The sequence below is a fragment of the Dipodomys merriami genome, unplaced genomic scaffold (assembly GCF_024711535.1).
Source record: "Dipodomys merriami isolate MVZ:Mamm:240054 unplaced genomic scaffold, mDipMer1.0.p SCAF_9, whole genome shotgun sequence".
NCBI classification, from domain to species: Eukaryota; Metazoa; Chordata; class Mammalia; order Rodentia; family Heteromyidae; genus Dipodomys; species Dipodomys merriami.
Window position 1 is genome coordinate 50,999,967 of NW_027206512.1, and position 144,179 is coordinate 51,144,145.

At 37.3% G+C, this 144,179-nt stretch overlaps 1 protein-coding gene across 3 annotated transcripts; it reads right to left on the reverse strand.

Annotated features, from left to right (window-relative positions):
• Positions 1-2,029: 2,029 nt before the first annotated feature.
• Positions 2,030-112,742, reverse strand: Stim2 (stromal interaction molecule 2). 3 transcript variants are annotated; one of them, XM_070012925.1, is made up of 13 exons: positions 112,192-112,742; positions 73,615-73,745; positions 55,706-55,820; positions 35,356-35,467; positions 31,856-31,971; positions 29,901-30,078; positions 29,304-29,481; positions 25,364-25,531; positions 25,054-25,077; positions 24,556-24,656; positions 24,113-24,351; positions 8,007-8,280; positions 2,030-3,686 (listed from the first exon to the last, which is right to left on the reverse strand). In XM_070012925.1, exons 1-13 carry the CDS (start codon positions 112,601-112,603, stop codon positions 3,209-3,211), a joined length of 2,526 nt encoding a protein of 841 aa, XP_069869026.1. In that variant the 5' UTR covers positions 112,604-112,742; the 3' UTR covers positions 2,030-3,208. The 3 variants fall into 3 exon arrangements, with proteins under 3 accessions (XP_069869026.1, XP_069869028.1, XP_069869027.1); XM_070012927.1 differs by lacking the exon at positions 112,192-112,742 and adding an exon at positions 111,296-111,318; XM_070012926.1 differs by lacking the exon at positions 25,054-25,077.
• Positions 112,743-144,179: the final 31,437 nt, after the last annotated feature.

Consider the following 144,179-nt stretch of genomic DNA (forward strand, 5'->3'; position numbering starts at 1 on the left):
TGATTAAAATTTAAACCTAGATTTTCTTTCACTTACTTTTTAAATTAAGAATGAAAAAAACTGATATGATCAAATAAATCCTGATTAGTTGAAAAACAAAACACAACTCAAGTTTTATCCAAATGGTAACTCAGAAACAATGGCATGAAGTAAAGTTAGTCATACACTAAAGTACTGTGGGAACGCTATCAGTACAGCCATATGTACAAAATCTTTTAAATGAGATCTATCCCAAGTAGGTATGTGGGCTATATGTATGTGCACACATACATACATAATGTACATATATAAAAACGTGAACTAAAAATGTCTACATTTTCAATACACTTCTTAAAAAATACACTAGATGGCTTAAAAGTTAAAAACATGGTTCTCCCAATTACTAGCTATGTGACCTGCAGCAAATTATTAATTTTCTGGGCTAGCGGTTCGTCAGCCAAATGGAAATTTTTAAATAATTTTTCAAGAAGCACCTACCTTACAGGGTTTGATATAAAATTGAGACTATATGAGTTTAAAACAACAGTGTCTGGCAATAAAGTGTTCAATAAATGTTCCATGCTATCACTCCACATTTCACAAATTTGGTTAACAACCTAATGTTTAATGGTACAAGAATGTTTAAGGAGATTATGGTAAATCCATACAATAGTATTATACAGCCATTAACATGTTGCTCATAAAGGATTTTAATGATTTGGAGAAATTCTTAAGTGAAAAAGCATAATATGAAAATGAATATATGATTTCAATTATGTAAAATATACATCCATGTGTAGAAAAATATCTGGCAGAAAACATACCAAAATATTCAAAGTAGTTCTTTTGGGTAGTAGAATTTGATTCGCTTCCTCTTGTTTTCTTTTATTCTTTTCCTATAACTAATGTTCTTTTCCCCCCTTTTAACAGTAAGTTATTACTTTTAAAAGCAAGAAGACACAATAACTTTTAAATGTTAACATAAAACAAGTGGGTAATTAAAAAATTATAAAAATGCTATAATTATATGAATGATATAAAACAGAAATCATTGTTACTTTCCAAAATTCATTTCTTTCCTGTTGAATGTACAGAGTACTGTATTCATGTGAAATTAAAATTGTAAACAACATAAAGCAGTAAATATTCCTTGGATAAATCTAGAAATGAACGTGGAAAATGCTGCACCCACAGGACACTTCCTGATGGAAACTGTTCTCTCCCCAGGCTCAGGAGCACCTGGCTGACCCGCAGGCCTTGCTGATGAGACTAGCGGTTACCTAGCTAGACGTACACGCACCCTCCCCCAGCCTCCATGCTTCAGCAGCGCTCATCTTTTCTATCCATCAATAAAGTTTTCTTCCCTTTGGAAATTTTCAATGAGCAGAATCCCTGCTGCTGGTTATATGAAAATGAAATGGAAGGCATTCCCTTAACCTTTTCAGCTTTTTTATGCATGACTATTTCCCCTTTTTAGATAGCTTTAGAGTTTGATCCAAAATCTTACCTTTCAGATTATCTTTATTATGTATTTATTATCCAAAATGCTATCTTCATTTAAGTCAATGTTTGTCCTTACAATACTTAGTCTGTTAAATATAAAAGTATCAGCCTATATAAATATCATTTAAAAATCTTAGTAGTTTTTGGCAACAGGAGCAAAGGAAAATAAACAATCATAATTTACAGGAGATTTTGTACAACTCTCCATACTCTTAGTAATTAGTGGTTCCTTTGACACAAATATCAAAGAAACTTCTCATTTATCAATCAGCATTTTCATCTAAAGACCACTGGGTGAGACATGATGCATTTTAGCCATTATGCAGAGAACACATCCTAGCTAAAGTGTATCTGCTGATTCTCCAAACATCCATCCACAGTGCATTTATCAGAGCATTCATGACTGAAGGTTTAAAGGCAGAACACACAGGAACTCCCCAGATGGTAATGCACTTTGGGCCTCTATGTGGCATTTGTCACAGGAAAGCTTTACAACAGCCTATTGATTTAATGAATACCAAACTTTACAAATTAATACAACACAATCTAAATGCACCATAAATTTATATTTGTTAATCTTGATATTAGAACATTTAAACATTTCAAACTACATAAAATATGACAGACAATATAAAATAGAAAGAAAATTTGTTGACAACTTACTTCCAAAAACATCACTATTTCTCATATTGCAATTAAGCAACAAGACAGCTTACACAGCTCTCCAGAAAACATAGTGTTTTTAGTGGAGTGTTATCAACGAAAATCAGCAGTCCCACACAATATTGTCTCCAATTTATTATCTTTTCCACAGTACAAATTTTCCACACACTGTAAGTCCTTTGCAGTTATTCCAAGTCTGTAAACAAGGGTCTGAATCCCCACACTCCCCACCTCAATTTTGCTTGTGAATGTTTTAAGTCCTCCAATCAAGCTTTAACTCTTCCATTCGCATAAAGAATCAAGAGGTTTCTCGCCTTAAATTATTTATATTTTTCATACAGCCTGAAATGCAGTAAATCACAGTGAAAGCCCTGGGGAAAACAAAACATGATCTTTACAGCAGGACTTGAACCTTTATATTAAATGCATTTTGAAGAAGCGTCCCATAATAAAAGCATGGGTTTTCATTTCCAGAAATCAAGTCAATTAGAAACCCTAGTTTCTACTTAAAAACCCATTTTGATCTAAAAGTGAAAACAGTCCCCTATCCATAGTCATTTTATAAACTCTATACAGTTTCACTTGCAGAGATTGTTTTTTCCAGTCTGGAAAACAGTAGTGCAATTAGTTTCACTTCTTTTAAGTTATTTAGTCCATAATAGCTCTGTGGAAAGATAAGAAGATGCTCTGGTAAACAAGAAATTTTTGCAAGCCCATGCTGGCTTACTAGTCCATTAAAGCTTATAAGTCCATAGTGGCTTTCAACAAAATATTGTATATACATCACCATCAAAAATGCAGAAATAAATAGGCAAAAATGACTGTAAACTGTCTCATCTGTTAATGATTTTTCAGTAATAACTGACTTGATGAATTGGCTATGTAGTCATTTAAATAAGCAGACAGTAGACAGTTGCCTTGAAGGACATTCCACTATGGCATCCAGTTTTGAAAGCCCCAATGGAGTTACGGTCCTAAAATTAAAACAAAGACAGGAAGTAAAGGGGGGGAGAAAAAAAGTTTACAGGTGCCGCTGAAATGGAATCCCAACAAGTCAGCCAGGTCACTTAGACTTTTTCTTAAAAAGGCTTTTGATTTTTGATGGCTTTTTGCTTTTCTCTCCATTATGACAAAGGTCATGGGGGATGCTGCTTATCCTGGTAACACTTGGGGCTTCCTGAACTGGTTTGCTGTCGTTGCCAGCGGAGGAACATGATGTGTGGCGAGGTTTAGGCACCGGGATGCCACTAGAAAGCTGGTTCATACTACAGGATTTCTCCAAGATGCCATTGTACACTTTGCTTGCAGGACTGAAGATCATACTCTTCGTTTCTGTCAGACCCACACAATCAGGAGAGCCCCGGGAGAGATCTGCTGTTACGGGCGAATCTCCTCTGGAAGAATCCTCTAGGGAGAGCTCATCTCTGGATATCTTTCGAGGAGACACTGTTGGGTATATCTCGAGGCTTGGAGGAGGAGACTGTTTCCTTCCAATGGAAGAGTTTAAGGAGTCACATTCTGAAGCTGTGTCTGGCACTTCCCTGAGTGAGACAGTCAATGGTAAAACTTTTAAATCAGTTTATTCCTAAGGGTGCTGAAAGACATTCAAACTAAAACTACTGTCATTAATTAATTGCTAAAACGTAAGAAATGCTACAATTCTGTACATAATTCAACTAGAAAATTATGATTTTAATAAAGCTTATTAAAATTGTTTAATTTTTATGTATACTATAAACTTACAAAAAGAATATAAGAAATAAATATCCTTTCTTCAATTGAGAGGGAAATAAAAATGTCTGAATATTATAGTTTTTTAAACATTTCAAGTTTTGTTTTCTTTTACCATTTTTTTTCTGAATCTATATATCTGAAACAATGGAATTTTGGTCATTGCTTTTCCCTTCATTTAAGTGTCATTAACTTTATGAAATACAGTTCCCTAAGGAAATAAAGAACCTTCTACACTAAAACGTAAAGTCTACTAGAGTTTTAAAAGGGGACAAACAGAACTGAAGTGTGACAGAGTAGACAGAAGGTGAAAGGTAACTCTACAATGCTAGTTTCAAAAAGTGGGTCATCAATAAATTCTCGCAGAAATATTCCTTTGTGACTGTTTCTCCCACTTTCTCTACAGTAGAAAGAGAAAGAAGGGCAGAAAGCTAAAGTTCATAACCCAACACCCATCATATATAGTAAATGCTATCCAGCCATTCCTTCAACACGTAGTTCAAGCGCATGTTCCCTACGACTCCTTGTGCGATTATTGCTCTTCCAGAACCTCTCTGACCTCACCTAAATGATCCCACTGCTCCTAACTGGTCTCTCTGCTTCCATCCTGTGCTTCTCTCAGTTATTTCTCTACACAGCCAGTGGTGGGACTTCAAACAAGCTCAAGCACCACACCTCAGTCACTTCAAGACCTTCCGATCCAAAGTCCCTGCCTGCAAGACCCTGGTATGGCTGGCTCTATCCCCATGTCCCTCTTGTTCCTCACTGCCACAGCAGCTGTCTTGTTCCTCAAGCACGCACAGACACTCCCACAGGGCTTGGCACCTGCTGTTTCCTCTGTCTGCTAAAGCCTTCCATTTCACCTCTCTGTGGCTTACTGCGTATGTCCTTCAAGCTACTGCCCTCTCCACGGAGAGGCCCCTCCTCATCACCTGTGAAAAGGAGCATTCATTTTCCTTTACCCATCTTCAACATCCCAGCATGCACAAGCAGCAAAAATGGCATTTTATATTAACTTGTTTATGCTGTTGCCAGAAGAAAAAGAAACTTTAGAGGAAACGTCTGTATTCTCTGCACTAGAACCATGTAAAGCTCAGGGTGAGAAATTAATACGTAACAAATGAGAAAGAAAAAAATGGAATAGTGAGGAGTAGAACCATGCCTAATTCACTTTTCATGTCCTGAGTCCAACATGGGTACTGTTTACTCTGTGAAAAAGAAAGACTAAAAAGCAGAAAGTACAGACAAAGTAAAAGTAATCTGGCAAAGAAATAATGTGAGCGAATGGACAGAGAAGGCTTCTCACTTTGGTGGTCTTTAATTACTACTGCTTTTCATACTGTTTTTGCATTTACTTTTGACAAATACATCATGATAAAACCATATTTTAGGTATTTGTTAAGATTGTTCTTAGACATTTCTATATACCTTATATACAGGTAAGTGAAGAGTATCTTTCCTACAAGGTACAAACCCCCCTAGGCTAAATATTTAAATAAGGTATTAGAGAATATATATATAAATATATTTATATGGTATATATAGATGTGTATCTACCACTCGAACTATAACTCCAGTTTGTGCCTTTGGTGGCTAGTTGAAGATGAGTCTAGTGAATCTGTCTGGGCTAGTTTCCAACCTCTGATCTCAGCATCTTCAGTAGCTAGGATTTATAGACATGAGCCATGGATGCCCAGCTAAAACATTTTCTTTAAGATTTAATTAATGATTTCACATAATATACCTGTATGTAATACAGAGCTTCCAAATGCTTTCATAATGTGATAGTGCTACTAAAGGCAGGAGGCAATTTAGATATGATAAAATGACCAAACTCGGAAATCAATCACAGTAGCCATGTTTCTGTGAAGTGACTTTTTGCTGAGTGGATGATTGGTAACTGAATGGAATATATTGGTGTTCCTTGGAGTTTTTTTAGCTTCTCAAATCAAAAGCTGATTTACCAGCTGTATGGGGTAGTGGCTTCTGCTTATAATCCTAGCTAACTGGGAGGTAGACAAAGGGAAGATCACAGTTCAAGGCCAGCACAGGACATACCATTAGTGAGAAAACTTTTATTAGACAGTGCAAATATCTATCTAGTCCTTGGCCTTTTTTAACCCACAGTTGGTTGGGTGCAATGACACTCACCTGTCATCTCAATCTATGTGGGATCTCGTCCAAAACCAAAAGCTGCTTTGCTAGCTGGGTTCCAGTGGCTCACTCCCATCATCTTTAGCTATTTGGAAGGCTAAGATTTGGAGGACTATGGTTCCAAACTAGATCAGACCAAAAAATCACTAAGATTCCATCTCCACAGAGAAGCTGAATTCAGCTGCAAACACTTCCATCAATGATGAGAAGCCTAAAAACAGGTTTAGGCATGTGCCCAGACATGAAGGGAGTCCCAAATTCAGAAGTTACCAGTGAAAAACATGGATGGAGGCATAACTCAAGTGGTACAGTGTCAGCCTGTCAAGTGTAATGACCTGAGTTCAAATACTAGTACAGCGGAAGGGAAGGAAGGAGGGAGGAAGGCAGACAGGAAGGCAAGGAGGCAGGCAGGGAGGGAAATAACACTGGGGTCTTAAGCTGGACTAGAATACATGCTGCTATATCCATTTTGTGAAACTAATCAGGTCACAAATTTAACACATTTATTTTGGGGGGGGGTCTAGTTGTGGGCCTGAACTCTGGGCCTGGGCACTTTCCCTCAGCTCTTCACCTCAAGGCTAGCGTTCTACCACTTGAGCAACAGCGCCACTTCCGGCTTTTTTTTTTCTGCATATGTGGTGCTGAGGAATTGAACCCAGGGCCTCATGCATGCAAGGCAAGCATTCTACCACTGAGCCACCTTCCCAGCCCACATTTATTTAATCTTATCATTTCTCCTTTAAGTTCTCCAGCATTTCTTAAACTTTGGGATATATTATGTATGTGCTAGCAAATACCAGCATGCAACAGAATAAATCACTAAATAGCAATAAATTAAATTCTCACTAATAATTGATGGAGGATTTTTTGTTATTGTTTTTGGTTTGTTTGGCAACTTGATTTTGTTGTTTGTTCTGGTAGTACTACCTCTCGCTAACTTTTTACCCAGGCTTGCCTCGAACCATAATACTTTTTATCACTGCCTCATGAGTAGCTGGGACATGCATGATGACCATGACTGGCATATGTGATGCTTCTTTAGGTACAACTTATGCTCAAGCATTTATATTCTAATATAAAATTATTTAACAAGTTTACATTTGGAGCCTGAGCAAATGTGTCCAATGGCTTCTAGGTAAGCTCATACCTCAAGTATCTACCTACATCTTTGTAGAATGGCTTGCAAATTCCTAGCCTCTACAGTATATGTACCTTTACTAGATATTTAATCACAGTCAAATATAAGTGCTATTAGGAAAGGATGTCATAGATAAAAATAAGTCTAAGTAACTAAATATGAGTCCAGAGATCTGAGACAGAGGAAGTTAAGAGATTCAGAGCAAAGGCTGGATTTATAGAAGGGAAATTCTGCTGCTGGCTCCATGTGAAGACAGAGGTCAAACTGCAAGGAATGGCAGGCAGCCTTTAGGAACTGAATTCTGCTACTCAACACATGGGTGTTGAGAAGGACCCGATGAGAACACAGTCCAGCCAATACCTTCATTTTAGGAGGCTATAGACCCTGAGTAATGTAGTCACACTAAGCAGGGCACTGGTGGCTCACGCCTGTAATCCTAGCTTCTCAGGAGGCTGAGATCTGAGGATCACGGTTCAAAGCCAGCTTGGGCAGGAAAGTCTATGAAACTCTTATCTCCAATTAACCATCAGAAAACTGGAAGTGGCAGCTGTGGCTCAAATGGTAGAGCACTAGTCTTGAGCTGAAGAGCTGAGGGACAGTGCCCAAGCCCAGAGTTCAAGCCCCACAATCAACAAAAATAAAAATAAAAAAGTAGTCCCCCTAGGCTTGGACTCTGATATAGACTTGAGTGTTCATATGAAGCCACTGAGTCTGTGGCACCTTGTTACACAGCTACAGAAAGCCAATACAATGCACCTCAGTTCCCATCTCCATGCTCATCCGCATATCCCTCATGTCAACACAACCCGATATTATGCAGGTTATTCGCTGCCCATACCATTGCTTTTCAGCAGTGAAGTAAATGGCCTCCTCCTCCTCTTCATTCCGATAGAGTGCGGGACAACTTGACACTGAGAGGATGTCTGGATCAGGGGAAGGCAACGAATGCTGGGGATGCTGAGGCAGGTGAGGATGACGAGGGTGGGCTGGATGAGGAGCATGTGGAGGAAGCTGGGCTCGCTGGGACTGTGGCGAAGAGGGCACAATGCTACGACGAGAGCGACACAAACTGCTACTTCGGGCTAGAGATCCAGCAGGTTTAGCCACAGTCCCTGAAAGACACAAGCAATGCAAACGCTTGTAATGCCTAGTGTTCCCTTCATGGTCACTGCAAATATATGATTTGATCTTTTTCTATTCAAGTAGCTATATAATTACTATCATTCTCTTCCCCTAATGCTAGGAACAATGCTGGACAAGAAATGTACTCATGACCTTCCTCATTGTAACTGTAACCCCTCTACAGCATCTTTGCAATAAAATAAAATTTTAAAAAAGAAATGGAGATGTAGCAGAAATAGCAACAAATCTAAAAATTAAACAGAAGAGAACTTAAACATATGGTCCTACAAAAAAAACTAACATCACTAACCACAATACAATTTACCCACTATAACCAACCCTTAAATCTAAATATTAGTTGAGCGTATTTATTTTATACTTAACAGAAAACTTATTTTATAGATGTTAGTATTAAAACAGAAAATTAGCAAAATAAAGTTATTTCCAAACCTATTTTCTTTTGCCTCTAACTTTTTGTGAAAACTGCTTCTACAGTGCTATTGCTCAGACTTAAATGCCAAAACACTAAATATTTATGCAACACTATTAAAATAAGGTTCTAAACATTTATCTCAAGTACAGAAATTTTAATAGAACTTAACAGACTTTTACTTTGGCTAGACAAATAGGTTATAAAGGATTGGATTTATGAGCCAGGCTTCAGTGGCTCATACTTATAATCCTAGCTGCTCAGGAGGCTGAAATCTAGAGAACTGCAGTTTGAAGCCAGTCAGTCCACACAGAAAAGTTTGTGAGACTCCATCTCCCAAATAGCAGGCAAAAAGCAGGGCTGGAGGCATGGTCCAGTGGTACAGTACCAGCTGAGCAAGCAAGCCAGGCAAGTGCAAAGTCCTGAGTTTATAGCTCAGTACTAGGGGAAACAAAGGTGGGGGGGGGGGATTGTAGGTGTTAACAGTACCTTTACCTAGGCTGGAACAAAATCTAGCAAGCAAACGGCCCCCATAAACAGGCGGGAGTTGCAATCCTAATATCAGATAAAATAGACTTCAAATTAAAATTCGTGAGAAGAGATAAAGAAGGTCGCTACATACTAATTAAAGGATCTCTCCTTCAGGAGGATATTACAATTCTAAATATCTATTCGCCAAACAATGGAGCACCCAAATTTATCAAAGAAACACTACTTTCCCTCAAATCCCATATAGATCCAAAGACATAAATTGTTGGGGATTTTAACACACCACTCTCCCCACTAGATAGATCAACTCGGCAAAAACTCAACAGAGAAACCGCAGATCTAAACAGCTGCATAGATCAACTAGACTTAACAGACATCTACCGAACATTTCACCCAGCAGTATCAGAATACACGTTTTTCTCAGCAGCACATGGAACATTTTCTAAAATAGACCACATTTTAGGCCACAAAGCAAACTTGTCTAAATTCAGAAACATTGAAGTTATACCCTGCATTCTCTCTGACCACAAGGGAATAAAATTAGAACTCAACACCAAAAGCCACCAAAGAAAGTCCGGTATCACATGGAGGCTGAACAACACACTGCTGAATCAAGAGTGGGTCATGGAAGAGATTAGAAAGGAAATTCAAATGTTCATGCTTTTCAACAAAAATGAACACACAAATTACCAGCTCCTCTGGGACACAGCAAAGGCAGTACTCAGAGGCAAGTTTATAGCTCTGAGCTCCTACATCAACAAATTGGAGAGATCTGAAACTAGCAATTTCATGACACATCTAAACCTCCTTGAAAAAGAGCAGCAAGATAAACCCCAATCCAGTAGACGGAAAGAAAGAATCAAAATTAAATCAGAATTAAATGAATTAGAATCCAAAAAAACTATAGAAAGAATCAACAAAACAAAGAGTTGGTTCTTCGAAAAACTTAACAAAATTGACAGACCCTTAGCAAATCTTATCAGAAAAAGAAGAGAACACACCCAAATTAATAAACTCAGAGATGAGAATGGAAACATCACCACAGAAACAACCAAGATTCAGGACATTATAAGGGAATACTTCTCAAAACTTTATGCTAATAAGTTTGAGAACTTGACAGAAATGGACCTTTTCCTAGCAAATATTGACATGCCAAAACTAAACCAAGATGAGTTAAACCAGCTTAACAGGCCCATATCAAGCATTGAAATAGAAACAGCAATTAGAGACCTCCCAGCTAAGAAAAGTCCAGGACCAGATGGTTTTACAGCAGAATTTTACAAGGCCTTCAAAGCAGAGCTCACACCAATACTCCTCCAACTCTTCAATGAAATTGAAAGAGAAAGCTCACTACCGAACACATTCTATGAAGCCATCATAACCCTCATCCCAAAACCAGGTAGGGACTCATCAAAGAAAGAGAACTATAGACCCATTTCTTTGATGAACATTGATGCAAAACTTCTCAACAAAATTTTGGCCACTCGACTTCAACAATTCATCCAAAAAATCATACACCATGATCAAACAGGATTCATTTCAGGGATGCAAAGCTGGTTCAATATACGCAAATCAATTAATATTATTCATCACATCAACAGGAGCAAGAATAAGAACCACATGGTTATCTCAATAGATGCAGAAAAAGCATTCGACAAGATCCAACACCCCTTTATGATGAAGGTTTTTGGAAAAATTAGGAATCCATGGAACATTCCTCAATACAATAAAGGCTGTATATGACAAACCTACAGCCAGCATTATACTCAATGGTGAAAAACTAAAGCCATTTCCTCTTAACTCAGGAACAAGACAAGGATGCCCACTCTCTCCACTTCTCTTCAATCTAGTATTAGAATGCCTAGCTATACCAATAAGACAAGATGCAGCCATAAAGGGGATCCAAATAGGGAAAGAAGAAATAAAACTCTCCCTCTTTGCAGATGACATGATCTTGTATTTAAAGAATCCCATAGACTCCACTCCCAAATTACTCAAGCTGATTCAAAACTTTGGCAAAGTAGCAGGTTATAAAATTAACCTCCAAAAATCAATGGCTTTTCTGTATGCCAACAATGAGAAAAATGTGGCTGAAATTAGGAAAGCAACTCCATTTGTAATAGCCCCACAAAAAATAAAATACCTAGGAATTAACTTAACTAAAGAAGTGAAGGACCTCTATGATGAAAACTTTAAAATCTTAAAAAAGGAAATCAACACAGAACTTAAAAAATGGCAAAACCTCCCATGCTCCTGGATTGGAAAGATTAACATCGTGAAAATGGCAATACTTCCCAAGGCTATCTACAAATTCAACGCAATACCTATCAAAATTCCAACTTCATTCTTCAAGGAAATAGAAGAGGCAATCCAAAAATTCATATGGAACAATAAAAGACCCCGAATAGCAAAAATGCTCCTCAATGGAAAGGACACTGCTGGAGGAATATCAATACCAAACTTCAAACTCTACTATAAAGCCATAGTAACCAAAACAGCTTGGTATTGGCATAAGAACAGACCTCAGGACCAATGGAATAGAATTGAAAACCCAGAAGTGAACCTACAGACCTATAGCCATCTAATCTTCGATAAGGGAGCTAAAACAATAGAATGGAAGAAAGACAACCTCTTCAGTAAATGGTGCTGGCAAAATTGGTTAACTACATGTAGAAAACTTAAGCTAGATCCTTATATATCACCCTGCACCAGAATCAACTCCAAATGGATCAAAGACCTTGAACTCAAAGCAGACACTCTGAAAACATTACAGGATGGAATAGGAGAAACTCTAGGTCTCCTTGGCTCAGGCCGAAATTTTCTGAATAGAGACCCGGAAACACAACAAATCAAAGAAAGGTTGGACAAATGGGATTGCATAAAGTTGCAGAGCTTCTGCAGGGCAAATGACATAGCTAGCAAGATCAACAGAAAGCCCACGGATTGGGAGAAGATCTTTACTAGCCATACAACGGACAAGGGTCTCATATCTAAAATATACTTGGAACTCAAAAAATTAAACCCCCCAACAACAAATCCTCAAAGAAACAACTGCCCAATAAATAAGTGGGCGAAAGACTTAAAGAGAAACTTCTCTGAAGAAGAAAGAAGGATGGCCAATAGACACATGAAGAAATGTTCAACATCCCTAGCCATAAAAGAAATGCAAATCAAAACAACATTGAGATATCACCTCACTCCAGTTAGAATGGCAAAAATCAAGAACTCTAACAACAACAGATGCTGGAGGGGATGTGGACAGAAAGGAACCTTACTTCATTGTTGGTGGGAATGTAAACTTGTTCAACCACTTTGGAAAGCAGTATGGAGGTTCCTCAAAAGACTTCACATAGAACTTCCCTATGACCCAGCAATCCCACTTTTGGGCATTTACCCAAATGTTTACAAACAAGACCACACTAAAGCTACCAGCACAACGATGTTTATTGCAGCATTATTTACCATAGCTAAGATATGGAACCAACCCAGATGCTCCTCAGTAGATGAATGGATCAAGAAAATGTGGTATATATACACAATGGAATTCTATGCCTCCATCAGAAAGAATGACACTGCCCTATTTGTTAGGAAATGGAAAAACTTGGAAAAATTATATTAAGTGAAGTAAGCCAGGCCCAAAGAAACATAGGTCTCATGGTTTCCCTTATTTGTAATATCTAGTATATGTATGAGTCAAGCGGAAAAGGTCAGATAATGTGATGTCAGGAAAATGAACCCTTAGATGTGTATTTTAATGTTTTTTTCTTTCATGTATGTGTTTCTAACGCATTTATAAGATTATCTCTTTGTTGCTTTGTATGTCCCTCCCCCACAGTATAACCACTGCTTTTACTGTATTTGATGTCAGTATAACTTGTGGAGGAGATGGGGAAAAACCAGTTGTTTAAGGATACAGGTGGACCTGTTGAAACAATGAGAAGTACAAGTTGTCATGTCCAAAACGAGCTTTACAACGTCGGTGCGGGGGGGGGGGGGGAAGGGAGGGGGGGAAGGAGAAGGATTGGGATTGGGGGGGAGGGGGGAGGCTGGGAAGGGATGTGAAGGGTAAACAAAGGAGGAGGCTGCAATGCTTGGTAAGAAATGTACGCATTATCCTGCCCATGTAATTGTAACTCCTCTGTACAGTATGTTCACAAATAAAATAAAACTAAATTAAAAAAAATAGTACCTTTACCTTTAAATATAAAAAAGATGTATAATATAATGTAAAATTTAAAAATGAGAAATGTCACAAATATTTAATGTTCTGTTTTTAAAGTGCTCAATACTATGAAGCTTTAGTGGTAGTTTGTATGTTTTAACTTTCAAATGCACAGAATAAATTGAAATGAAAATAATCAAAAATAAAGTCGTCCAGACATTGGCCAATCTCTTGAAATATCACAACATATTTGAACATTTCTATTCCCCCCAAAATAAAGTTGTCCAGACACTGGCCAATCTCTTGATATCTATGAAATATCACAACATGTTTGAACATTTCTATTCCTTGAACATGGATTCTCAAGGGACTAATATTAGGCTCAGTTCCTCCTGTGTGTGCTATGGGTCTTGTGTGCTTCAGGCTTGACCTGGGCTGTCATTCATCCTCAGTGTCATCACCACACATGCATTCCATTTCTTTCCTGTATTAAAGCATAGCTTGCCTAAGAACAGCCTTCTCAAGCTAGGACTGTTCATTTCATATACTATATAGGCTACAGCATCAAGAATAAGCTGGCTGCCTCCTTGTTCTCCAGTGCTGTCTGCATACCCTTACTCCACCCCTTTTATAAAAACAGGTTCCTTCTGAAGCTGATGCTATTTATTAAGCAATAAAAACCTACTGCCTTTACTTCACTGGTCATTTCCCAGTCCTACTGCACCCCATCATCAACATGAGCAACTGCAATTCTAAGACTGACCTGACACAACCAATCAGGACTTTCATTTCCCTTCACCCAACCTTCAACAACTCGTATGTCTTGTCTTGCCATCATTCAGAAATGTTCCATCTCTGAAATTTTACTATTTAAAACCCTTAAAGCCAAACTCCTCAAGATGGATTATCCTCCTCTATTTATCTATCAAGACATGAGACATTTAGATTCTGACTATACAGCTGTCATCTGTCCTGCATCTATCCCAAAACTTGAGTGTTACTTAATTAGGGCTTCTCTTACTTTTATTTTCATCATCTCAATTGCTACTAGCCATCACTGTTTAAACACAAATGCCGAGAACACAAACCTAAAGGACAGGCCAACAAGTACAACAACAAGAAAACCTCCTCTACCTTAAGAATGTTTTTAAAAGTTGTACATAGTCAAAATTTCAGTGAAAATATTTTACACTGGGTCATAACTGGCCTTCAGTGAGTATTTTAATTCTACCTGACCTCTGACCAGAATCTAACACTACTTGGTTCTTTCCTTGACTTCTTTCAGCACATTTTTACCTCCATCTTTATCTGTTCCTGGGTGATCTTCAAGTTCTATTCTAAGTCTTATTCTATTGTTGTTTCACTTACTCATCCTGAACAATTTCATCTATTCTTATGACTTCACAAGTCATTTGTAGGACACATCTGTAACATCTAAGTGCCTTATAACCAACTTCCTACTGGACACCTGGATGTTCCACAGGTATCTGACTGAATGTAACATTTTTCCCTTGAACTATACTTCCACTCCTGTGTCCCTTATCTCAATAAACACCAACACCACACATCCAGTAATAGCAATTACAAACACAGACATTCTTGACTCTCCTTCCTCCATCATAATCAACATAAAGTTGACCATAAAGTATTTCCAATTCTATGTCTATAGTATCTGTCAAATCTACATGCCAACTGCCAAAAGATTATAGTACACTCAGAATTTATCTTCCACTCTCATGTGTTATCCATTCTATACCCCTCATATTACCTCCAAAATACAAAAGGAAGATGAAATTTTACTACTTGAAACCCTGAAAGCCAGACTCTTAGTCGATTAGACTGCCCTGTTTATCTAGCTTCCACTCTGGATTGAGCGACCTTCTCTTCTGAGATGAGAATACTATATACCTTCTATTACAGGAACAGTATGCCTCTCTTAGCTCCTCAGAAGTATCACATTCTTTCACCTCCATGCCTCTTTTTCCCATTTCTCTCTTGACCTCTCACTTCAGGTCTCTGTTTAAATGACACTTCTTCCAGCCCCTTCAAGTTCGAGATCAGTGTTTGTCCTGTGAGCTCACTTGGTAATACCACAGCATATTTCTAAGTTACCTAATTGATATCAGTTCATGTGTTCACCTGGCTATGAAGGCAATAATCATGCACCAAATTCAATACTTTATCACAACACCTATCCTGGTACTGGAAAAAGCATAGATGCAGAAGAATGCCTCAAACAGAAATAACCACAAACAATTTTTGATGGACTAAAAGAAAGTGAGATAAAATTAAGGAGAATATTTCTGAATAATAAATAAAGTATTTTCCAAACACAAGTAATATAGAATACTTTTAATATAGTAGATGAATATTAGAATTTACCTTATTTATGATTTATAGATTACAGAATGGGAAAAGACCTTTGAAATCTGTACTACAGTGTACTTATTTTGCCAAAGAATAAACCATGCCCTGTGACTAATAAAAGAATGATGTCACATAGACAAATTCTACAATTCTCAGCCGTAACTGCTATCATTCCCAGCAACCACTGGTTACATGGAAAATGCAGCAGAGTCGTCAAGAGTGATGCAAAGATCTGAGAGCAATAGTCTCATTGCTTAGGAACATGAGTACTACCTACAGAAATTAAAATACCATTACCAAAGGTGATAGTAAGGAGATTGCTTATATAAAGAAAATTCTAAGTGATTTAGTGAAGAATATAGCTGAGAATTACTGATTAGTTATATCAATAAGTTACTTGTTACAATTTCGGTCTTTTCCAAACTTTTCGTTTTATATTTGTATTTTTATTTTAATTATTGTTGTCTTATAGGTGATATACAGCGGGGTTACCGTTACATATGTCAGGTAATGAGTACTTCCTTCTTTTTGCACAGTATCATCTGTTCCCTCACTCTCTCCCATTCCCTCCCTGCATGGTTCAGAGTCCAGTGCAGCCAGTGAGCTCCACTGCTGCACTTTTTCACCCATTTCCCACTGCTCCTGTGCCTTCCCCCACCCTCCCTCAGACGTGCAGGTGAATACACTGTATATGAGGTAAAGAATACAGAGTCACCTGAAAATGAAAAGAAAAAGGCCCTTTGTTTCCTTATCTTTGGAGTTTATTTCAGTATGCATGTTATTTTATATATACATGAAGAGACACCTGGTATTACAACTTGGTGATAGTTTTTTTCCTAAGACTATCCTCTTTTGGTCTCACTGTTTATAGATGTCTAGAATACGGTACGATTTGATATTTGTATACTCTTAAGACTAATGCTATTGACGTTCTGCTCTGAAAGTATAATTAGCCTCCTATGCTTTAAATAGATTAATTCTAAACAGTGAGACCCAACAAAGCAAAAGCAACTGTTCAGTTATCACCATATAAATATTACTCACAAAAGTCTGTGGTAGGATTCCACTTCCTTCTCCAAGATTCATGGCTTGCTCAAAATCACACCACGTTTTATATTGTTTTACATTTGGTTCAATCAGTCTTGGTCCTGATATTCCTTCTACTATCAACATATTGTGTCCACTTTCCTACTCACTCTAATCTTCATTCTGCTTTTCTTTTTTTTTAAATACTTTTGAATACCTCTGAATAATTGGTTTGCTAAATATATAATAATTGTTTTAAACACACAGCTGAGCTAAGCAAATAAGGGTATCAAAATTTCAGATGCCACAGCAAAGAGACTAAGAGCAAGTGCTAGGAGGTCTGTGCACGCTGCTACAACTGCTATGTGAGGTGATCATCTCAGTTATCAAAGGAAATGACTTTACTTAAGGAATATAAAATGAGCGTTGGTCCATGTGAAGCAAAGAATTAATAAGGAGTACGAAAGGGCGCTGAATCCTTGGTGGATAAATGAACTTTTTCCTGCTGCCAAAATCTTATACAGGAATTCCAAAGACTCTATGAAAAACATCAGACTCTGGGCCTAAATCTCCAAGGAACTTGGAGTTTAAGTTCATACCATCAAAAAGGTTCTGTAAAATCATATCCTAACATTTAAGTAAACCTAAATATTGCCCCTGAGGTAGTAATATCCTTAAAACTGCTGCCATAGCAAGAAAAGTTTTAGTGGCACTCTGATTCCCTCACAAAAGTGTTTGGTTGCTTTCCAGAATATTATAAATACACTCAAATACTTAAATATCAGAAGAATATATAATGCTCTCAATAAATGGGCAAATGAGCTAAACAAATACTTTTTAAATAAAGAACTAAAAATGGTCAATAAACAAATGAAAAAATTGTTCAACATCTTTAGTCATCAAAGAGAGGCAAACCAAAACTAAACAGAGATGCTTTTTAGCCCTGTAAAAAAATGTTTAAGTTAGATAGTGAAGAATGATGCAACGAGTGCTATCAATCAAGACATAAACTAATTTGTTAAGTTGTTGCCTCTTAGTACAGCTACTTAAAGATCTTTTTTTTTTATGATAACAATAAATGCTGGTGAGGATGCACAGAAAAAGGAATGTTTATTCATTGACTTCTGGTAGGAACGCAAATTAGTCCCACCACAACAGAAATCAATATAGAGGTTCCTCAAAAAATATGAAAATATAACTCCCACATGACTGAGTCCTATCACATCTGAATACACTCCCTAAGAATCAAATTAGCTAACTACAGAGAAAACTGTGTACTCGTGTTTGCTGCAGTACTGTTCATAAAAGCAGAATTATAGAATCAGACTAGATGCCCATTAGCAGAATGAAATAATTTTGGTATGTGTGTGTGTGTGTGTGTGTGTGTGTGTGTGTGTGTGTGTGTGTGCGTGCGTGTGTACGCACACAATAAAAACATGAAGAAGGGTGAATCTACATCATTTATAGAAAAATAGATGTAACTGGAGATCATCACGTTAAATAAGTCTATAAAGAAAAGTATCATGTTCCTCTCTTTACTTGACCAAAGTTATGAAAATGAAATAAGGAATAATGGGAAGGTCGGAGGGAAAGGGAAAAGGAGGAGGTTTAATAAGAAGTAATAGGTTCTGGGCACCATAAATAATTAATTAGAAAGAACATAAAGATTTATTTTAAAGATAAAATCACCATTTTGAGACTTGTAAAATACTATGAGCATCTTTTGCCAAATTTTAAAACTGAGATAAAACAAGCAATACTTTAGAACCATATAACTTAACAAATTTACACTGTTAATAATTAAGGAAGTTGAATTCATAGTTTTTTATGCTATGTCTCCTCTCTACCCTATCAAAACATACTGACATTAAGTTCAACTTATAGGCAATTTCTTTTTTTGGGGTGTGGGGGGAGAGGGGGTCTGGTCGTGGGGCCTGAACTCTAGGCCTGGGCGCTATCCCTCAGCTCTTCAGCTCAAGGCTAGCGCTCTACCACTTGAGCCACAGCGCCACTTCTGGCTTTTTTCATTTTGCTTATGTGGTGCTGGGGAATTGAACCCAGAGCCTCATGCATGCAAGGCAAGCACTCTACCACTGAGCCACCTTCCCAGCCCCCGGCAATTTCTTTAAAGTAGCCAAAGGACACATAAACCTAGTACCAGCTGGACATGGGTAATCCCAGCTTGTTCCCCCGAGTGCTGAGATGTGGAGGTTCACTTTTCAAGACCAACTCAAATAAAAAGGTCATGAGATTTCCCATCTCAACCATAGCTAGATGTAGTAAGCGCACCCGTCATACCAGCTATAGCAACACGCATGAAACAGGAAGATCACAGACGAGGTGTACATCTGGGCAAAAAGTGAGACTCTATCTCAAAATAACCAGTGAAAGAAAGGGCTCCAGGTACTCAGCAGAAGCCTGATGCCCTGAGTCCAAACCATTACAGAAACAAAACCAAAAATCCTGCCATAAAAGTTAAAAATAAAGGACCCTGTATCTAAAATCAAACCAAAAGTGTTGGAAAGGAAAATTAATGGCTATTACAATATATGATTAAAGATACAAGAAATGTAAATAAAATCATATTGCAAATAAAGTCTTAGCTTATTCTAAAAATAGCAAACATGTCTATGGATAGAAGGTTCTACGATAAAGCATGTAAGCCTAACATGACCCTAAGTTTGATCTCCAACACTGCAAACAAAATAAACAAAAAAAAATTTAAAAACGTACACTTTCACTGAGATTAAATGGAAATTACTTGAATGGATTAAGATTTGACAGAAAAAAGAAAACTTTAAAAACAGCTATCACCTCAAAATATATAGAAATAGAATTTCATAAAATGTAATACGTAGTGATCAAAAAGAAAAAAGACAAGAAATGAATTTATCTTGAATAATCTACCAAAACAGTAAAACCAATAATTGATGGTGAAATACTGTAAGCATTCTCTTTAAAGTAAAAAAAAAAAAACCTATTTCCAATGGAAATTTTTGTGAAATTTTATTAGTTGATTTTAAAATTCATAAGAATAACTGGTCAAGATTCTGAAGTAATTCAGAATTTAGTCTTATTAAATATCAAACTTCTTGTAAAGTTATGATGACCAAAGGAGAGTAGGACAGAAACAAAAAAAATAGCTGGATGTATTTATCTATCCATTGAGAGAAGGGTTACTACAAGTCAGCAGGGATGAAGTGGGAAGGATGTTGAGACTGTTTACCCATACATCAAGAGATATATTTAGATTTCAACCTCACACTCTAAGCAAAAATAACTTCCAGGTGGATTAAAAGACTAAAGGATTAAATGAAAACCTTAAAAGCTTTAAGAGAATAAACAAAAATCTATCATGTTCTAAAAAAGCAAAACTCAGATTCTTAAACTTATTAAAATGCCAAAGCCTAGGAGAAAATACCCACAACCTCCAAATAACCAGAAAATACAAGGAGCACTTCCAAATCATGAGGAATCTTGGAGGGATTCCAACACAATCCATGTAACTCAAAGAGAAATCTAACAACAAATGTCAGGAGATAAAATAGTACTCAACCTTAACAGACATCAAGGAAATAATTTTAGGAATAATGAGGCATTCTTTCAGTCATTCAGTTGAAAAACAAATAAAACATTCCAAGTCTGAGTGTGGATACAGGCACATAAGCACTGTCAAGAGTGCACATGTAAACTGACAGAACCATTTTGAGAGTAATTTGGCAATGGCAAAGAGTGCCTCCCAATGACCAGCAATTCATTCCTAAGAGTCTATGAAGAGAAACTTGAGAGTCGTATGCAAAGAGATCCAAATAAAGACACTTCTTACTCTATGTGTACACGCAAAAAAGAAAGAATTTCTAAGTGGGAAACTGTGATCATTAAGTTTTTAAAATACAGTGCCTAAATTAACTACAATCAACTCATACTATAATGTTGAAATAACTAGTTCTATACAGAAACAAAATTTTGAAACACAGTTCTGAGCAAAAAAGTTACAAATTGATACCTATAATTTGATAATATCTAAGCTCTTAAACATAGTAAATTGCTATGGGTATACATGTATTTAATAAAAGGAAACCATGCTTTTGTGCAAAACTTTACTAATGGCAAGGGGGGATGATGTGGTTTCAATGTATCTGTAATGGCTCATTTCAGAGAAAAAGGAAGTTGAAAAGGAATATTAAAACCTGTTTATCTTTGTAGTGGACAGGCATATTTGTTTCAGTAGTTTAATTACATTTGCATGGTTTTATAAGAAATCTGAAGTAAACTCGCTATATTCCTACCCTAAAAGCCATTAGCAGATACTTAAAAAAGAGGAAACTATGATCCCTGTTCTACTTCCACATTTAGCTAATGTTAATGTTTTCTGATTTTCTTTAAATATAATGAAACATAGGTAATTTTTTTCTGAGTATTGTGTTAGAATCTTTTACTTTGCTTTTCATATATTACTGGCATATTTGCTTGTCATTATTACAAACACCAAAGATACACATATAGGTGACTTTTTAAAAAATTAACCACTAAGGTTGTCATTTCAATGAAGCACCTTCATCCTACCTGTGAATGCACCTGTTACTAACAGCTTCCCATTAGGTCCAGAAAGTATTATTTTATATTTAGCAGAATGGAGTACTACTGTGGTACCACCAGGTGGCAGAGCTCTCCAACTGTAATCTGTAGCATGAGTTATGTGGCAGATAATAAATTTGATCGCAACATTTAAAAAATATCGTATTAAATTGCAAATCAACTCTTTTCACACTTAAAATACAGATTACTCAATATACTACAATCGTTAAAACTTATACCAGGTATTCACATTAAGTATTAAGTATTTTAATGAGCGCATGGATATTTATGCTTGCATAAAACATGTCGTTTTTTAAAAAATACAAATAAAGGCAAAGAGAAAAAAATAGTTGATTTACAGAATGGAACTTCAAGTATATTTCTGATTCTGAATAAATTAGGTATTTAAAAGAAAAATTAAAATCTTCCAAATCTATAGTTTACATAGGAGTGCATGTATTATCTCTCAGGGTAGTACTTGAAAAGCTGAACAGCATGTATTTCAAATGAACAAACACAAATGACAGCACTCACACTGCAGAGCCAGCCAGGATCTACATGTAACTTAGCAACTATCACTACCTTGCAGCATGGGTGAGGGAGATGAGTGAGGACACACACTTCTAGTGGTCACTGCACTTACAATCTGCCTACTCGGCTCACCTGCTTGGAGAGTTTACTGCCTCCTCGCTTTCCTGGTCCTGTAGGTGGGTCTTTAAGCCAGAGACTTAAAACCAGAAATGATACAGTGTAGTTACTGACTAATAATTAATTGGCAAATTGAGGGCTTTATTTCACAAAATGTGTTATAAAGTTAGAAATGTTTCTAAATCCTCACATCAGGAACTCCTTAACAGTTGGAAAGAAAAATTCAAAACAAAAACTATTCATATATCACATTTTGATTGGTCTCAAAAATTAAAATTTCTGTGTACATTTTCAACCAACCAAATACTGGAGGACAGTATTTATTTTAGCTCCATTCTTTCGAACCTTGCTCTATCTACATTATAAAAAGTCACAAGTATTGGGAAAACGGGCAAGTAGGCAATAACAAAGCCGAAGAATTTTTCAAATGATTTCTACTATACTTTCACAACTACAGTTAGGGGTAGCTCGGTGGAAGAGCACCTGGGTAGGAAGTAGAAGACCCTGAGTTCAAATACTAGTACCACCAAAAAGTAAAATACTTAAAAAAAAAATTTTTTTTGCATAAAGTCCAAGCTAATATCTTTACATTTCACCTTCCCACTGAAATGTATTTTCACAATATAAAAAATTTTCAAACCACAGTGCACAGTTAAGCAATACTACACAGGAAAAAGAAGTATCTTTAAAAAGGAGTTCAGCCAGGCGCCGGTGGCTCACGCCTGTAAATCCTAACTACTAAGGAGGCTGAGATCTGAGGATCACGGTTCAAAGCCAGCCCGGGCAAGAAAGTCCGTGAGACTCTTATCTCCAATAAACAACTAGAAAACCGGAAGTGGCCCTGTGGCTCAAGCATTAGAGCGCTAGCCTTGAGCTAAAGAGCACAGGGACAGCACCCAGGCCCAGAATTCAAGCCCCACAACCAGAAAAAAAAAAAAAAAAGAGTTCAATTTTCTACTAATAGAATTATAGCAAAGTGTACTAGTGCATGCCTGTAATCCCAGTACTAGAAAGGTGAAAGCAGAAGCACTGAGTTCAAAGCCAGTCCAGGTTGCAGATGAAGACCTCCGCCACCCCTGAAATACGTGTGCGCATGTTTATTTACATATGTACATACAAACTTATTTATTTATGTGCGTATATATACATATGTATGCGTATGACACAGTATACAAATATGTATACGTGTATTTGTATTAAATATACACTGTTCATTTAAATATATAATTTAAATACAAAATACAAATGTTACATATTTTAAGTGCCTATAATAGAGCAGGGTAATATTCTTTCAATGAAAGAACATTATTTTTAAAGCAAAACAAAATACAAAAACAATGACTACAAGTAGTACAGTTTTTAAAATACATCACAAACTGACTCAAAATCAATAGCTGGTTAACATAAGAGCTAGGATTCAAACTCAGGTTTCCAAGACCTTCCCTAATTTAATTAGTTTTCTTCCAGTACCAAAGTTTGAACTCAGGGTTTCATGATTTCTCAGTTTGTTTTGCTCAGCTGCTCCTCTACCACTTGAGCCACACCACATCTATACCTGGCTTCTTATGGGTTATTTTTGTAAATGGCGTTTTCACAGCCTTTTCTGCCCAGGCTGGCTTTGAAATGCAATGCATTGGATCTAAGCCTCCTGAGTAGCAAGGATTACAGGGTGAGTCACAACCACAGGCACCTTCTCTTAACTTTTATTTTTACTGTAAATTATGTTTTTAATATGACTCTTCATTTCAATTATAAAGAATTTTTTAAAAGCTAAGCCCTATATTTTAAACTTGTTGAGTACAATGAGTTATATGTAACAGTTGCTCAAATAAATACTTGTGAACAAATAAGCAAGTGAAACAAGCACTCATTTCTGAATAATCTATAAAATATGTAAATACACAAATATAAAAGTATTGTTAATATACACTTGCATAAAAAATATACACATACCACATGCACAATTCTTAAACAGTAAACAATTAAATTATTAACAACAAATTGGAGAAAAAGATGAATGAAGGTATCTGTGTCATACATTTCAAAGTATGTAATTCCTCAAAAGACATGATAGGGAGTTTCTTTAAAAACCATACTACTTTTTGCTGAAGTGATTACTTACCAGGAAATTGAGACACTATTGGGGGTGTGTCTTCATCTAAGTCATCTACCCCCCCAGCAATTGGGTAGGGTGGAATGGAGACTCTGGGCATCACTACCCAGCTGTGATCTGAATAAAGGGAAGACGTCAGGCTGGGGAGTCCCGAGTTATGGGCTATCTGAAAGCCACAGATCTTCTCAATCTGTTGCCAGCGAAAAAGACGTTCTCGTAAACAAGTTGTCAACTCTGAGAGAGCTTTCCTAAAAAATCAGTATAGGAATTACTTGTTGGATCAAAGAGGCTTTGAAAAACAGCAATCAATTGCATCAATAGCTAATGACCAAATTTTAAAATTAGCTTAAATTATGTAATTTTGTAGGATTAATATGTGATTTAAATATACATTTTCTGAAAAGTATGTATTTTAAAACAATAGTAAATATCCAGAAGGATAACATTCTTACTTTGCTTCCAGAATTTTGTGGTCTACTTCATCTAGGGAGGAGCTATGTGCCACATGCAGAGTCCCAAAGACTGTGCTTCTCTTCTTTTTAATTTTTTCTGCCTAGAAAACCAAAGAAGCAAAAATAATAAAGCTATGTTTAACAAAACAAAACATATATTTGTTAATGAAGTTGATTTTGGTTCTGAGTATATTAATAATCATAAACCAAGATTATTAGCCAAGATATAGCCTTGTTTTCCAAAAAGAAAATATAAGAAAAAGCATGCTTTCCTAAGCTAACCAATGTAATCAAAACTTGGTTCTGCAGAAGTTTTTTCATTTCTATGGTTCAGAGAAGACCTGAATCTTCTATTAACACTAATAGAAAACTATTGACTACATCATACTACTTGAGATGTTAGTGAGTGAACTGAGCATTTTTTGTCGAGAATTCAGATTAAGACTTATTCTTATTTCACACAGTAAGTGCAAACATTAATTTCTAGTAACTACTAACCTGAATCAGATAGGAAGCAGCAACCTAGAGGAGAAAAGCTCTGTATAAAACATTTATGAAAATGATGATAATGATAACTTTGAAAGTACACTAAGGTTACCTTGAAAGCTATATATACACTTGTCTACATAGAGTGATTTTACTTTAATGCCTGTAATTCCAAGAGTCAATTTACACAATAAACTCTAACTCAAGAAAACAATCAACTTTTATTCAGTTCTTTTTTTATCTAAGTTGATTAGTATCACTAGGATATAGCCTAAGAAACAAATTTAGTAAACTTTGAAACAAACAAACAAAAAAAGAGTACCTCATCCTTAGCAATAGCTAACTGCATTTCAGCATTCTGTCTTTTGATGTTGTAGTACTGAACTTCTACTTCATGTGTTAATTGAAGCCATTTTTGAAGAGCATCTGGGACAGACCAGCTGCTTCGCAGTTCAAATTCTTTTTCAGCCTTTTTTAGAGCCATGCGAACCTAGAAGAGAAAGCACGAAAGAGAAATAACAGATTACAGTATTTTATAGTAAACAGTACTAAAACAAAAACAATTTTATTTACATTCTTTACAAATAACTTTTTAAATCCTTGTCTAAATATACGCTATCTCTCACAAACTAAAGCTGAAGTCTTAAGTGCATCTTAAATTCACTAAACAAAACTGTGAAGCCAGAGAAGGCATATACCTGTGTACATATATACACATATGTATATGTATGCATGTGTAAATGTATGTACATGTATACACATATGTATATGTATGTATGTATATGTTATGCGTATGTATATATGTGTGTACATATATATCTTTAGCGACATTTAGTTTTTATATTTCATAGTTTCAAGTTCACCAGAACAAAAATTCATGACATATATGCAAATTAAAACTGATCATATTTTCCCATAAGAAATATTTTTGTGTATAAACTAGGGTATGAAGATATATCCAAAATCAGATGGATACATGTTATATTATGTCTTCTAATGTTCCCAAAAAATCCTATTTACTTAGCTATACACTCATTTTTAAAGTAATTATTATTTATACTTTTTTCTTTAGTTTTTCTAAAATATTTTATTTTTTGTATCAGTCTTGGGGCTTGAACTCAGAACCTAGGTGCTGTCCCTTAGCTTTTTCACTCAAGGCTGGCACTCTACCACTTGAGCCACAGCTTTATTTCCAGCTCTTTTGTTAGTTAACTGTACATAAGAGTCTTACAGACTTTCCTGCTCCAGCTGGTTCTGAACCACAATCCTCTGATCCCAGTCTCCTGTGTAGCTATGATTACAGGCATGAGCCATCAACACTCAACTGTAAAGGAGTTATTTCTCTTTAATACTTGCCTATTTTAGTCTACTTTATCTCTTCTACTTAATTTACCATTTCGAATATACTGGCAAGTAGAGAGCAAGCATCTGTAGATCACATGCAAATTTCAAAGGAATGGATTCTGATTGAGAATCTTGCTTGGTTTTCTTCCTTGAGAAACTATACTATACATACCCTTCAGCATAAAGATGTATCTCGCCCACCCAGCATTTAGGGGAGGGAAGGAGGAAGGGAAGCGGGGAGGTTCCATTTTGGAATAATTAAGTTAAAAACCATCAAGAATGCAATCTAAAGATGTATGATGACACATGGTAGAATTTGGACAACATAGAATTTTTATGCTTAATTCAAGAACTTCAAAGCTATGAGTAAACTACAGAGCTTCCTCTTTCTAGTGCACAGTAACTGCAGTTAACTGCTTTTGAAGCTAAGGCTAACTAAGGTAACACTATTCCTAAACTAAAGTGCAAAGGAATGTTTGACCTGAACAAACCCAGCTTATTTAAATAAACTGTATCATGTGCCAGAATAAACTAAGAAGAGGACTATACACAAACTTCTGATAAAGAAACAGAACAGCTGTCAGATACTGTGGAGAAAGAATTATGCAGAAAAACATTTCTTTTTTTAGATTTTCTTGTATACTATCTTTTTAAACTCCAAAGGTTTTTAAAATAATCACAATACTAAACAAACCATTCAAAATGAGAAAATAGAAACAATCTCCTGTATATAAATATACATTATATATAATAAATAATATTTTAAGAGAAACATTAAAATAAGACTTCCTTGAAAGAAGCAAATTCTAGGCAATGCCTGCCTGGCTTAAGTCATTGTGCATCTGCCTGGCACAAGTCCCTCTGCAATGTGCGTGGGGGGCCAAACGGTTTAACAAGGCAGTTGGGTAAGCTGTGTGGCCATCCTTACTAATCTCTCAGGAAGAGAGAATTTTGCCACCTTTATTCTGTGAAATGCAGTTCCACATAACACTACAAAGTGTACACTAGCAAGTTCTTTTTCTCACAAAATTCTAAAACTAAACCTTTTACACAATTTTCATTTCTAAGGTAGTATACAGAGAATCTCTATAATATGATTATAAAGAATAACTTCAGTGAAAACCTTATGGGAAAAATGAATTCAGTAAATAGTTTCTATGTTAAATGTGTTCTTAGTGACTTTAGATTGTTCTTAATAACATTTCCATAAATTTATTCCCCCTAAAAACTCAACACATGCACATTTAACATAAATCTATTATTTGACCCAAGTTCCAATCCTTACTTTGAAATTACATTGTTATTTGTGAGAGTGGACAAAGTGAAATGGAGTAGTTAATAACTTTGTCAAATGATGATTTACTACTTAAAAATATAATTATAAGCTGGGCGCCAGTGGCTCACACCTGCAATCCTAGCTACTCAGGAGGCTGAGATCTGAGGATCACGGTTCAAAGCCAGCCCAAGCAGGAAAGTCCCTGAGACTCTTATCTCCAGTAAACTACTAGAAAACTGGAAGTGGCACTGTGGCTCAAGTGGTAGAGCACTCGCCTTGAGCTGAAGAGCTGAGGGATACTGCCCAAGTCCAGAGTTCAAGCCCCAGGACTGGGGGGGGGGGGATATATATATATATATATATATATTATATATATACATATATATATAATAATTTAGTATGTTAAAAATAAACAGCAATAAGGAACATTGTGTACCAGAAAGAAAAATCTGAAAACCTGGCTTCTCCAACTTTATTATTTATTATCTCTGAAACCTTCATTAAGTGTCTTTCCTCCTGAGCTTTATCATCTTATGTAGAATGGAGACTATCAGTTCTTGTCCTGGCTAAAGTCTTTGAGACTTTTTAAAGAACAAATTAAGTGGTATAAAAACTACTTAAATCAGCTGGGCACTGGTGGCTCACACCTGTAATCCTAGCTATTCAGGAAGCTGAGATCTGAGGATTGCAATTCAAAGCCAGCCCAGGCAGAAAAGTCCATGAGACTTTTATCTCCAATTAAGCACTAGAAAACTGGAAGTGGCACTGTGGCTCAAGTGGTAGAGCCCTAGCCTTGTGTTCAAGAGCTGAAGGACAGCGCCCTGGCCCAGAGTTCAAGACCAATGACCGACAAAAACAAAACAAAACAAAAAACCTACTTAATTCACAAAAAATAAAAAGTGGCACTATTAGTCATCAATTATCTTGGTTTTAGGGAAAATAATATTACACAAAAAAATATATGTACCAGATTATCCTCCAGAACTTCAAGAAAATCAGTCTATGTCTATTTACATCAAGGTTATTATAATTTTTATAGCAGGAGTAGAAAATGAATATATATATATATATATATATATATATATATATATATATATAGGCTTATAATTAAACTCTCTCAGAACCTTACCTGTCTTAAAAGACTGTTCAATGCCTGAATTTTTACTATACTCTATTTCTAGTAACAGAAAACAGATCATAGATAGGACATTTTTCAGACAGCTTTGAAGCTTAGCAGATTATGCTCTAAAACCATTTAAAAGAATCAAATAAATGGCTACCTAAGAAGAGATCTTTCACCTTTAGAAAAGTTCAACATTAGATGTACTTTACTAGGTGACAGAAATTCAACATGTTACAGATGTCAAGTAAACATTTCAAATATACCAAAGAAAATTAATAACATGAAATTGGATTTCTCGAAATAATGAACATGATGATTACTTTATCATCTAGTTGCCACTCTGTTATTTTAATATATGGACTTTGATCAATGTTAACAATATGAACTAATGATTCGGTTATTCAGTTATACTGAGGAACAGTATACAATGGAACTGTAGATTGTTAAGACAAAAAATGACCTAGCTCCTCAGAGTAGCAATTAAAATCCTAACAAATGCTTTTTACAAAGTGTAAGTACCTGCTCCAATTCCTGCTCTGCATACTGCCGTCTGCTCAGTTCACACTCAGCTCCCTCCCTGAGCTCTCTCAGCCGACAAGCCTCTTCCTTGGCATAATTGATTTCATCCATCATTTTGCGCTCTAGATTTTGCTTTTCTACAGCAACATTTCTGTTTTCTTCCTGTGCTTTTTCAAGCCTTAGGAAACAACAAAAATTTAAATTTCTTATAAAAATTTCCAGAACTCCACTTTTGATGAAAGAAAAAGTATTGTCATTCAATTTAATACATATTTTAATTACATTTCACGGTATTTTCTATTCATCTTAAACTTGGATTAAAAAAAATCAGGCAACCTACTATACAGTTATTTGGTTACTTTGGGCTACAAACAGGGACAAGAGGAAAATACTCTCTGCAAAGAGACTTTTTAGAAATTCATCATTATTTAAATCAAACTAAAAATATAATCCTACTTATATTTTGATTTGCTTATTTCTAATAATACAAAATGAGAATATATTATTTGTATATTAACCTATATGTCTTTATATACATGCTTACATTATGTTTTTTACAAACTGCTTTCCCTATATAAACAAGAGTTTATAATTTACCTCTCTTGTAAGTCCATAAGACTTTGTTCTGCAGTTTGCAGACTCTCTAAGTCTTTCATCATTTTTGCAACATGTTCTTTTGATGTTTTATTCTGTGTATAAGCAAACCAGCATCCTCCAACACCAATTAGAATAGAAACTGTAAGAATAAAATCCTTCATCCAGTTATGAGGTGGGCCTATAAAGAAAATTACATATAATTACTATATTAGTTAGTATAACACAGTTTAAATATATAGGCATTTAAAAAACTAGCAGATATCTAAAAGCATTTAAAAAAATTTTTCCCACATACAAATTCTACTCTTGTAAGATTTCTATTTGCAGATACTCCTATGCTTATTAGCTTACCTGTTATACTGAATCTTCAGAAGGGCAAAGATAATGTACAAAGACACACCATGGCTCTACTTCAACTATGAGCCCTATTCTCTGACTCTGGTTGAAATAGATGTACCACTTTGGAATAACAACAAATGGACATGTCACAAACTCCATAGTAAGTACCACAAAGTAGAAAAGATAGAAGAAAAGGCTCCTTTTAAAGGTATCTCTGCTAACTTGACAACATGTTTTTATGAATCTAGCATAGGTATCTGATCATGGTTCTCATTCATTCAAATATTCCTAAACACATAAAAAGTAATGCCTCATTAACTTCTCAACTGGCTTATTAAAATATTTGTCTACAACATCCTTTGAGACCAGTTTGATTCTTTTCAAATGACTTAAAAACATCATATTCTTTGAATTAGAAAGCTGCTTGTTCTCAGATTAATAAAGGGGATATAAATATTCATGACCAAAGTACATATCGATACAACTTCTATTTCACTAAGCATTCCCTTGAAAAAAAATGAGAATGTCATCAAAGACAATCCCTCGGTAGACTCAGTGAGGAACTCAGGACAAAGAAAAAGGAAGTAAAATGATCCTATCTGTAGACCACTTGGCATATTTAGCAGTGTTCCATTTCCTAGAGTTTGTAATTTCTACCAATTATCACAAAGGAGAGTTCCAGATGTTTCACCAGCTGCTCTCAGCCCAAGGCAAAAAACAACCATTAGTAAAAAGTCGTGGAATCTATCTTTATAGAAGCTCATCCACCAGAAGGTTTCACAAAAACCCCAAAATCTCCTAACTCCAGAATTCAAGTAGAATAAATATTTTCTTCCTACTCTGTCAAATGTGAAAGACACTTGTACTATTTTTTATTCCTTTTTAGCTTCTAAAACAAAAACCGTAATTCCTATAAAGTGTATATTCTTCAAACATTTTCCTCCAAAAATTTCTGAAATGTGAAATTAAACCTCCTTCTAGAGAAAAATATTCCTGCCAAAGTAAAGAAATACAAGATTTATTTTCTTTACAAATAGGACATCACACTTTCTTAAATGTTCCTCTTCAAAGTAACCAAACAGCTATATTCACCTTGTGCTCCTACCAGAATACTCTTCATGACACTTCCTCTAGGTCTTTGTTTTTGATATCTAAAAAAAAAAATCCCTTTCTTGATGACTTCCTGTCATCAGGACAGTTAAATTGCTACATTTCTTACCTCTTCAGTAAAAATCCAAGCATAATAACAATAATAGTAAAAGTATTGCAAAGATCAAGGTTTTAAATTTAGAAATTCTAAATTATCATACCTTAACAACTTTTTAGATTAGCAACTAGTTCTAGAAACCACATTGAATGTTTCAGGGGAAGAAAATTTCATCTTATAAATCTATATTTCAAGACAGTATCACCATTCCAAAAGAAGTAGTCATTACCTTAGATATGTAACTGTAACCCCTCTGTACAACACTTTTACAATATAATTTAAAATTTAAAAAGATAGTATTACATTTCTTCCACAGTTAACAGACGATTACTAACAGTCAACTATCTCTCTTACTTTCTCCTTACACAGAGACAGTTTCTGCATCATACTCTTAGTAAGAGATACTAACGTGTCAGAGGTCCAAACAAAACCACATCCAGAGCCTTGAGCTGAAGTTTCTGTCTATGACTCCGGTCGTTGATTTTCAACTGAGAAATCATAAATGAAAGCTCATGCACTGCTATCCTGTTCATTTAAAACACACATATACATGTTAAGTTAAAGTATTTCTAGTACATAAATTTAAATATTTAAACACCACATTAAATACTTTACATATTAGTGATCACTTTTAAAAACTTCCTATTCAAAGATTCCTATATATTACTATTTTAGTTGTTATATTGATGGGTTACTTTTTTTTGTTTTTGGTTTTTTTTTTTTTTTTTTTGATTGGTTGTGGGCCTGAATTCTGGGCCTAGGCGCTGTCCCTCAGCTTTTCAGCTCAAGGCGAGCACTCTACTTGAGCCACAGTGTCACCTCCAGGTTTTTCTGCTTATGTGGTGCTGAGGAATCGAACCCAGGGCTTCATGCATGCAAGGCAAGCACTCTACCACTGAGCTACCTTCCCAGCCCCTTGATGGGTTACTTTTAAAGGTTACTTTCTACTATAACTTACTATGATTTAGAAATTTATAAAGTTGTATTTTATAATCATTAATTGATATTTTACTGTCATTTCATTCAAAAAAACAAAACCAGGTGTAACTTATATTAACTTTAAATTTTTCTCAATTTAGGTCATGCCACATTTGTTTAAAAGTATCTAAAACATATCATTACATTCTAATATTTAGCCTGTTTGAAAAGGGAAAAGATATAAGTGGAAAGTATAAACCCTTTTGGGGTTGGAGTGGGTAAATAGAAAGATTTATGTAGTAAGTAATAAGAAACATTCTATTAGCAAAAAACAAAGTACATAGGGAGACAAAGGTGGCTAAGGTAGTAAGATCACTTTGGGACTACAAATCAAAGCAACCTAGTGTTCAACTAAAAGTTCTTAACCAAGTATGATGCTAGTAACGAGTTTATAATAAAAACCTATAAATACTAACAGAATTAACAATGACAAGGGCTTAATTAATAATCAAGAAAACCTTATAATGTATGTAACATCTCTAGTTTATCAATGAAGGTATTTGTCTGAAGTCAAAGTAACTTGCCTCCAGAACTTGTCAGAGATAAAAATTCAAATCCACATACACATTATCCCAAATACTACAGTTAACCATTATATTTTTTTAACAAGATATGGGGTCAGGGGCTGGTGGCTTAAGCATGTAATCCTACTCAGAAGGTTCAGATCTGAAGATTGTGGCTTGAAGCTGGCCCAGGCAGGAAAATCCATGAGACTCCAATTAACTACCAAAAATAAGCTGGAAACGGAACTATGGCTCAAGCAGTAGAGTGCTAGCCTTGAGCAAAACAGCTCAGGGACAATACCTAGGTCCTGAGTTTAAGCCCCAGGCAGCACAAGAAAAGAAGAAAAGGAAAGAGAGAAAAAGAAAAGAAAGTGAAAGAAAAGAGAGTGAAAGAAAAAAGAAAAAGAAAAAGAAACAAAGAAAGAGGGAGGGAGGAAAGGAGGAAGAGGGGGAGGTAAAGATATGTGTACTTCTCAGTGTGAAAGATTACAGGAACTCTAATGGGTCTTCTAAAAAACTTGAGAATGCAATAACTCTACTTTCCATTTTTTTTAATGCCCTTTAGATCGTCACTGCCATACAAAAGTACATTTACTATCTTTCCTTCCATTCCATTCAAAAAAGCTCTAGTGGGAAGACCTGAAAATGTCTACATTCACTACCTTTTTCCATAGATGCATTCATTATTTTAAAAATTTGATATTGATAAGTATGTGATTGTTGTCTCTATAATTTTAAAACAGAATTTCAGGTATCTCTAATAACCCTTACGTAGCCAAAAAAAAATGTAGTTATAACTTTAAACAAAACATGAATCCACCTAGTTTCCCAAAAGACAATATTAAAAAGCATGAATTCTTCATATCCAGAGTAAAATATATATATATATATATATATATATATAAATTTAAAAAGCCTAATCTCATTTTAATGCTCTAACCTGACTTAACCTAGAAACTTGTTTCATTTAAAATAATAATCTATGTTTTATTTAAATTGTTTCTACCACTTATTTGCACCATCCACATAAAAGATACTTAGTATTTGATGAATTAACTTTAATCCTCATAATTTCACATAATTCTACTCATGTATAAACAAATTAAAAATACAGATTTTTTACTGAGAATATATCTTAACAAATATAACAACTTCCAACCTAGTGTGAAAAATACAAATCTCAAAGTAATAAATGCTGTTTATTTCAACCAGACATGTAAGCTAATTACAAAGTATATAATGCAATTATTTCATCACATATAGTAAATATACTGAAATAAGAGATAAGAATCTCTTCTGATGAAGGAATCAATTTGGTAAAAAATGGAACATAGGTTCTGGTAGAGACATTGGAAATTTTCCATTTAAATCTTTGAAGATTATTATATTAATTAATTAAGTTTTTGAATATATAATTTAAGAAACTAGCAACTGGCTCCAAATACTTAAGGAATCATTAAACAACTTGGGCTTTGATTGTAGATATGTTTGTGTTTAAATGCTACTTTAGGCAAAATATTTAACTTGTATCTTACCTTTCTTTTTGGCCTATAATGGTTGATGACAATATATACCTCATTTTAATCATGTAGATTAGATGAGATAAGGTCCTTCTATGTAATATATATTTTAAAATAACTGTTAACTATTTTTTTAGAAAATTTAATTTTTAACTGAAATATAAATTTGTAGCCACTATCAGTAGTTATCATTAAAGGAACACCTATTATGAAAGATCTGTATATTAATCCATTCAAATAAGAATCTTTATTAAAATGATCAATATCAAATAAATTTTCCTTATTCTAAGTAGTCATAGGTTGACCCTTTGATGCTTATCTATAAATAATATACATAAATAATATGTCTATAAATAATATACTTGACCCTCTCTAAAATTATTCTCCCTGAGAACAAGAGATTTTTTTTCTGTTGTTTTATTTTGTTTGTTTGGGGGGGAGGGGAGGCTGAAGCTTAAACTCTAGGTCTGAGCACTATCCCTGAGCAAAGAGCTCAAGGCTAGTGCTCTATCACTTTGAGCACAGAGCCACTTCTGGTTTTCTGGTGGATAACTGGAGATAAGAGGCTCAAGGACTTTCATGCACAGCTGGCTATTGAATTGTGATTCTTAGGTCACAGCCTTCAGAGTAGCCAGGATTAAAAGTGTGAGCTACCAGCTGCCAGTGAGAAGAAAGTTTTAAAGCAGTTGGTTACTTAGACAAGAAAAACATGAGAGGCTTAGCATATAGTTCAGTGGTAGAGCACTTGACTAACATATGCAAGGCCCTGGGTTAAATGCTCGGCACTACAAATAAAGTAAAATAAAATTCTATAAAACTTGGTCATACACATCTTAAAAAGATTTAAGAATGGATATATTTATAATATTTTCTTTGTACCGTTAGCCACAGAAGTAACAAAGACTCACCTGGGAAGTGTTGTTCCTTTGACATTATTGTCTCTAAAATTCTTTTCATATTGTGGAAGTTCAACAAATTCTATCAACCACTGAAGGGTATCTTCAAGGGTCCAATTATGAACTACAAGATATTAAGAGAAATATGTATATTGTAAATACAATGTTTTCAAAATCTGTGCATTTGCTATAAAGATGTTGAATTCAGTTTTTATTTAATTTAATCAACAGAAAGTATTAAAAAGAATATTTAGCACTCTATGCAGAGAAGCAAAAAAAAAAAAAATTAAAGAAAAACCTTTTATCCGTAAAGGCTTACAAGCTAAAACAAATATATATATATATATGACAAATATTAGCATGACTAGTTCTAAAATAAGCACCTATATACAAAGTTTGTACAGAATAAAATAACCCATCACTTCCTTGGTTGTAGAAAATTTAACAGTTATAAATCGTGAATTCCTTCACCTAACCATCCACCCATATAATACTGTGATAAACCTTCTGAATGTCAGGTTGTAGTGTAACCACTGAGGCCACTGGCACCAAACAAGATGGATATTTGTCCAAGTAGAACTTAAGTTTCTCTGGCAAAGGTGCAGTTGGGACAACTTAGAAAAGAAGCAAGTGGATGGGGGAAAATTTTAGATAATGATTAGCTATAAAGAAAGAAAGAAAAGATGTCAAGGTAAGCATCACTGAAGAGTTAACATCTGAACTGAGACCTAAAAATTGCTTGGCACCACAATCCAAAGGTCTAAGAAAAACATCCTAATTGGAGAAGAAAGCTAGCATGAAAGATTTCAGATATGAATAGACTAAATGTGTTTAACAGGCAAGTTGGAAAAATCAAAGAGGGGCTAAGTTATTAAAGTCTTTTTAATTTCAATAAAAAGGAAAATTGAATAGTCTGTAAAATACATCTCTTATATACAAAGAAGTACTTATATGGAAACCATGACAAAATAAAGCCAATGAGACCAAGAGAGTCAGTAGTAGAACTGGATTAGAAGGCAGGCAAACTGGCCACAAAACGAAACACTATACTTCTCTGAAAGCAATAATACTAAATAATAGTAACGAGATAAACAAGTAGTTAAAACACTGGGAGCAATTCAGATGCCTTTGCTTGCCTATAGAGTAGAAAGGACAATCATGAGTTAATCTAATGGGAATTCGCCAAGTGTGTTCAAAAAGTGAAGAGTTGTATTTTTAACTCTCCATTTAATTTGAGGATTTGGGAAATCAAAATTGCCTACAGACCAAACAAGAAGATAAATGATAATAACATAATGAAGAAAATAAGTAAGAAAGAAAAGAAGAACTGGAAATCTATCTGTATAAACTAATCTAAGAAAATAACTTGTTTTTTAACTACAGAGAGTGAATTCACATTTGCAAACAAAGCTAGGTTTCCCCTCTGCCTTTTTCATTATGTGTTCTTTAGAGAGAAAAAGTAATAACAAATAGTTAATTTTTAAAACTCATTAAAACTGTATGATAATTTAAAATTAAGTGATGATATTATATTGGGCCAAAACTTTGACTATTTGTCTTACTGTTCCCTCCCTTCAGGTGTCCCTGTCATAGAGCTTGGATATGAGCCTAATGCTGCAGTATTTAACCATTTAACCAAATAAATGAGGCTAGCAGCCAAGAGCTCAGGCCTGGGTGCTTTCCACTGAATCTAATACATTCAAAGTAGCCTTTGTATGCTTACGTTTCTTCCTATCCAAGATGCACTGCTTTGAGAATTGCCTTATCTTGACTGCCAAGAAACCCATAGCACAGCTGCACCACACACACCCACACGAAACGCTCAGCCAAAAAAACAGGATATGGTTCTCTCCGTGTCTGATTGTTCAACAGTAACAGGCCATGATCTAAACACTACAGCACATCAAAATATGTTTCATTTGCAATGAGAGTATAGAAAGGAAGAAAAATCAAGTGTGTAGGAATGCATATTTAAAATGTACAAGTCCTAGTATTATTCTACCTAAAAAACAAAATATTGTGGTGTTCTAAAGATGTTTCATTTAAAATTAATATTTAAAGCAAGATTCTAACACAGAACTTGGAGGAAGCTTGAGTCTTCTTTTTCTATCTGATGTCTCTGGTGGGGTCTGTTGAACACCTTCTCTTCTGATGACCAGGACTTGCATATTGTGTTAGCTTCATCTGGTCCACATATTTTAGTTGTCTTTCAACTCTTAGAACAGATAATACTCTCACTCCTTCCTTCCCTTCATTGTAAAGAACATTTTTTTAAAAATACCATGTCCTGCCGGGCGCTGGTGGCTCACGCCTGTAATCCTAGCTACTCAGGAGGCTGAGATCTGAGGATCATGGTTCAAAGTCAGCCCGGGCAGGAGAGACCGTGAGACTCCTATCTCCAATAAACCACCAGAAAACCGGAAGTGGCGCTGTAGCTCAAGCGGTAGAACGCTCGCCTTGAGCTGAAGAGCTGAGGGACAGCGCCCAGGCCCAGAGTTCAAGCCCCATGACCAACCAAAAAAAAAAAAAAAAAAAGAAATACCATGTCCTTCTGTGCCTGCTTTCTGGTAGGTATGCTGCAAACTAACCACACATGTAAAAAGACTCATACATAATGCTTCCTCAGAGGAAATCATTTTCTTCTATCCCTCCCTCATCTCTGCCTACTTTATGTTATTGAACTCCACACCTCAGCTAAAATTGCAATCAGAAGGAAGCTTTCTTAACATAGTTAATATGACCATAAATCAGTCTGTACTTTTACACACAGAATTAAACTATAATTATTACTAGGATTATTCTTTCAATATCTATTTATTCCAGAAAAAGAGGTAGAAGTTTCTTGCTCACCATTCTAGCCATAGTAGACAGAACTCAGAAGATACATCAACAAATTGTTAGGTACTATTGCATAAAAGAGGCAGGACCTGTTTAAATGACAAGTACTATGAAAATCCATTTTTGCATTTTAGTGAAGAGATTAAAAGAAAACATAAGAAAGCATTCTGTACATAAGAAATTCTTGATGGCAAAGCAGTTATTCATTTAGAAATTACCTGGTTTTCCACTGCCATATCTGATTAGTTTTTTACATGTGTTGACAATTTGTAGCATACCCAGCAGAGGGCAGGCACAGAGGGAAAAGCTTTTTTTAAACATGTACTTTACAATTTAAAGAGCTATTGTTTTTATTTGAAATTGTGGCCAGTGTTTGAAGTTCATGTCTCAGAATGATTTGGGCAATTTATTCCAAAGCTAGCTTAAAAAAAAAAGTGGAAAGAGACCTGTTTCAGTCCCAGCTGAGCCACTTTCACCATAATAACATCAGAACCAGGTTATTTAATTCTGGCTCCTTTTCCTACCCAATAATAGTAATAATAATAATAATGAAAATGAACTAGACCACCTTTAAAATTAATTCAAATTCTGTTTTTTAATAATTCCATTATAACAAGAGAGTTGGTATTTGAAGCACTGTAAATTAACTGGTTGACTTACACCAGTGGAATATACTTAGGGAAATACTTACAGGTACTCTAAGAACTCTGAGGATAGCAATAATAACTTCCCAATATTTACTAACTACAAGATTTCTTAATAGTCAATAGTCAGCTCAACAACTTTCAACATGGCACTTTTACTTTTATGTTGATCTAAAAGTTGATGAAGGTAAAATTCTTAACTAGGCAAACAGATCTGTCGATGGCCAAATTGGTTTCAGATCAAACCTGTTTCTTCCATCATTGACCACTACACAGTGACACTGCTTTAGGTCCTCACAAACAGACCAGGCAGTTTTAATCATTTTTGGTCCACTTGTATCCGCAGCCATAAAAATGACTGCATTTCTCTCTGCCCCATGCCAGTTTCAAACTGAGAGTGGTTTTCCATTCTTCCTTCCTTGCCAGGCTCTTTTCCTCCTTGCTCTTTACAACTTGCATAAGGAACTCCTTCCTGTAGGAAGTTTTCCACCAACACGTTTCCACATTAAAGTTTCCTGTATTATTCTTGTGCTTTCTGATTGGCTTAACATATACCTGCCATAACATCTACAACATATAATGTAATTGTCCTTAACAATTTGCCTTCTGATTGATAAGTTCCTAGAGTTCTCACTCAGAAGTGAGAAGCAGTACTTTTTCACTTAACATTTACCATTTACACTAAAAAGCCACACACCTTTAGTACAGAGCTATGATGGTTAATAACAATTATCAATTTAATTAAACTGAGAATTCTCCTTTTTATCCTCCCTCGCCCTTTCAATTTCTGTAAAAAGAAATGAAGTTCCTTATTCTGTACCAAACAATGGCACTTTCTTCCACAATTCTACTGTCAGCCCCTGCCACTTTGTTGGACTGAAGAAAACTGGCCTAAGAAGTAAAAGCTTTTTGACAACAAAGGAGTGTCACTAATGAAAATGAAGAGACAGAAATAGATAGATATAGCCATTAGTTGAGAGGCAAGGAAACTGGTGATCCTGTGACTACCCGGATAAAGCAGCCTTTTAAAAAAAGATATGAGTCATGTAGGGACACATCAGTTGTACAACTAGGTTATAACTAGATGAAATGCTCTGGAAGAAAGTGATCCCTTCCCAGAATTTCTATAGCACTGTTTCTACCAAATGACATGTCATATGAGCTTCCTTATTTTCTATCTGCTTACATACGTTCTTACTATAGTGAGCTTCCATAAGACAAGTATTACTTCACCCGGTCTAGAGCTACCATTTAAGTATTAGCTGAACGTATATTTTTTTCCTTCCTTAAAACAGAAACAGTTTTGTTTCTACTTGAGTGTCTATTAACTATCCCACAGTTGCATGAAAATACTATTTTCAGAGCTTCCTATTTTGAAGCAGCACTGATCAATCCTTGGATCCACAACAGCATCACAGAAACCTATACCACAATGAGGATGCCAATTTATAGTTGCATAATTGACAGGTATAGTAAGAGGAGAATCGGGGGTGTTCCTAGTCTATTCTCTCGCTTAGCAAACCTGATACACAAATCAATGTAAAAAAATAAACTTTAAAAGAGTAAGTATATGTATTTACTTGCTTCTTTCATCTATAGAAAGCAATTTTCAAAACCAATGCACTCAGTGCACTCAGGCTTAATAATACAAAGCAGCTTAGAGAATGTTCTCCATACAAATTTTAATCTGTTATAGTTAGCAAATATTTGCTACCCTATAATCTTTAAACATATTTGTGAAATTTCCTAAAAGGAAAAAACATATCCAATTATAATTCATGTCTATACATGTAGAAAAATATTTTATGAACATTTTATGAACACTTGACAATTCCAGTTAACCGTGATTAAAAACTTTCCAGAAATTATTTCAGGAAATTCTCTCAAAAACATTAAAGGCAGGTATCAGAACTAATACTGTAATCCTTGGTTTATGGGTCCGGAAGCTGGGATTAGAGTTTAAGTAATGCCCAGTGCATATTTACAAGTAGAAATGGGATTTATAACTACTTCGGACTTCAAAGACCCAATTCTTCCCCAGGAAGAGGGGGAGGAATATGACAAAAATCTCTACATGCTGACAAAAATCTCAAACAAATTCACCATCAGTTGTGGCAGAGTTTGAGTATGAGACACAAACATCATATTATTCCACATTTAATTTTTAAATAGCTTTCCTGCCAGTTAATTATTATAACCTAAATTTATTATATATAATACAAATACAATATTTGTATTTTCTTAATGTTAAGGATGCAATTAGCATGAGTTTTTTGTTAGTGAAATCAACCTCTAATGTCAGAAGAGAGAATGTAGAGTCAATATAGTATAACTAAATTCACTATTTTTTATTAAAACATGAAAGCATTTTCATAAATACCATAAGACTGGATAAGACACTAGGAAGAAGAAATGAAGAATAAACATCACTATATCTAAGGAAAGAAATTATTTTGAAGCTTCAACAATATAATCTAAAAACTTAGCAGTTTGAGAAACATTAGAAATATTGGTATCTTTATATAAATTACTATACTTCAAAATTACACACAAACACACACACACACACACACACACACACACACAAACACACTAGCATGCACCACAGTTTCAGAGTTTCAAGTTACAAAAGCCTTTACAATAACAAACATAACTTCTTGGAGGAAAATTCAATTAATTTAGGGTACAATATTGGCAGGGTTTCAATAACAAAATTTTAATGAAACGTAATACAGACATGAAAGAAGACAATAAGTTTTTCTGTGTAAAAGGTGAAGAAGCTTCGGGCCTTCTCCGCTGGTTTCATAGTCTCTGTGGTGCCACCTCTAATGACCAGCTGCTCAGCATAGTCAAGAAAGGGTTATCTTTAGAACAGTGCCAGAATGTGAACTCCTCCTTTGCATATCGGTCAGCAGGGCATGTCTCTGCAACATGGACTACATTCCTGCAACAAGCTATATTTGGATACATAAAGCCACATCATGAACTTTGGAAGTTCAGATGCTAGGAATCTATATTAGCACTTCTGCTCATGAATTCTTTGTCTTGTGTCATTCAAGACAAATGTTGGCAAATCTCTGAATATTCTGAACTTAAAAATTACCAGGGTGCCTTGGTTACAACAGTAGTTCAAGGATCACTACTATAAACTGCAATTTTACTCTGATTTAAATTAAGTGTATTATCAGTACCTAGTCCCATGCAGAAAGAGAGGTAACAAAAACAGATCTTAAAAACAAAAACCAGAGAATTATGATTGTTCTGAGGATTAAATGATAAACTGTGAAAATGACTCTTTATAATGTGCTCTACAAATATAAATTACTAACATAATAAGTATAGTAACAGAATCAATATATAACTACAAAAGTTCAAGGAACTGGTTTTCTTCATGTTTCAAACCAAAACAGAAGACTTAGTAGTTTTAAGGGAACTAAATGTTTCCTAAACATCTCATTATGGGAGTCATGAAGAAAATTTTCACATTAGGAACAGAGTGGCTAAATCTCTAGTTATTCATTCTTCCAAGTGCTTGTTATCACAGCTATAATGGAAATCCTAAAATAAATGGATTATAGGCCTGGTAGGAAACAAGAACCTATCTCAAAAATGATGAGCAAAAAACAAAACTGGAGGCATGGCTCAGCAGTAAAGTGTCTGACTCCTAAGCAAGGGGCGGGTGAGTTGGGAAGGAGAGAAGGAGGAAGAGGAAGAGAGCTATGAGAAAATCCATTCATCATCTAAAAGTCTGAACTCCAAATGTCAATTACCTTTCAGTTTATCCTGAAAGAATAGCTATATTTTATATAAAACCCATGCTGCTTGACCCTCACCCTCCCACCCATCCCTGGGTCAAAATTAACCTGTGCTCATACTCCAGATTCTCCTGCTCAATCTGCAGTAGCTGACTGGCTATTACATAGCTCTTGTCTGACTTCAGATACAAACTTCCTAATCACCTGGAGGAAGGAGACAGGGAAGAAGGGACTACAGGGCCCATCCTGAGCTCAGTGATAGGTCTAGCTTTGACCCCATGACCTAAGCCAGTTATTTGTTCACCATTTTCTAACTACAGCAGTCAAGTTAGATTTCTCATTCCTTTTTGGCCATGATCCCGGAAAAGGTAAGCATTCAATGGTCAACAACCACATAGAGAAAGATAGGCTCAGAGTAGAGTAGGTCTTTCAGTGTTTGTTTGTACTTTATAATAAAATAGGGATAACTTTTAGTTTTTAATTTATTTTTACTGTAAAGATGATGTACAAAAGGCTACAATTACATGTCAGGTAATAGTACATTATCTTTTGAATAGTGTCATCTTTTCCCTCATTTTCTCTAGGTTTTTTCGCTTTCCTCGTTTTCTCAGTTTTTTCCCTCCCACTCCCACTCCCCTACAAGTTGTATAGTTCATTTACAACATAGTGTGTCTAATGAATATCACTGATGCATTTGTTCCCACTTTGTCCCATAACTTCTGGGCAGGGATAGCTTTTAAATTAAGATAGTATGGTCTCCTTTATAAATTATTTCTTAATTCACTTATTCCATTAATATATAAACACTATAAAATCTCCCATCTTTTAAAATGTAAAATAACTTTCTTTACATCATTTTCACTTTGAGGCACCAAAGCCCCATTTCTTTTTCCTCCTTTTCGAAGTCGACAATATTTACTATCTTTAATTACTTCTTCACTTACCTACTCACTCCAATCAGAATTTCACTTCACTACTTCAATAAAAATGCTTTTATCAAGACCACCAACAGCTTCACTAAAATTCAGGGGCTCACGCCTATAATCCTAGCTACTTGGGAGATAAGAGATTCAGCAGGTAACTAACTATTCAAGGCCAATGTGAACAAAGTCTACAAGGCCCCAACTTAATCAACAGCTATGCAGGGTAGTAGCCACATCTGTCATCCGATCTACTCAAGAGGCTAAAAACAAGATCATTGTTCCAGACCAGCCTGGGCAAACACACACACACGCACGCACGCACGCACGCACGCACACACACAAAAGATCCTAGCTCAAACCAGAATATAAAAGGGGCTCATACACTCACACATATATAGCAAACTGTAAGCCTGATTTCAAACCCTGGTAATGCATACTCACACACACATACACAAAAAACAAACACAGCAATAGAAAGAGACCACCAACAGGCTTAGCTTCTACTTTGTTGACCCACTCATAAGATTTTGCTGTCATCTCACTTGATCTTCTTTCTACAACATCTGACACTACTGTGCAGTTTTTCTTAAAACATTTTCTTCATGAAGCTTTGTCTTCAAGATTCTCCTTAGTACTGCATTGGTCAGATCCTCATAGTCCTCTTCCTGCATCCTTGTTTACTTCTTGGCCTGATACCCCTCACTCTCCAACTTAGTATCATCAAAATTCCAGTCAAAGCTAGGAGCCAGTGACTCACACCTGTGATCCCAGCTCCCCAGGAGACTGAGATCTGAGGATCCCGATTCAAAAACCACTCCAGGCAGGGAAGTCTAAGACTCTGATCTCCAATTAATCTCTAAAGAGCCAGAAATGGTACTGTGGCTCAAATGATAAAGAGATAGACTGACTAGAGAAAAAAGAATCTCAGGGACAGCGCCCAGGCCCTGAGTTTAAGTCCCAGGACTAGCACCAAAATAAAATAAATAAATAAATAAATAATTTTAAAAACCCCTCAGGATTTTCATCTTTTTAAAAAATGTCATCATTAAAACCCTTCTGGATGCTGCTCATTTTTTGTCCTAATCAATTTGTATACCCTCCAATTCTAAATGTACAGATAACACAAAATGAAGGAATCAATCTTTAACCTCCCTCCCTAGCAATATTCTGATTCAGCACCACAGCAAATTCCTCCAGCCATTTCTTCAAAATGTAACACAAATCAGACCTTCTTGCTACTTCTTCCTATGGCATCACCATCACCTCTGCCCACTTTACTAGAAGACCCTCAACAGGTCTACTTCTGTTCTTGGTGCCTAAACTATATCACCACAGAGTAACCATGGCAATCTTTTTAAAAGATGAATGATGGCAACTTGGTGCCAGTAGCTCGTATTTGTAATTCTAGCTACTCAGGAGGCTGAGATTCAGAGGATCACAGTTGCCAGTGTGGGAAGAAAAGTTCCTTGTTGAAATCAAGGGGAAAAAATGGCATAAAATAGGGCTGAAGACAAGACTCAAGTGGTAGACTATCAGACAAGCAACCAAGTTTCATGTATGAAGTCTTGAGTTCAAACCCTACTACCACACAGATGAATGGTGTCACTATTTCCCCTAAATTCCTAAATGGAGTTTTATCTACAATTTAAAATATAAGCAAAGAAAAACCTTTTTTGAACTGGCCATTTGAAATAATAGAATGTCATTATCAAAGAAAAAGGCAAGTAAATGCTTTATTCAAAGACAATGGGAATAAAACATTCATTCAATAGTTTATCCAGAGTCCATCCTACCACCCCCTTTCTCAAAGCAAAGTCCCAAGGACTCATAAAGCAAAACTTAGCATACATTCATATACCACTCATTCCCAACTGCTACAAAAGGGATGGAAAAAAAGAAAAGAATAATGTTATGCTCAGAAAAGCCTACTGTATTCTACACAGTCCTTCACAAACAGTGAAATGTGGACAGTCCTCATTTTACCTTCTACAGAAGGTTCTGTTACAACACTCCAACGGAGGTATGCGTCCCTTGTCTGTGAACACAGCTGAGAAGAAATGTAGAATAATTCAGGTATACAGAAAACCTAGGGCAAATTCACAATCAATCTAAAGTAGTACTTCCTTAATAAGATACCTTCATATTATGAATTATATACTGAATAACTTGTCATATGAGAAAATGAGGTTGAAAGCATATTTGCTTTATATGTTCCTACAAAATAGAAATGGTCAACAGATATTTGATCTCTGTATCTTCTTCTGAGAGGTAGACTCTGTATTACAGAATAAAACCAACATGACTATTAAATACAGTTGTTTGAAAGTTAAGTATCTTCTACAAATTAATAGGTCTTCTGAAACTTGGCAAGTAAATATATCCAATAACCCAAGTCTACAAAATATAATTGTCCTACAGTAAAAGAAAAAGAATGTCAAGAGAAATAGAAAATAAGAAAACAAAATCAAAATAGGCCTAGTAAGATACCAAGTGAAAGGAACAAAGACACTAAAATGCTAGCATAGGATCATAACCAAGAAATAGAGGCAGAGCTGGGTGTAGTGGTAATTCCAACACTCAGAAGGCTGGGGCAGAAGTACTGTCAATTCAAGAACAGTCTGAGCTACATAACAAGATCCTGTCTCCTGCCTCAAAAAATAGAAAAGAACGAAAGAACAAAAGAACGAAAAAACCAAAGAAGGATCAGAAACTTATTGTAAGCGCTTTTACTCATTCTGATGTTATAGAGCTCTTTGTTAATCAAGTAATAAGAATACACATCTTTATATGAGTTACAAAGTCAATTCTGAGTGATACGTAACGGTATTGGACTAATTTGAAAACTTACGACAAAATAGTTTGCTATTTGTCTAGCAAAAACTCCCATTTGCCTTTGTTAAATGTTAGTTGATAGAGTGAATGAGCAACATACTATGTGACCTGTTCTTTACACAGAGAGTCTGACTACAGAAGTCCTTTTGTTAGTAGTAAAAACACTGACATTTGTCATTCTGAAACTTGACTCTACCTCAAGGATAGGTCTTCCCTTGGTTTTTACTGCTTTCTGTGAAACCAATAAAATAACACTGCCAACAAGAGTTCTACCTGAAAGAATTATATGAAAGATGAAAAGTATTAAAATCTAATTTACTAAAAACAGCACACTTGTATTAAAGAGCTTGAGGGGTTTTTTAATGTGCCATTTTAATTTAAAAATACCTTCAGAGCTATTAATCTAGCAGCATGTTCCCAGTGAAAGGGTGACAAGAAATGAAAGGTTAATGTCCCACAATGCAATTCTACTCACCTTACTTAACCTCTATAGACAGATAGATGTGTTTCTCCTATTATCCCATGATACCTTTTGTATAATCTCATTTACAGATCCTAGCAGATCCCTTAATTACTTATGAATCACCCTTTCTCCACCAACAGGCTATATACAGGTGAAAGACAAAAGACAAATTCTTTATCTGTTTGTCTTCAGAGCCTAGGACAATGCCTTGCTTATAATAAACACTTTATAATAAACAATGTTTACTGTTTGAACCAGTTAAATAAATATCCTCAACTCTAATGGCTCTAAGATCAAATTGGGGAAAAAAATTTAAATTTATTCTCTACAAAGAAACAAAACTAATTTATCATCCTTTGAAATATTTCTCCAAATGTATGAAGTTTCATTCTTCCATGCATCATGGTAAGCTTAATGCTAATCTTCCTACTATACCATATAAATCTTCTATATTTAACAAGGTTTTCTGAAACAAAAACTTGTTCTAACTCCTAACATTTGGTGCCATAATAATAAAAATGCTGAATATACTAAAATTTCCTACAAAAACAATAAGGATTGCTAATTTATACTTTCTACAATAATAACCTCCTTTTCTACCCAAACCAGACACAAGCTAAGCTTCCTGAAAGTTTCTCTAAAAAACTACTACAGACTGATAAAGCCCTGATACACAAGTAGCATATTATGTGAGACTCCAATCTATGTCCAGTGATCCTGTCATTGTCACATTTGTCTTGCCAAAACAGTAATAACATATTCACTGAGCATTTGCTGTAGGCAAAGCATTTTACATATGCTATACATACACTTAATTCCTTTCATTTTCAATATCGTTAAGGAGTAAATAACTTCATCCCCACATAACAGATGACAGAATTAAAACCAGAAAGGTTAAATATTACATGGTAGTAGCAAAAGATAAATGTTCAACATATAGAAACAACCCAGATGCTCCACTACAGAAGAATGGGTCAAAAAGTTGTGGTACCTATATACAATGGAATATTATGCAGCCATTAGAAAGGACAAAATAATGGCATTCGCATGGGAAATGGATGGAACTAGAAAAAATCATTTTGAGTGATTTAAGCCAAGAGCAAAGAGACAAACAACACATGGTCTCCCTGATATGTGGATGTTAAATACAAAATGTAAGGAGTACAACAAAGTAAACAGGATTCAAGAAACAAAGGACCTCCATTCATCTTGTCATATCATTACTAAATGACCCCATGCTGCTGACCACATATATGGTATATATATATGCACACATCTGAGAGAAACTAGGAGGAGGACACAGAATCAGAAGGAAACAGGAAAACATACAACAGAGGGGTCCATCAGCTGCACTGGACATTGATGGAAACGAACTAAGCAACTCAAGAGACAGCTAACACTAAGCAAAAGGAAAGAAATGTACATACCACCTGATGTGGAATAAATAGCTGTACTGTCAAAGCTCATAGAACTCACTAACTTTATAGACCACGATAATGACAATTTGCCTCATGAAGGTTAGAGTATGTTTGTGACTTTAACTGAGTTAAAAGATAAATGTTCAAACAGTAATTTATCTCATATTCCTTAAAAAGATATATTTCTTGTCTATAAATTGTATTTTCAAAGATTTAGCACTTAAGTATTCAATCTTATTCATTTATTGATATTAACATGCTAACATATATACCCCTTTCTTACTTCTAAGAAAATTCCCTATCTTTCATCATCTCACTGAGGCAGTAGTCTCCGAAATGAAGCCTTCTTATAATAAATCTATCCATTCTCTTAAACTCTTACAAGACTCCCACGTAGGTAAGTAGGTAATCAAACTTTCTTGAATTACTCTTTTACTTTTTAACTATGTACATGAAAAAACAAAAAGTCAATTTTATTTTTTAAGTTAATTTATTTTTTATTATTTATGTTAACTTATTTTCCTTCTTCTGGCCAGGCTGTATATACTTGAAAGTGACTATTATTAAGTACCTACATAGCTCTTCACTTAATTTCAGTTCCTTTAAATTTTTTATTCTTTAGAGGGAAAAAACAAAACTTTCATAAATTTTCAAACATCTATTGAATCAATTGTAAGGTCCAAAATTACATAGCAGCTTTAGGTAAATAAGACCCATATTGAACAGGACAGAAACATTACTTCATGAACAGCACAGGTTCTGTAACTATCTCAGTGAGCTTTCATTTTAAAAACAGTACATTATTTAATTGGCTTTTTAATCTATTATAGTCATTACATCTTGTATATAACCGAGAATTTTCTTTTTTTTTTTTTTTGGGGGGGGGGGTCCGGTCGTGGGGCCTGAACTCTGGGCCTGGGCGCTGTCCCTCAGCTCTTCAGCTCAAGGCTAGCGCTCTACCACTATGAGCCACAGCGACTCTTCCGGCTTTTTTCTTTTTGCTTATGTGGTGCTGAGGAATCGAACCCAGGGCCTCGAGCATGCAAGGCAAGCGCTCTACCACTGAGCCACCTTCCCAGCCCAAACGGAGAATTTTCTATTAACATTCTTCTACATTACTGATCTTACTATTCCACTAAATCCAGTAATTCTCAATTTATAGTTAATCTAAATCTATCCTAACCTAACACTAGTTTGTTAAATGGCTTTCATTTTCATTTGACTGGTACGATGTGCAGCATGACCAAACATTCTCTACACACACACACACACACACACACACACACACACACGCACACACACGCACGCACGCACGCACGCACACACGCAAATACATTCAAATCATTATTGAAATTTTTCTATTTATGGTCAGAATCATTTTTTTTTTTTGCCAGTCATGGGGCCTGATCTTGGCCTGGGCGCTGTCCCTCAGCTCTTAAGCTCAAGGCTAGTACACTACCACCTGAGCCACAGCGCCACTTCCAGCTTTTCCTGCTCATGTGGTGCTAGGAATCGAACCCAGGGCCTCATGCATGCAAGGCAAACACACTACCACTGAGCCACCTTCCCAGCCCAGTCAAAATCAATTTCTATATAACTTGATTTTACTTGTTATTACTTGACAACATTCCAAAAAGATCTTGGTACACTATCACCATCTTTTGCATGGTGTGCTAGCACACATATAACCTAATATATTCATTTCATAATCAAAACACAATAAGACGAGACACAATCAAAAATAGTTCAAACATTTGACTTTAGTTTATAAAATATTATTACAAAGAGGAATTAACATTTACTAAATGCTATCAGATATCTCAGCAATTACACCAGATCTACTAGAAGATACACATTTCACACATCTCATTTACATAATACAAGATACAAGAAGTACATTTTGAGTGAATGTCAGTATATAGCATTTACAAAGAAAAGAACAAGCATTTTAAATTACACAGTTACAAAGTTCACGTTTTTTACAGCATATTACCTCCACTTCCACCATCAGCAAATAGACAGTGCTACAATTTAGGGTCCATCTCCATGCTTCCTTTGAGAACTCCTGATCAAGCTTCACAGACTACTTTCTGTGCAAAGTACTACCAAACATTTAATCACTCCCTCTAGTGAAGGACCTCAACCCCCTAAATTTACTTGTATTACTGTATATATCACCTGATATGGCAATTATTTACTTAATCTTTTCTACTCAGCAATTTTTTCAGTGCAGCCCAGATCCATGTTTAACTCAGTTTAATTCCCAGAGTCCAGTGGAATGACACAGCACTTAACATTCTGATGCATTTCTTCTACAACATAAATTATCTTAAGTCCAACTGGTAACTGTCATATCAATAATAAGTCACATTATTTCAAATGCAACTTTTCCAAACATGTTATTATTGCTATCTCCAATCAACAGCAAAAAGATGTGAAATATACTCTAACAATCAACACATTCTTCCTTTTAGCTCAATTTGGTCACAGCCTCCTGTTTGGAATTACTTATTGACCAGTCCTCATTTTTATGCACTTCCTTCAGTTTTCAGCCCCTTCAACCCTACTTACTATAGTAACTTTTCCATTTCCATTAAGTCATCTTTACTTACTACTTCTAATGTAAAAACTACTATTTCCAATTAAATTTGTCTATCAACTATAGTATTTATTGATTAAAAGAATTTTACTTGTACTACTATTTTATTAATACTGTTAGCACTCTGTTTACAAAGCACTATAGATTTTGTGTAGTCTGTTTCACTGACATTTTCCCTATAAGTCCATGTTTTCTTTTCAGAAAAACATGTATTACACTAAAACTAATACACTAAAACTAATACACTAAAACTATCTGTGAACCAAATTATGGACCAGTCAGTGTTCAAAACTTCTATTCATTCAACAAATATTTACCAACATCAAGATGAATAAAGCACTGCTCTAGCCATAAGAGATATAGCAATGAGCAAAGAATGAGTTTGTATCTATGTGTATGTGTGTGTACACGCACATGTGTGCACACGTGCATGTATGTGGTATACACACAGATATTTTTGGATATACATAACTGAACAATATCTATTATATTATTGTTTGAGGTTTATTCTAATCCCTTCTTTTGCAGTTTTCAAAGTTTTTCAGAAGACTCACTTGTTTTCCAAGAGAAGCCATAAACAGAAAATAGAACAAAAAAGATAGTAGCATGCCCTGTCTTCCCACTGCTCCAACAACAAACCCTGCCCCAGGGACTTTTATCATGGTTTGAGAAAATAAGTAGTCCTTACAAAGTTTCTGAGGGAGGCTTATATTGTTTGAAACTTCGTGCATTTCCCTTTCCTTTGATGCAGCTGTGCTAGCCTTGAACCCTCAGTCAGTTCTGTGGGAGACTGGAGCTTGTAGAAAGAGAAGCCAGCAGTAGACAGACAGCATGAGTCTACAGTGTGGACTTAAAAGGAAGTCTCACTACCATGATGGTATAAGATCTTAGCAGGTAAAGATTAAAGTGAAAGTTTAAGGGAAAAGATCTTTAAGAAGCCATTCGTCTTGGAAAAGCCCTAAGTGATTAAAAACACCAACAAAAAATATTCATATAGATCACAAAAGATCTTAGGAAGGAGTCCCCTCATTTGGGGACAATGAGCTTCTGCTCTCTGAGAAGAGAACAGACACAAAAATGTTGAAGAAGTCAATTCGAAATATTCACAGGGTGAAAAATGATATGGGAAAAAAACCAATGAGAGTGGCCACTCCAAGTGTAAAAACAGGGTTTGGTCCAAAGCAGGCCGCACAGAAAAAGCAGCCCCTGTTATTTTAATGCACTATGTGATTCTTTTGTTTCTTTTGTATGTTCTTCCCCCATGGTATGACCCTGTTTTTACTATATTTGATTCCGTGACCTGCATCTTATATGTACATTTTTTCTAATTTGGGGACGGGAAGCGAAATAACAAAATGCTGAAATAAGGATACAGGTTGACCCGCTGTAACAATGAGGTGTACAAGACACTATGTTGAAAATGAACTTTAGAACTTGTGGTTGGGGAGGTGGGGAGGGAAGGAATGGTATGGGAAAAACAAACGAGGTAACAATGTTCGATAGGAAATGTAACTGTAACCCCTCTGTACAGTATCTTTACAATAAAAAATATATAAAAAAGGAAAAAAGCAGTCCTTCATAAAGACTTTATAAAGGAGAGGAGAGAGCTAGCCGAAGGGACAGCTGCCTTGCTACATTTGTGGAACAGCAAGGGATCTAGCTTAAATGGAGCAGTGAGGGAGGGAGATGACAATTCAGGAGATGAGAGAAAATGATATAGATGAGAGAAGAGGGACAGACATGCAGAGACTTAAAGGCCTTTGTAAAGACCTTAGGTTTTTCTCTGAGCCATGTCGGATATTTAGCAGGATGGATTTATACTTTAAACAGATTGCTTTTCTGGGTGAAGAAGGGACTGAAACAGAAGTGTAATGTGGAAGAGTGAAATAGTCTGGGCTCAATTATATTTCTTCAGCATATTTCAAGAAACTACAGATTTCTGCAGACACAGCAATGGATGTGGAAGATTGTCCTTTTATGAAAATAAGTCTAAATCCATCTAGACTAGTAAATAAATAGCAGGTACAGACAGAGCCATTTCTATATGACAATCTCCTTCCTGCTTTAGGATTTTTCTAAATGAAAGGATTTTTTCTTAGGAAAGAGGGGATTAAGGATCTGACCCTAGGCCTGGACAAAGGATTAGTACCTGAGAGACTCCATTTGCCTAACAAGATAACCCTAGCTCTGACTACTTCCTCTACTGGACTTGCCATATCTAGGGCCACTTTTCTTTTCCCTAGAAGCCAAAGATCTGAGAATCAATTTGTTTAGCTCTTTACAACAAAATTCAAACTTCTTACCGCATTCTGTAAGTCTCATATTTTTGTGACATTTTTGCTACAAATATGAATAAATCATTGTTTTCCCCCTCTTATTCTGTATACGATATTATCAGCTCATTTAATAGAATAAAATGACTGAAACTTCAGAGGGAAAAGAATACACTTAAATTTTCCCTGCCATGGGGCTGGGAAGGTGGCTCAGTGGTAGAGCGCTTGCCTTGCATGCCTGAGGCCCTGGGTTCGATTCCTCAGAACCACATAAACAAAAAGGAAAAAAAGCCAGAAGCGGCGCTGTGGCTCAAGTGGTAGAGCGCTAGCCTTGAGCTGAAGAGCTGAGGGACAGTGCCCAGGCCCAAAGTTCAGGCCCGACGACCGGAACCAAAAAAAAAAAAAAAAATTCCCTGCCATATATAGGAAAAACCAATAAAGACAGATAGTCTAACTATCCAACCCAGAGATGATGCTGACTGAACCAGACAATAGCATGGGAGTTAAGCTGCCAAATTCTTATTCCTTCATTAAGACATAATTAAGTGGATTTCATTCACTATAAACATACTCAAATCAAAAGTAGTAGCAGTAATAGACTCTACAGTAAATGTTTAATTCTTTTAATAATGCCTATGAGTTGCTGAGGTATTTCACAGAACAAAAATCTATCACTGAGTTTGCCACTACCCTATCATGTTTCCCCCAAGGGACTTATACCAATTTATTTCTATTCCTATTCATTTCCAAGTTTCCATTATTTTTAAATGACATGGGAAGGGGAAATAAAGGAACTTTTTTTAATGTTAGATTTTTGTTTTTAATGTTAGGTCAGTGATCTTTCTTGTCTTATTTTTCCTTTTCTCTTGTGTATTTCAATAGATTCCTTTTTTAGAAAAAGCAAACACAAACATGTAAGCAAATTACAAACTTCTACAGTAAGAAAAATAAGAATAGGATAGTTTTCTGTAGTTTTCCACGTCTAAAACATTACCATTGAGAGCAAACTTGTTATTTATTTACACTCATGGTATCTGCCCTGGCTCCCCTAATTTTATCAAAAAAAATTCAGAGAACTATATAGCATAACGTAATTGCTTAACTTTCATAAGAAAATAGAAACACTAGAAAAACAATATTCTAGTTAACTGATATTCAAAATTATAAAATAAAAAACAAGCTTAATGAACATTTTTGCTTTATTTTTCAATTTTAGTAGCTTCTTAGCATAAGAGGCTGTGTTGAGGTTTCAGGTCAGAAGCTTTTCCTGCCCTGAAGAATTCCCATCCATAAAATAGCTTGAGAACTTAGAAAAAGAAAAGGAATGAAACACAAATTACTCAATTTTATCATGAAACTTCTGTGCCCCCTTCCACCCACATCTACAGCTTAACTTTTTGTGGTTTTTGTTACCAAAGGCTCAGCTACGATGAGAGAATATTAATGGAAATTTCCACAAATAATCAACTTATTACAAGTAGTGTGACAAAGAAGTGGTGCTATGGCTCAAACTGGTAGAGCACTAGATTCAAGCAAAAGAGCTCAGGGATAGCACCCAGGCTCTGAGTTCAAGTCCCACAACTGACCAGAACAAGTAGTGTGACAAAATCTTACATTGTCCTGCAGAGAACATACATTAACCTTTTGCCCAGTATTTTTACAGTGTACATAGTACTTACTCTTTGACAGTTGAAGAAGCTACATTTACATAACTTTTATTACAATGTATTGCTGTGAATGTTCCATTTGCTTACTAATTATTGTTGTACTCTCTTACTGGGATTGATTTACAAAGTAAACATCATTGTAGGTAAATACCACATATAAAAAAAGATGTAAAAAATACAAAGTTCAGTATTAGGTACCCACTGAGGGGTCTTAGAACATAGCCCAAGTAGCTAAGGGGTAATTACTATATTAGAAGATTTCATGAACAACTTTTTAAAGAAAAAGCCTCCAAGTTCTTGTTTCCTAAAGACTTTAGAAACTGTTCACCACAAATAAAAAAAAAGAAAACACTTTTGGTTCCCAATGTTTACTTGATAAACCTCAATTTAGAGTATAGTTGAAGAAGTGTGAGGGAAGGGATGGCAGGGGAAAAGGAAAGGAGGAGGCAACAATGCTTGATAAGAAATGTACTCATTACCTTGCTCATGTAACTGTAACCCCTCTTCACAGTATTTTCACAATAAAAAACTTATTTAAAAAACTCAATTTAATAATTGAGACAGTGCTTCAGAACTTTAAACTCTCAGATATGAACTATTTGTGCTAGGATAAAGTACCAAACTATCTGAAAACATCATACTTTATGAATATAAAGAAGATAAAAATTATCACTCAAAATTTTAAATGGGGACTAAACATGCAGCTCAGAAGTAGAGTGCCTAGCAAATCCAAGTTCCTGACTTCAAACCCCAATACTGCCAAATCAAGCAAAAAATAAAAACAGGAAAAAAATGGTAAAATAGAAATATTCATACAAAAATATAACCTCATATATTTTTGGCAAAAACCATTCACAATGAGCGGGCTGCCAATAGCTAAGCGGGCAGAAGCACAAATGAGGGATGTAGATCACAAAGATGAGGGATGTAGATTACTACATGAGTCTTACCTTCTGATGTTTTCCATCGCTTCCACAAATCCTCTACAGTTATATGCTTATCTTCTCTGTGCAGATGGCTGTGCTTATTAGTAGCATCTTTATACTTCATGTCTTCTCTAATAAACTACAAAAGAAAAAAAAACTAAGTTAAACATGCCTTAATTTTGTCTTAATAAACTGAAAATTAACGTCTGACATGAGGTAGGTGACTATTTTCATATGATAACCAGTAGGTTGTTGGTATTTTCAGTTGTATTATACACCTATGTTTATTAACTATATTTTATGAAGTAGATGTCTTATACTAGTCATCTTAGCAATAGTAAAATACTTATCAAATGTTCATTGTTTAATGGGCACTAGTCTAGGTCACACAATAAATACGCCAACAGCAGTATAAATACACACACAGAAACACAGATGTATTTAAGTTTATGTAAATCCTATAAAGTACTATTTCTATCTATTTTATGAATAACAAACTAAGACCTAAACAACTTAATATGTCTGAGGTAAAATTCCAATTCAAGCAATGCTTATAGAGAAAAACTTAACATACTGTCTAAATATTATACATTTTTACTAAATACTTGGTGGCAGGGTGTTTCAAAACATAACTAACCCTAATTTCCTCACTCACATCATCTTACTTTTAAAGCTCTGACAACAGAAGAGTATTTATTACTATATTCAGAAACAGAATATTTTATAAACCTGAAGTACAAAATATATTAATTTTGTTTTACAATATGCAGAAAAAGCACTAAACTAATTTTAGTTAAAATCCAACCAGCTCTGTATCACTTCTTTGTGTCCCACTAACAAATAAAAGCAACCTTTTTATGGCTTACATACCATTTGTTAATCTTTTAGACTTTACCTCCTGATAGGTCATTAAAATAAACTCATTATTCCAATTAAACAAACAAGTAGGATTTTTATTCTTATGCTTCCTGTGCCAATATTTCTTTTTTTTTCTTGTTTTGCTCAGTATCTGTATTGATTTTTCACAAAAATAAACTCACAGGGCACTGATGTCTGTAATCCTAGCTACTCAAGGGCCTGAGATATAAGGATTATAGTTCAAAGCCAGCCAAAGCAGGAAAAGTCTGTGAAACTCTATCTCTACTAAATTTGGAAAGAAAAGAAAGGAGAAGGAGAGGGAGAAAAGGAGGGGGAGGGGGAGGGAGAGGGGGACGGGAGGGGAGGGGAGGAAGAGGAGAGGGGAGGAAGAGGAGGGAGAGGGAGAGGGAGAGGGAGAGGAGGAAGGAGAAAGGAGGAAGGAAGGAGAGGGAGGGAGGGACGGAGGGAGGGAGGGAGGGAAGGGAAGGGAAGAAAGGAGGGATGAGGAGGGGAGAGGGAGGAGCTAGAAGTGAAGCTATAGCTCCAGTGGCACTAACCTTGAGCAAAAAGTTCAGGGACATAGCCTGAGTTCAAGCCCCCAAAATGGCATAAAACAAAACAAAAAAAACTCATATAAAAGATTATTTCATAAATCAGAATACAGAATGTATTTTTTTTGCTTTTGAACTATTCTATACTAAACTACTCAACAGCTATATAATAATAAACAAGTAATTTCTCTTTTGAGCTTTAATATTAGGTACAAAATGAAGATAACAAGTATGTAGGATCAACCATACTATTCAACTTGCAATCCATAAAGCAGTGTCAGTCAGCCCAGATACTGTTCCACAATGTGTTTAAAGATTGTGAATAGCCACTAAGGACCTTTTAAAGGAATTAGAAAATGCTTTCAGAGCATTTGTGCCAGCAATGTGATCAATGTACTAGTTTTATGGCCTCTTTCTCTAATGGATGGGAAACTAAAAATCTGGTTCTGCGTTATCAATGTGTTTGAAAAGCGCTAATGTAAATGATTTACTTCCACATTTATGTATTTTGTTGCTCTAAATAATGCCTTCTTCTTTTACTCTAACTTCTTTCTGAAGGTATACTGAAGGAGGCCCGCCTGAATGCTCCCAATCCCTCCTGCTCTTCCTGACTGACACCTTTAGAATCCAGTAGAGATACCTGGAAAGATCATTGCTACTGATGCTTAGAAACTGTCTCAATGTTGGAAGAGGTCCAAGAGCTGCAGAGAAAATCTAGACTGAAAACCATGATGACTGACAGAGCTGGCAGGAAGTCTGTCTTGGAAATTGTCCAGTCCAACTAGAACAAATGGCAACTGTTTCATTTATGTGATACATATTTAAAACAATGTCCTAGGAAATTCTTCACCATATGAACACCAAGAACAGGAAAAGTTCAATCCTGTGGTTTCAGAACCACAGTTCTGAAAGAAGGTAATTTCCTCAAGACAAAATGTAGTATTCTAGCTACCTGATCTTTTTTAAAAGATCAGGATGAATTTGTGGATGTTTACTAAAAATGTGGATGTTTACTAAAAATGTAATTAACAAAATAAAAATATCTAAGAAAGGCAATTTAAAACAATAAAAGCTTACAATATTTCATTTAGAACTAGCTAGTACTAAGAAAACTGAGTAAAAAGTGAATATATTAAATTATACTTTCCCTGGACTTATTGTCTAGAAATGCTTCAGATTTAAAACTTGACCCCAGTTTAACATAAATCAACTACAAAAAACAAAAGATATCCTATATCTTACAGCTCTTTATTATTCTGGCCCAATAATGAAACAGGAAAACACTAAAATCACAATTACTTTTTGTTGAAACTAAGCTGGAAAATGTTTGAGCAAACTAAACACTATACGCTATCAGTTTCCACCAAACTCTGTTCTCAATGTCCTACAAAAAAGCTTTATAGAAAATCGCTGGATGGTAAGGGGAAACAAAGGAGGAGGCAACAATGTTCGGTAAGAAATGTACTCATTACCTTGCTCATGTAATTTTAACCCCTCTGTACAGTATTTTCACAATAAAAAAAAACTTTAAATAAACAAATAAATAAAAGAAGACTGCTAATTTTATAAAAGAGGCAAGATAACAATATACATTTAAAAATCAGTCAAGAGGGCTGGGATGTAGCTCAGTGGCAAAGCACTTGCCTAGCAAGTGCAACGTCCTGGGTTCAATCCCCAGTACCAAAAAAGAAAAGACAAAAAAAATACAGTTAAAAAAAAAAACAAAAATCAGTCAAGAATAACCAAAAAGGCAAATAAAAGACAAATGATTTTTATTTATTGAAATCTAAAAACAGAATCTGGAATTTTATTAAGAAAATCTTTAAGTGATAGTACAGCAAATAATGTACACTTCACTGGTAAACATAATCCAATTATATGCAAACCTACCACAGGAAATTCTCTGGTAACAATACAAATAGAGAAATGAACAAGAAATGTCTATTGAGTATTCTTCTCAAAAATATTCATCTAGATAACTTTTTTTTGGTCGGCCATGGGGCTTGAACTCTGGGCCTGGGTGCTGTCCCTTAGCTCTTCAGCTCAAGACTAGTGCTCTGCCACTTGAGCCACAGTACCACTTCTGGTTTTGTGAGCAGGTTTTTTGGAGATAAGAAGTTCAGGGACTTTCCTTCCCAGGCTGGCTTTCAACTGTGATCCTTAGATGTCAGCCTCCTGAATAGTTAGGATTACAGGCGTGTGCCACCACCAGGCTAGATAATTCTTTTAAATCAACTATTCTAGTACCATTAAAAGAATTTGCTTTATACTAAACTTAGGAATTTAGTTTTAACATAATAAACTGACTTGTTTCTTGTACTCATAGGACATGTATTTGTGCTAAGTTATTTTACCTACCACTTTAACAAAATCTGATACGTTACTGAATTTACTATTTAAAGACTTTAGTCCAATTGCTTTCCCCAGGAACTATCCACCACCATCAATACAGATGCCTGCATATGTCCAGTCACCTCTCCTTCAACCTGCCACCCAATTCCACAGCTATTTAATCAAAAGATACCTCACTAGAGAACAATTCCAAGCCTATACCAGAGAAATAAATTTCTTTCTAAAAGTTCTAACCAAAAAAAAAAAACCCCTGCAATTAATATCTTAAAGAGTTGCACTTCATACTCATGTAGATTTCTTAAAGTGGGATAAATGCAATGGTGTTCAAAGTACCATTTTATGGGCAATACAGATTGGCCAGGTAGTAAGAGAAACCGATAACACCAATAAATATGCACAGAAAAAAATAATGAAAGAAACAGAGGCAACCAGGCAGACAGAAGCAGGTAGCATTAGTAATTTGCCCCGGTGCTTAATTACTTAGTTTCAGCTTCTCAGAAAGCCTGAGCAGCACAGCTTTTATCACTGTTTTCACCAACACAAACCATGTTACTCCTTTTATTTTTAAACTCACAAACCTCAAAACCCAGGAGACATGACTTAATGCCATAGTTAAGCACTCAAGATCCCAGAGTCTGACAGACATATACTCGAAATCTGACTCCACTACATAGACTGTCAACATTTGCAAGCTTCTCTTGAGCCTCTTATTTCTTTTTTGTTCAAGGAAGCAGACAAAATGGCCCACCACATACAGTTATTAAAAAGATCAAACTTAAAATAGTGTGCACAGAAAAAATATTTGGCAAGCATAAATACAGTATGAATAAAGTATTAATAATTTCACACAGTGTTGTTAGATTTAACATGTTTCCGTGACTAACAAACACTTAAAATGTAATCTTGCCCAATACTGATAGAATTCCATTTCAGATATTCTGAAACAAAATACATAAAACAGAGATGGAGAGAAACACCACAGACTCCTCACTGACAATGTAAGCAGAGATTCTCCCAAAGGACACCTGTCATCAAAATAACACCATGTCCAAGGTCTGATATTTGAGTCAGTTAAAACAGATGGATTCCTAATAAACAATTACAGGGTCTTCCTGTCTTGAAATACAACTCAAATAGTTTAGTATAATGTTTCATAAGGAAAAAGACACAAAAACATTAAAAGAAGATTCAATTACTGGGAGCAATTTTTTTTAATTTCTAATATTTATCACTATGCTAACACATTGATCCCCAAGCTCTTAGATAAAATACCATAGTGATAAAGTAGAAATTACCAATGTTTCTCTCTCCATCCCACAATTGTTAAATTGAACAATATGGTAGATCAGAGCACAAATTTGGTCAACAAACTACAGAGATAACCTAAATCTCTCACTAGTTATGACCTCAACCTCCATGCCTCCATGTCATCTACAAAATGGTAATAACCTCCAAAAGGTTGGAAGGATTAACTTACATATTCTACATGAAGAATAAAAAAACACTCCTGATACATGTCAAAGGCATTCAATAATGGCAATTATTTAAATTTCATAAAACACAACTTATTTTAAATTTTTACCTGTATTTGCAAAATTTGTACCATTTCTTAAAAAGGTGAAGATAAGGCTGGGAATGTGACTAAGTGGTAGAGTGCTTGCCTAGCATGCATGAAATAAGACCTGGGATCAATTCCTCCATGCCACATAAGCAGAAAAAGCCAGAAGTGGCACTGTAGCTTAAGTGTTAGAGTACTAGCCTTGAGCAAAAGAAGCTCAGGGACAGTGCACAATCCCCAAGTTCAAGCACTAGGAGTGGCAAAAAAAAAAAAAAAACAGAAAAGTTATTCAGCTAATTTTACAGCTTTTATACTTTAACATAAGCCCTACCTCCTGCTACTGTTAACTCCCTCCTTACTGCTATCACACCAACTCAGTCTTAATACCATTCCCTGGGCTACCAACATCCGAAACCAACAGACAATCTCTAGTTTACTTATATTAAACCCCAAAAATGACTTCTTTAGGTTCCTATTCTGAAAGCTCAGGGTTCAACAGATCCCAAAACTACTGTCAACACTAGTAAAGCTAGATCCTAACCTTTCCTCGAGCTAGCCCATTCCTTCCTGCCTGCATGTGAATCACCTTATTGTTTGGTGTCTACTAGTCACTGAGCAGCCATTTCAGGTTTTCAGATCAACTCTCCAGATATCAGAATCTCAGTGTTTGAGTTGAAGGTAACCCTAAAAAATGAAAAAATGTAGAGCACTTGTTTCAAATAAAAAGATGAAAACTTCCAACTGCAGGCATCTACTAAGGACCTTGGAACATATCCCCTGCAGATAGGGGTGGAGTTAGACAGCTAGAGATATACCAAAATCTAGCTTTGGCCTTAGGTCAAAATCTAGCAATAGGCTTTTGTCTCAGATTCCAGAACTCACAAGTGTCGAAATTTCTACTTTCTATCTCTCTGCCATCTAAGAACTTACGCAGAATAATGCTCCTGCAATCATACAAGTTAATATTATATCCAATCAGTACAATATCAGTAACATAAAAAGATAAGTCGCTTGAAATTAACATGTGACTATTTAAGTTTTTAACAAAAAAAGATCTCTGTGTTTTATTTGCTACAGTTTGTAAGAATCTGCATTTCCAGTAGAGATGAAGAAAAAATATTTAAAATAGGAGACAAATTGTATAAACAATCTTTTTTTTTTTTTTTTGTCAGTTGTGGGGCCTGAACTCCAGGCCTGGGTGCTGTCCCTCAGCTCTTCAGCTCAAAGCTAGCGCGCTACCACTTGAGCCACAGTGCCGCTTCCAGGTTATTCCAGGGCCTCATGCATGCAAGGCAAGCACTCAACCACTCAGCCACCTTCCCAGCCCATAAACAATCATTTTTAAGACTGACCAACAAAGAACAGTGATCCCTGAAAGACAATAAACTGTATGCTTTAAGAATGTCCAAATTATGCTGGGTGTCCGTGGCTCACACCTGCAATCCTAGCTACTCAGAAGGGCTGAGATCTGAGGATCACCATTAGAAGCCAGCCTGGGCAGGAAAGTCCATGAGACTCTTATCTCCAATAAACCACTCAGAAAACCAGAAGTGGTGCTGTGGCTCAAGTGGTAGAGCACTAGCCTTGAGCTGAAGAACTGAGGGACAGCGCCCAGGCCCAGAGTTCAAGCCCCACAACCAACAACAACAACAAAAAAGTATGTCCAAATTAGTTCAAGGACAAATTTCCCTGACAGAGTCCTGGAAGAAAGAACCCGTAGTACCACGCAGTTTTTCTGAGATGAAGACATAGTCTTGGGAGTATGACAGACCATGGATTCTAGAGGTAACAAGGCTAAGCTTCAGCAAAGAGTAAGCTGCCAGATAAGAGTCTGCATTTCTAGAAAAGGTTGTCTTGAACTCACTGATCAACATGTGCATGCGAGGAAGCTATTACTAACCAAAGGGTTTTAAAAATTATGTGGGAAGCCGGGCGCTGGTGGCTCATGCCTGTAATCCTAGCTACTCAGGAGGCTGAGATCTGAGGATCACGGTTCAAAGCCAGCCCGGGCAGGAGAGACCGTGAGACTCCTATCTCCAATAAAACCACCAGAAAACCGGAAGTGGCGCTGTAGCTCAAGTGGTAGAGCGCTCGCCTTGAGCTGAAGAGCTAAGGGACAACGCCCAGGCCCAGAGTTCAAGCCCCACAACCGACAAAAAAAAAAAAATTATGTGGGAAAAACTAGAGGAAACCATCCCTAATGAGCAAAAACAATACCAGTCCCTGTTTCAATCAGGAGTATAAATTCATTATTTGTGAATTACCAGGTATAATGTTGAGAAGTATTTTGTCTCATTATTGGGAATTAAATGAACTAATACTGGTTAAAACATAGGTAAGTACAAACTCAAATAATTAAACTGTTTCCCTGTAATTTATCCAGTTCTAGAACCAGGCTTGAGAATACATTTAAAAAAGAACAAAAATATCCTGTACCCCAAAAAGAAAATTCCATGTCTGATATATAGTGAAAGATTACTAGACATGCTAAGATATAAGAAAATACAACCCAAAACTGAAGAGAAAACTCAATTAATCAAACATAACCTAAAAATGGCAAACTTGTTTTTTTTTTTCAAGTATTAAAAGATTCTTTCAACAAACTAAATTCTGAGCTTGTTAAGAAAAGATATACAGCTGGGCACTGGTAATTCACGCCCTGTAATCCTAGCTACTGGGGAGGCTGAGATCTGAGGATCACGGTTCAAAGTCAGCCTGTGCATTAAAGTCTATGAGATTCTTATCTCCAAGTAAATGCCAAAAAGCTAAAAATGGAGCTGTGGTAGAAAGCATCAGCCTTGAACTAAAAAAGCTCAGGGACAACACCAGGCCCTGAGTTCAAGCCCCAAGGCTAAACCAAAAGAGAAAGAGGGGGGTGATCATATCATATTAAAATTCCTTTTTTATTTAAAAAGATCTAAGTTGAAATTTTATGCCTAAAACTGCAAATTTTGAGGTGAAAAAATACAGAGATTAATACCAGAATATGACAGACCCAAATATCAGCAAATGTAAGCAAACTAAGCATAAGAAACTATCCAAAATGTATTTGAACAATCACTGGCCAAAACTTTCTCAAATCTTATTATGAACGCACATATTGTGACCATCAACACACACAAAAACACAAAAATGACAGAAGAACTGCCCAGTAAGTATGAGTCAAAGTTCATTACCTAGTATAAAAGACAGAAATAGAGAGTAATACAGAAGCCAGCCTAGGCAGGAAAGTCTATGAAACTCTTATCACCAATAAACCACCAGAAAACTGAAGTGGTGCTGTGACTCAAGTGGTAGAGTGCTTGTCTTGAACTGAAGAGCACAGGGACAGTGCCCAGGCCTAGAGTTCAAGCCCCAAAACCAACAGAAAAAAGAAAGAAACAAAGAAAGAATTCCAATGAGTACAAACTTAATGAAGAACATAAAAGTAGGAATATGATCAAGCTAAACTACAAACCAATAAACACCATTAGATAATACAGTACAAAACAAAGAATTACTTTGACTTGAAAGAACATTGGTGAGGGGCTAGGAAGATGGCTCAGTGGTAGAGTGCTTGCCTTGCATGCATGAGGCCCTGGGTTCGATTCCTCAGCACCACATAAGCAAAAAGAAAAAAGCCGGAAGTGGCGCTGTGGCTCGAGTGGTAGAGCACTAGGCTTGAGCTGAGGGACAGCACCCAGGCCCAGAGTTCAGGCCCCACGACCGGACCCAAAAAAAACAAACATACAAAGAAAGAACATTGGTGAAAGGTAATACACTGAAAAATGGAGAAGGCTTTACATGGAGGTTCTATTCAATCTAAAATTAGCATTTTAAGACAGCTATAATTTGACAGGCAAGATTAAGCAAAAAAAGACAAAAAGAATCATAAGTAAAACACTGTAAGAATATAGGAGCTATATATATATATATATATATATAGCTTCAATTGTTCATCTTGGCTAAAGAGAACATGAAGAAGCTGCCTAGTAAGAGTGTTACTATAGTAAAAAAAAAAAAAAAAAAAAAAAGATCATGAATGCCCAACTAATGAGTCTAGATTATAGTAACTATAGCAATGGTTCTCAAGGGTATGGCAGGACCAGTAGTATCAACATCTTCAGGGAACTTGTTAGAACTTCAAATTATTGGGTTTCTTCCCAGATCTACTGAATCAGACATTGTGAGGGTGGGCCAAGCCATCTGTGTTGTAACAAGCACTCTAGCAATTCTGACACATACTAAAGTTTGAGACCACTGGACAATGGAGATCCAATATATACTTGTTTTTACAAAGCTGAGAACCAGACTCAGGGCCTTGTACTTAAGTGCTCTTCCCCTGTACTAAATCCCAATCCCCCAATATATGCTTTTAAGTAGGAAACAGAATAACAAAATAATATTCTAAAATGTTTTTAATCAGATAATAATAGTAAAAATGGATTTAAAAAGAGGAAGTGAATAGCAGTGGGAAGACCAGTTAGAAATCATGTAAGAAACAAAGGAGGAGGTAGCAATGCTCAATAGGAAATGTGCTCATTACCTTACTCATGTAAATGTAACCCCTCTGTACAGTATCTTTACAAATATATAGATAATAAAAAATAATAAAGAAACCATGTAAGAATAAAACTCAACAACTTAGAGGCAAGAGGAGACAGACAAACTGAGACTGATGCACTGAGCCCAAGACTCGGTGACAAGAACACAACACACATAAAGAGAGATAGGAAAATGGTTTGCTTTGTGTTGTTTTTAAATATTGTTTTACAATGGTAACTAGTAACTAGTTTAGTAGAGACTTTTATAGAAAAGGGAAGCAATGTAATTTGTTGGCATTTAGAACAATGATTTCAAGACTCTAGCAGATCAAAAATGAGAATGGAATTCTGGAGAGAAGTCAGAACTGAACATATACAGAAATGATAATTAAATCCATGAGCCTGAGCAAAACTTCTAGAAAATGAAAGCTTTCAAAAGACAAAAAAAATAGACTATGATGCAAAAAAATCAAGAATTACTAAGAAATCAAAGCAGATAAAAACAAGAAGAAACAACACCAACCAAGCACTTTTCAATTTTATCTTCAACTACTAACACTCCAGACAGAAAAGATTTCACTCTGCATAAATTAGCACTCTACATTCTTGTTCTACTTTACTTCTTTTCCTAATCTCACGTCATAGAATGTCCTACCTATCATCCAAACCTATGAAACTTTATCCATTTAATAAGGCCCAACTCATAATCCATGGTTGCTTGAGCCAGTGGATTTGGGCTTGTGGTGGCACAGTTACACCATGGCACTAACGTTCAAACTGCAAGTCAATATTCTGAGATTCAATGGGAACAAACAGGGTATGAACTGACAGCAATACTCAGAGGTCTTAACAGAGTGGAAGGTCCTAGAGAATGAGCTGACATCAGTACTTTGAGGTTGAAGAATGCATGCAGTTTCTAGCTTGTACAAACAAAAATAATAATTCAGAACTGTATGGGAACATGTCAGAGCATATATAAGAGCTGAGAAAGCTCAGCTGGAATCCCAGTTCCCCTTACATACACCAGATGATACAGGTAACTTAATCTCTGTTTTCTCATCTATGAAACAAGGAGACTACTTCTCCTGTCCTTCTCAAAAAAGCACTGCCAAAATAATGTCAGATAACATGTGAGGATAGGAGCAACTTTCCTTATACCCCCTGGTATAGCACAGTACTTTCTGTTTGACCACTCAAATGGCTTTCTAGAACAAAACAATGTTCCAAACTCTAAACTCAGATGAATTCATGATGAACAATGCATAAATGCATAAATTCATATCTACACTAATCTATGAATTCTTCTGATATGTAAATTTAGGATTTCTTTTATCTTCCCTTTTTTTGCTGATGCTAGGTATTAAACTCAGTGTTTCAAGCACACTAGGAAAGCAATTTACAATTGAGCTAAACCCTCTGTCCCACCCTTGTGTGTATGTGTGTTTATGTGGTAAGATTACAAATTATTACAATACAAATTACACTTGAAATAACAAATTTCAAGTGTATTATATATACATTACTAACTACTGTACAATAGATTCTCAAAACATATTATCTTATAACTGAAAGTTTGTACCCTATGATATGTAAAGTGATGAATGCATTAATTAGTTTGACTGGTAATCATTTCACAATGTACACATACATCAAGTTATCACATTGTATACTTATCAGACAATTCTTATTTGCCAATTATCTCTTGATAAAGCTGAAGGGGATTTTTTTTCAAAGAAAACTGGGGAAAGTTAGAAAAGTTGATAAAAGGGGACTGGGAAGGTGGCTCAGTGGTAGAGTGCTTGCCTTGCATTCATGAGGCCCTGGGTTCGATTCCTCAGCACCACATAAGCAAAAAAGAAAAAAGCCGGAAGTGGCGCTGTGGCTCAAGTGGTAGAGCGCTAGCCTTGAGCTGAAGAGCTGAAGGACATCGCCCAGGCCCAGAGTTCAGGCCCCACGACCGGACCCCAAAAATAAAAAGCAAAGTTGCTAAAAAAAAATTCTAAACTCAATGAAAATGAAAATCAATGAAAACATCAGTATATTTTAATATAGAAAATATTTTCCAGTTATATGATTTTTAGGGAAGAAAAATCACGTAACATTAAAGAAAGAAAAATAAATAAAACAGTTTGAGTGCATCTGCCGTGTTACTAGGAAAAAAGCTATACAGTATGAGAAGACTCAGTGATGAACTATAATGAAATAGATATAAGCCTTACTAATAATACAAATCTTGGCATAATGCTTAGATCAATTTAACAAGTTCACGAAGGGCAAGACAAAATGTTAAGCACAATACAAAGCAGACTAAGATATGCCATACAGTGAAGGTAATTCCATGGCCCCCTGGGCCTGCGATAGATAGGCATGTTGTCTTACTGTAATTATTAATAGCACCTTCACCAACTCTCCAAAGTAGGCCACTTTAGACAATGAATTAATTATGTTGCCTATTTATAATAGCACTTGTATAAGATTAACAATATTAATGGTACAGTAAGACACAATTAATTTGTCTGTGAAATGGGGACAGGTTCTGTAGACACTCGATTTCAGACATCTTTTAGAAGATGAGACAAGATGTGAATGTGCTAAGCTCTCAAAAAATATATTACATAAATGCAATGCCATGCTGTGATCCTGAAAATGCTCAGGGAAGGAGGGGGAGAAGAGCAGGACTGGCAGTACAGTCAGGCTAGAAATGAAGAAGTCCAGATGCACCATCCTGATTCACACTCCTACTCTTCTGCCCCCTTCCAGTCTGTAACAATGTTGCATATAAAATGCCGTGAAAGCAAATTAGAAATTAATGGCACAAGAATGAGAAATTATTTTTAATGAAAATGTGTAATTTACATGCATTCTAAAGTAAACAGAATTTGTGAGAAGGGGTTTAAAAAAAGATTCACCAGTTGAAGCAGGCGTTTCAATAATACCCCCACCCCAAAACAGCCAAAGGCACTAAGTTAAACATCTTGCTCAGTGCCACTATTAAACAAAGTCACAAATGTTTAGTTCTTTCTTAGACTACATCGGCCACTCTTCCAGTTTTTTACTAGGTTGTATTTAAGAGTATATTTAGCATTTTAAGTACATCGTTCTATAAAAATTATACTGTGATGCTTAAATTCCTACTCCACTAGAAAAACATGAAACTGAACTATAATGTACTATTGGAGACCCTAATACGCTATGACTTAGACAGTCTAACAAAAGCAGAACCCATTATAATGAAACAGAATTGTGAAAGTAGAAGTAAAACAGACTGAATGATAAAAAATGGTAGGGTAAAAAGTTTTTAGGTACTATACTGTTTGCTTTGAGGAACAAGTGGATGCTAGATAAATTTTTTTTTTTTTTTTGGTCACTCACAAGGTTTAAACTCAGAGCCTGAGTATGGGCACTTTCCCCAAGCTTTTGCGCTCAATGCTAATGCTCTACCTCTACTTCTAGTTTTCTGGTGCTCAATGGAAATAGTCTCACAAACTTTGCTGCCCCAGCAGCAAAGATCTCAGTCTCCTGAGGAGCTAGGATTATAAGCATGAGCCACCGGTGCCTGAGTTGATACAATTTTTGACATACAAAGCTTCAGTTAAAAATAATAAGCATTTACTTCAGCCTCTTTCTTCTTATTGCAGAGAATCATAATAGTTCAGGAGCTACTATGACCACACAAATTGATGCTAACTGAAATGAACTCCAAGACATGGAAACAACAGGTCTTTTTTTCATATGTCAACTTTGGTGTCACCAATGTACTGTATCTAGTTGTTTCTTATTTTACTTAACTTGAGGGAAGGGAAGGGAAATAACAAAATGATGAAAGAAGTATGAAGGATGACCCATTGCAACAATGATACTCACAGGATACTATGTTGGAAATGAACTTTACAACTTCCAGGGGGGTAGTGGAGGGAGGAAAGGGATAATGGGAGAACAACAATGGAGTGGGTAACAATGTTCAACAAGAAATGTACCTTACTCATGTAACTGTAACCCCTCTGTACAGCATCTTTACAATAATATAAAATTTAAAAAAATAAGCATTTAGCCAGACATCCAACGAGTGGTTCATGCCTATAATCCTAACTACTCAGGAGGTTAAGATCTGAGGATCATAGTTCAATGCTAGCCCAGGCATAAAAATCTGACAGACTCTTATCTGCAATTAATCAACAAAAAACAGCTGCAAGTGGAACTGTAGTCCAAGTGGCAGAGCACCAGCCTTGAATGAAAAAGTCAAGCAAAAACAAGAGGCTTTGATGTACTCAAGGATTTGTTCACAGTGGTAACACTCCACACATATGCATTTAACATCAAATGAATTAAAAATGATTAACTAACTTGTAATTCTATGAACTACTATGTTAAATATCTGTCAACGTTTACATAATACTCTCTCCATCTATAGATCATACACAATTGTAATTTTTTCTTTAAAAGATATTTCTACTATTCAAAAATGTGAATTTCTGAAATCTTCTAGATTTAAATATTTTTGTAATAGTGGCATTCCACAGTTTGGATGCCTGTCCCCTGCAAAACTTACCATGAAATCTGGTTGTCATGTTAGAAAATAGGATGTTGCAGGGGTTGGGAAGGTGGCTCAGTGGTACAGTGCTTGCCTTGCATGCCTGAGGCCCTGGGTTCGATTCCTCAGCACCACATAAGCAAAAAAAAAGAAAAAGGCCAGAAGTGGTGCTGTGGCTCAAATGGTAGAGTGCTAGCCTTGAGCTGAAGAGCTGAGGGACGGACACCAGGCCCAGAGTTCAGGCCCACAACCGGACCCCCAAAAAAAAAAAAAAAAGAAAATAGGATGTTGGGGGCTATAGACCACAATGGCCTTACCTTCATGAGTGGAAAGGATGTCATTATAAAAGGCCAAGGTTTATCCCTTTAGTCTTATCTGCCATGTAATCAAAGTGTCCCTCCTCTCCAAAAGACACAGCATTCAGGGAACCATCGTGGGACCAGAATCATCAAACTTACTGGCACCTTGGTACTGAACATCCTAGCCTCCAAAACTGTAAGGTGTTCATTATAAATTACCCAGTCTGTAAAATTCTGTTACAAAGGCACAAATTAGACATGGCTACATTGCCAGCGTAGTTCTCTGAGCATTTCTCTAGGCATCAACCCTACTTCAAAGAGTCACATCTTATGGTACTGGGGATTATGTTTCCAAAACATATGTTTTTGAAAGACACATTTCAATCTGTTCACTCCTTTATAGAGAAAGTCTGTTCACTCCTAATTTAGAAGAATTGAGGAGATATAGGTGCAGAAGTGATAATGAACAGTAAGAAATCTAAAATGAAAGAACTTTAACCATACTAAATTTATTTTTTTGCGGCGGGAGGAGGGTCCGGTCATTGGGTCTGAACTCTGGGCCTGGGCGCTGTCCCTCAGCTCTTCAGCTCAAGGCTAACACTCCACCACTTGAGCCACAGTGCCACTTCTGGCTTTTTTCTTTTTGCTTATGGGGTGCTGAGGAATCGAACCCAGGGCCTCATGCATGCAAGGCAAGCACTCTACCACTGAGCCACCTTCCCAGCCCCCCATACTAAATTTAAAGCAACAGGAAGAGTCTTCAAAAATATCAGGGTGACACTGATCAAGATGCACTGTATACATAAACTGCTTTGTTAAATGGCCAATTGGATAATTACTTAAACATAATAAAAAAAATAAGTATCAGGAAGAAAGTAATAGATCATACAAACTGGCTTAGAGATACAAGAATCAGGAGTAACCTGAAACCAGACAGGCATTCCCAAAACAAATACTTTGCACAGCAGATCAAGAATTTATCGTTAAGGAATATTATTGTTGCTGGGTGCTGGTGGTACCCAGATTACACATGTAATCCTAGCTACTCAGGAGGCTGAGATCTGAGGATTATGGTTGGTTCAAAGCCAGCCTGGGCAGGAAAGTCCGTGAGACTCTTATCTCCAGTTAACCACTAGAAAACCAGAAGTGGCATTGTGGCGCAAGTGACAGAGTGCTCGCCTTGAGCTGAAGAGCACAGGGACAGCGCCCAGGCCGAGAGATCATGCCACATGACCAACAACAAAAAAAAAAGTGTTATTGTTTGACAACAATTTATTATTTATTGTAATAACATTGTTAGGAAACAATGTTATTAGAGGATATCACTGCCATATCACATTATATAATACAGGAGATAATGTAATTTACTATACAGGAAGCATGTCAACTGACAAACACAAAAAAGAAGTTAAAAAGGAAGGCCTTAAAAGTTCTAATTGATTAAAATGAGACCATGAACAAATAAAGAAAACAACTTCTATGAAGAAACTAAGAACTTTGGAAATACCAGGAAAATGATAGGAATATTTAAGAACTAAAGACAGGCCGGGTGTTGGCTCACATCTGTAATCCTAGCTACTCAGGAGGCTGAGATCTGAGGATCACGGTTCAAAGCCAGCCCAGGAGGGAAAGTCCATGAGACTCTTATCTCCAATAAACCACTCACAAAACTGGAAGTGGCACTGTGGCTCAAGTGGTAGAACATTAGCCTTGAGCTGAAGAGCTTAGGAATAGCGCCCAGGCCCACAGTTCAAGCTCCATGACCGACAAAGAAAAAAGAACTAAAGACAGCAGGTATAGTAAATTAGTAAATCAGTAAAGTGTCTCTCCCAGTTGTCTTTGTCATGTACAATCCTCTCTCACAGATTCTGAGCTTAGCCAATTGCCTCGCTTTTCACCAATCTGATATTAGCAAGCATTGGCAAGCAGAAGTCTTGTAAGCACTAGCGCATAGGAGGAACTCATCTTCTTGTAATACCAGTACTTGGAAGCCAGCTGTCAGGCTATAATAAAGCTCAAGCCAGGCTCCTGAATGATGAGAGGCAGAGAAGGAGATATCATGCTGGTTAGAAGGATATCTTAGGTTATACAGTCCCAGCCCTCACAAATGAATGCTGATTGCCATTAATGACCTCAGCCCATTTCTACATGAACAGAAAAACTGTCCAGCTGAACACAGCCAATTCACAGAATTAAAGAAACAATAAACTGTTGTCATTATGTTATATTATGGGTTGTCTGTAAAGCAACAGTACATAACTGACACAGTCAGAACAGGATATGTGTTTAAGAAATCCCAGAGTACTGGGTGCCAGGGGCTCACGCCTGTAATCCTAGCTACTCAGAAGGCTGTGATCCTCAGATCACAGTTCAGAGACAGACAGGGCAGGAAAGTCCATGAGACTTATCTCCAATAAACCACCAGAAAACTGGAAGTGGCACTGTAGAGCTCAAGTGGTAGAGTGCTTGCCTTGAGCTGAAGAGCTGACAGACAGTGCCAAGGCCCAGAGTTCAAGCCCCACGACCAACAAAAAGAGAAAATTAAAAAAAAAAAAAAAGAAATCCGTATGACACTGAAAGTATTTTTATACCTGGGAAGAACCAGACATGGTAGTATCCTACAAAGATATTCAGCAGACTAAGGTAGGAAGATCTCTTGAACTTAAGAGGTTGAGAACAAACTAGATAATATATCAAGACACCAGTCTTAAAAAAGAAACAAGAAAAAAAACTGACAAGCCTTGTATATAAATAGACATTTTAAAAAAAGAAAGCTATTTAAATATTGAGGGTAAAATTAAAGCATAAAAACAGAAGAAAGGAAATAAAAAGGGCTGGGCATGGCAGTGTACATCTGTAATCCCAGTTCTGTAATCCCAGCTTCTCAGTAAGTAGACACTAAATCAGAGTTCTATGCCAGAAAATAAAAAAGTTATCAAGACTTTCTCTCCACAAACAAGCAAGTATAGTGGATCTTTAACCCCAGAGACAAGGGAGGCATACACATTGAGGCCAGCCACAAGCAAAAACACAAAACCCTATCTAAGAAAAACTAATGCTAAAAATGGTTCAGAGTCCTAGTAGAAGTCATGAGGCCCTAAGTTAAACCCCCTAATCACCCAAAAAGAAAAGGAAAAGGAAGGAAAAAAGCTAAAGATACTAAAGGCTTGTAAGCTGAGTCATGAGAAGCAAAAGGAAAACAAGACTAGCAACACAGTGAGTTTCTTGTAAGAAAACACAGGGAAAAAGCTTTCCACCTACTTCATCACTCTCATCTACTTCAATTCCACCATCTTTGTCATCATCCATTTGTTTATGGATCGTCTGAAGAGCTTCCAGACTAAATCTATCTTCTTCTGTGAAGCATGGTGGATTCAGTGACATGCAGGGATCTAAAATAAAACAAACAACAATTACTAACTTGCCACACCAAAACGCAAGCTACAGTAAAATAAGGCATTTTAAAAAGAAGAAAAATGCAATAAAATTAAACTTCAGCCTAAGAAGCTTGAAACATCAAAATGAAAAAAATATAATGTATGAACACAACTGACTAAAAATAAATAATCCTACTTGTAGTTTCCTCTGTCTGCAAAGCTCTTTTTTCTTAAATACATCCATGGTAAACAAACACCTTTCATTCTAACTCTGTTCCTCCTAAACTAACCTTCTCCTTTACTCTCAACTTGATTTTTCTTCATAGCACTCTATCAGAATACTACATTATCTATTTCTTTGTTTCCTTATTAATTTCTAAACTGTAAGTCAATCATGAGATCATAGGTTTTAATTTGATTGTTCCTCTTTCCAACATAGTTATATCACTATCACTGCCACTACATATTATGTTTTATATATGTGTACATTATTACAATGGGGTAACTAATAAATGATGTGCCTGACTCTTACATGTAAGCAATTGGCCTGATGAAAAAGAACTAGACTTTAGTAAGTGTATACAGAAAAAAAGAACAACGAAAACAAATTCAAGTGGAACCCACAAAAAACACAATTTGTCGAGCAAAGGCATTTTCAATTGGAAGAACTTAGGTCTGCTCTCTTCTTCCTCTTCTTTTCAAGCCCTCCCAACTACTACTGGTAGGTACTGGATGGGAGAGGGGCAGGAACATTAACTACAATGCACAGGCAAGAGGTACACAACCAAGAACTGTTCTCCCACTAGCCCACAGTACAGAAGAAAACACTAGTAAAGTGTTGGTGAGTAGCAATAGGATATAAATCTGTAAAGACAGCCTGGGGCTGTCAGTGAAGCACGACAGACATCAGTGAAAAGATTCTAAAAGAAGCCACTGATGGTTTTTAAGTAAGACAATACCTCCAACTAAGACTGTAGATCACGGTAGAGTACCTGCTTAGCATGCGCCTAACTCTCCAAAAAGAAAAAAGGAAGAGTGCCATGAGGAAAAATGTCACAGGAAAAAATATTAAGGAATTAGCTTATATTTTATACAGCACAAATTTTTTCTCATAATCACATTTTAGCGAGAAAAAACACACAACTGTATTATCTGTACTACATAATATATAGACTGTATCTCCTATTTGTGCTTTAACACAGTGACTCATCTTTGTAGGGTGATTAACTGGACCTCTGCATAGTAATAAGACTATAGCAATATAGCTATAAGGACTAAGAGTAGTAATCTATATTTTTGTTTTGTTTCAGTATGCATTTCAGCTTATGCAAATTATACGATACCAATATTTTTAAATAGAGATAATGCTTGTAATTCTGTTTTCTTAAACATCTTTTTCTAGAAAGAAATAAGCTCCTTATTCTTCTGTGGCCCAAATTTTACTTTTACTTTTTTGTTCTTTTGCTGGGGGCTTGAACTCAGGGCCTAGGCACTGTCCCTAAGCTTTCATGCTCAAGTCTAGAGCTCAATTTTACTTTTTAATGGACTTCATTATAAATGATGCTATTAATATCACATCATATTACATTGTCACATTGTTATAAGCCAAGTCAATAATTTACACTAAAGTTCATTTGTGGTATTGCATATTTTATGGGTTTCAGTAAATGTAACATGTAGCTATTATGACAGCATATAGAATAGCATCACTGTACCCCCAAATCTCCTGTGCTTAACCTGCTTGGTCCTCATTCCCCTCACCCTGGCAACTGCTCATCTTTTTACTATCTCAACTAGCCTTTTCCAGGATGTCATATAATTTGAATCATCTGTGTGTAGTTTTTTTCATTTTGGCTTCTTTCAATTAGTAAAATGCCCATTAAGATTCCACCACATGGCTATCATGGCTTGATAGCTCATTTTCTTTTTAGCACTAAGTAATAGTGCACAGTCTGGATATGCCTCTGTTTGTCTCTATCCACTCCGTGCTTCCAAATTCTGCACTTACAATAAAGCTGATACAAAACATCAATATCCAAGTATTTGCATGGATATGGTTTCCTGACTTTGGGATAAACACCCAGAAATACAATTGCTAGACTGTATGGCAGACTGTAACTAATTCTCAAGAAACTACCAAGTTGACTTCCAAGGTGGCTGCACTAGTATGAGTTCCTACTGGCAATGAATGAGAATTCCTCTTGCTCCACAGCTCATGAGTATCTATTGTTGTTGCTCTGGAAGGACATACTAGCAGGTGTATATGTTTTATCATTTTAATGTTCTTTTCTCTGATAAATTATGTTATGGAATGTTTTTTCATATAGTTACTTGTCATCAGTATCTCTTCTGGAATAGGAGCTGTGTTTTGTTTTAATGAGACAAGTTTGCTACCAAAAAATGTTTATCACATCAGTCCAAATAGAAAATTATAGAGTACAAATTACACAAGGGGGGGGGGGAGTGAGGAATAAAGGTCACACTGAAGAGACAACTGAATGACATATGGCTGACATGTTAGGCCTAAAAGTTGTCTAGATAAAACAAAGCTACATTTCTCTTCAATTTAGCTGAGTTAGACCAAAAACAGTTACAAAATGCATCAAATGATTTTATTATATCTGGAAGATAAATATGCCATATTTTCTATTTTGTCATCCCAGTCAACTGACAGATGTAAGGAATATAGTTTAGAAACCTAAGAAAATAAGAGCTCTAAAGGAAAAAAAATGAATCTATAGAAATGGAAATGCAGTGTTTAGAGCTAATTTTCCTTCTATCTTACCATTTTAGTCAGTGAATTTAAATGCAGAAAAGAACTAAGAAGTGAGCCAGGTGACTTAATCATAAACCAATTAATGTAGCCCACTAACAATGAACAGCATCAGATGGTGCCAAGATCTTGGCTTACCATCTTGGCAACTATTTATGAATCTCATGATTAGGATATTCTTAATTACCACAATTGAAAAAAAAATTTTAATGTTGTTTTTATTTGTATTTATTGCTTTTTCTAAGAGTTCGAGCATGAATCAAATGTTCCAACTTCAGTACTTTTAGGAAAAACTTTCTCTAATATCTTCAGGGATAATCTACTGGTGTCATTTTTTTCAATATTCTAAAACTAGAAAGGAAAACAAACAATGCCTTCTTTCTCTTCTAATGACATCTCTACAGAGTCTATCTTATATTTCCAATATCCTTTAACGCTGCTAGGATTTAGCATACGAAAACATCCTGTACATAGGATTATCAGTCATTCTCAAAAACACAAATATAATTAGTAATAATTAGTATGGCATATTTTTCTCAAGTACATAACAGGCCTTCAAAATATGCTAGAATTTGCTGAGAGCATTTCACATGCCAGAACAACAAATGAGAAAGAGAAGTTGGCATTGGATTTGTACATATAATACTATACTAGACTGGCATATAAATGCAGGCAGTAGGTTCTAGAATGTCTAATACCTACTCAGACATTTGAAAAGTTCAACAGTTAAACAAGATACACTTTCTAATGGAGGGCTGAAAAACAAATGTAAATATATCTAACTATGACATAAGTATTATGACTCTTTCTGAAAACTTCTGGTTGATGAATAACACTTGGAGATGCAAACCTCTATAATCACTAATCGTAGAAAATCCCTGTTAGTTTACCTGGAAAGAAGTTGCCCCTGACTGCTATTTAAAAACTCCACTGAAAAACTGCTCCTTTCACCTGTATATTCCAAGTGTTTGAACTAAAGTATCATATAACGTATCATTCCTTAGGTTCAACCTTCTCATTTTCTAAAAATATTTTAAAATTTGCTACTTCTAAGCTACTTTACTCCCATTTATTCCCCCACCTACCACCATACTACAAAGCAGCTTAAGTTCCTGCTAATCTTTTCTGTAAGAGCCAAAAGTAATTCCCATCTCAAAACTAAATTAATATGAAACTTATCATTGCCTAGCAAATTCTTCTACCCAAAAAATATCCACACTTCAATTCATAATTAACCAATATGTTCCTTCACTGCACATAAATAAGAGTAGGAGTCTTTAAACAACTATATTTATTTCTATATGCACTGATACCTGTATTTTTTCTATTTTCTTTTATACCATAAGCTCCTAGAAAGCAAAAATATATTGTATCATCTATCATGTGGGAAAATATTTTTGACTAATGTGGAAAAAAAAGCATACAGGTTCATTCACATATTTATTTATTGACTCCTGGCTTCCTAGAATGCTATTAAAAAATGTTTTAGTTATATGCCAAAGGCTCATGCCTAAAATCCTAGTTACTAGGTTCAATTCCTTGGTAGCACATAAGCAAAAAAATAAAATGAACTTTTTAAAAGATTGTTATTAATTCCAAACAATATGTTGTTAAGATCCAAGAACAATCCATTAGGCTGGGGATGTAATTCAGTGGCAGAACACATGTCTAGCAGGCACAAGGCCTAGGGTTCAGTCCCCAGTACCACAAGAGCAATTTGTGCAATTTGTGGCTTTATTTTCAGCAGTTCAGAATTTATTATCATTAAAATAAAATCAGAATCACAGTATTATAGATGAATAATACAAGGGAACCAAAAGAGTATTCACTTCATTTCACACTGCCACATACTACATATAACTTTAGAAAATTATTTAGCCTTAAGTTCTTCATCTACAGAATGGAAATAACAGCAACCTTGCCAGATTGATGTCAGAATTAAGTGAGATAGATAGATGGATAGATAGTAGATAGATAGATAGATAGATAGATAGATAGATAGATAGATAGATAGATAGATAGATAGATAGATAGATAGGTAGATAGATAGATAGATCACCAAGCAGTTTGTGTAATATATCTGGAACTCAAAGCTAACCCTTAAAAGATAACTGTGGTAGCTGGGCACCAATGGTTCACACCGTGATCCTAGTTACTCAGGAAGCTGAGATCTGAGGCTCACAGTTCAATGCCAGCCCAGTCAGGAAAGTCCCTGAGACTCTTATCTCCAACTAAGCACCAAAAAAAAAATGAAGAAAGAAGAAAGAAGAAAGAAGAAAGAAGAAAGAAGAAAGGAGGGAGGAGGGAGGAGGAGGAGGAGGAGGAGGAGGAGGAGGAGGAGGAGGAGGAGGAGGAGGAGGAGGAGGAGGAGGAGGAGGAGGAGGAGGAGGAGGAGCAGGAGGAGGAGGAGGAGCAGGAGGAGGAGGAGGAGCAGGAGGAGGAGGAGGAGGAGGAAAGAAGACCCAAGTGGAGCTGTGGCTCAAGTGGTAAAGCAATAGCCCTAAGACAAAAAAGCTCAGGGACAGCACCCAGGTCCTGAATTTAAACCCAAGGTCAGGCACAAAATATAAAGGTAACTGTTGCTAGATTATATAGAGGTGAAGTGCCTACAGTAACTAGCTAATAAATGTCACAGTGGGAATTTCATAATATATTTCATAATGTAATCTGTCTAATCTTTCTATTGTATTACTATGTAATTATAAAAAAAAACACATTTAACTAAATACTTCCTGACAAAACTAAACATTCCCTAAAATAAAAACAGCAAAGACAATGAATGAAAGCAGCACTTACTGAGTGACTATTATAAAAAACATTGAGTACTTGACTTGATTATTTAATTCAAGTACTTTCACTAACTCTGTCATGTCAGTGTCATATTTCTTCTCTTGATGAGTAAACCACAGTTCTCATAGGTAATTTACCCTAAGTCAAACAGCTGGTTAACTGTCCCAAACCAAAGAACCTCATCTTTTCCTTTCCTACATCCCACACACAGCCTGTCAAAAGAAAAAGATCTACTAGCTGTAAAAAAAAAATACTTAAAAAGAATATTTTGAATGCAAATTCCAAAACAGGAACCTAAGGGCAGGATCACTAAAATTATTACTAAACAGGAGTATAAATCTTCCTAAAAGTATTATTTTTAAAAAGAAAATTCTCATTTAGATGTTTTGCTATGTGCTTATTAATTGTGCAAGCAACTATTATATGAAATTTGCAGTTTTTTAAAGAAAACAAATCCACATTTCCAATCAGCAGAGTACATTTACCCCCAAAAACTTGGTCACAGCAACAAAAACATGGAATTCCCTTTGCCCAACTGTTCCACATAAGAAAACCCATACTACCATCATAAAGGAAGAGGAGTTACTTATGTACAACAACACGAATACAAGGCCACAACCAGAGAACAGATGTTTAGTGATATTTGTAAATCAAATATCTTAAGTTGAAAACTGCTTACATAGTGTATATAAAACCAGCTAAGCATGTAAAGTTCATGGCTCACATCTGTAATCCTAGCTATTCAAGAGGCTGATCACTGGACATCAGCACTGTACAGAAAAGACCATAAGACTTCCATTCAAATTAACTTGCAAAATGCTGGACTGGAGGCATGGCTCAAGTGACAAAGCACCGGCTGTGATGAAGTATACCTCAAGTAATTACAAGCTCCTGAGCTCAAGAATGGGTATCAACAAACTGCCAGTCAACCCTTTTAGTCATTAAAACTCAAAAGCAGAAAAGATGTTTATTTGGTAAGAGAAAAAAAATCTCACAAAACCCCTATTATATTACAAATAAAATTAAAATACTAGCTTGTAAATTCGGCTTTCAAAATACCAAGCTCTAAACCCATATGTAAAGTTTTTAACTTACTGATAATTAAAAACACTAAAGCAGAAATATAATGATGTTTCTTAATTTTGAAGAAACTATCTTCCTTCAATTTTTTTTATAGCCTGTTTAAGATACCCCAAAGCAGCAGGGAAATTGGAGATGTCATGACTCTGAGCACTGCAAGAAGCCTTCACAAACAGCTGAATCAGGAAAGGTATCTATTTAATAGTTTATAACACAACTGACACTGCTAGCATTTTCAAGTTTTATATGTGCTATAAAACAGCTGTAATTTTCAGAAATGTTTTATAAATTATTTTATTATAATTATTTTATTAAACGTTTTATATATTATTTATATTTTTCAAATATTCATAAATATTAGAAATCATAAGATCTTTATTTGCTGTAAAATAGGTAGATGAAAAGAGTTTGGTACCAAGGATGCTTTAATATTCTTAATACACAGAAAACCTTGTTTATACCTAAAATGCCATTTAAAATCTTTCTTTCCTATGCAACTGTTTACTTCAATTCAATCTTTCCTAGTAATGATTTAGGAATGGGTTCTCTTTCTAAACATTAGGTTTTACAGAAGATAATACTGAATGTTATAAAATGATTCCATCCATATCAAAAAACATGAATACAAATTAATTCTTCCCTTCCTAACTAAAGATTTCTCCTTAAGAAGAAACACACATTACTCCAAAAATTCAGCAACTGTCTAAAAAACTCATAATGTTAATTTTTTACCCAAAAGAATTACCCAAAGAAGAGTAACATTTTCTTCATATTCATAATAGCTTAATTTCTTCCATTTAGGGTGGAATTAAGCTTTGGAAACTGCTCGAGTAATAAATCTGCAGATTATCAAAAAATCACCCCAAAAATCCATTTCTAGTACAGATTTTCATGTAGCCTATGAACTATAAAATATATCAGCTTTCAGATTCAAAACTTTGGCAAAGTAGCAGGTTATAAAATTAACCCCCAAAAATCAATGGCTTTTCTGTATGCCAACAATGAGAAAAGTGTGGCTGAAATTAGGAAAGCAATTTCATTTGTAATAGCCCCACAAAAAATAAAATACCTAGGAATTAACTAAAGAAGTGAAGGACCTCTATGATGAAAACTTTAAAATCTTAAAAAAGGAAATCAACACAGAACTTAAAAAATGCTCCTGGATTGGAAAGATTAACATTGTGAAAATGGCAATTCTTCCCAAGGCTATCTACAAATTCAACGCAATACCTATCAAAATTCCAACCTCATTCTTCAAGGAAATAGAAGAGGCAATCCAAAAATTCATATGGAACAATAAAAGACCCCGAATAGCAAAAACGCTCCTCACCTGAAAGAACACTCCTGGAGGAATATCAATACCAAACTTCAAACTCTACTATAAAGCCATAGTAATCAAAACAGCTTGGTATTGGCATAAGAACAGACCTTAGGACCAATGGAATAGAATTGAAAACCCAGAAATGAACCTACAGACCTATAGCCATCTAATCTTCGATAAGGGAGCTAAAACAATAGAATGGAAGAAAGACAACCTCTTCAGTAAATGGTGCTGGCAAAATTGGTTAACTACATGTAGAAAACTTAAGCTAGATCCTTATATATCACCCTGCACCAGAATCAACTCCAAATGGATCAAAGACCTTGAACTCAAAGCAGACACTCTGAAAACATTACAGGATGGAATAGGAGAAACCCTAGGTCTCCTTGGCTCAGGCCGAAATTTTCTGAATAGAGACCCGGAAACACAACAAATCAAAGAAAGGTTGGACAAATGGGATTGCATAAAGTTGCAGAGCTTCTGCAGGGCAAATGACATAGCTAGCAAGATCAATAGAAAACCCACGGATTAGGAGAAGATCTTTACTAGCCATACAACGGACAAGGGTCTCATATCTAAAATATACTTGGAACTCAAAAAATTAAACCCCCCAACAACAAATCCTCAAAGAAACAACTGCCCAATAAATAAGTGGGCGAAAGACTTAAAGAGAAACTTCTCTGAAGAAGAAAGAAGGATGGCCAATAGACACATGAAGAAATGTTCAACATTCCTAGCCATAAAAGAAATGCAAATCAAAACAACATTGAGATGTCACCTCACTCCAGTTAGAACGGCAAAAATCAAGAACTCTAACAACAACAGATGCTGGAGGGATTGTGGACAGAAAGGAACCTTACTTCATTGTTGGTGGGAATGTAAACTTGTTCAACCACTTTGGAAAGCAGTATGGAGGTTCCTCAAAAGACTTCACATAGAACTCCCCTATGACCCAGCAATCCCACTTTTGGGCATTTACCCAAATGTTTACAAACAAGACCACACTAAAGCTACCAGCACAACGATGTTTATTGCAGCATTATTTACCATAGCTAAGATATGGAACCAACCCAGATGCCCCTCAGTAGATGAATGGATCAAGAAAATGTGGTATATATACACAATGGAATTCTATGCCTCCATCAGAAAGAATGACATTTCCCCATTTGTTAGGAAATGGAAAGGCTTGGAAAAAATTATATTAAGTGAAGTAAGCCAGGCCCAAAGAAACATAGGTCTCAAAGTTTCCCTTATTTGTAATATCTAGTATATGTATGAGTCAAGGGGAAAAGATCAGATAATGTGATGTCAGGAAAATGAACCCTTAGATGTGTATTTTAATGTTTTTTTCTTTCATGCATGTGTTTCTAACGCATTTATAAGATTATCTCTTTGTTGCTTTGTATGTCCCTCCCCCACAGTATAACCCCTGCTTTCACTATATTTGATGTCAGTATAACTTGTGGAGGAGATGGGGAAAAACCAGTTGTTTAAGGATACAGGTGGACCTGTTGCAACAATGAGAAGTACAAGTTGTCATGTCCAAAACGAGCTTTACAACGTCGGGGGGGGGGGGGGGGAGGAGAAGGATTGGGATGGGGGGGAGGGGAGAGGCTGGGAAGGGATGTGAAGGGTAAACAAAGGAGGAGGCTGCAATGCTTGGTAAGAAATGTACGCATTTACGCATTATCCTGCCCATGTAATTGTAACTCCTCTGTACAGTATGTTCACAAATAAAATTAAATTAAATTTAAAAAAAAATATCAGCTTTCAAACTTAAGATTTGTACTTTTTGGAATATACCATTTTTTATTGTCATCTAAAAAATAACTAACAATTTTTTCAGAATGAAAAGTACTAAAGATATGAAATTGCCAAATGTGTGTATGTGTGTGAGCACATTAGATTTAACTTAAGCAGTAACTTAAGTTGTTAAATATAAAGACAACATAACTTATCCTTTTTTCAAACATTTTCCAAAATACTGTTTTCTAAGTAAAAACTAAAACCAATACAAATTGACTTGTATAGTTTGCTCAGTTCTATGTTTCAATTGTGTATACTATCATAAGAAACAGAGATAGTATGTATTTACTGAATAAGTGATGCAAGGTAAACATTTAATAGGTGGTCATGCAATGAGGTGATCTGTATTTATATTTGGCTGGCTTAATTGTACTAGAAAATTTCATTGGTTCCCCTCTATGGAACAATCAACAAAAATAACCAAACTACAGGATATGACAACGTACTAGGCATTTGAGTTGGCAACAAGCAACTCCATTCTTACAAATGTGCATGCCAAAACTCTGCAATCATTCCTCTTCTCATTCTGTCCAACATCAAGAAATCTGTAAGATCTACCTTCAATACATCCTCCAGACTACTCTTTTCAGAGCACCATGATTGGTGGCATAGATTACTGTTCTTGTCTTTTGATGTCTTCCCTCCTCTTCTCCACTCATAATCACTCCCCTACAAACACTCAATTTCCTTGCCTTTCTCTCATTTTATCACACATGGTTAGCAAAGCTGCAACCCTGGTTAAACTGAATTCTCCATCCACTCTGCACTTACACCATGCATCTAAACCTGGCTGACCATGCTTTAAATTAATAACCACAGAACTCAATTAAAGCTGCCAAGGGAGCATATTCTTAAATCCCTGGTCTATTTACACTCCCACTCTATTTCACACCTTCTTGATCCTAAACCTTAACTTGCCTCCTCCTCAACCTTACTCAGACAAGGATGCTAGCTATACTTCAATGGAAGAAAACAAAATTAATGAACCTATCCAAAGAGGACTTCATAAGGCCTTATGGATTACAGAACCACCTCTCCGGAGTCTGTATCTTCATATTGTGTCTCTTGCCTACATTTCATCCCATTTAACACCTCATTTTAGGAATTTATCCTTAAAATTATTCTACAAATGAATGACTGTCATTAGTCTGTAAGCATACTGGTTTTCCTCCATTATTACAAAAAAAATGTAAGACTAAAAAAGACTCCATTTCATTACTGTTCTGTTTCTTTTTTCATCTTGCAGAAAATAGGCTTAAATGTTTTCAGGCTTGAAAACACTCCTAATGACCATCTTCAGTTTCTCTCCTCTTTTTCTCTTTTAAGGTGAGGAAAAAAATCTATAACTTCTATATTACTAAATCAAATAATCATCTATCTCACGCTTCAAGTTACTTTGCCCACAAGTAATCACTTGACAGAACTGATCATTTTCTTAGTTTCCAACACAATACAACAATTCTCTAGGCTGATTATCCCTTTCCTCCCCCTACAAAGGGCAGGAGGAAACACCTGACGATCGTGATTGTATGCATTATTTGACTATAATATATAAATCTTCTAAGACATCAAATATGTGCTTTAACTAAGAACCACTTACTGCATGTCAATTATACTTTAAAAATTATTTTTATTACAAACTGTCAGTATTCACATACCACTCCTATTCTACAAGAGTAAGATTGCTCACAAATAAGGATCACAGGGATATTAAACTTGATTTTAGACCATAGAATGAAAAAAATTCCTGGTCACTGAGAAGATTTAGCTCAATTCTTATATAATTATCTCTCAATGATAGTCTACCATTTTTCAGTTAAATATTTACTCTCCTAACAACAGAGAAAATCAACTGGGTGGTGTAGTTTGACATTCTTTTTATCACGAACTATTACATCATCAGAAATAACCTGCTGACTTCCTTGTTTTTTCTCCAAATGCAACATTTGAAAATGCCTTTTATTATTCTTAGCACTCTCTGCAAACCTCAGCTGTTTGGTTTTTTTAATTAAAATGATAGCTGTAAAAGATTTGTCCCATATTCTTATTTAATAACAGTTATGCATCATATTCTCCCTTTAATAACTTTGTACCCTCTCAATTAGCATCAATTTGAATCAGATATTTCAACAAATACTAAGTATCACTTAAAACATGTAGGAAAGTTAATTCATTTAAATATTTGCCAAAATCAATCATATTTATCTGTGTCTGTGTGTATACAAACAATTGAGCTAGCAGACTTCATTAAAATAAAATGTCTGCAGATCTTCTCTGGTTATTTAACAGCAGCAAGAGACTCATGGAGATTGGGTGGGATGGCGTCCCTGTGAGATTTGTGTTTTGTATTCAGGCAGTTGCAGAAAGTGGATTTAAGGATAACCGACTAAAAGCAAGGAAACAAGTTGTTTATTATCTCAAGCAATGGGAGAGAACATAAACTATAGCTGTGCTAAAAGTGAGACAGAAAGAAGTATTTAGAAGATTAAATTTCACTAACTCACACAACTCTCATTAGTGTCACTGTGGTATACAGCCTCTATAATAGAGATGGCATCAAATAAGAAAAGACCTTATTCATTACCCAACATAAAGTTTACTACCACTTTCCTTTGAATTTCATAATTTTAGGAAAAGAGACATGAAGTAAATATTTAAGTAATCAGATACTAAACTCATACTATCATAAACCTTTATTTCTGTACCTGTTTAACAACAAGGATCCAAGAAAACTCCACCTTCCAAATTCCGGATGGGAACAAATGCAACAGCTTCCTCTTAACTCATGACAAACAGATGAGAATGAGATTCAGGCGGCATCAAATAGGTAGAACTGGGCCTAGGAGGATGTGTGGTCAAAAAGACTAACAATCACTCATTCTTCCTGCCTGCAGAACTCATTCAGAAATTTCTAAGAAATGGTTTCAAATGATCTAGAATGAGATAAAAGAAGTCATTCATAAAACATTATTGAACATTTTAAGTAATACTAGCTGACTGCTGTGTAGGTCGTCTACTGAAAAGTCTTTCCTATTATCACCATAATCATGGCAAAAAAAAAAATTAGCTCCTACTGAAAGAAACAGCTTTGTCACTAAAAGATGGGGTTTCTATCCTAAGGGGAGCCATACTCTTAGCAATTAGAGGTGAAGTTGTTTCAGCAATCTAAAAGTGATCAATATGCTAGGTCAGTCTCTTAAACATAGCTCTCACTACTTCTGACAGGAAGGAGAAACAACAACAAAAAAAAGGAAATCTAGATCCCTCTCTCCATTCTCCTGCCATTTCCCTAAGAGACAACCTCCACTGCTTATCCCAAAACAATGGTTTCTCTATCACCAGCGCTACCGTACTGCAAATACAGTTTACTCTCTTTAGATATGAATCCAATCACATCATTTCTGCCTCTGAAATTCTTCTGAACCTTCTAGTGGTCCAAAGTATAAAGCCCAATCCTCCATTTAAAACACAAGTTATAGTCTGGTCACTAGGAATCTTCTGTCAGTAATTTACTCAATTTACTCCCTCTATAAAGCCCTCCATATCTTCCTATAGATGTTTCCTATTCTCCATCTATGCATGAAGACTATACTTGCAAATAACGTTTTACCTCCCAACCTACATCCTCACTAACTAATCTAAGGAATAAGCAGAATTTCTCAAGAAATACCACCAACTCTGGAGTTAGGACTGATCTCAAATTTCAACTTCATTATTAACAATACAATCTTCATCACATCTCTCAACATCTGTAAATTTTAACTTATCCAATTACAAGATTAACACATAAAATATTCAACCAGATAGGTAAAGGACAACAATGAAAATATATGAGTAAATAAGTTGTTCTAGTAAAATGTGTTCAACTGTAAAGTACCTAAAAGTAAACTTAAAAACAAACATTGACAATATAAAAGATGACCTCCTCTCTATTAGGCACAAGTGCCTTGGCGATGAAGACATAGTTAGTTTTGCATTTTTTTTTAAGGAAAATGTTATCTAAAATGAAAAAGACACAATTCTACAATTAAATCTGTCCCTCAACTTTTGGTGAGTAATACAATTTATGTAAATGCTTATTAAATTTCATAGAACTTAAACAGTACATAGCTTCATTCCATAGAAAATTTTTTTCCAAAATATTGACAACTCTAGCATTTGATGTTCACTTATTTAAATACATGTAAAATAAGTAAAACTAAAAATTTAAAACATGCCACTAATATTTTCCACAAAGCTACATAGACAAGAATGCCTGCGGTTTAAAATTAACTCAGAATCTTTTTGTGTGTGCCTGTCCTGAAGTTTGAATTTTGGGGGCCTAAGCACTGGCCCTGGGCTTTTTTGCTCAAGGCTAACAGCCCACTACCACTTGAGCTGCAGCTCCACTTCCATCTTGTTTTGGGTAGTTAACTGGAGGCAAGAGACTCATGAGCTTTTATGTCATGTTTTAGGCTGGGTTTGAACCACAGTCCTCAGATCTCATCCTCCTGAGTAGCTAGGATAACAGGCATGAGCCAGTTGGTGCCTATATGACCTTAGACATCATTCTTTTTACATGCACCAAAATTCCTAGAAAGAAATGTACTCTTTACCTGACTTAGGTAACTATGACCTCTTGGTACATCACCTTTATAATAATAAAAACTAAAAATAAATTAAATCTAAAAAATGAATGCCTAGGAGGAGAACAGATTCAAAAGAAAGTAAACGAGAAATTCTTAATTGAAATCAAACAGCAGAAGCAGGGGTAAAAAAGAAAGATCTCTGGGAGGAAAAACTATACTGAATAACAAAGCTTTTCTATAATACCATCAATGTTTCAGAATCTAAAGGGCATGTTCATTACCCAGAGTGTATTTAGAAAGCATAAAAAATAGAAAAATTGGATGTCAAAGAACTACCTTCAACAATTCATTTGAAAATTTCCATGCAAATAATAAATTGAAGTTTTACTAAAAATAACACTGAGTAGTTTTGTAAATTTTCAACCGGATTTCCAGTTCAAAGTATGGAGCAACCACACAGGGCGTTGTTTCATGCTGTAGTATTTGAATTTTAATCCCTGAGAACTATAATAAGGCTCTCTTTGTGTAGGAAAAAATTCAATAACTACTTTGACAACAGTTTTAATTATTGGTAACTTAAGAAACCAAAGTCTTAAAATTCCTTTTTTTCACTATAGTCCAATGTCCTTCTCTACTAAACTCTTGGAGTAAATGAAAATCAAAGAAGTCAAAGTATTTCAATTACCTACTATTTCCCTTGAAGGCAAATAGAAGTCAATGGTTTGGGAAAAATGGATTTCAGAGTCAGTGCTGAATACTTACTACTCATTCATAACCTCAAGAACTTCTCTAGCATTTTAATTTTCTATAAACTAAAGGTATTTAGACATATCCCACTGGTTCCTTTTCACCATGTTTAAATATTTTGCCTACATTTGTTTACTTTAAAATTTTCCATTTATGTAGTTTATAGTTTATATAGCACTTTTCAGCTTATCTTCATAAAAGCTACATGAAGTAGGTATTTGTATTACACATGAAGAATGCTGAGGTCCAGAGATACATCAAAAATATGGTCAGATCCAGAAGTAGATTCTAACTTAATATTCATCAGTTTCCCAAAAGACTGATGACTCAGAAATCTTAACAAATTCTGAAAAGCCTAAAATACAAATATATATCACTATATTAAAATTATATAGTATACAACTTATTTTTAGAAATGTATCTGTATTTAATCATGTACAAAATAGCATGTTACTCAAAAAAAAAGGGAGGCAAAACAAATCAACTCAAGCCACTCCAAAACACACACACACACACACACACACACACACACACACACACACACACACACACACACACACACACACACACACACACACACACACACACACACACACACACACACACAAATCAGGGACAGGCACAGTAGTGCAAGTCTATAATCTCCGCTATCTGGGAGGTGGAAACGGTAAGATCAAAGCTAGAATCCAATTGGAGCAAAACAGTTAATGTGACCCTATCTCAATGGTCATTTTCAAATGGTCCCCATTATTTTTTTTAATTTTATTTTATTTTATTTGAGAACATACTGTACAGAGGGGCTACAATTACATGGGCAGGATAATGCATACATTTCTTACCAAGCATTGCAGCCTCCTCCTTTGTTTACCCTTCACCTCCCTTCCCCGCCTCCCCCCTCCCCCCACCCAATTATACCCCCCTCCCCCCACCCAATTATACCCCCCTGGTCCCCATTATTTTTTAAACTATACATACATTTTATATTCTTTTCTGTATTTTACACATTACTTCAAAATTCTTTTGTTTGAATACATAAGTATATATTTTATAAGAAAACTTATTGGGTGTTTATATTAAAGAGTTACTATATAGGATCAAGTAAATTAAGCTAGTCAATCAAACACTCATTTAAGTATTGCTGAGAAAGTTACTTTGTAGATATTATTAGCATCTAAAAGCTGCTTACTATAAGCAAAGAAGATTATTTCTTAATAGTGTGGGTAAGCATCACCCAATCAGCTGAAAGACATTAAAAACAAAATTAGAGGCTTTCCCAGGAAAACACAAATTCTGCCTAGAGAATATAGCATCAAATCTAGCCCAAAAGTTTCTAAGATTTGTCACCTTCCCTACATATGCAGACTTGCTAACTTCTGCAATTGCATGAGCTGATTTCCGAAAATAAATTTCTTATTTTATGTTTACACTGGTTGATACTGATTCGGGTACTGAAAGTGGTCCTAGAGGAGTTGGAGTTGGTTCTGGAGTTCCTGAAATTAGTTCTCTACTATAATGAGATTTAGGTATAAAGGCCTGGATTTCTAGTGGTAAAGGCATGACACATGAGTAAAGACACACTCTTTGAAGATATAAAAGCATGGTCCTGTGTGACCACATAGTTGATGCCCGAGAGCATTCATTAAACTAGTAAGTATAATGAAATTAGCCGGTGGCTCCTAATTGCTAGATAAAGTAAATAGAAAAGCCCAAGGCTTCACGTGCCAAGCTTAAGCACTGCACAAATGACCTTCTATGTCTGGCCTGAAAGAAACCCACTGTAAGAGCAGAGCCAGATTTCTGAAGATCAAAATCAGGAAGTTATTCTGTGACTACTTAATTACAAGAAAAACTAAATCCCCCCCAAAAATCACAGAATTCTATGAAAGTGACCTCATTCATTAGGAAGAAATGGGATCCTGAAAACTGGAATGGGGACATATGGGCAGAGCCACATAACAACAGGAACAATAAACACCTAAATTCTGTCGGGTCTTTATTAGTAGAAGCAAGGAATTCCTAGACCCTCTACCATCTTGCTGTTATGAATGGATATGGTTTTAGTGTGTCTCCCATTATGAAACACTAAAACCCTAGTTTAGTGTTCCTATCTTGGAAGTGAAGTCAGCAGGCTTCACCATATGAAGCCTTGAAAGCTGTTTGTACCACTGCTTAGGCGGTGGGAGAAAGACAAATGAAGACTTGTGGGAGGTCACTCCGAAGGGATGAACATTGTTCTGGTGGACTACAGTTCTCTACAGGTCTTTTTTTTTTTGGGGGGGGGGTCCAGTCATGGGGCCTGAACTCTGGGCCTGGGCGCTGTCCCTCAGCTCTTCAGCTCAAGGCTAGCACTCTACCACTTGAGCCACAGCGCCACTTCCAGCTTTTTATTTTCTGCTTATGTGGTGCTTAGGAATCGAACCCAGGGCCTCATACATGCAAGGCAAGCACTCTACCACTAAGCCACCTTCCCAGCCCCCCTCTACAGGTCTTAAAAGAACAGAACTGGGAGGGTGAATGAGGGTCAAATTTTGTATGTATGTATTATGTATTATGTATGCACACACATGTATGCATATATACATACATACATACACACAGATAGATATACACACATACCCTCCTCACTCTATGTCTACCTACTTCACCACATAATTCCTCTTACTAGAACAATGCCAATGCCAGCATCATGCCCTTGAACTTCTAAAACTGAGAGTTAATTTTCCTTTCTTTACACATAACCCAGTGTATATATTTTGTTGTAAAAACAAAATAAATTCAGTACACTTTATTTACATGAAGACTCTCTAATGGCTTCCTGAGAGTATTGTGAGAGACAAGGAGGCTCAGTCCCTCATCTGCTTGTAGACTTACATACTACAGGAATCCAGTTCCAGCAGTCCCAAAGCTCTGAGATGCAAAGTATGACCCAGGGGGAGGCATGATACACTCCAAAAGAAATAAACCATGATACACTCCAAGAAATAAACTGTAGGGGAAGTTATCTGAAGTATTGAGTGGTTTTAGGTTTTATCATGTAAAATCTGCTCACCTAGCACAGGGAAGAATCACACTTCCTCAACTATGAAAAATAAATTTCTAAGAAGAGTTTCAACATTGTTGAAGAGTTCTGTGATTATTATGTTAGAAATTAAAGTGGTAACCATTAAAAATAAAAATTAAAAAAATAAAATAACTGGTAACACCACTAGTACTGATGGGGTCCTTAAATGCAATGAGAATAATTGGATACTGAGAAAATATAGTCAAAACAGTATTATTTAATAGTCAAATACAAGAAAAGTATGTTTACGATAATGGACAGCACAATGAAAATAACCAGAGTAGTCTCACTCACAAAGACCTACAGAGTTAAGAGTTGACTGCAGTTCACCTAGAAAAAATTAATCCTTACTTCATCTATAAAGCAAGAAGAGCTCTAGGTTAAGTAAAAAACATACTAGTAATAATAATAACTCAAATCACAAAAACTAAGAGTAAAAGCCCTGTCTGTGGATTCTTAGAGCTGAGCAAATTTATCAGCATCTCTCAAATAAGAAACATGGATTCTATCAAGCAAGGACCCTACACTTCACTACCACAAACAAAGTGTCAATCTTCCCCCAAATGAACAGCTTTTCCAGGATGAACACTGGACACTGGCTCTTAACAATTCCAAAAAATCAAACATCACCATGTCATCTGACAGAGTAAAAGCTTAAAAAAGCTTCTGCACAGTGAAGGACCTGGTTGAAAAAAAAAGTGAAAGGCAGGTCTTTACCAGCAATACATCTAATAAAAGGTCTAATAAGTAGACTAGACAAGGAGCTGAAAAAGCTAAAACTCAAAGAATCAGTAACCCAGCTAAAAAGATAAATTTCTCATAAAATTTTTGAATGACCAATAAATATAAGAAGACATGCTCAATATTCATGTCATTAGAAAATGTATTATATATTGAAGGACATGGTTACTAAGCTAAAATCACATCCCTATAGAATGGGAGATTTATGCCAGCCATACATCTGACAAGAGCTGATATCCAGAATATACAAGGAACTCAAAAAACTAAATCCCCAAAGAATCAATAACCCAGTTAATAAATGGGCAAAGGAACTAAATATAAACTTCTCAGAAGAAGAAAAATGGCCAATAACACATGAAGAAATGCTCAATATCTCTGACTGAAAGGGAAGCAGAAACCAGAACAACACTAACATTGCATCCCACCCATCAAGAATATGAACAAATAATACTGGCAGGGATATGAGGAAAATCCATTTGAAACTAAGAAATCTTAGTTTCAAAGTACAGAATGTGTTCACTGAGAGATAAGATTCAATCAAACTGAAGGCAAGGCTGGCTCCTGGGTCCTATAGATTTTTCGTAGCTCTGAATCAACAACCAAAGAAGAGAGCTTCCAAACTAGTTCAAGGCCAGCCTAGACTACTTATCAACACCGGAACCAACTCTCAGAAATGAATTTACTTCCATCTATATCTGTCTATGTAGGTGAGAAATATAGATACCTATATGTAACACAATAAAATTATAATAGCTAAAAATTAAATACTTAACATATCATTAATTTGGCTGATAAGAATTATGTGTAAGATATAAAAATTGTACTTCCTTGTGCTAGAGTTAAATCCAGGATGAGTATGCTTTGACTACCTCTCTTAGCCACTCTTCTATTCCCCTCTCAATTGTTTACTCAATAACAGCAAAGTGGTCTTAAGTCACTCCCAAGTCCAACCATGTCATTCCCTCTATTTAAGAAGAGAGGGAAAGGACCATCAGTCTGTGATATGATCGTTCCTTGCCTCTTCTTTCAAATGTGTACTAAGAAGCTTACCCTGGCCACTATACATAAAATAGCAAATATACAACACTTCACTGTCATTCTCTATATGCCCCTCCTATGTAATTTTCTTCCTTAGCACACTAACCACCTTCTGAGGTATATCCATACTTCTCTACTTGTTAATACTCTTTACCTCTGTTTAAATGTAAACTCAGTTCTTTACTTCAGTTTTCCAATGCCTAGAGTGTCTAGAACAATACCAACATGTGCACAAATTGAATATTAGCCTTAAGTTAAAACCTCAATCTTTCCATTTATGTGAGAATTGTATTTATAAAAACATCAAACAGGAAAATGTCATGTGCTAGGTTAGTTCTTTTTCTTCTTTATTATCTTTTATCTTTTAAAGTTTTTATTATCTTTACTTAAACAAAGAGATTCACATGTTAATTTATGAGTATACTACATCTTGTTATTCCTTCCATTGTTCTCCCCATCTGTCCCAACCAGTCCATTCTTTTCAGTTATTTGGTTTTACAGAGAATATGAAAGTAAATATTCTGCCTTTCACAGTTTTTTCCCCACTTAACCATAAATTATGAGCTCTACAGTCCCAACTTCCCTATTTGCCAAAAAACAGGAACTGGTCCTTGGTGATCAGCTTCTTAAAAATCTAGTCTCTAAAAGTCAGATGTAAGAAAATGTATATAAAATTTTCATGCCACCTATACATAAACTTAGTTTTAAATTACACTTCATTCTCATGCAAGCAGCACTGGATCCTATACGATAGGTTTTCATTTACTTCTCAACTACTTGCTCTAATAAGTATTATAAACAATTTATCTGGAAGTTACCTTCTGACTCTACTCAGGCACAATACAGATAACCTAAAAAATAAACCTTCACAAATGAAAACTATATTATTAATATAATACATTATTATACTTTACTCAATGGAAGACCTTCATACTACCAATATTTAGAACCATTCGAGTTATAATATTCTTCCAACCTTAGCAAATGCCAAAAAATAAAAGCTGCCAAAAAAAATATGATCTAATCAAGCATATGATCATGATTCCATTTAAATTACATTCAAAAACAAAGAAAAGAATCTATGGTATGCTAGGATAGTGGTTAACCTTTGGCAGCGGCATGCAGTGATTTTTGGGATGAAAATAATGTTATATGTAATTTTTGACCTAGGTGCTAAATGACAAGTAAAAAACTTACGAAAAAGTAAGCATTATAGCACTTCAAGAACATAACAGGCTGAAAAGCTCAACATGTTAACACATTTTGGAAATTATTTGCTTCCAACTGTTTGAAACAAATTTTATAATTCAAATGAGTTAAAATTCAAATACTCAAAAAATAAAAAAGTAAAATAAAATAAAATTCAAATACTCAAGGGGCAAAACATGAGTAAAGTGAGTCCTGGTGGAGAATCCTGCCCTACCACTTGCCAACTCTGTGAACTTGAACTTACCCTCTCTCTGAGTCTGTTACTGCATCTACAAAATGGGAATCTACTTACTGTGAGCACTAAATGCTTGTGTAACAAGACAAAGCAAGCACTCAACAAACATTGGTCCTCACTCATGTGGGATACTTAATTCCCCAATGGTGCTAAATATTGTTTCTGCCAATAGCCAACTGACAGATGAGCACTGAAATGCAACAGAGCTTCTTCTTAAAATAACTTGCACCTTCCTCTATCTATAAAACAGTAACAGTTTTCTTAGAATTTGAATTTACCAAATAATTGCTGTAATAAATTGTACTCCAGCTCCATTCTAGTTCTTAATTCTTCATTACAGCTAACAGCTAAACAGTTCTGAAATAACATTAAAGCTAAAATAACATGAAAGCATGATACAAGATTTTAAAATGACAATAACTGCTAATACTTTATAGAAGTTACATGGTAAATGCAGAACACACTTTCTATATTGATCTTACTTGTTGTTTGTGACAATCTACTTAAGTAGGTGTACTACTGTTCATCCTCACTAAAATTATATAAATCCATTTTACTGAAGAGTACATTTATTTTCTTCATTTTCTTCTCTTCACTGAGGTTGCAGGGACTCAAACTATTTGGAGAAATGAGTTCATTTCAAAAGTTTATAGTTCTTCAGCCAGACTTCCATTTAGCTGAATTCTAAAGCAAGTACCTTCTCTTATAGAGGATCTAAGGAACTCAGGTATTTAATCACATTATTTCATTCTCACTTGAGATAACTTTCTTGGTTTACTGAGAAGCTTATTCATTTGCCAGGTGTTAATCCACGTGTCAATTTGATAATCTTATTGTTAACAGTAGCTTTTCAGAGAATAAGTGCTGGGGATCAGTTTGATGGCTATATAATGAAATTATCAGTGTCATACCAAAACATTTAACATTGGAGATTTATAAGACTGGCTCAGCACAGCAGTTTACTTGCTGCTTATTTCCACTAACTGATATAATATTAAACCTCCAAATAAATAAATAAATATCAGACAAAATGTTCATCTTAAATATCAAAAGTCATTTTCATACCATCTTTTAATTTTACAATTCTATGTCCACTGTAGCACTGTGGCAGAAACGAAACCTTAAAACTGCTCTTCCCAACATAACTTATGTATATTTTTTACCATATACCAATACACTTCATTTCTGTGTTTTTGTAACACAGTTTTCTCCAATACAGGATTGGGACAATTCCTCTATTTCCCAAAAGAACAAAAACATCTAATTTACTGAACAGCAAGTGATAATGTTGTACCTGGTATAGACATATATAGATATTTGCATGTGTTTGTGTGTATGATTTAATCATTAGTATGAACTTAAAGGAGAGGAATTGTTTCCTCTGTCCCTCACACCAAGGAAAAACTAAGGCACAAAGATTTGAGTTAGCTAACAACACATAATTTACTTGTAGGGTTATGTAACTCTAATGCCTTGCAAATTCTCTTATCCCATGGGATCCTTTCAATCACCCCTTGTTCCTATTTACACAGAAGGTTTGTGTGATCATCAACCAAATGGATCGACCCAGGACTTATATTTCAAGCCATAAAGAGACTATTGACAAACTTCAGAGTAAGCAACTAGGTGTGATAGATCACAGCACATAGATCACATTTGAGAAGAACTAGGATTAGAAAGTAAAAGCAACCAATATTTTTAATATGTGTGGTAACTCACAATTACTCCACAGAATCTGATCTGTTGCATTAAGAAATTCAAGAGTTGGTGGTTCAGTATATGAAGCTCAGTAGTAAAGTGGCTATCTATCATATGCAAGGCCCTGGGTTTGATCCCAGAGAAAGAAAAAGAAAGGAGAGCAGGAGGCAGGGAAGGAGGAATGAGGAAGGGGAGAGAAGGAGAGAGGAAGAGAGGAAGGGGAAAGAGAAAGGGAAAGATGGGGAGGAAGGAGAAGGAACGGAGAGGAAGAGAAGGAAGGAAGGAAGAAGGATAGAGAAGGAGGGATTATTTTGGGTTAAAACTGGAATTATGGGGGAGATGTCCTGTCAACAACTCAAGAGTGGAAGTGGTGCTGTGGCTCAAGCAGTAGAGCATTCACCTTGAGCTGAAGAGCGCAGGTACAGTGCCCAAGCCCAGCAGAGTTCAAGCCCCACACCGAGCAAAAAAAAAAAAAAAAAAAAAAACTCAGAGTTAAACAAAACGGGGAAGAAAAAAAACAGAAACACCCTTAACCTATTGGAAAGCTAATGACTCATTTATACAGTAGAAAAATATCGGTCATTGGTTCATTAGTTTCTTAAGAGTACAATTATGTGCCAGGGCCTCAAACTTCTATCACAAAGAACAATGTGTTTAAGGAACACACATCAAAAAGAGGGCATTTGAAATCTTCAATAATTACAGACATAAAAATAATATCCCACCCAAAATAGCAAAGATTCTTCTCTAACAAAACTATCGACGGACACTCAAAAACACAAACCTTCCTAAAATCAGTTTGGCAGTAAATGAAAATACACAAATGTATGCTTTTTAAACCTTATTCATATTTTGAGCTAATAGTATGCTTCTGCATGTATACCCTTAAAAATCCAAAATGCAGAAGAGATTTAAGCACATAGATGTTTATGCAAATTTTAAAAGAAAAACTGGAAACTATCTGACAATGGGAATCTATCCAACCATAAGAATAAATAATTTATCTCTTCCATTCCATTTAATACTTTTTTTAAAAGCTCAGGATATGTTAGATTTGTTTAAAAAGCAAAACATAAAACTGCAACCAAGAGGACAGCAACCTGTCTTAGTCTATTCAATCTGCTATAATAATATACCTTAGACTGGGTAATGAAAATGTACTGTTGAAAATTTTAAAGAGGAGAGAAGAAGGGAGGGGAGGGAGAAAGGGGAAGAAAAGGAGAAGAGGGTAAGGAAAAGGAGAAAGGAGTAGATTTCAACTATGGAGGACCATTAATAGATTTTTTTGGTACAAAATTTTGGTACAAATTAGCCAAACCCAAGACATTGAGGGTTTGGTATTATACTGTCAACTAGAATAATACATACATAGTTCTAAGCTATAAAAATAATTGGAAAAGCTTACTAGCCCCTACTTATAGACTGCTAAGTCAATCTAAATGCAAAGAGAATGCCTAACACAGAATTCAACTAAACCAAGACTAGGCAGCAAGGAACAATAAGACATCAAGAACAGAGTGTCCAGGTAAGAAAACAGAATCTAAAACCTAGTAGCAATGAACAAGGAAACTAAAAACCAGGTTTAGTCAGTCTGCCAGAGAATCACAAACTAGAAGTAGGTATCTATCCCTGACATTAATGGAGGAAACGCATAGGTTTAAACATAACCCAAAAGTCTAACCACAAACTCCTTAATCCCAAATGTTGAAATTCCAAATCAAAATTCCTAAAGTCTACAGTAGTGAAATATCAAAATCCTGAAAATATAATTTTGAAAAAAAATAAGTTTTTAATTTTTTTCAAGCCTTTATTATAGTTTTAAAGGAGATTTGAGAAACATATAAAACGACACAACAGTGCATTGTCCACTTTACACAATAAAATAGACAAACATACAACATACTTTTGTAAGCTCTCAGGGATACTAATGACAGTTGCAAAGCCTAACAGTATTCATTAAAACAAGTCAAAAAGCAAGATATATAAATAGATTGATATAGCTGACAATCATGTAGACAGCCTTGCTACATCTTGATGAATCACCTTAAGTCTCTTGACAAAACCAATCAAAAACTGTGAAAGATCACCACCAAACATGCAATCATCTATCTGGAGCCAAGATCTCTCTATCTTTCATAAATGCAGATGGAACGTTTTCATTGACTGTAGAAGTTTCAACAATTCTGCATACAAGCATAATTGTTACAAAGTCAATGTTGAAAAAATGCACAAGAAGTCAAGTCTGCAAAAAATACACAAGACTAATTAGTATACTCCTAAAAGCCTTCACGTAATTTACATCCCCAGGATTGGAAATGGTGCAAAAACAAGTATATAGCACAATAAACTGCATTTCTGAAAGTATGGTTACAATTTAAAGTAGTTGAAATACTAGTGGTATAGACTCTGAATTAAATCCCTACTACCAAAACAATAACCAATACAATGACAATAAAATAGTGAGGGTAGAGACTAAAAAAGGAAAATCAAAAAGAAAACAGGAATACAAAAAAAGTGAATTACAAAAAATTGTAGGAATTTCACAGAGACATAGAAACCGTAAGAGTCAAATGATAGTACTAAAATTTAAAAGTCCAAGATCAAAGATTATTTCTTTTAGATAATATAACTTTAGTCAACAGAAATCACCCAAACTGAAACAAGAAGAAAAAAGAGGATAAAAACTAGAGGGGCACCTCACATTTGTGGAACAGTATCAGCCAAGGATACTTAGGTATATTCCCAAAGGGAAAAGAGGAGAAACACTGAATAAAAGAATTATCTGAAAAGACAACATCTAAGATTTTCAAAATTCAATGAGATATAACAAACCACATATTCAAGGTTTAAAAACTGTCAAAATTGTCAATAATAGTTACCTAAAATTAAACAAGTCAAAGCAAAAGAGTCAGTGTCCTGTTACTCTAACAAAATAACTGAGACTATCAACTTAAAAACAGAAAAGTCTCATAGGATTCAGTTATTGTTCTTTTGACCCTATTGCTTTGGGGCCTGAATGCAAGGCAGATTATCATGGCAGAGAGTTTATGATGGAACAAAAGCTGCTACCTTCATGGCAGTCTGGAAGCAAAAAAGGAAGATACCAGCATCCCATCATTTATTCCTTTACTCATCCAGAAATAAAGAAAAACAGCAGTTTCATACGGATCTTTTGATGGATCTATAGCCTGACTGAAAGTAAGATACTCAACACTTAAAATGTGAAGGCAGAATTTTTTCAGAATACTACAATAACTACCAGATAATTCTATAAAGGTGTATAAATAGTATATCATAGATTGCTCATATGTAAATTTAAATTCAAAGGAGTAATATACTTACACATCTATGATTTTAAGATATACATTATAAAATAAGATTGTAACCAGGTGTGGTGATACATGCCTATAAATCTCAATACTCTAATAAAGTAATGCAGGAGTTTAAAAATTGGAGACCAGCCTGGGCTATATAGCTGTCTCAAAAATAAATAAATACCAGTAGGCTGAGATCTGAGGATCACAGTTCAAAGCCAGCCCAGGCAGGAAAGTAACTCCATGAGACTCACCTTCAATTAACCACCAGAAAACTAGAAGTGGGGTTGTGGCTCAAAATGGTAGAGCACTACTAGCCTTGGATGAAAAGGCTCAGAGACAGTGCTCAGGCCCTGAGTTCAAGTCCCATGACTGACAAAAATAAATGCCAATATGCACACATGCACCTGTGCATGCAAATACACATTCTATGTAGGTGCACACCAAGTACTCAGTAGGCTGAGATAGTTATACCATGTAAGCCCAGAAATTTAAGACCAGTTTGGGCAAAACAGAGAGACTACCATCTAAAAAGTATTTACAGAGTATGGCAGCAATAACATAAGATTAGCAGCTAGGTTTGAGCTCTGATATTTGTTATTAAATTTGTCCTCAGTGTAGAATATATGTGTATGTTTTGTATAAAACTCAAAAAGTTATCATTGTGGCCTGTGAGCTGACATTACCGATCAGTGAAAAGGTCAAAAAACAGAAACAAGGGGCTGGAGGTACAACTTAAGTGGTAGAGCATCTGCTTAGCAAGCTCCAGGCCCTGAGCTCAACTCCCAAGCACTGCTAAAAATAGAAACCAATATGATGCTCCAATTAAAGGAGTCTGGAAACTAAAGACATTAAGATCAATGGCAATCATAAATGAGGAAGTTACCAATTGGTTCTAAGATCACATCACTGGGCATAGTAAAAATACAGTTGCCTGATAAATAACCAGAGTATTAATCACAAGAACAGTCATTTGTTCATTTTCTACTAACTTTTCTAGTACTTAAAAAATGTCAGGCACATAGTATCATTCAAACATTTGTTAAATAAACATACCCTCAAGCAGCAAATGTATCTTAATACTTAGTGAATTTCTAACTCCTACTTTCACATTTTTTTAAGACTCTTAAAGTCTGTGGGTGACAAGTTGAATGTAATGCCAGATTTTTAAATAATCAAAAAAAAAAAAAAGAATAAGAAACCTCTTCAAAAAATGAAAAGTAGAACCACCATATCATGTAGCAACCCCACTTCTGAGTATACAGTTATAAAGCAGGATTTACATTTGTAAAGCAGGATTTCAAAAAAAGTATTTGCACACTCATTCTCTACATTATTAAAAATACAAGAAAAGTGGAAGCAATCTCAGTGTCCAATGATGAATGAAAGAATACAGAAAATGTGGCAGGTAAACAAAATGGATTTTTGAATCTGAGTATGTGCTGCTACTGAGGCTTGAACTATGAGCCTAAGTCCTGTCCCTCATAGTTTTTTGTACAAGGCAGGTGCTCACTTGAACCACAGTTCCACTTTATTCTTCAATGTTAAGAAATCCTGTCACATGTTAAAACACAGATAAACCTTGAGGATATTAAACTAAATGTAATAAGCCAGTCACAGTAAGACAAACACTGTATGATTTCATTTACATGAAACATCTAACGTAGTCAAATACAAAGAAACACAAGGTAAAATGGTGGTTGCCAAAGATTGGAGAAATGAAGTTGTAATAAGTACAGTTTCAGTTTCATAGATAAAAAAAATTTAGGTATCTTTTTCAATAATTTGAGATATTTAACTGTACAATTAAACATATTTCATTTCATATGTTCTACAACTTAAAAATTGCTACGCAGACCAAACAAAAAAATTACAAATCATGATTTTACCAGGTGAGGGTCTCAGGGATAGATCTTGGTTCCAAATCCTTTGTGTCCCAAACAGAGAAGTGAGCAGTACACAGCCAAAGAGCAGCAAAACAAAAGTTTATTGAAAGTGAAGTGAAATCATACTCTGAGAGTGTAAGGGCAGACTGGGCACGAGCACCACAGCAGCGAGGCTAACAGTCTCTATTGTCTTTATATGGGGGAGATCAGCAAAGGTGGGTGGGTCATTGGGGAAAACTAGGGCATTCCTCTGGCACAACTCTGATGGATAGGTTGACAGGTAGGGCTTATGTAACAGATGGGTGTTTGCAAATGCTCAAATCTGTCAGGACCTGTCCAAAAGAATGTGTGCATGCCTCTCACAGAGATGGGACAGTCTTGAATCAAGACTGTGGGCATCCTTGGAGTTGGGAGGTGAGGGTACCATCCTTGTCCTCCCCCTGGCCTCCTAGACATACCAGGTAAGGGCTCTGGTTTGCTCTGAAACATCCTGGTTATCAGGATGTGTTACAAGTCAGGATAGCTGTAGGAATTTTATGAGTACCTTTTATCAGCACCTTCTGGCATACTTGGGAAGCTCTTGGGGCATTCCTTAGGCAGAGGAAGATCTGTGGGTGGATTTATGGGCCAGCCTTCTGAGTGGGGCTGGCAACCATGGACTTTGTTTCTATCTGCCTGCTTCAGTATCATTTCATTACCCTCTTTAAAATGCTTCAGTTCCTTCCTTCCACACTCTTAGTAAGCCCAAACAATGTAACAAGGTCTAGAAGGTTCTGTACCATTTGGTCATTTTCAGTTCCCCCATCTTTCTTACAGCAAGGTCTTTATCAAGCTATTTCCTCTATGTGGGATGTTATACTCCAGCTCTTCAGGGACTTGGCTCCTTATGGTCCCTCAGATACTACCTTAAATGTAGCCAGCCTACCTAATTAGGAGTTGCTCCCACATCATTTTCTACCTTTGTTTTCTTTTCATTCTTTAATGGTATTTCTCACAACTTTATTTGCCTAATTTCCCAACTGAAAGGCAAGCTCTATGGAAACAAAAACATCATCTATGATTTATCAGAGCCCCCAATAATTCTCATAAATCTCAAATATACTTAGTATTCACACTTAAAAATCACTCTGAGTACATGCTTAGTATTTTCCAGTTTTATATTTCCCTATTTTCTGTGACATAGAACAAATCTTTTACACTGAGAAGAAGTTTTGTTAAGTCTGACATTTCAACAGCAAAAAGCTTTAAACCTTTTGGTTGCATAAAGTAAAAATGTACAAAACAGCTTAATGATACAACTGGCTTCCTTAAAATATCAGACTTTCCGATTTCACTGCCTTTATTTAGCTCCATCACAACAAAAATTTAATCTCAGGCCATTAATGATCTGGTTATATAGATCACAAAGTGTCTCAAATGATGACATACTACTTTAAATGCAAAGGGAGGGGGGCTGAATGTGTAATTCAGTGGTACAGCGCTTGAGTAGCAAGCATGAGGGTCTGGTTCAATCCCCAGTAGTACAAAATTAACTAAATAAATGCAACAGAAAACATCTTAAAAATCCTCGAGGTCATAGAATATTTCTATAGTAATCCTACATCCAACACCTTTTTAGACAAAAAGAAATTAAGTTAACAACAACAGACCATTTATACCTGCCAGGCTCTTTTACCTCATTTTATATAGGCAACTCATTTTTTTTCTTCAAACTTTATTTACAGCTAAGAAAAATTAGGCACTGATAGACTACGTCATCTACCCACAATTACAAACCACTGTCAGACTGAAATTCCAACTCAGGAAATTCAGTTTTGGTGTAGAGGCTATGTTCTCCATCATTCTATACAAAAGTAGAAACAGACTTAGGGTCCAGATAAAAGTTCTGGATACGATATACTACTATTCATCTATATGACCACATTCTATCCTTAAAGAATACTGATGGGGGAAAAAGCTCAAATGGAAATAACTTACTGGAGACAGTGACTTTTTAAAAAACCATACTTAGAAAATAGTCTTAACCTTCAGTAATTACATATCTTATGGGAATAGATTTTATGACTTCATAATACTTAATAGCAAAACTTAGTTATTTGCCAAACATAAATGAAGATGGAACTCAGAAGGTGCTTGGACAATAAAGATCTAGAATTTAATACAACTAAGAATATGTAATTTGATGGCTTCTTTGGACTTATTTCCTGATTTAACTTCAATCATATTTTATGTTTCAACATGAAAATCCTTGACACTAGAGGACATTAAAGGACAATGTCCCTGAACAAGAATAATCCTAATTTCTATTATATGTAATCTATTATAATCTCTATTATATAAAATGGAACAATAGTCTTGTAAGGATTCTCCAAGGATTAAAAGAAACACAGAACATGCACAATTCTTTGACCCTCCCCCACACACACACATACGAATACACATGGTACCCTACGAGCAGACACATCACTGACTTTCCCTGGATACCAGCCATCTCATTCCTATCTAGCATTCTCAAGTATCCATATATCAATGTCCATGATCCATATGCTTCCCTAGCCTATTCAGCTTCCTATATACTTCCCCTACATGACCAAGTCACACCTCAGCAAACAACTCCTGTGAAAAAGAACTTCTTCACAGAACTCTACCTTTGTACTTCAGGAAAACATTGCATACCTTAATACCATATACCCTCATCATAATGGGTTATCAACCTCCAAGTGGATAGATCTTCTAGTAGACTTCAAGGCAAAGTAAATATCTTAACCTTGAAATGCTAAACATCTATCTGGAACCTAGCAGGTAGTCTCTGAAGTTTTTTTGTTTTCTTGCTTAAAAAGAAAGGACTAAATAAATTTCTTTATATCACACCTTGTTCCAAAGAGGAGGTAAGGGGATGAAAATGTAGCTCAGTGGAAGAGACTTTGCTTAGCTTAGATTCATACCTCAAATAAATAAATAAATAAACAAACATAAGAAGGGAATTGATCATGCTTGGAATCCTAGATACTCAGGAGGCTGAGATCCAAGGATCACAGAAGCCAGCCAGGGCAGGAAAGTCTATGAGACTCCTCTCTCCAATTAACCACCAAAAATCTGGAAGTGGAGCCATGGTTCAAGTGGCAGAGTTCTAGCCTTGAGCAAAAAAGCTGGGGGACAGTGCCCAAATCCTAGGTTCAAGCCCTAGAACCAGCACAAAATGTAGGGAGGGAGAGAGGAGCAGAAGCAATGAAACAATGAAGCCAGTATTAAACATCCTTCAGCCTTCCCCAAACTTAAAATGGTATAGCTGACAACTCCTGGCAGAAAGGAAATTATTCTCAGGACTGTAGCCACAATGGCTATACAGTAATCACTTCAAGGGCCAGATGAAATAAAGCCAAAAATCAAATCAATCATTGGCTTGGGGCTACCTACAATTTAGAACTTTTCCTAGTAATGAAGTTCTCTGAGGAGGAAATGTTCAACTAGAAGAACAGAAGACTAAGAACCCACAATTAGGCAGGACCCACCCTTAAAATCAGCAACAAAGAATCTAGTCAAGGAAAATGGTTACAGAAGGTAGGATTAGTAGTGTCAAGTCTGAATCAAATGCTTACTAATATCAAGACCTAAACTGAATAAAGAACAAACTATTTACTTTTTATCTTAGAAATAAATTTCAGAAGTTAATTTTAGAACAAACTGATATACCTATACTTGAAAACATTGTTATTTATAAAGAAAGTAGAAGGAAGCCTTCAGCTCCAACACAGCATTAGATCAGTCTGGTCTTTATTAAGGAACTATGTTTCAAATATGGAACACTAGAGGTTTATATAAGCATCTTAGGCAAATGTATTTCCTATTTGGTTTTATCAAACAACTGTCAAATATACTTGCAACTAACTTTTTTTTAAAAAAGTTTGCAGATCATCCTGCAGGTCTTATCATATATAAAATAACTAATCTTACATTAAAACAACAAAAGAAATAAACCTGTTCTTAAGATTTTCAAAAGGCTTGCTTATATTAAATCATTCCTACAAATCAAGTGTTTAAAAAGTAATAATGTTATAAACGCATTAGAAACACATGCATGAAAGAAAAAAACATTAAAATACGTATCTAAGGGTTCATTTTCCTGACATCACATTATCTGACCTTTTCTGCTTGACTCATACATATACTAGATATTGCAAATAAGGGAAACCATGGGACCTATGTTTCTTTGGGCCTGGCTTACTTCACTTAATATAATTTTTTCCATATTTGATGTCAGTATAACTTGTGGAGGAGATGGGGAAAAAACCAGTTGTTTAAGGATACAGGTGGACCTGTTGCAACAATGAGAAGTACAAGTTGTCATGTCCAAAACGAGCTTTACAACGTCGGTGCGGGGGGGGGGGGGGGGGGGGGAGAAGGATTGGGATTGGGGGGGAGGGGGGAGGCTGGGAAGGGATGTGAAGGGTAAACCAAAGGAGGAGGCTGCAATGCTTGGTAAGAAATGTACGCATTATCCTGCCCATGTAATTGTAACCCCTCTGTACAGTATGTTCACAAATAAAATTAAATTAAATTAAAAATAAAAAGTAATAATGCTTCTTACCTCAAACGTCAAATCCATTTCTAACTTAAGAAGAAAAGCAAGTTTATAAACATTTTCATAGCAACACTAAACCCAAGACCTACTTCTACATTGTTTCCTACCTAGTCTCCTGACTTCTTCCTCTCCTCCATCAACAACCCAGAATTAACCTGCTCAGAGATCATATTCAAGTATCACCCCTTAATGAAAGAATAACTTCCATGAATTTATGAACAAAGTTCAAGACATTTGACGCATTTTTTCTCCTTAAAATTTAAATTTAAAAAATCACTCTCTCTATAACATGTTCACTTATTAAATGTTCACAATTAAATATTTAATGTGCTTCCCAAATAACCTATATGGATAACCTAAAATGGATACGCCAAGAAATTCATCACATTTGTCCTAAGGCTTCCCATATTGCCCAGTATGTGGCTATTTATCCTTTTTTTGGTCAGTTGTGGGCCTTGAACTCTGGGCCTGAACACTGTCCCTCAGCTCTTCAGCTCAAAGCAAGCGTCTACCACTTGAGCTACAGTGCCACTTCTGGTTTTCTGGTGGTTTATTGGAGATAAAGAGTTTCACGGACTTTCCTGCCCAGGCTGAACCATGATCCTGAGATCTCAGCCTCCTGAGTAGCTGGGATTACAGGCGTGAGCCACCGGCGCCCGGCATGTTTATCCCAATTTTAAAGGTGATGACACTCCTATGTATTTGGAATACACTATGGAACATAAAAATACTTGCTAAGTGAGACCCAACCTTCTTTCTCCTTCCATTCCCCACTACTTTACAAACATCCTATACTAACTGGAAGACAATTAGCTTCTACCTTATAGTTATATATGCTTCCTCTTAGAAAGGCCTTCCATTCACCTCCATATGAAGTCTTATCCAGACATCAAGATCTACTTCAAATTCTACATTCCTCGAAATCAGCCTCCTATTGTTCTCCAATGGTTTGCAATCCTTACTGAGATATTCAATCTATCTCATACTGTTTAGTTGTATGGATTAGGCTAAATACAACATACTGGTTAAGAGGTTTAAGCATGTTAATGCGTACTTCTGCTACTTATTATGCAGGATCTTGGTCAAGTTACTTGAGTTCATGCTACATCAGTGTCCTCTTCACTTGTTTGAAGATAAAAGCAATTATCTACCAGATGTAACCTCAGAACCAAAAACATGGATGCATATAAAGCAGTCAGTATAATAATGACATTCATTAATTGTTTAATGAAGTACCTGACCCATACTAGTTTTAAACTTCTGGTGGGCTCCATTCCATGTCGTTGTACTCTTCCATATTCATTCTCATTTCTACTGTTTTATTCTGCATGTACTTAGACTTGCCTGATAAAACTTGGTCAGCTCAGAAATAATCTCCTAGTTATAAACTAACAAATGTCAAAAATGGCTTCTAATCATTGTTAGTTGTTCATTTTACAATTAGCTTCATCAGTTTATACTTTACCACATGTGTGTGCACATGTATATGTTTGTACAATTTTGGAAGTTCTTACCTCATATTATCAATGATTAGGCCAATAGCTAAAGAAAAACCTAAATTAATCTAATAACACTAGCATGCATCTGGCCACAAATCAAGTCCTTAGCAAATTCCAATGTGAGTCTTCCTTTGGTATAAAATTAAACTAAATCTTAATTTTCTAATTGCCCCTTTCAAGTTATTCCTATGAGATCCTCATCAAAGACCAAAAGTTATTTTCAAGAAGACTTAAAAAAAGTATTCCATGTTTCCAAACCACTATTACTAATTCCTAAATGTTCAGAAAATCTAGATCAAATGGATACCAGCAGATTCATTAATCCTATGACTAACAATGCAAAACAACTACAACAATATTCAATGAGTGTAAAGGACTGTAGCCAGGTGTTAGTGACTCATACCTGTAATCCTAGCTATTCAGGAGGCTAAGATCTGAGAATAACAGTTCAAAGCCAGCCCAGACAGGAAAGTCTTGTGAGACTCTTATCTCCTATTAACCACTAGAAAACCAGAAATGGAGCTGTGGCTCAAAGTGGTAGAGCACTAGACTTAAGCAGAAAAGCTCAGGGACAGTGCCCAGACCTTGAGTTCAAGCCCATAACTGACAAAAATGAAAGGGTGGGGGGAGGAAAGAAGGGAGGAAAAGGACTGATAATGATAACTATGGGGAAGTAATAAAAAGAAAGTAGAAGAGCATCCAAAGGAGACCTTAGAAATTCATGCACTCAATTCAGAAAGAGCAACTTCTCAAAAGGAAGAATAAAAGCTTGTAGTATTATATGCGCTAGATAGTGAGTTTATTTTAACAATGTAAATAGTACTATATGAATCTGTTGTAAATATATATATATAGTCCACAGTAAGTCAACTATTAATATAAAATAAGAAATAACAGAACATTTACTGGGTGTATGTTAGAAATGCAAAGAAAGAAGTTTGGCTCAGGTTTTTTCATTGATACTTAAGCTAATTTGGGATATTTCTGTCCAAGTTAATAAAAGCCCCAGGACTGACATACATACGTACATACATACATATATCCCTTTCAATTCAAAACATGCTTTCAATTGTAAGCACTTTCCAAGAGCCCTCACAAAGTTACTATAGAGAAAAGGAGTGAACAATTTAACAGAGTAACACTGTCCAAAAAGAAATGTTCTCATTAGCTGACTTATGTAACTGTAGCCTCCTCTGAACATCACCTCTATTAACTTTGTTGTTTTTTTTGGGGGGGGGGATGGTCTTGAGGCCTGATCTCTGGGGGCCTGGGCGCTGTCCCTCAGCTCTTCAGCTCAAGGCTAGCACTCTACCACTTGGGCCACAGCACCACTTCCAGCTTTTTCTGTTTGTGTGGTGCTGAGGAATCAAACCCAGGGCCTCATGCATACAAGGCAAGCACTCTACCACTGAGCCACCTTCCCAGCCCCCGTAACTTTTTTAAAAAAGTAATGCACATAAAATTTAAAACTTTTACCTTATAACACTAAAGTATGGAAACAGAAATATAAAACTATACTCATTATGACAAAGGATGTTTATTTTGATGATTTGTTGCTGCCTGTCTCTTATTCAACCACTTTGTGCAAAATTCGGGACAAGACAAATGACTTAAAGGCAATTTATTCTTAAGATGCACTAAAAGTTTGCCCTTCGGAGGCAAATTTCAGTGAAAACGGATGTTTTCTGGAATTTATTAGCAAGAGGCCATGTTTTAAGAAGTTTCCAAAAGCAAGTATTAAAATACCAATTCAGAGGGGAAAATAGAAAGTGATTTGTGTTTTCATTTTACACAGTTATTACAAAGACTGACAAGTGAGCCAAAGAGAACAATTCTCTCAAAATGCTTTCAGAAATTTTTAACTTTCAAAATTCACATGAATTTGGTTTTCTTATGACTGATGCTCTTCTCCACTGCTTAGAGTATAACATGGAAGTATTTTATAACTCTGGTCTATGGTTCTACTTCCTGAACTGCACAATAGCATTAATATATTATGTTCTGGACTGAGGACAACATTTACAAATAAACCATAAAAGAAAGAACTATTAGTCTTAAAAAAAAAAAAAAAAAAAGGAAAGAGACCTGTAGAGGCCACATAGTTCAAAGAAATTTCAGTGTTTAAATATCATGTTTTTTAATTTACTTTTCCAAAATAACAATGCTATGGATGTATTTACAAAAACGTTTTAATATCATTGCAACTCAACTGGTACAGTGTGTAGTTTCATGATCTAAAACTTTATATGAGAATATCTAACTAGTTAAAATCAATATTCCAAGGTAAGGAAAATTAGGGACACCAATAATTCTAGGACTATTATTATTTTGATAAGCTTACTTTAATGTATTACAATTTAAACTCATTTTTGTGTGGAATATCAGATTTTTTTCCCCAAGAAGGAATTTCTTGTCTTTTTTACAATTCCCTAAGTGACTACCTAGAAATTTAAATCTTAAAAAGATTACAAACAGTTGTTAAAATAAAATTCCATCTGAAGTAGTTGTCTTGTATGATGTACCTAGTATAAAATATCTTTGTTAGTGGTCAATAAACACCAAAATTCTCAACTGCTTTTTTTTTTTCTTCCAATTGCATTTTGAGTGTACTGGCTAGGAATTATTGGTCAAGCTCTTTGGCTCAAGCAATCAAGAGCCACACTTCTACATCTTCTGAGACTTGAAATAATTCTCCTTTCCCAAATGAGGCAATAAACCTTCAAAGCTATAAGAGTCACCATTCTTGATATTTGCCATAGTCTCATCTAAATAAAAACTATTCAAGAAAAAAAACCTATCATATTTCACCTCTACTCAAGGTACTATCCTGATCATTCTGAAATGTTTTACCAGTAGTAAGTTTACTGTAGCAAGTTCCATCAAAGGCTATTGGTAAGTTTCTGAGTAAATTCGATCCTGATCCTATGTTCAACACCCTACGACTTCCAAAGTGTCTAACAACGTCTACCAACATCCTTCTTCTCCCTAGAAGAGTAAACATTGTTATAGAACCCAGAGAATAGCTGCTTGGCCCTAAAGAACATAGGTCCTGACTGAGCACTTCCCAGAGCAGCTGTCAGTAACTGCCAGATGCCTGTGGGACTATTACTTTGGTTAAATGATAGGTCAGTTTGTTCTACTTTATTTCCCTCTTCAAATCCTGCAACTAGTGCAGAAAACTTACAGCTCTACTTTAAAAAGGCAATGAGGTACTTACCTTAGCTTTCCCTTTCCCAAAGAAATCGTCGCAGGGTCTCTATCCACAGCCCGACTTGAACCCACAACCAATCAGTCACGCATGACAACGGAAGCCTTTCAAAGGATATCATTTTCTATTGAACATCCCCCCCCCGCCCCCGCCAAGAAAAAAACCCCGATGTGCAAGTTTTCAGTCATCGCTAGCACGGTCTCTGCGTTAAATGATGCCGGCCGGTTGCAATCTGCCAGGACTGTGCTCAAATACCCGTCCTTGATAAGCGAGGTGGACTGGTGGTTAGCGGCTAACACGCTTCCTGCACCCTCGGTCACCCAAGTGATGCTCTTCGCAGCACACGCTTCCACCCCCTCAGAAAATGCACACCACGCTTAGACACTGCTTCCTACGGGATCGCCACCAGCCAGCGTCGCAGGCAGCTCTGGCTCTCCAGGAACCCGCTCGGGGAGCTTCCCCTGGGACGGCCGGCTGGGGGGGCCGCGAGCCCCGAGACTCCGCCGCCAGCCGCACGCGACGCCGACGGGTACCGCAGTGCTGCGGCCGCCGACCTCGGGGTTAAGGCGTTGATTGACAAGAAAGAGAAACCCGGCCGGGTCTCCGGCAGACCCCGGTCTGCTCTGCCGCGGCACCAAAGAGAAACCTCCGAATCGCACGGTTAGGAAAGAAGGGGCGCGGAGCGCCGCCAGGGCGGGGGAGCGAACGCCGTCGAGCGGCCCCGCGGAGGGCGGGTGTCGGGGGCAAGCAGGAAGGCTCCCGAAGTGCCAAGGACCGGCCGAGCACCCGCCTCCGACCCGGCGCCGTCCAACACCGGCACCCGCCCGAAGGCGAGCCCGGCCCGGGGATGGGATGGGGGGGGGGGGGGTCCCCGCCGCAGCCCGCCCAGACTCCCCGGCCCTCACCTGTCAGGAGCGCCCGGCGGTCGCCCGCCGCCGCCGGCCCCGGAGAAGAGGCGGCGGTCCCGGCCGAGCCCGCCGCGCGTCGCCCGCGGAGGTGTCTCGGCACCAGGTCGCATCCGTCCGCGGCTCCGGCCACCAGCAGCCCGAACACCAGCAGCGCAGCCCAGCGCCGCCCAGGCAGCCAGCCCGAGGCCGGGGCGGGCGTCCCGGCGGGATGCGGGGCGAAGGGACCGCGAGGCGGCGGCGGCGGCGGCGGCGCCCCGGCTGCCGGCCACTCGCTCGCCCCGCCAGGCGCCGCCGTGGCCGGCGACTCCCCGGGCCGCCCCCGCCACCCCAGACGCTGGCTCCCGCCGGGCGCCAGCCTGGACCTCGGGACCGCGGCGGCCTCCGGAGCTCGGTTCTCGGCGGCGTTCATTGGTTCCGGTTATTTGAAACAAAAAGCAAAAAAAAAAGTGGGTGGGAGACGGAAAGGCACCGCGTCTCCGGGCCGTGCGCGACCCCGCGCTGCTCCGCGGCGAGACCGGGATCCGCTGCTCCGGCGCGGCTCAACCCCAGCCCAGCGCCCGCGCCGCCGCCGCCGCCGCCGCCGCCGCCGCGGCGCATCCCCCCCGCCCCCTCCGGCCCGCGCCTGTCGTAGTACCACGCTCGGCCGGGACGCCTCCGCCCCTCACACTCGCTGGCATACCGATCCCCCGCCTCCCTCCGCACCGCCACCGCGCAGGCGCGGGGCTGCCGCGGCGGTCGTACGCGTGCGCGGGGCGCAGGCCCCGCCCCTCCCCCCAGGCGTTCCCAGACGGATGGGCGTGCCTTCCGACCCTTTCTAACTCCGCCGCCTGGAGAGGGGGCGGGAAGGAGGCGGCGCGGCCCCGCCCCCACGCACGCCCCGCCGCGGCTGGCGACTGGGGCCCCGCCCCGCACCGGGAGGCGACGCGGAAAGCCGGAGATCGTTTGCGTTGAGCTTGGACGGTGTCGACGGCCGCAAAGACTTAACTGCACGGGTGAGACCAGCCGTGGCCGAGACGGAAACAGCCGAGTCCCGGCGACTTCGGTGCAGACGGGGCCGAGCTGCGCCGAGGGACTGACCGTCACACACTCCAGACCCGCCGCCTGCCCAGTGCCAGGCTTCACCGTTAGCTCCGGCGAACCCGCACCTGCTAACTCATCTGTATCATCGCCATTTACTAAGGAAGAAACTGAGAAATCTGGAACCGCTCAAAAGAGCTCGCCCTGAGGAACCGCAGCCAAGCCCCCCGCCAGACCCGAGCAGCCGCGCGTGGCCACACTGGGTTGGCTCTAGCTGCCCACCCTTGACCCCCCACCCCACTGCTCCCCACTGAGGCTTTGCTGTCAGCTGAACAGGCAGCCAGGAAAAAACAAAAACAAAAACCAAACTCAGAGGGAGAGACTTGATCGCTGGGCCTACCTGGCCTGAAGCCAGATTCTGGTATTGATCGGCCTCAGTTCAGAACAGGCTAACTGGTGTGAGAAGTGGAGAAATTAGCAAGCAGCAGGGAAGAAGGGTAGCTTAAGTAAGTAGAATTTAGCAAGAAACAAACATTGAGCCATGAGTTCCAACTGAGATCCAGATTCTTTCTCATACGAACAGCTGCCAACACTTTTCTTTGGTTGGGGTGTGGGGGGACGAGTCTGATTCAGATGGACCCCAGGACCTTGCATATTATTATAAACAGGAACTTAACCACAGAAATATACCTCCAGCCCCCAAAGTCATACTTTTGAGATCACCTCCTTTCACTTGTAAAAAGTGTTGACTACACACAGACACACGTAGGAGAGCCCGCCAGGGACAGTTATGTAAGATAGGGTCCTTAAGCACATAAGTCCAGCTGATTAGTTTATTGGTTTGTTTGGCTGCTGTTATTCCAGAAGATAACCAATTACACAATCTCAGGCAACCTGGCCAAGATAACCCCAAATATCATTCATTGTGGAAGGAGAAATGCACAGTGCAGGAAAGAATCTAAAATGTCTTTGAAGCTAGTCAATCAACAATTTTTTTTAAATTTTTATTGTAAAGGTAATATACAGAGGGGTTACAGTTACATAAGTCAGGTATTGAGTACATTTCTTTCTTAACCATGTCACCTCCTCCCTCATTTTCTTCATTTTTCCCTCCCAACACCCCTCCCCAACACAATGAACAGTTCATTTACAACCAATTGTCCAGTGAGTCTCACTGCTGAATTAGTTCACCCTTGTCCCACCATTTCTGTGCTTCCCCTTCCCCTCCCCAAATCAGATAAACTTACATACAAGACAAAGGGTACAGAAATGAAAAAGTGACCAAAAAAGGAATAATAGATTTTAAAACAACACAAAGGAAAATCAAAAACCTCTTGGTTCAGTTTCTTGGAGTTCATTTCGATAAGCCTCATTTTACATGATCATTAGCACATAGCTATTAAGCCCTTATGACCCTCTCCTAAGAACAATTATTTCTTCACAGACTTCTTGGTGGCAAGGTATTCAGGTGGCAGGACTTCATAGGGCAAAGGGGAGATTATATTTCCAGTGCTGAAAGGCACAGCAACGAAGTCATACACCTACTGAGGACCCACAACAGGAAGGTGATTCTTCTGAGAACTAGGGGAAAAGTAAATAACCCGCTTGTTTCCTGCTCTCCAGGAGGCATCATTTAATTCACCCAATATTGACTGAGTATCTAGTATGTGCCAGGAAAGGTACTGAGTGTTGGAGACTCAGCAGAATAAGCGATCCACTAGAGAGTCATTTAAGTCAGCACTCAGAGATGTGAGACGGGCAATACATTCGTTGCCTGGAGAATCTTGCTTAAGAGATAAATTTGCAACCATTAAATAATTGGAAGCTAATAGTCGTAGTTAGTTAATCCGCTGCTAAGTTAGGTAGTGCAAACTGTATTACTGCAATAACAAATTTAAAACTATGAACAAATTAACAAATCGCTGAACCAAAGCTTTGTGGGGAAAAAAATCTGACATTTTTTTTCCTGTTTTAAAGAAGGGTAGTGGCACTGCAAAGACACTGGACTTGGGAGTTATGTTTGTTCTTAACATGACTGGAAAAAAAAAAACATGACTGGAGGCACAGAAAACAGGCTGGAAATGTGGCTTCGTGGTAGAGTGCTTGCTTAGCATGCATGAAGCCCTGGACTCCATTTCTCAGTATCACACAAACAGAAAAAGCCCGACGCTGTGCTGTGGTTCAAGTGGTAAAGTGCTAGCCTTAAGGAAAAGAAACGCAGGGACAGTGCCCAGGTCCTGAGTTCAAGCCCCAAGACTGGCCAAATAAATTTTAAATCGGTATTCACTTGAAACCTCTCTGTACCAGGCATAGGCCAGGAATAAACGTCGTCTTTGTCATAGCTACCAAAATTTGTCAACGAGAGGTACAGTGTCACTATGCATCGCAGCATAAATCGAGATGGGGCGAGAGCAAGTCTATTGCTTTGGAAGGGAGCACAGCTCGTTAGCCACACAGACACAAGGCTCCATCTCAGGCAGCCGCCTCCTTTCTCCTCAAGTTCCCTCTTTTTATTTTTCCCTCCCCCACTCAAAAGCTGTCTTCCACATTCCCCCTTGTCCAACCCGATCCGAAATCTTACCCCAAGCACTTTACCTTGACAACTACCTTACTCTCACAAGCCTCTTAACTTCCAGACCGTACCATGTACTGACAGAATGTTGACCCAGGCATGATTTCAAGCGTGTGGTGGGCAGCCCTGAGCTTTGTTACCATACCAACCTGGTAGAAATGGCAACTTCACCTCTTCCCAGTTGTGACCTGTGGGCCAGCTGATCCGTTCTCCCTTCCCCCAAGCCGACACTGGGAATTTAGGAATACAACCCCACCCACCCCCAGCCGGGGCTGCTGATGGAGACAGGAGCCCAGGAGAATAGGGAAAGCCTCTGCCTGGTGCCTGGCTCACGGGGATGTTATCATCCCTGGTGGAGAATCGGCCCCAGTTATGCATTTGGCTTCACATCAACGCATCAGTTCATGAGGTTTGATTTCCACTTCCTGCAAATAACTGCAAACTCCTGGGGCGCACCCGGCACAGATGCACAGCACCTGGTTCCTCCTCATCCCACCAGCAAACCCGCCCTTCTTCAGAGTCGGGGTGAGGGGGGGGCCCTTCCCACAGTGGTCTTCCAGCTCCCCAACACCCTGGACGACGTAAGGACGCACCGCGCCAGCTCCAACTAGGAGAACCGGATCTCTGTCGCCGAGCCAGCAGTGCGCCTGCGCCAACCGGCAGTCTCGCGCATGCGCGGTGCTTTCCGCCGGCTTTTTTTTTCCCCCCCCCTTCCCCCTAGGTGCAGGAGCTCAGACTCCTGCAGCTCCTCCGCGCGGCGCGCCTGCCAGGCTTCCGGCTCCCACTCCGTGGGCGGTGCGTCCGCGCGCCCGGACGCCACGTGGTGACGTCACTGAGATGGAGTCTGGGGAGAAGCGTTTCCGCGCCGGGCTCCAGGCAGCGGGGCTTTCTGCAAGCCAAGGCTCTCGGCTTGGGCTGAATGTGCCGGGAATATCCGGGGGCAGACGGAGCGCTGTGATGGTGCTTCCTGCTGAAGGCCCTCACCTGCCACAGTGCCCGTCCTCAGGCTGGCCAGAGGATTGAGGTCTGGAGAGGTGACGTCTTCAGATGGGATAGCCCGAATTCGAGCCCTCCAACATTCGGAACAGGTCGATCAAGTAGGGGCCTCGAGTAAGTGAGTAAATTAAAACACTAAGAAAAACAGAGAAGGAAGGAATTCATTAGCAAGAGCTAAGCCGTCGGATGCTGAACTGGTCCAGAGAAGGTAGAACTTCTCCTTGCATCCATCTCCGGGAAAGAGAAAGGCTTAAAAAGGTGTCCTACACTCAAGATAGGAAATCACTCAGCATGTTTTGCTTACCCTGGTTTTCAAAAAGCCACTCTACCCAGTATAAGTGAACTTTTGTCCACCCCAGCCAATTAAGGACTTCGTGTGATTACTTTTGTTATTAAACAAGGCATGTTTGCTCTGTTACTCTTGAATTTGAACTGTTAGATGAATATAATTGATCGTGTGATATCAAGTAAGTGCTGAAGCAGTACCCCACCGACACCCCCCAAAAAGACCAAAAATCGGCGCCTGTGGTCTGTAATCCTAGCTATTCATTAGACAGAACTTACCTGTTGTCGTTTGAAGCTAGTCTGGGCAAGAAAGCCTAAGAGGCTCTTAGAAATTACTGCCACAATGAACCCGAAGTTGAGCTGTGGCACAACTGGTAGAGCACTGGCCTTGAGTGAAAAAGCTCAGGGACAGCTTCCAGACCAAGTTCAAGCCCCAGGACAGGCATGGGGAAAAAAAAAAACTGTGATGGAGATAAAAGTAAAACTTTCACAATGGAACAAAGGAACAGAACTGTTTCATTTGCACATGGCTGAATCATTGGACAGTAATGACAATTTTCAAGATAAATGGCAACAAGCAAAACAAGGCATACCTCACACTTTATTGCAAATGACTCAAAGAGTAATTGGTTAACATGGAAAAACTATTGAGTGTGATGAAGACAACTCAAGCTTCTAAGTCAGATGCCCAGTGTTTGTTGAAGAACTGAAGATTGAGTGGTAAATTATGTTTTATGCCAAGTCCTGTGGGTCTAAATCACCAATCAAATGTTCTTAACAGAAAGGATGAGGGTGTAGCTCAGTGATAGCATGTATGTTTTAGCATGTATAGGTTCTAGGGTCAGTGCTCAGTACACACATTTGTTTTTCATAATACACCAACAAATTGTTATAATAAATTCAGAGAACATGCAAATTACAGCACATTAAATTACACTAACAATAAACTGAACTACGTTCAAAAGAAATATGAAAATTATCTATATGCCACCAAAACTTAAGCAAATTTAACCAAGGAAATGAAAGATTTGTACACTGAAAACTGCAGAACACTTATAAAAGAAACTGAAGACAACACAAATGAATTGGGAGATAGCCTATAGTCATGAAGTGGAAGAGTATTAAAATGTCACAATTACTCAAACAGACTGACAGATTTAGTACACCCTATCAAAATCCCAGTGTCATTTTCAGTATGAAAGTCTACCTGTCAGAGAATGAAATTAGACCTATGTCTTACATCATGAACCAAAATCAACTCAAACTAGACAAAATACTTAAATTTAAGGCCTGAAATAATTTAACCTAGTAGAAGAAAACACAGAAAATTTCATGATATTGAACTTAGTATTAGATAATTTTTTAAGCTGTACAGCAGTAGAAAAAGAAGGACAAGACAGCTGGGTGCCAGTGGCTCACCTATGTAATCTAGCTACTCAGAAAGCTGAGATTTGAGGAACACACAGTTCAAAGCCAGCTTGGGCAGCCTGTGAAATTAACCACGCGTATCCAGAAGTGGAGCTGTGGCTCATATGGTAGACCCGTAGCCTTGAGCAAAAAAGCTCAGTACAGTGCCCAACCCCTGAGTTCAAGCCCCAGGACCAGCACATACACACACACACACACACACACACAAAACACACACACACACAGAGAACAAGAAAACATAAATTGTGAGAAAATACATACAAGCCATATATCTGATGAGGGGCTAATATCTAAGACATTCAACTCACTAGCAAGAAAGCAAGCCTATTTAAAAATGGCAATGGAGTTTAACATTGGTTTCTTAAAAGAAGAGATAATATTGGGGCTGGGAAGGTGACTCAGTGGTAGAGTGCTTGTCTCACCCTGGGTTCAATTCCTCAGCACCACATAAGCAGAAAAAGCTGGAAGTGCCACTGTGGCTCAAGTTGTAGAGCACTAGCCTTGAGCTAAAGAACTGAGGGACAGAGCCCAGGCCCACCAAAAAAAAAAAAAAAGAGAGAGAGAGAGAAGAGATAATAGCTAACATGTAAAATGTTCAGTATCTCTAAAAATTAAGGAGATGCAAATCAAACTCACAATGAGATATTACCTCATACCTGCTAGAGTATGTTAACAGGATGTGTAGAAAAGGGAACCCTTTAGAGTGTTGGTGGGAATGTAAATTATTAATAGTCATTTTGGAAAATAATGCAAAGGCTCCTTAACAAATAAAAGTAGGAGGACTGAAGGTATGAATCAAGTGGTGAATCAAGCATAGGGCCTTGAACTCAACCCCCATCATTTCCAACAAAGGAAAAAATGTGAAATAATAAGATGGAGAGAGACTGCTCAAGCACACAGATTCCACTCCTTCCATTTGTGCTCCTCCTTTTTTCCATTTTATACCCCCAGGCAACTGGAGACCGCCAATAGGAATCTCACCACAGATGCATGACCCTCACCCCTACATCTTCGGAACCATAACCTAAATAAACCTCTTTAAATAAGATGATAAAAACTGAAAATAAAATTACTAAATGATCCTGCAGATTCTTCTGGCCTCTTCTCTACTACCAAAGGAATTGGTAGTAGCATGTGACAGAGACTATGGCATTCCTGTGCTCATTTTAGCATTATTCAGACTAGCTACAGTAAGGAAGTAACCTAAATGCACACTAACAGATGTGTGGATAAGTAAAATGTTTATGTATGCATGGTATAACACGATTCAGCTTTTTAAAAAAGAAGAAATTCTGTCATTCCCAACAGCATAGGTGGCACTAGAGGACATTATGCTAAGTGAAGTAAGCCAGGTATTTAAAAATATATTATAATCTTACTTATGTATGTGGACTCTAAAAGACTAAATCTTACAGAGTCAGAGAATTTAAAGGTGGCTACTAGAGGCTAATTGGGAGAAAGAAGGATGTGATACAGAAGATGTTCATGATAGGATATGAAACTTCTCTGACATTGAAGGAGTAAGTTTAAGCAATCTGCACTCTGTGAAGATCACCATTAATTATAACACACTGTGTGTATATACATATATACAGCACTGTATATATATTTATGTGTGTGTGTGTGTGTACACACACACACATATAGTCAGTAGTGGGGCTGGAACTCTAGGGCTGGGCACTGTCCCTGTGACTCTTCAACTCAAGGTCAGCACTCTACCACTTGAGCCATAGTGCCACTTCCAGTTTTCTGATGGTTAATTGGAGATAAGAATCTCATGGACTTCCCTGCTCAGGCTGACTTGGAACCATGATCCTCAGATCTCAGCCTCCTGAGTAGCTAGGATTACAGTTGTGAGCCATTGGCAACCAGCTGCACTGTATATTTTTAAATGGCTAAAATTATAGATTTTACTTAAAATTTTGCCAAAAAGTGACAAGTTGATGAGGTGATTGATATACTAATTAGTTGAATTTTTCTACAATATTTACATAGGTCCAAACGGTACATTGTGCCTCATAAGTATACATAATTATTATTTGCCAATTAAACTTGATTTTTTAAATGTTCATAGATCTATGATTGATAAGTTGTGAAGCCTCTAAAGGGGTTTCCTGTAACACTCACTGAAATTATCTAAAAGAGCAGCAGTAAGCTAAACCCAATCCAGTAGATGGAAAGAAATAATTAAAATTAAATCAGAATTAAATGAATTAGAATCCAAAAAAAAAACATAGAAAGAATCAACAAAACAAAGAGTTGGTTCTTTGAAAAATTAACAAAATTGACAGACTCTTAGCAAATCTTATCAGAAAAAGAAGAGAACACACCCAAATAAACTCAAAGATGACAATGGAAACATCACCACAGGAAAAAAAAAAAACAAGATTCAGAACATTATAAGGGAATACTTCTCAAACCTTTATGCTAATAAATTTGAGAATCTGGAATAAATGGACAATTTCCTAGCAAATATTGACATGCTGAAACTTAACCAAGATGAGTTAAACCAACTTAACAGGCCCATATCAAGCATTGAAATAGAAGCAGCAATAAGAGACCTTCCATCCAAGAAAAGCCCAGGACCAGATGGATTTACAGCGGAATTCTACAAGGCCTTCAAAGCAGAACTCACACCAATACTCCTCCAACTCTTCAATGAAATTGAAAGAGAAAGTTCACTACTGAACTCACTCTATGAAGCCATCATAACCCTCATCCCAAAACCAGGCAGGGACTCATCAAAGAAAGAGAACTATAGATCCATTTCTTTGATGAACATCAATGCAAAACTTCCCCAAAAAATCATACACCACAATCAAACAGGATTCATTTCAGGGATGCAAAGCTGGTTCAATATACGCAAATCAATTCATATAATTCATCACATCAACAAGAGCAAGGATAAGAATCACATGGTTATCTCAATAGATGCAGAAAAAGCATTTGACAAGAGCCAACACCCCTTTATGATGACGGCTCTGGAAAAATTAGGAATCCATGGAACATTCCTCAATACAATAAAGGCTGTATATGACAAACCTACAGCAAGCATTATACATAATGGTGAAGAACTAAAGCCATTTCCTCTAAAGTCAGGAATGAGACAAGGATGTCCACTCTCTCCACTTCTCTTCAATTTAGTATTAGAATGCCTAGCTATAGCAACAAGACAAGATGCGAACATAAAGGGGATCCAAATAGGGAAAGGTGAAGTAAAACTCTCCCTCTTTGCAGATGATATGATCTTGTATTTAAAGAATCCCATGGTCTCCACTCCCAAATTAGTCGAGCTGATTCGAAACTTTGGCAAAGTAGCAGGGTATAAAATTAACCCTCAAAAATCCATGGCTTTGGGGGAATGGGGGGAGGGGTTGGGGTGGGAGATGGGAAGGGATGGGAAGAAGAAGCAACTATGCTTGATAAGAAATGTACTCATTGTCTTGCCCATGTAATTGTAACCCCTCTGTATGGTATTTTCACAATAAAAAAAATTTTTTTTAAATCAATGGCTTTTCTGTATGTCAACAATGAGAACAGCATGGCTGAAATCAAGAAAGCAACTCCATTCATAATAGCCCCACAAAAAATAAAATACCTAGAAATTAACTAAAGAAGTGAAGGACCTCTATGATGAAAACTTTAAAAACTGAAAAAGGAAATCAAAGCAGAATATTGGTTGGATGCTCCTGGATTGGAAGGAGCAATATCATGAAAATGGCAATATTTCCCAAGGCTATCTACAAATTCAATGCAATACCTATCAATATTACAACCTCATTCTTCAAGGAAATAGAAGAGACAATCCAAAACTTCATATGGAACCGAATACCAAAAATCGATCCTTAACAGAAAGAACAGTGCTGGAGGAATATCAATACCAAATCAATACTAAAAGCCATAGTAATCAAAACAGCTTGGTACTGGCACAAGAACAGACCTCAGGACCAATGGAACAGAATTGAAAACCCAGAAATGAACCCACAGACCTATAGCCACCGAATCTTTGATAAGGGAGCTCAAAAAAAAGAATGGAAGACAGACTCTTCAGTAAATGGTGCTGGCAAAATTGGTTAATCACCTGTAGAAAACTAAAGATAGATCCTTTTTTTAAATTTTTATTTTTTATTGTGAACATACTGTACAGAGGGGTTATAATTACATGGGCAAGATAATGAGTACATTTCTGATCAAGCATTGCAGCCTCCTCCTTTGTTTACCCTTCACATCCCTTCCCAGCCTCCCCCTGCCCCCCACCCAATCCTCCCACACACACACACCAAAGTTGTAAAGTTCGTTTTCGACATGACAACTTGTACTTCTCATTGTTGTAATGGGTCCACAGTTATCCTTAAATGACTTTGTTTTTCCTCTTCCCCTCCACAAATTGTACCAACATCAAATATAGTGAAAGCAGGGGTTATACTGTGGGGGAGGGACATACAAAGCAACAAAGAAATAATCTTATAAGTGCGTTAGAAACAAATGCATGAAAGAGAAAAAAACATTTAAATACATATCTAAGGGTTCATTTTCCTAACATCACATTATCTGACCTTTTCTGCTTGACTCATACATATACTAGATACTGCAAATAAGGGAAACCATGGGACCTATAAAGATAAATCCTTATATATCACCCTACACCAGAATCAACTCCAAATGGACCAAAGACCTTGGAGTCAAAGCAGATACCCTAAAAACATTACAGGATGGAACAGGAGAAACCATATGTCTCCTTGGCTCAAGCCGAAATTTTCTTAATAGAGATCCAGAAAGGATGGACAAATGGGATTGCATAAAGCTGCAGAGCTTCTGCATGGCAAAAGACATAACTAGCAAGATCAATAGAAAGCCCATGGATTGGGAGAAGCTTTTCACCAGCCATATAATGGACAAGGGTCTCATATCTAAAATATACTTGGAACTCAAAAAATTAAATCCCCAATAAGATGTACAAGTTGTTATATAGAAAATGAACTTTACAACTTTGGCGTGCAGGTGATGGTGGTGTGGGGGGGAGATGGGAAGGGATGGGAAAGGGAAACAAAGGAGGAGGCAACAATGCTTGATAAGAAATGCACTCATTAGCGGGGCGCCAGTGGCTCACACCTGTAATCCTAGCTACTCAGGAGGCTGAGATCTGAGGATCGCGATTCAAACCTAGCCCTGGCAGGAAAGACCGTGAGACTCCTATCTCCAATAAACCACTAGAAAACCAGAAGTGGCACTGTAGCTCAAGTGGTAGAGTGCTCTCCTTGAGCTGAAAAGCTGAGGGTCAGCGCTGAGGCCCACAGTTCAAGCCCCACAACTGACAAAAAAAGAAAAAGAAAAAAAAAAAAGAAATGTACTCACTACCTTGCCCATGTAATTGTAACCCTTCTGTATGGTATTTTCACAATAAAAAAAAATTAAATCCCCCAACAACAAATCCTCAAAGAAACAACTGCCCAATAAATAAGTGGGCTAAAGACTTAAAGAGAAACTTCTCTGAAGAGGAAATAAGAATGACCAATATACACATGAAGAAATGCTCAACGTCTCTTGCCATAAAAGCAAATCCAAACAACACTGAGATTCCACCTCACTCCAGTTAGAATGGCTATAACTTTGGTGGGGGGGGGAAGTGGAGGATTGGGGGGGAGGATTGAGTGGGGGGGTGGAGGAAGGATGGGAAGGAATGGGAAAGGATGGGAAGGGGAAACAAAGGAGGAGGCTACAATGCTTGATAAGAAATGTACTCATGGTCTGGGAAGGTGGCTCAGTGGTAGAGCGCTTGCCTTGCATGCCTGAGGCCCTGGGTTCGATTCCTCAGCACCACATAATCAAAAAGAAAAAAGCCGGAACTGGCGCTGTGGCTCAAGTGGTAGAGCACTAGCCTTGAGCTGAAGAGCTGAGGGACAGCGCCCAGGCCCAGAGTTCAGGCCCCACGACCGGACCCCCCCCCCCAAAAAAAAAGAAATGTACTCATTATCTTACCCATGTAATTGTAACCCCTCTGTACAGTATTTTTTCAATAAAAAAAGAAAGAAAGATTTATGAAAAAAATGAACTCTAATAACAACAGATACTGGAGGGGATGTGGCCAGAAGGGAACCCTACTGCATTGTTGGTAGGAGTGTAAACTTGTTCAACCACTTTGGAAAGCAATATAGAGGTTTCTCAAAAGACTCCACATAGAGTTCCCCTATGACCCAGCAATCCCACTTTTGGGCATTTACCCAAAGGATCACAAACAAGACCATACTAAAGCTACCAGCACAACTATGTTTATTGCAACATTATTTACCATAGCTAAGATATGGAACCAACTTAGATGCCCCTCAGTAGATGAATGGATCAAGAAAATGTGAGATACACACACATACATACACACACACACACACACACACACACACACACACACACACACACACACACAATGGAATTCTATCTCTCCATTGCCCCATTTGTTAGGAAATGGAAAGACTTGGAAAAAATTATATTAAGTAAAGTAAGCCAGGCCCAAAGAAACAGAGGTCCCATGATTTCCCTTATTTGCAATAACTAGTATATGTCTAGGACAAGCAGAAAAGGCCAGATAAGATGATGTTAAGTGAAATGAACCCCAACATAGGGACATAAGTGGTTTTTTTCTTTCTTGCTATTGTTTCTAATGTATTTATAAGGTACCACATGATTTTTTTGTTGCTTTGAATGTCCCTCCTCCACACTATAACCCCTGTTTTCACTGTATTTGATGTCAGTATAATTTGGGGAAGGGAAGGGAAAAAACAAATGGTTTAAATAGTGATACAGGTTCATCCATTGCAACAATGAGATGTACAAGACGCTATGTTGAAAAATGAACTTTACAATTTAGGCGCGGGGTGGGGAGGGAGTGTAGTTGAGGAAGTGGGAGGAAAAGGATGGTAGGGGAAAAATAAAGGAGGAGGCAACAATGCTTGATAAGAAATGTACTCATTACCTTGCTCATGTAACTGTAACCACAGCGCAGCAACTGTGAACATAAGCCTTTCCTAAGGAGAGGAGCACCTGTATTTTAGTCCCAGGGCATCAGGCCCCTATTTGAGACAGGCTGTTTTAAGGATATAAATTCTGGGGTTCATATAGATAATGACTACCTGTGAAGTCAGGTTATTGACTATATTAACCTTAGTTTCCTCTTCAGGAATGAGGTGATAGTAATAGCACATAGGGATAGGGTTGTTGTAAGGTTAAAAAAAAAAAAGATTGTGAAGGTGGTTAGAACCTAGTTACCATTTACTTCCTAAGCCCTTCAAGGTACTAGAAAAGAGATCTTTCCAGTTAAATTATGCTAAAGAGGCAAAGAGAAAGAAGGAATGCAAGCAAATGTGCAACCGCACATACATCAAAAGTACATGAAAATCTCTGTAAGGCAATGCATTAGTTGTTTTTCACTGTGACAAGAACATATAAATAAAATCATCTTTAAAGGAGGTTTGGTTTATTTTGTTTTAAGGTTTCAGTGCTTTTAGTCTAAGGTTACTTGGCCCAGTTATTTTAGGCCTGTGGGCAGCCCAGTTATAACATGAAGAAGGAATTCTATACATGGGAAGAGAGACGGTTAACCTCTTGGGGACAGAAAGCAGAGAGAGAGTGGAAGGGGCTGGGTTTCCATGCCTTCCAAGGGCACAACCCAATAACTTAACTCGCTTCTACTAGGTCCCTGCTCTTATAGGTCCCTCACTTGCCCAGAGCACTCAGGCTGACAGCCAAGCTTTTAGCATATGGGCATTTATTTGAGAGACCTTTACAATACAGACCAAGCTCCTTCAAACAGATAAAGTTATATTTTAATCCAGATTCCCTAGAAAACAGGATCTGATAAAAAGTAATAATAATAATGCTCACAATCCCAGAGAAGCAAAAGCAAAGGGGAAAAAGGACACGAAGCAAGAAAGGAGGCAGAAAATAAAGATGAATACTGAGCTAGCTACACCTTTGCAACAAAACACTGCTGGCTGCTAAGTCTTACTCAGTGTCTCTAGAGAGGACTTGGGAGAGCCTGGTGTATTGGATCCACGCAAAAAGGAGGGAGGAAAATGCAGCTTCTAGCTCCCATCAGCCAAAGGTTCCTGTTAGGAGATAGGAACTCCCCCACACCTCTCAATCATGCCACCTGCCTCTCCAGGCAGCTGCCAGGGAAGCCAGATCCCTGAACAGAAGTGGCATTATCCATGCAAGAGCTGAGCCAGCAACTGATGGGAGCCAACAGCACTCTCCAGCTGCCCACCTGCAGCCTGACTGTAGCTTCCTGCAAAGTCTGCCACCTCCAACCACACGAAAAGCCCGGGGGGGGGGCGTGAAAATGACTGGAAACAACAGGTAAGGCACTATTTCCCTTTTAATTCTTTTTCATAACAATTCGATTTTTTTCTAATTTTAACAATTATTCAAGTACACAGTAATAGCTAGTTTTGCAATAAATACAGAATAAATGCACATAGTTTGGAGTCATGCACATAGTGCAAGAATAGCAAAAACCAAATGGGCAAAAGTGATCAACTCAAAGTTAACTATTTAGCTATGACTTGTCATAGCTAATTGTTTAATTGTTCATATACACGGGGGGTACGCATTCAAAAAGTTTAACATAAAAATTGAGAAGAACTAGAATTGTGTTCCACAAGGGAGTGGCAGCATAATCAATGAACAGTTTAAGGGAAAGGATGGGTGTGATGACGAAGAGGAGTGAATGGACAGAAGCAACATTTTATTTTATATATTAAATTGTTTAACAATTCAAATCATTCAGAAATACCTATATCCTTAAGAATGCTAAAATCATGATCACTATGACAGGAGAAGAGGTCTGACTGTAATTTTCAGCCCCAGAGGGTCCCTTTATAACTAACAGGTTGGGTAACAAAACACATACACAACCAAAGAAAGACATGGAAAGGATTCTGGAAGAGGAAGGAATATATTAATAGGAATAGAGTTGAAATTGATTAGCAGTTAAAGAACTTAAATCTTTAAATGCTAACCAACTTTTGGTGTAAGTGTGCAGCTCTGAGTATGGGTGCTATCCCTGAGCTTTTTTGCTCAAGGCTGCCACTCTACCACTTGAGCCATAACTCCCCTTCCAGCTTTTTGGGGGTTAATTGCAGATAAGAGTCTCAGAGACTTTTGCATCAGCTAGGCTTCAAGTCGTGATCCTCAGATCTCAGAAGCTAGAATTATGGACACCTGGACAATATTTTTTAATAAGTAAAAAGAACTCTAAAAAATGCTGCAATGTTTAGACTATAATAAAAGAGTAAACATTCATTATTCTGAAAACCCCCAAACTCTGTTGGCCCTAACATAATGCTATCTCACAGCAGACATTAGGTTTTAGGAGATGAAAGGCCGGATGAAATAACATAATTATATTTGTATTAGCATAATAATTGATTAGTTATAATGGGGAGAGAGAGTTGTATTGTGACATTGTAGTCCAATCAATCTTACCCCTTCCTCACTTTCCCTGACTGTTTTCCCTAAATAATTGTAATAGCTAACCTAACAATGATATGCTCTCATGGTTTCAACTAATTTGGGCCTCATCTTGTAAAGCTGTTTCTATAAAGTTAGGTAATGAGAATCAAGACAGAGGTTTAGAGGTAATTCCTCCAGCCCCCTGCAATTCAAAGCATTGTATTAAATCCTGCTATCATGATTCAAAACTTTGGCAAAGTAGCAGGATATAAAATTAACCCCCAAAAATCAATGGCTTTTCTATATGCCAACAATGAGAAAAGTGTGGCTGAAATTAGGAAAGCAACTCCATTTGTAATAGCCCCACAAAAAATAAAATACCTAGGAATTAACTTAACCAAAGAAGTGAAGGACCTCTATGATGAAAACTTTAAAATCTTGAAAAAGGAAATCAACACAGAACTTAAAAATGGCAAAACCTCCCATGCTCCTGGATTGGCAAGATTAACATCGTGAAAATGGCAATACTTCCCAAGGCTATCTACAAATTCAACGCGATACCTATCAAAATTCCACCCTCATTCTTCAAGGAAATAGAGGAGGCAATCCAAAAATTCATATGGAACAATAAAAGACCCCGAATAGCAAAAACGCTCCTCAACGGAAAGAACACTGCTGGAGGAATATCAATACCAAATTTCAAACTCTACTATAAAGCCATAGTAATCAAAACAGCTTGGTATTGGCATAAGAACAGACCTCAGGACCAATGGAATAGAATTGAAAACCCAGAAATGAACCTACAGACCTATAGCCATCTAATCTTTGATAAGGAAGCTAAAACAATAGAATGGAAGAAAGACAGCCTCTTCAGTAAATGGTGCTGGCAAAATTGGTTAACTACATGTAGAAAACTAAAGCTAGATCCTTATATATCACCCTGCACCAGAATCAACTCCAAATGGATCAAAGACCTTAAACTCAAAGCAGACACTCTGAAAACATTACAGGATGGAATAGGAGAAACCCTAGGTCTCCTTGGCTCAGGTCGAAATTTTCTGAATAGAGACCCGGAAGCACAACAAATCAAAGAAAGGTTGGACAAATGGGATTGCATAAGATTGCAGAGCTTCTGCAGGGCAAATGACATAGCTGGCAAGATCAATAGAAAGCCCACCGATTGGGAGAAGATCTTTACTAGCCATACAACGGACAAGGGTCTCATATCTAAAATATACTTGGAACTCAAAAAATTAAACCACCCAACAACAAATCCTCAAAGAAACAACTGCCCAATAAATAAGTGGGCGAAAGACTTAAAGAGAAGCTTCTCTGAAGAAGAAAGAAGGATGGCCAATAGACACATGAAGAAATGTTCAACATCCCTAGCCATAAAAGAAATGCAAATCAAAACAACATTGAGATATCACCTCACTCCAGTTAGAACAGCAAAAATCAAGAACTCTAATAACAACAGATGCTGGAGGGGATGTGGACAGAAAGGAACCTTACTTCATTGTTGGTGGGAATGTAAACTTGTTCAACCACTTTGGAAAGCAGTATGGAGGTTCCTCAAAAGACTTCACATAGATCTCCCCTATGATCCAGCAATCCCACTTTTGTGCATTTACCCAAATGTTTACAAACAAGACCACACTAAAGCTACCAGCACAACTATGTTTATTGCAGCACTATTTACCATAGCTAAGATATGGAACCAACCCAGATGCCCCTCAGTAGATGAATGGATCAAGAAAATGTGGTATATATACACAATGGAATTCTATGCCTCCATCAGAAAGAATGACATTTCCCCATTTGTTAGGAAATGGAAAGGTTTGGAAAAAATTATATTAAGTGAAGTAAGCCAGGCCCAAAGAAGCATAGGTCCCATGGTTTCCCTTATTTGCAATATCTAGTATAGGTATGAGTCAAGCGGAAAAGGCCAGATAATGTGATGTTAGGAAAATGAACCCTTAAATATGTATTTTAATGTTTTTGTTTCTTTCATGCATGTGTTTCTAACGCATTTATAAGATTATTTCTTTGTTGCTTTGTATGTCCCTCCCCCACAGTGTAACCCTCGCTTTCACTATATTTGATGTCAGTATAACATGTGGAGGAGATGGGGACAAACAAGTCGTTTAAGGATTCAGGGGGACCTGTTGCAACAATGAGAAGTACAAAATGTCATGTCAAAACCAGCTTTACAATTTCGGTGTGGGGGGGAGGGGGGTATAATTGGGTGGGGGGAGGGGGGTAAAATTGGGTGGGGGGAGGGGGGAGGCGGGGAAGGGAAGTGAAGGGTAAACAAAGGAGGAGGCTGCAATGCTTGGTAAGAAATGTATGCATTATCCTGCCCATGTAATTGTAGCCCCTCTGTACAGTATGTTCTCAAATAAAATAAAATACAATTTAAAAAAAAACAAAAAAACAAAAAAAAAACCAATAAATCCTGCTATCACAGTGTTGGCAATTCTCAGATTTGGATCTGAAATTTCATGAACTGTATTTTGATTCTCAGGCAGCAACATTTTATATACCGCTCTGTGAGAGTTTTTGCTCCCAGAAGCTACTGCCTGAATCTGATTAAGTTCAATACAATTTTCTGAGAAGATTCTGGGACAAAAATATAGACCAATCTGGAACGGTGAGGTGAGGCATTATTAAACAAATTAGTATTATTAAGCACACATACAGGACCTGTAACAAAGGAAGATCACAACATCTAGCCACTACTACCAGGATAGCCACAGAGCTCAACAAGCCTCACTCCAATGACCGTTCAAACATTCTTCTGTGCTGTTGCAACATTCCTAAACAATAATAATAGCATCAAACATAACACTGTGACCAAGGAGATCCAATAAGGCATATATGCCATATTCAACATACTGATAATGAAAGGGATTTGGAGTTGTGTCAGTGAGTTTTATGTTGCTGTAACTGAGTAACAGAAAATGAACTTAAAGCAGGAAAGCTTTATTTCACCTCATGGTTTCAGCTATTTCCATTTCTGGTTGGCTGGTTCTATTGTTTCTGGGCCTATAAGAAGGTAGAAGGATATAGTAGAAGGGCATGATGGGACAGGCCTATCCACCTCATGGCAGGTGGAAAACAAGGCGGGGGAGAAGAGAGGGAGAGAGAGAGAGAGAGAGAGAGAGAGAGAGAGAGAGAGAAGAAAGATTGGGTCAGGGCCAAAATATACCCTTCAGAGGGACACCCCCAGCAACTGATTTCTCCCACCTTCTAAAATTTCTAGCACCTTCCAAAATAGCACCACCAGCTGGGGATCCAACCTTTAACATAAACGTCTGTGGGGAACACTTCAGATTCAAGCCATAACATTCTTCCCCTAGTCCCCAAAGGGTCACGGTTCTCTCCCTACACATTTAGTCCATCTCCCAAGGTCTCAACAGCTCCAGGACTTCTCAGAAATCAATGTCAAAATCTCCTCTGCAACCCAAGGCAAGCTTATGAGCCTTGGCAAAACCTAAAAGTCACACCTTTCTAGCAGACAATTGTGAGAAAGGACACAAATCCCCATTCTCAAAGGGAGAGATGGGGGGAAAGATAAGAAGGCTTAGACCATAGCAAGAGCAAAGAACCCAGGAGGGCAAACATGAAACTCTACAGCTTTGTGTCCAACATCCCAGGCAGGTGGTGGTGTGATGTGAGCTCCCAAGGCTTGACCAACCTCTCCTCCTCTAGACCTTGCACGTGGCCTCTCTCTGAAGCTAGCTGTGCTCACTGCTGACAGACATTTCTACATTTGTGGCATCTCCCACTTCCTGGTGTCTCCATTGCATCTTTGCTTTCACTCTCATAGCGCCAAGCATAGATCTCTCAGAGTTACCTGCAGTGATTCTTGGCCTCTCTGTCTGTAGAGGATTTATAGCCCTCATTAATCCTAGAAGCAGCATAAAAATATTTAGTAAGAGTAAAGCTGCCATTCACTTAATGCTAAATAAATTTACTCCAAGTGAGTTTATTAAAGAGAAACCCAAGGTGCTTAGATCCCTCACTTAAAGGGTGAGATGTTAAAGAGAACATACCACAATACATGGAAAGGTCACTGGAACCAGTTAACTCTGGGATCAATCAACACCTTGCCATTGAGAAAGTAAATCATATGCCTACATTGGTTTACTGGGTCTATATATTAAGATTCTCCAGAAAGAAAGAACCAATTAAATAGATGATGATAATGAAGAAGGAGGAGGCGGAGGAAGAGGAGGGGGAGGAGGAGGAGAAAAAGAAGAAGGAGGAGGAGGAGAAAAAGAATAAGAAGAAGGAGGAGGAGGAGGATGATATATAAAACATACATACATGCATATATAAATACAAAGATACTACTCAGGAGGCTGAAATCTGAGGATGGTGAACAGGAAAGTTCATGAGATTCTTATCTCCAGTTAACTACCAAAAACCTGGAAGTGGAGTTGTGACTCAAGTGGTAGAGCACTAGCTATGAGCAAAACAACCCTCAAGGACAGCAGCCCAGGCCCTGAGTTCAAGACCCAAAACTAGCACAAAAGATAATAGATAGATAGACCAGTACAAGGCTTGAACATAGTTTGAATTTAGAGCTCTATGTGACAATAGAACATCAATTTATCTGGGTGGATATTAAAGCACTTACAATCTTATAACTAATAACCATTATCTCCTGACTTGTTACGAAAATTTTCTTCCAGTGTTTCCCTGTTTTGTCTATGCCCTCCAATGTCCATTTTTGACATGTCTACCAGAACTTATTTCTCTGCTTTAAAAACTTCCTGTTGGGGGCTGGGAAGGTGGCTCAGTGGTAGAGTGCATGCATGAGGCCCTGGGTTTGATTCCTCATAACAAGCAGAGAAAGCTGGAAGTGGCACTGTGGCTCAAGTGGTAGAGCGCTAGCCTTGAGCTGAAGAGCTGAGGGACAGCGCCCAGGCCCAGAGTTCAGGCCCACAACAAAAAACAAAAACAAAAACAAAAACACTGCTATTGTTTGGACTAAGAATAATAACATGGCCAATGGGGTCCTGTATTGCTTTGTCCTATTACTTCTCTAACCTCATTTTCTATTGATCTTCTCATTCAGACTGCTGGAGCCACTTGGTCTTCTCATTGCTTCTGGAACAATCCAGGTACAACCTGGCCTTGGGTCGCATTGCTTTTTCTTCTGCCTGGAACATTCTTCCAACAGATCTGTATAAGGATTGCTCCCACATCCTTCTCTTTTAGCCTTTTGCACTGTTGTCTCCTCAGTGGGGCCTCCGCTGATGACTCAATTGAAAAATCACAACCCTCATAGCCACCCACAGATACCTTCTAACTTCCTAGACTATGTTAGTTTTCTTCATAGCTCTTATCACTACCCAATATATATGTTGCATGAATAAAGTCTGATTGGTGTCATCGATAAGAGTATAAGTTCCATGGCATAATTACTATGTCTCCTAAGCCTAGAAAAGTACCCTGTAGAGTAGATGTTCAGGTAATATTAGGTGAATATGGTGATGACTCAATGACTGAACCCAAGGAGAAGTTTCTTTCAAAGATTAAAAAATGCCATTCACATGTAAATAAAAGCTAGAATGGTGATCAAGGGGGCAGAGTATTGAAAGAACATGCACAAAGCAAGAATAAAGGATAGAAATTAGTGTTAGGTTGCAGGAAGAGAAAACGTTCACAGAATGATGGAATTCTCCCACTAAGCCAGCAGCATTCAGACACCAGGGACCTTGTCTCTTCTTGCTCTGCATTTTATCTCTATTGCCTTTCTGCACTTGGCATGGAAGACATTCAATGGGAACTTGTTGAAGTAATTAATGTGGTGAAATGCTATGCACAAGGACATTTACCAAGGATTTTAATGACACAGAAATGGCTTGGTATGGTAAGTTAAAAAAACACAAGATAAAACTTGTGTATACAATTTGATTTCAACTATGTTAAGCAAAGGTTCTCATTAGGCAAAATAATGAATTCCCTTATTGTTTAAGCCAATGTGAGTTGTGGCTTATTACATCTGAAAGCTTCCTAACTGATCCACCCACACAAGAACTTCACTCATAAAGAGTTCCTCATGCCTTCCCAGAGCTTATTAAAGAGCAAAGCAGAAAGTTTGAAAAAAAAAGTTGTGGTACCATTAATAAAACTTACCTGACAGCCAGGGGGAAAAAAACAGGAAAAGTATTTAATTAGTACACAAAAAAGCAACTGTAGAGCTATAAACCCAGCTGGCTAGAGTCATTTAGTGTATGATCAGACAGTTTTACAGACTTGAATAACTTTTGAGCTATTTTTATAATAATAAATATTTGTAATAATGATCTTGAGTCACCACTAGAAAACTCAATTTGTGCAATATATTCCAGTAGAGAAGATGATACATTATATAATGCAGTTTAGCAAGGTTTTCATTAAAATGTTTAGAATATTTAAAAGTTTTGGGAGTTATATGAATAATTCTTCTGGAAAAATACAACTAGCTGGAGCCTCTCATTTTGCAAATATTGTTAAAGATGAATGAAAAATAGTTTATTCAAAGTTCCTGAATTAATGTGGGAGATTGGATTATTCTAAGATTTGGGATGTATAATATAGTACCCAGGATGGGGCAGAAAGCTTAATTTAGAGTTCTGTCACTCTCTGTCTCCTAAGACTATGTACGAGTGGATCTGGGATGCAAGCCCAGCATTAACAGACATCCCCAATGACTTGGTGTAGACATTCTGAAACAATGGCATCATTAATGAGACAGTTTAGGAGTTGCCAGGCAGTTAGTTTTCTGCTTTATGATTCCTCTAGCTCAGAATCTACCCATACTTGCTACATGAAAAGAGGTAGGTTCCATCCCCTCTTAGCAAAAGCCACCACAAGCCCCCTCAAGCCCCCACAGATTTGTTTGGGGAGGTGTGCATGCATGCATGTGTGCACATTTGCATATGTGTGTGCATGTGTGCATGCATGGGCATGCAGGTACTGAGGCTTGAATGCAGGGTCCTATCCTTTAGCTTTTCTGCTCAAAGTTGATGCTCTAGCACTTGAACTACAGCTCCACTTCTGGCTTTTGTGGTAGTTAATTGGAGAGAAGAGCCTCACAAGCTTTATTGTTTATGCTGGCTTTGAGCCATGATCCTTAGATCTCAGCCTCCTGAGTAGCTCAGGCCTGAGCCACCAGTGCTTGGCTCCCCCACAGTTTTAGAGAAGGCGAAGGTCATACCAGAACTGACATTATCAAGATTATATCATTCCACTTTTAGTTCTAAAGAACTCCTGTATGATTAAAATTTTAATATAAAGCATGGGTTAGTGACTGTGTCTCTAGTTACAAATCAATGTTAATTAAAATGCATACAGTATATAGCCTATGCTATAACACTGTCTGGTATCAGTATGATATGTACTCAAGTGATCTAACCAATGTACTTCTGTATCACCTCTCCCTTTGTCTGACACCTTAAGATATTTTATCCCTCCACTTGACACATAACTGGAGATAGGTTATTTGTAGGACAACTAGAAATGAATAGAGAATGGATATAAATTATTATAGAAGAATGAATATAGAAGAGTTTTCACTCTATTTGTCTGTCTGTATGAATGAATGAATGGCATGGATGAAAAGTTTGGGAGGCATGAATTTATTTGCTGTTTTTCTCCTTGAGTGGCCTTGCCCAAATTACAAAACAAAGCTCCATGTCAATACTCCCCCACAGAAACTTTTCATATAAAAATTATTTCACAATTCACTTGTTTACACTATATAATGTTTCTGGAAGTTAAAAAAATTCTGCTTTTTCTTCTTTTTCTCCTCTGTGACAACTGTTTGCTCGAAATGAACCTCTAGCCACCCAGATGTCCCCAGAAACATGCCATCCGTGCTGCTGGAAAGCCCTGTTCATTGTTTAAAACCTAGCTCATATATTGCCTCTTTCCAGAAGCCTCATAATTGCCAAGGAAGAATTAGTCATTCTTCTTTCTGTGGTCCTACAGCCTGCTATTACAACATTTATAATACTGCACTATAATTACTCATTTACATGTTTGTCTTCTCAACGAGACTACAGGCAAGTCAAAGGCAGGCCTATATCTGGGTGGCCAGAGACTCTCTTGGATCCTAGGAATAGGAGCGAGCACTGAGGATATGGTAGAACTTGTGGCATTAAGTGACCATTTGAAAACAGGAAATTGAGATAACAGAATTGAAAGTATTTCTAAAGTCTCATCCATGTATTCCTTCATCATCCATTTGTTCAGTCAACAATTTAGCATCTAGTCTGTTACAAGAGAGGGCTTAGATATTGTATTAGAGAAAAGCACAATATAGGGAAGAAGTAGATGAGAGGAGTGGCAAGAGCAAATAAAACAGGCTGAGGGGTAGCTGCCTGCAAACCTTCCAGGAATGCTGACCAGGGGGTGCCTTGGGAAATGTGGGTCTGATGAAGAAGAGCTAGGTCTAGCCTAAAGATGCACAGGAACCAGCTGCCAATGAAAGGGTCTGGGAAGAGCCAAACTCAAGTGGTAAGCAAGTTGAAGAAGGAAAATGTAAGGTCCAGAAAGCAGGAAAATCATGCTATTAAAGTTACTAGCAGGGCTGGGAAGGTGGCTCAGTGGTAGAGAGCTTGCCTTGCATGCTCGAGGCCCTGGGTTCGATTCCTCAGCACCACATAAGCAAAAAGAAAAAAAGCCGGAAGTGGCGCAGTGGCTCAAGTGGTAAAGCGCTAGCCTTGAGCTGAAGAGCTGAGGGACAGCGCCCAGGCCCAGAGTTCAGGCCCCACGACCGGACCCCCCAAGAAAAATAAAATAGATAAAAATAAAAAAAAACTAATCTTAAAAGTTACTAGCAGTACTAAGGTACCAAACATAAAGCATTTCCTTTGGTCCATGCTTTGTCCCTCAACATAGCATAGCCACTTTTCATCTGTTATTTAATGTTGTTCTAAATAAAGTGTCAATTATTGGTCTCCATATTACTGTGCATCTTTACATTGTTTTTACAGTGCTCATTTGCCATGCCATCAATTCCAGAACTGTGTGGCTCTGCCCCTGTATGGAGCCCCTAAAGCACAGAATGTATCTTCCATGACTCGACACTGAAGGTGCCTCAAACTAGTCAGAAAGAATAAGCACAAGCCAAACTCTGGAAAAGGAAAAGGAGAGAAAAAGAGTTTCCCAGACATGCATCACCTAGTGGATATGGGGACATTCTCAGTGTGAGTTTACAGTCTCTCTCGGGTCCTATTCTGGGACTCAGATGGTCTCGATAAACTACAGCCTTGTGACTTCCATCTTCCCCCAGCTACCAGCTTTCAGACTCATGTGCCACTTCTCAGCAAGGGGTAGGAAAGGACCTTCAGTCTAAATACTATGCCAGGGGGGTTGAACTACAAGGGTATTTCCAGGATATGCAAGGTATGTGGACTGGAGGGTGTGGAGAGGCTGCTTGCCCCACCAAATTTCCCTCTATTGCTACAGACGCCATCTTAGTGCAGGGGCAAGGATTTGAACCTCATACTCCTGGCTCTTGGGTTGCTGCGAGGCCAAGAAGGCAATAACAGTCTTAGGAGAAGGGTTAGAAGGAGGGTGAGGCAGGATGGGGAAGGAGGAAAGGAGGAGCAGATGGCCAGTCCATTGATGGATGGCACTTTAGTTGAAATGCCAGGTCCTCGGCACATGTTCTGCTGGCCCAGGGAACTTCTCTGGTCAAATGCAAATTCAGACATAGTATTGTAGGAATTTCAAGGCAGCAGCTGCAGAGCATTAAGCCAAAGGCATGAAGCTTCTGCTGTGTGTGGGGCCCTGGACAACTGCACTGTTTGCAAGCCCAGCAAGCCAGCTCTGGTCTAATGGCATGGCCCAAGATGGAGAGAAAATAAAAGAGGACAAGGAAGAATACAGGAAAGCCAATGTGTTCAGCCCTATTGATTCAGAAATCAGTAGGGAGGGAAGAGAGGGAAGAGGATCCAGAAGTTCTGGGAAGCAGAATCAAATGAGGTAGAAGCACCCCCTTTGAGGTTTGCAGATATGTTTACTTGTCCTGTGAGCATTTGAAAACTTTGAGCCAGCCTTTAGAAAGTGGAAACATTTTCATAAGAACCATGCTTTACCTTGTTTTCTTTAAAAAAAAATAACTCAAATGGTGACAATGCTGTGTCCACATTCTTCTGTGGCTAAAATCAACCAGAGCTAGAAAGGACAAGGACAGATACATGCCACTCTTCCAACGGGCTTTCTATGAGTCACAGGCTTCACTTGACATAGTTCATTTGACATCGCTACATGAAGTAGACCATATTCGGCCACAGGCATGTGCACTTGGGACTCGGTTCTGTACTGTGTGTCCAATGCTGCAGAAAGGTCACCTGGGAGGGGGACTTAAAAATAGGTCAGTGGATCTGGCAAATTTAAAAGGAGCATGAATCTTTATGAGAACAGTCTGAATGGGGTTTGGGGTTGAGCGCCAGATGGCGGTGGGTTGAGGAGTGAATGGGAGGTAGAGACAGTAAGGGTACAGACTAATTTTTAAGCTTTTTTTATGGCTCATAAAAGAGGGTGTAGGAAAAGTAGATTGAACCCACCAAGTTATCCCTATTCCTTCTTCATACGCTTTCCCACACACGCTCGGTAACTAAATAAAGAAGGAATTGGCATGAGAGGCGCAAGATCTGTTTGAAATTGTATACTTCAGGAACAAAAAATTCAATCCCAGATCACAAGTGGAAATTAACCAGGGCCTTACCATTTCCTATGAAAGTGGGGGTACTCAGAGGTATTGATCATGAGTACAGCCACCTCTCAGTATCCTACAGGGTTGGGTTCAAGGGCCTTGTGTCCCTGGATACGCATGTCTCTCATTTCCAACAATGTAGGCCTTGTATATGATGCACAAAGTCTCTCCTATATACTTTAAATAATCTCTAGGTTACTTGAAACACTTAATACAATGTAAATGCTATATACATAGCATAGTTTAGGAAAACAAAACAAAACTTTTTTTTCATCTCAAAAAGTATTGTTTTGCATGATTAGATGCACACAGGCATTGCGCCTTTCTGTTCCTTTCCTAAGAGTATCCTCCTTTGGTTTTCAATGTGTGTGAATGCCTAGAGACCTATATAAGTTATTATGTCCAGTGTATATTAGAGCTACTTTCCCATATGAGAGAAAATATGTTTGTGTCCCTGAGCTTGGTTTGCCTCACTTAACATGATATGTTCTAGGACCACTTCCCTGCAAATGACATCATATTATTCTTTCTAGTGGTTGTGTGAAATTCCATTGTGTATAGGTACCACATTTAGGTACTACCATTTATCTATTGTAGGGCATCTGGGCTGTTTCCATAACTTGGTGATTATGAAAATTCTATTTTTTATTAAATATTTTTGACAGCTGAATCTGTGGACACAGAACCCAAGGATCTGTTGGTTTCATTATATATAAGATTTGATAGCTTGATTGTATCTATTGCTACTGGTATTAGGCATTAGAAAAATAAAGCTACAATGAGACTAATTCAGACATCATATATACTTTATGTGCTAATATATAATATATATCTTATACACTAATATACTTTAATTAAAAATATATTGTGTGGGGGTGCCTGTGTGCATGCGCATGTATGCTGATACTAGGGCTTGAAGTCAGACCTCACACTCTTACTTGCCTTTTTAGTTCAAGGCTGGTGCTCTACCACTTAAGCCACATTTTCATTTCTAGCTTTTTTTCTGGTTAACTGGAGAAAGAGAAGCTTGTGGACTTTTCTTCCCCAGGCTGGCCCTGAGCCACAATATTTACATCTCAGTCTCCTGAGTAACAAGAATTATAGGCATGAGCTAGCCTAAAACTTTTTACTTTATGACATCTTTTTTTTTATTGGCAAGTTTTAGGAAGATCTGTTTAGGTTACATTGTAGAAATAATAAATATTTATACAACTAAAAATTCATAAAAATATTTTTATTATTTTTTTATTTTGTTACTTTTTATTTATTTCTTATTTTTATTTTTATTTTTTTGTTGGTCGTAGGGCTTGAGCTCTGGGCCTGGGCACTGTCCCTCAGCTCTTCAGCTCAAGGCTAGCGCTCTACTTCTTGAGCCACAGTGCCACTTCTGGTTTTCTAGAGGTTTATTAGAAATAAGAGTCTCATGGACTTTGTTGCCCCGGCTGGCTTTGAACCGTGATCTCGGATCTTAGCCTCTTGAGTAGCTAGGATTATAGGTGTGAGCCACCGGCACCCAGCTGCCTTTTGTTTTCGAAGTTCGAAGTAAACTACTCAAATCCTAAGATGGTAGAATAGACAAGAGTTCCCCTTCCCATCCATTGTTGAATAAACTAATCTTAAAATAAACGATGACATCTGTTTCCACCTACTGTACCAATGTTTGGATGTTTTACAGTCTTGTTTATTCATACAGAATGTAATTGGGAAGGCTGATGCTTTATTATGAACATATTTAGATTTGGATTTAGTAGGCTCTGTGTTAGATGAAGAATTAATCTTGGTCAAAAAGACCTTAGACCTCCAAGTAGAACTTACCAGAACTGTGAGGTTTTCATGCCTCTTCCTTGAAGCTACTGTAAATGCTCTGACTTACTAAGAGATCCTGAGAGGTGATTTAGGTCAGGTTTTGGAATCCTTGCAAACTAGTCAGATTTTAACGCTGGCTTCCGCTCCTCAGGCAAAGCACAGGAAGCCTGCTCATTCCCCTGTGGCCTGCTCTTACTGACTGCTCAGTATTGTGGTCTGTGGAGATGGCAGGCCCGGGAGGGGAGAGGGGTGGGGGTGGGGGCGGTGAGATATATAACATTTGATGATTAAATAGTGTTGATGCGATTTTGGTGACTTCAGTATATGTGAAATACATAAGACTCTTGTGGAATAAAAGGAGAAAACTCTCATTCTTTTGTTCTTTATGAAGTCAGTCAGTTAGAGTTCTTTAAAGAAAAGAAATCTTGAGTGTGTGTGTGTGTGTGTGTGTGTGTGTGTGTGTGTGTGTGTGTGTGTGAGAGAGAGAGAGAGAGAGAGAGAGAGAGAGAGAGAGAGAGAGAGAGAGAGAGTGTACTGGGGCTTTAACTCAAGGCCAAAGCACTGCCTCTATGCTTTTTGCTCAAGTCTGCTGCTCTATCACTTGAGCAACAGCTCCATGTCCAGCTTTTTAGTAGTTAATTGTAGATAGGTCTCATGGACTTTTCTGCCTGGGCTGGCTTTAAAGCACAATCCTAAGTAGCTAGGATTATAGGCATGAGGCCACCAGCACCCAGCTTCAGTCTCTGAAGCTGAGTATATCCAGTAAGCTGATACAAGTCACGTAGACCGTATCTGCGTGAATTCCACGCTTTCAAGTCAGTGAGCCAGTGTCGTATAAAGGCCAGCAACTGGCCCAGCTGACACCTGGATGCAGGTGGCATTGGGAGATCTGTGGGTGAGTCTGAGGGGAGTGAGGAGGGGCAGGCTGGAAAGTGACGAGGCAGAAAAGCAGGGCAAGGAATGGCAAAGAAACTAGGCCACGCTCACTGTTTTTCTTAAACTGCTTTTTTATCCACAAACAATGCAGACTTTGACTCCAGTTAATCACTCAAATAATACCTGCAAACCCAGTGGGTTTTCTTCAAACTTTATTCTCTTTAATACCTTGTAGGATGCAACAGTCTTGGCAAGACTTGTTGTGTGGGGGGAGGGAGGCGGTCATGGCGCTTGAATTCTGGGCGTGGGCACTGTCCCTCAGCTCTTCAGTCAAGGCAAGTGCCCTACCATTTGAGCCACAGCGCCACTTCCAGCAAGACATTTTTATGAACTCTCTTTCTCTCTTGTCTTATGTGACAAAACTATGCTTATCCTCCTGCTACCTACCTTTCTGCTATGTTCGGGTCCTTTCAACTGAACCTCTCTTTTGCTTCTAACATGTCAACTCCCCATCCCCTGTACATACGTGTACACACACAACACACACACACACACACACACACACACACACACACACACACACACACACACGGAATGCATCTTTGTAGAACTGCCTTCCCTACACTTGTGCTTAGTGATCTCATCTAATACTATGCTTTCCCTCCTTTCTTCTCTGCAGATGATTACTGAGTCATGTTATGTAGACTCAGCTTCTTTGCCAATTTACAGACCAATCTCAAGGATCAGGGTAGTGGAGAGAGCTAGGAAATTGGAGTTCAAGTAAAATGAGATCACGCAAATGAAACTCAAAGCACTGTACTATGAATGTCAATTTTTTTTCCTTCTATAATCTTTACACATATGCTTTTATTCAGTCTTTTTAACATCTCTTAATGACCTCAGTGGAAATGTGTAGCCATCTTGGATTTTTTTTCTTTCTCAATCACTGTATCCAATCAAATGCCACAGCCTCTAAATATTCCTTTCCTTTTTGGGTAGCAGGAAGAGGTGGTACTGGTGCTTAAACTCAGGGCCTTATACTTGTCTAAGCATATGCTCTACCACTTTGAGCATCCTACCAGCCCCCAAATACTACACTAAAATTTCTTCTTATAGCCAGCCTGTCATAGTGCCCCTGACCCAAGAGCTCAGGGAATCTCCATTGTTAAACAAAGAGAATATAAAGCCAGTATGAATTCTTTCATAACATAGACTTCTGTATCATTTTTACTTGTCACTCTTCCATGAAATCTCTTATCTCTAGCCAATTGGATGACTTTTCATTCACAAAACAAAACAGCCAGGCGCCAGTGGCTCATACTTGTAATCCTAGCCACTCAGGAGGCTGAGAACTGAGGATCATGGTTCAAAGCCACCCAGGGCAAGAAAGTCCCCGTGAGACTCTTTTTCTCTTTTTTAAAAAATCCTTATTGTAAAAGTGATGAATAGATGGGCTATAGTTACATAAGTAAGGTAATGAGTACATTTCTTTTTAAACACTGTTACCCCCTCCCTCATTTTCTCCCACTACTTACCCCTGCCTACTCTACTTCTCTTCCCCACCCTTATTCCCCTCCCCCCACAAGTTGTATAGTTCATTTGTATCATTGTTGTATTAGTTCATCCTTTGTCCTGCTGTTCCTGTGATTTCCTTTCCCTTCCATGGATCAGATAAACTTATATAAGAGAAAGTGCCGGGAAAACTAAAACAGAAAAAAAGAGAAATAACTGCATATAGGACATAATAAGAAATGCTTGTTTCCAATTCTTGGAGTTCATGTTGATAGGCTTCATTATATATGGTCCTAGGCACTTAGCAATTGGGCTTTTGCTTCCCTTGTTAAGAATATCATAGACATATTCTAGTTATTACAAATAAGGGAAACCATACAACCTACTTTTCTTTGGGCCTGGCTTGCTTGACTTATTGTAATCTCCAATTAACTACTAAAAAAGCAGAAGTGGCACTGTAGCTTAAGTGGTAGAGCCCTAACCTTGAGCACAAAGAGACTCATGGACAGCGCTCAGGCCTGAGTTCAAGTCCCACAACTGACATCAATCAATCAATCAATCAATCTTCTTACAAAGACTGGTACCTGTGGAAATTTGTTTTTTTAACTGTGGTGGGTTTTTTTTTTCTTTTTCTTTTTTTGGTACTGGGGATTGAGCCCAGGATGTTGCACCTACTAGGCAAAGGCCACTGAGCTACAGCCCAGCCCATCCGTGGGCATTTGATCACAGCAATGTCTCAGTTCCTTCTATGGAATACCTTTCTGTTTCTCCCCTCTCTCCTTCCCTCAATATGGTATTGGTTTGGGTCCCAGCAAAAGAATAGAAACCGCTCTAGGTGTTTCAAATACAGGGTATTTGATACAGGCACTTGATTTATTAGGTACTGCAAGAATTGAAAGAGCAAAAGGGAGAGAGGAAGAGGATAAGGAGCAAGAAAAGAAACAACCTCTAAGATCCGATGGGCTGAAACTCCTACAGTAGTACCTGCTGCCATGCTGCTTTGTCAATTGTAGATGTGCCAAATGGATGCTCCCTGGAGGGAGCAGGTGGGCTCTGCTGAAAAGGTGATGCTTTACCTAGCTGCTGTGATCAGAAGCCCCTGCTTCTGCAGCTGCTAGCATCCTTCATCCCTAAGCCTGAGCACTTCAGAGCTAGAGTTCCTTCTACAGCCTTTGGATCACTGTCTATGACCAGCTGGCCATATCACTCAGGAACTGTGGTTTGCAGACACCTAGGCCCACCTCTACTTAGCAAAGTATAAAAGTACAAAAGGGTAAAATGAGGGTGCAGGACAATAGGTGAATAACTAGACAAAGGCCAACTCAAATCCCA

What these genes read in the sequence shown, in the direction of transcription:
- Stim2 (XM_070012925.1), bottom strand. Translation starts at nt 112,603, where the DNA reads ATGAACGCCGCCGAGAACCGAGCTCCGGAGGCCGCCGCGGTCCCGAGG. An exon ending in CCGCCGGGCGCTCCTGACAG is followed by an intron (nt 73,746 to 112,191) that starts GTGAGGGCCGGG and finishes GTTTTATTTTAG; the next exon opens with ATCCCTGCATGTCACTGAAT. An exon ending in TTCACTGCTGAAAAGCAATG is followed by an intron (nt 3,687 to 8,006) that starts GTATGGGCAGCG and finishes TGTCTCACTCAG; the next exon opens with GGAAGTGCCAGACACAGCTT.